We start from the raw sequence: 144,179 nt of genomic DNA, 5'->3' as shown, positions 1-144,179 counted from the left end.
TATACATGAGGACCTCTTCCTGAAATACTTCCTTGTTCAATTCATGAATTGAAACTAAAATTTTGAGATTTCAATAAAAATACTTGTAAAAGAGACATAGATCTATATTTTAGGATTTTATGAGATGGTAATATGGTAATATGCCATGAGTGAAGATAATGATTGGTGGAATTATATCCCAAATCTCGAAAGACAAAGTTTATGTTAAATGGTGGGATAATCTTATCACTACACAACTGGTTCTGGGTAAAATCACCCTTAAAAGAATTGTTCCAGTTAATCTAGCTGTCACAGGAGAGGATGATGAGTTGCTTGACTATTTAAATCAGATAGAAACAAAACATATATCTAAAACTGAGCTTAAAACGAGGCTCTTAATAGCTCTACGGGAAGAAGATGACAAAATGTATACCTCTAAACCAGATGAAGAGAACCAAAATGAAGGAGGCTTCGATCCAAAGTACTTCGAGCCTTTTACATCACAACACAGCTAAAATGCTGTTCAAAATAAGGGACGATTCGTCTCCAACCAATCCAGGATACGTGTCTCGACAACTCATGAAAAAATCATATGAAAAAAGAGGACGGAATTGATACTTTAACGGAAAATCACTGTAGCAACGGTAACTGTAGCAGTCATTGTAGCACTTTTTAGTGTAACAACGGTCACTGTAGCAAATAACTGTAACACTGTGCGAATTTCAAAGCAATTCAAGTCCACTGACAATTACTGTGCGAATTTCAAACTAATTCAAATCCACTGACAACTTTATGGATTTGAAACAATTTCAAATCCGAATGAGAGGTCTATAAAAGGAGGTGGGCTCATCTCCGCCATGCATCTTAAGTTTTACTCTGGAATTTATCCTTTGAGTTGTAAATTCTTTGAGTGTTCTTCTTTCTTTCCTTCTCTTAGAGTTGTGTACTCTTCTATCCCTATCCTTCTTTAAAAAGTCTTGTATATCTGGTGGTGTGTCGGCTTTCTTCTCCTCCAATATTGTAAGTTTAAGTTCCAGTTTATGTTGTATAAGTTTCGGTTTTATTATATTTCTTTGTAGTTTTATTATATTTGTTTGTTTATGTTTGTGCTACCTTATTTCATGTTTACGCTTCCGTATTGCCTAATCAAAAAGCAACATATATTGGAGATCAATCAATAGAAGCTCGCATTCTTCAAGGACTTCTTTCTTTCGATTCGATAATTCATCAAAAGGCCCCATACTTTTCGACTAATAGTAGGTCACACTTGGTTTTTGGAAATATCATGACTTAAATGGTGGGTTGCACTTGGTTTTTTGGAAATATCATGACAGAAAAATTGGAACTTTAGAGAAAAGAGAGAGAGATGTTGAGGATGAAGAATTCTACTGTTTGAGGATTTAATGCTGTTTGGAGAAGCAGAATGAGAGGAAGGTGGGAGGGAGGGTTAATAAAGGCAGGCCATGAGAGAGAGGTCTTGAAGAAGGTTTTTAACATAGAGAGATAGAGAGAGAGAGACTTCTCGGTTGAAAACCACCCAAATAGTATTATATATATAGAGCGAGGGAAAGACGGACATGAGGGATGGGAGAATTTTGAGGAGGTGCACCTTTTCAAAATTCAAGAGAGAAATTTGGAACGAAAAAGAGGAAAAAGGGTAGTGAGAAGTTTTAGGAGTAAGATAAAGAAAAATTTTAGGAGAGAGGTAGGAGGGGTGCGTAAGATAGAGATGAGAGGGTTTTAACGAGTTGCATCTTTTCAAATACTGAGAGGGAGACACGTGTCATAAAAATAGGGTAGGTTTTCCTCTGGCTTAAAATATAGAATATAAATGGTGGGATCACGTGCCTTGCATATAGCGATGAAATAAGCGATCACATAAATAATTATGTAAATATTTAATCAAGAGTATGTAAATATATTTCAAGCATTTATGTAAATAATTTTGTAAATATGTGATGGAATAGTATAATGATATGCGTTAAGTGATCACCTAAATAACTACATGATTTTCTAATGGAAAAGTGTATTACATGTAAAACATATTCATAATATTTATCTATTATTCTAATTATATTTACATAATTGTTTTAACATTAATGTTGATTCTAATATTACTATAAAAACAGTTAATGATAATAATTTAAATTATTATCTTAAGTTTAAATTAATTATTACATATTATTATTATTATTTAATTATAATTTTAATAATTATATTTAAATTATTATCTTAACTTTAAATTAATTATTACATAATTTTATTTTTATTATTATTTAATTCTAATTTTAATAATTCTATATAATCTTCATAATTATAATTAATAAGATTCTACTTATTATTGTCATAATACATGAATTACTACATTAATATGGGTGTGGTTTCTATAAGGTTGCAACCTTAAACAATCCAATTAAGGTGCACCTCCAAATTTTATCATAACATATAATTTTGGTGTAAAATATTATTAGGATTATCTGAAAATCTATTTTCATATCTAATTATAAAATTTTAAGCTTAAAAAATGGTTAAAATCAAGTAGATTTATAAACATATGAAAATATTGAAAATGGACGGTCTAGATAATGTGTTGTAAGATGCATTATTTCCAGAACTCAAAATCTTTTTTTTGTAATATTCATACATATCTATGTCGAGATGATCAACTAGAGGGTTTTTCAATATTTATACAACCTTCTCCGAGGGAATTTTGAGGTGCATCCGTATTTCTACATTTAGGTTGCAACCTTATATAAACTTTTTCCCATTAATATTAGTAAAATTGTAATAAAAATAAATACATATTGGAATATTTATAATTAAAAACACATAATTATGATATTCATGAAAAAATTCATAATTACTTTGTTATTACTTTATTAGCAATATGTTATAACTACTAAAGACATCCTTAGGTTAAATTGGTTTATTAATTTTTTATGTGATGGTAAATTTTAATATATAACTATATTTAATATCACCTGTAGTTTTAAAAGAATATGAGTTTCAAAAGTATGGTCATAAAATTTGTATATTTTGAAATAAATATTAAAAGATAACTTGCATTTGTCATTTTATTTTGTAGACGATGTCATTTCTATTACATACTTTCTTTATATGTGATTAGGCCCCATGCTTTGAATGTGAATAGGCTTTCATAAATCCCCTGTATAAATGCTTTATTCCAAATACCATTCTTAATATCATCCTAAAAAAGTTGTAGAGTTCAAGATTCATTTGAACGTGGGTAAGAGTTAGCTGTAATATTTTCCCTTTCAAATTAGAAAATGGGAAGAGAGTTCAAGGATTCAGAATTTGTTATTAATTTTAACTTTAATCGGAACATTAGAGGAGACTAATGGTAAGTATACTTTATTCATCTGGTAAAAAAACTGACATCCCCTATAATATTATTTCTTATATACGTTAAATCCATCTTTGTTTTTTTGGAATGGTAAAAAAACTAACATCCCTTATAATATTCTTTCCCATATGCGTTAAATCCATCTTTGTTTTTTTGGAATGGTGAACCTTTTCAACTTTGCTCTCTTTACTTTACAAATATATTTACTTCACCACTAGAAAATTAGCTTTCATAATATGAAAATTCATAAAATGATAATACATGAATTACTACATTAATATTATTAAAACTGTAATAAAAATAAAAATATATTGAAATATTTACAATTAGAAACATATAATTATGATATTCATGAAAAAACATAATTATTTTGTTCTTAGTTTATTAGTAATATGTTATAACTACTAAAAACATTCTCAAGTTAAATGGTTTGTCATTATTTTTTATTTTTAACTATAAATTTTAATATATAACTATATTTAATATCACTTATAGTTTTAAAGAAATAAAGTTTTTTAAAATATGGCCATAAAATTTGTATATTTTGAATAACTATTAAAAAAAATGCATTTGGCATTTTACTTTGTAAAAGAAGCCCTATTTATGTGTGATTGGGCCCCATGCTTTGCATGTGAACAGACTTCATAGATGCCCTGTATAAATGCTTAATTCCAAATATCATTTCAACTGCAATTCTCAAACTTTAGTGTTCAATATCACCCTAAAAAAACCTCTATAGTTCAAGATCCATTTGAACTTGGATGAGAGTTGATTGTAATATTTTCTCTTTGAAAATTGGAAGAGAGTTAAAGGATTCAGAGCTTGCAACTAATTTTAATTTAGCTTAATGGTAAGTATAATTGAATTACATCTTTCCTCTCATTGATGCTTCACAAATATCTTTACTTCATCAATTAAAATAAAATTAGTTTTCATAATATAAAAATTCACGTAGGCTTCACAAATATATTTGCTTCATCAATTGAAAATTAGTTTTCACAATCGTCCGAAAATCGTACTTGAGTCTAAACCTGCTCTCTCGGTGGCGTGGCTCTAAAGAAAGGGCCAAAGGTTCCTTCCAACGGTTCTTGGAGTAACCACTGTCTCTCATTCAGTATCTAGATACCATTTGCATAGATATGCAACGGTTCGTGGAGTAACCATTGTAGCTTATTCAGTATCTAGATACCATTTGTCTCTCATTCAGTATCTAGATACCAATTACATAGATGTGCTGCATGTGCATAGTGCACAGCATGTAAACCCACGGTAAAAAAGCACATACTTATCAACTCTTATCAATAAAATAAGAAGATGTCAAAGATGAGAAAGGACCAACTTACGTTTATTGTGTTTTTGATGGAACTAGAATAAATCCTCTTCCTTCCAACGGTTCCATGGACAACACAAAAAATGAAATGACGTTCTTGGAGTATAGTAAACCCTTATAGTCTACAGATATGTAGCAGATGCCATTTGTTTTTATTGAACCATGATGGTAAAGAAAAGTGTGGTTATGAATACTGTGGTTTTGAATTGTCGAAGTGTGTACGAAATGTCATAATTATGAATGTTGTAGATTTCATAGTCACCTAATGTAGACCATCTGTTCCGTTCGTGTAAACGTCATTTCATTTTGATTCTATGGCAGCTTGCTCTTGGAACCTCTTTGGGATCCGGATTCCTCTCCTATTTCATATATATTAGACCAGATTTACGGGATCAAAAGTATCATTTAATGATCTAATGGAAGCTTTAGTACGAGCATGACCTTAAGAATTAGAATTTATTAACGGTTATGTTTTGAAATTATTGCTATTGAGTTCATATTTTTTTTCAAGTAAGTGTAGATTGTTGGCTTTCAGTGCATTTATTAGTGATAAAATTTGTTTTCAAGTCAGGGATCTTCATACTTTGCAATGTCTTCGGACAGTGCAGGATCATTTTGCTGTTGTAATGTTGCTTCTTTGCTGGGATCAGTTCCTGTTATTATGTTCTTTGGATTGAACAATAAAGGTGCTATCCTTCAATGCTATGCCTACGGTATGCATAATTACTCACTACAATCCAACCATTTATGTGAGCTTGTGTTTCTGCAGGTTTGGGCTGCTACTGAGGAAGGGAGCTTGGAGGTAACTTATTTATACTCACAATGAAGAACATGTATGTCATATTTCCCTTTGCTAATATTTGGTTTATGCTTTTTGAGGCATAGATATCGTTATCTTCACCCAAGGGGAAAAAATGTTCCTATGGTTTCTTTCCAACTTGCGATAGGTTTCACTTAAAGGCTACATGTAATGGAGTTAGATATAATTGAATTATACCTAGTAATTCTGTTGATAACTTAGGCACTCTATGCTGCAGCATATGCTCTTGTTACTGATGCTTTGTTAACCGTTCACTTCATTCACAATAATAGACTTCACAATGAAGTTTTTGTTGACTGGATGTAGGTCCAACTGATCGGTGTTTGGTCCACTGAGGGCTTGCGAGTCTGAGGTTTTATTTTTATTTCAATTTATGGCTCTAGTTGTGTTGTTTCAGTCTTTTCAAGCTATGTATTTGTTTCCTTTTGGCCTTATTATACAGATGGCTACAAAATGATTATTATTAGATTGACCAGCTAGAAGGATATGGTTCTACATAATGATTCTATACATGTAATTATAGAAAGACTAAGTGCATTAGATGATGAGAATGCAATTGGAATATCTTATTTTCCCCATGAGAAAACTGCATAGCCTTGCCATGATGTTTTACAGACCATTGGATGTTGAATTCGTGTGTGTAGTTTCCTCATGCCGGATGCTGCTCTTTTCTTTGATTATCATGCAGTCTGTTTTGTGCTTATGACATTGTTTGTTTTCTTAGGTGCTTTATCAAGGAAGTCCGCTATGTTACTAAATCTTTTGTTAGTGTGTCCTTGTGCACGTGAATGCATGTGTGTGTTACATTTCCAAACGGTGGTTACAGCTCTCTTGTTGTCATTATCTTGCTGTCCATTTTGCATTAGTTTTATTATTCTTTCTCTTAGTTAATTTAGTTGGGTAGTTTCTCTGTGGCTCATTGGTTAGTAATAGGGCGAATTTTTGTTTCAAGTGTGCTGGTTCTATTTGGCATGTATGATGGGAAAGACAAACCACTTCTTTTTGCTCCTTCAATGAAAATACTACTCGATTTTATGACCTCCCATCGTATGTTCTCTCCCTCTCTTTCTTGCCACTTGACTTTGGTTGTGTAGGTGTTAAATATTGAAACTGCTATTGGGGGAATCATGTTTTCATGAAATATGAGATGGGTAAGATAGAAAATGACTGTTGACTTTGGTTGTATAGGTGTTAAATATTGAAACTGCGTGTTTTCATGAAAAATTGGTTGTGTAGGGTGTTATATATTGAAACTGCTATTCGGGGAATGGTGTTTTCATGAAATATGAGAAGGATAAGAAAGAAAATGCCAGTTGACTTTGGTTGTGTAGGCGTTAAATATTGAAACTGCTATTCAAGGAATGGTGTTTTCATGAAATATGAGATGGGTAAGAAAGAAAATGGAATGCATACTCCCGAATGTTTTGACATCTTGGTTTCTTTGTTCCAACTGCCAACAAGTTTAGAGAGAGAAAAGGGTAGCGCGGGGTTGACTTTTGGATAAAAAAAAATACATATATATATATATGTTTCAGATTCAATGATAGGAGAAGATTATTTACAACGGTGGTGTCAGTTCCATCCAATTTTGAATGGTTGAACTTTATTCACTGCCGACGTAACTGTTATTCACTAAGACTTCCAAATATCGAGAGAATAAAGGGGGCAAGGAACTTTTGGATAAAATGTTTTAAGCTTCTTTTCAGGTTCAATGATAGGGGAAGATTATTTACAAACGTGGAGTCAGTTCCATCAAATTTTGACCTGGTGGACTTTATTCACTGGCGACGTAATTGTTATTCACTGGAGGCCGGAATGGAGACCTGAAAATCTGGAAATGGATCAAGTGATAATTTTGTAGGTACCCTTATATTTTATATACAAGCAAGAAGAAGACCCCTTTTAAATAAGTGTCTTTTCGCTTCTGATTTTACTACCCTTTTGATATTTTTGCTTCTGATTTTACCTTTTTGATTCTTATCATATACGAAATTTGTCACATATATATTATTTGTAAATTTTAATAAAACTTTCACTTGATATCTATATTTTTATTCTTATATTCTTGTCTTCTTTGCATTTTTTTTTTTGATGGGTAAGTGAGACCTGAACCCAAAACCATTGTGCTTTGGTACTTACATTTCACCCCTACGTCATTTGGTACTTACATTTTCACCCCTATTTCATGTGGCGATACCCCAAGATATCTTAAATCATTTGATTTGTGTTCGACATTGTTGGGCTCACCTAATTAGAGCCCTCTTGGACGAATACGAATGCGTGTAGTGGAATATGTATATGTGAGACACAAAAATTATACCAAAGTCGATGTGTGTGTATGTGGGAAAATATGTAAATAAAGAAAATAACTTATTGGCACCAAGATTTTATGTGGTTCACTTTTACAGGCTACATCCATGGGAGAAAGAGATCAAATCTACTATTAATTCAATGGTTACAATTGTCTTTTAAGAAACAAACTTTTCTTGAGCTCAAAGATTCTTCTAGAGACTTTTGTCTAGGTTTTCTTGACATTCTTTTCTCTTAGAGACTTCATTTTTTTTTCTAGATGTTTTCTCTCTCTAAAAGAAAATGTTCTCTCTCTCTTTGTTCTTTTATTTTCTCTCTCAACAAAAAAAATGTTTAAGAAGATCACTACCTTTCGTTTTTCTTTTTCTCTCTAAGAAGAAATGTAACTTTCTCTCTCTTCTTTTTCTCTCTCAGAGAAGGATAATTCTTTCTCTCTTCATCTGCGCTCTAAGAAAAAGATAATTTCTCTCATTTTCTTCTTCTCTGTAAAATAAAGCTTTCTGTATTTTTCAATACACCAAGAACAGTCCACTCAAAGAAATGGAAAAATACATCAAGAATAATCTGCTTAAAGAAATGGTCCAAGAGAGATAGTCCGCCCAATATGTCAAGGCCAAAAGGAGTTAATGTGGTAAATTGCTATATTATCTGTAAATGTGATATAGGAACATATTGTACATTTGTTTTTCTGTTGTGAATATGTACAAGTAGTATGGAGATGGGCGATGGGGGAAATTGGATTTTGTAATTCTTTACCTACGAAGATAGATGATTTGTTTGGTGATTGGTTAGTTGGTGTGGGTTAAGTAAAAGGTAGAACGATATGGAATATTATGAAAGCAACTATTATTTGGGAAGTTTGGAAGGAAAGGAATGGATGGTGTTTTGAGGGTAATAGAAAAACAGAGATTGAATTGATTGATATCATTAGGAATGTGGTGGCAGATTGGTTATCCATTAGAAATGAATGGAGGGGTGTTTCTAGGGTGGATCTGTTGTATAATCTGGATGAGCTAATTAAAGAAAAGTCACAAAGGAAGATTACAATGGGTTTGTGGTCTAAACCTGATGAGGGGTAGGTCAAATTAAATTTTGATAGGAGCTCACTTGGTAATCCTGGTTCAATAGGTATTGGAGGTATTGTGTGAGATGAAAATGGTGTGGTTTTATTTAAATTTTTTGGTCCTGTTGCATTTGCATCATCTAATGAAGCTGAGCTACGGGCTGTTCTGGCTGGTGTTAAATTGATTAGAAGGTTTGAAAAACATGTTATTATTGAGGGGGATTCATTGAATATTATTAATTGGATTATGGGGAAAGCTAAGTACCCATGGAGACTTCACAGTTTTATATCTGAATTGATGGATTGTTGTGAGAATTTGAAGTGTAGATTTGTTCATGTGTTTAGGGAAAGTACACAACAATATGAGGTGTAGAATTGTTCATGTGTTTAGGGAAAGTAATATGGAACAGATGGTTTAGGTAAGAGAGGGATGAATGCCGCATAGTGGACTTTTTTGTTGTAATTACTTGGTAGTTTGTTTGGAGATGTCTTTTATTGTTTTCTGCTTTTGTTTTCTTTGGTTTTGGTTTTCATGTTGTAATCTGGTTTTGAAGTTGTGGAATGAAAGTTGGTGATTGTTTCTCAAAAAAAAGAAGAGAGATAGTCCACTAAAAAAAATGGCTCAAAAGAAGTGGTTTTGATTAAAACCCCAAAAGCGTAGAGGCATTGGTTAAACCAACAAGAGCAATAAAAAAATTCCTCACATGATTGCTTTTTTAATGGGTTATCTCTCTCTAGGATAGATAGAGATAGATATTTGATCACTTTATTTATCATTATCTCATCTCATGTGGAGACACATGAGGATATCACTTTAACGGAGAACCTTCAACCTTCAACCTCCAACCTTTTTGCCTTTGTATGGGTTAATGGGATACCATTATGGAAAAAATATCCCATAACCTCCTAAAAATAGCTCATCTCTATCCCCTTTCAAATAGGAGATAAGAAGAATGTCCACCCATGTCAATCATATGAAACTTCTCATATTTCATGGGATCATGACTTGGTTAACAAATCATAATTCCATCTTTTCAAAACTAACATTTTTTTAAAAAAGAAAAAGTTTATATAAGGATGCAACCTTATAATGTAGAAATATGGATGCACCTCAAAAATCCATCGAAACAGGTAGTTTTAATGTTGAAAAACCTGTTGATCGATTATCTCGACATCGAGATGTATGACCATGAAAAATAAAAGATTTTAAGTCTCAGAAATAGTGCATTTTACAACATATTATCTACACCGTCCATTTTCAAGATTTTCACAAGTTTATAGATCGACTTGATTTTTACCATTTTTGAAATTTTAAATTTTATAATTAGATATAAAAATAGATTTTGAGATAATCCTAAGAACATGTTACATCAAAATTATATACCATGATAAAATTTGAAGGTGCACCTTACCTCTACAGCTACGGATGCATCCTTATGCCAACTGCACCATTTAAAAAAACCACATTTTTTCAAAACTACCCTTTTAAAATACCATTTCCATTAGACTCAATGTTTTAGTAGCAGGAACCTTTACCTTTGTAGCATTCCCGCACCCAAAGCTAACACTCTCAGAGAATTCCCTAGCTTTTCTGTCAAATAAAATCATTTACTTACCTTCTTGTCTTGCTCACAGAGACATTTCCTGGGTTCAAATCCTTCAATTTAAAAAGTTATTTTTTCATCGATGCTTGCTAGAAGTACAATCCTAACTTAAGCAATATCACAAAGTTTCCTGTAAGCCATTGTCATTTCCTCTTTCACATGCAATTTGAAAGTTACTTCAAATATTTTGGCCACCTATTATATATTTTGTGAGTCATCTGCCGCACCTGAGAATCATATCGATCAACCCGGAGCAGGCACTTCTTTGGAAGAGCTCAATGGAGTCGCCTAGTTGATATTTCATTGTCGTATATTGTTTTCAAAAGGTAGTGCTCTCTCTAAGTCACAAAATTCTGAGATGTTTGAGGTCCTGCAGGTAGAGTCCTTGTGTTATGAGTCTTGAAACTGCTGAACTAAACCATGATCTTGTTTTACTCTTGTTATCTTGCATAAGTGGTGTGTTGCATTTTAAATTGTTTTTATGTTTGGGTGCTTGAACAGCCATTCTGTCTCTTTGCATATCGGTCTTATACACAGTTTTTAGTTTATTGTGTTTTCTGGCATGCATATGCATTCAATGCCATATTGAACTGCAATCCGTATTCTTCTCACTAGTTAGTGTCCTGCATATTGGACATATCGTTTTGAATGTTAATATCACCATTATTGGCTTGGAAATTTTCTTTCAAATATCGAACTATTCATATCTTCTGTCAGCTCATGACCAAAGGAAATGGTGTCCTGCACATAGTTACTGGGAGCGCTCCAACAGGTGGCGCTCCTGCTTCGGAATCCAGTTCTGACGTTTCATGACCGAAATCTTGACCGGAACTCGATTTATTTTTTTCGGGATCTCGCTCCCAATTATAGGGTACTCAGTTCTATGAACAAAGGATCTTGATCCCATCATTGCACGGTGCACGTTCCCAAAGATTGTAGATCTCGTTCCCCAACAAATAAGATCCTTGATCCCCTAATTTTAGGAGCGTGATCTCTGTGTTCACAGAACTCAATCATTATAGGAAGTGACACCGAATTTTTTGTAATTTTGAATGCAATTATTTTGCCAATTTACAAGGAAGTGCCAAAATTTCATGCAGTATTTTCAACCCAAATTAACGGCAATACATTTTTCAAATTTCTTCCAGACGTAACCAAACAGTAGCAATGCATGCCCAGATTGCATCCAGATGATACCCAAACAACAACATTCCATTTCCTGGATCTATTGCACCGGTAATTATTGACGCTAGTAATTTGTTTCACAAGCAATATATTTTCAGGTACAAAAATGGCCAACAGGCCACATGCGTATCATGTATGAGATTTTGAACAATACTAGCATTAATGGAATTTAATTGTATAAAGCATTGAAATAATTTATTTCATACAAGATTAATGGAATTTAATTGTACCTATTTCATACAAGATAAATGGAATTTAATTAATACATGCACATCTAGGATTGGTTGTGCCTGGATCTAGCCCAATGGGCCATTGCTACAGAGGACAATGGTTTCTAGAATAAACCTAAATGAAATCACGTCTATATGGGAATGGGCTGCAGTGCTTAGTGGGAGCATGAATCTATGCATAATGGAATTGGGCTCTTTATACAAGTGGAGTTTTGAGATGGGAGCGCGGACAATCATGCACAGAACGCGGTCCGTCCTTGGATGGTTGATCCTTTCTAACTAGGAAAACAGTCATTCTTATATGGGTGCACGACTCAACTTCAAATGGGTCTCATTCCTGTGGATGAGAACGTAATCCTATTGAGTATGGGAATGTGATCCCATTGTACATAGACCGGGTACCCGTTAAGTAAGGATCTAGATTCCATTGTTATTGGAATGCGCTCCCTCTTCATATGGGATCCCGATCCGCAACTTTTACCTTGACCAGAACTCACTCTCCGAGCTCCAGAGCTTTGGGCAGCCATTGATCAGACGCTTCAGCTCCCGCTCCAAAAACCGGAGCTATTCCCGTTCCCGCTCCCCCTCTAAGTAACTATGGTCCTGTACATATTTGTTTGTTACTCCACATAAGATATCAAATCAATGCAAGAAATTCGTCACTTTTGAGTGTACAGTGAATTGTCCATGATTAGATTAAGAGAGGGCATGAAATTTATTGGTAATAACATGAACTATTCATATCTTCTATCAGCTCCTGACCAAAGGAAATGGTGTCCTGTACATATTTGTTTGTTACACCACCTAAGATATCAAATAAATACAAGAAATTCGTCACTTTTGATTGTACAGTGAATTGTCCATGATTAGATTAAGATCAAACATGAAATTGAATGTGTAGCCGTGACACGAAATGAAATCAAGGAGAAATGTGGAAACTCAAACTATGACGCATGGGATGTCTAGAGATCTCCTTTTGTGGTTTATGAACTGGTTTATCTGTTGCGCTCTGCGACATTATCATGTTTCCTTTCCATTACCATTGTTGAAATTCATTTCTGGAACCTAATGTTTGGGAAGAGTCACGAGGCATTGAATATAAAATTTCAAATGCCCATTTTAATGTGAATGCACACAAATACACACACAGGGCAACCAAAGATTTTGATATTTATGAACTCTAATGGATCTAGTGTCTAGACATCTCAAATTCTCTTTTGCTTTCTCCAGGTTGGAAATATGTCTTTTGGTTCTTCTTCATCATCCTTGGACAACTCATGTGCGTCCTTCTATACTACCAGACATAATGAACATGAAGGAGAGGATGAAATAACCCATGTTCACAAAATTTGTTCACTGTTTCATGGTGGAATCGGCTTTTAAAATCGATGTACTTCATCTCGAATGCCATGTGATTCCTCAATTTATATTTTCTAAGGGCTATTTTTAAATTTTTTTAAAAAAGATGGAAAAATATAAAAGTGAGTATTAATGACCAAAACAAGTTTTAATCTTTACTATAATGTAAATAATATTTAAAAATACATTACAAATCAAATTCCTTATTTTTGATAATTTATATACATTTTTTCCAATTTTTTTTAAAATACCGGTTGATCACCCTAACCGCCAAAAACTGGAACCAGCCACTAGCCGGTTCTGATCTAACCTGGCGGTTAGTTGTTAGATCGGGCAATTTTGCGAACAATAATTTGGGGTGCCCCCTCCTCTTATTGGGTGCCCCTTGAAAGAAAAAATAATAATTTTGATGAAAATAAATGACCAAAAAGTCCCTCCTAGCTACATGAGTATTTTGGTAAGTTTCCATCACCATAAATTTTTATCATGTGCCCCCTTGCATACATGTCCCAAATTTCGCTGTAAAATGACTTGTGGAATAATAAAAAAAAAAAAACACTTGCCATCGGATCAAGATATGATGCTCAAGGGCCAATTTCTAACATTGCGGCTCAAGCCATCCTAATCTACAACAGGTGGTTGAGAGTATGGGTCAGATATGGTTTATATATGGGCGGGTCACAGGTTTCCCTTTAAATACATGAAGTCATGCAAAAAGGATAACGGTAATAGAAGGAAGCTGGTTTGAATGCAATGTTCATTAATATTATATATATATAGATATATACACGCCAATTGACCATAGCCGGCTCCAAGTCAGATGAAAATTGACGAAAAGAATGGTGAAAAGGGAAGAGAAGAGAGAGGTGTTGAAAAGCACCGAGGCTTGAAGAGAATATTTCTCGAAAAACTTCAATATCTGTTTTTTATGTTACCAATCTAATCCTAATTTTCGAATATGGGCTATATGAATCTCAATTCTTCATTCTGCTCTATTAAAACTCATATCTTCAATGAGGCCCAAGGTTTCAAAAAACGCTGGGTGGCCTGCATGGCGCCCAGCATCAAGGCGGGCATCCAGAACCTCGAGTACCCTGTGGTACTAATTCTTAGTTATATATATATATATATATATATATATATATATATATATATATATTTGCTATCCAAATATACATATATGTATATATATGTGTCAAATTTTATAATTTATTCCATTTGAAAATATTACAAGTTCGCAACATATGTTTTTATACAAACATATCACATGTCTCAGCCTCTCAGGTAATCAGGTTGAGAATAAACTTATTCAAAATTTCAAACCATACAAAACATTTAAAAGTCTAATAGGCTATATTGTAAGGTCTCCAATTCTCATATTCTTCATATTCCATATGCATAAAATAAACAATACTAACATCCAAGTTTCCAACTCTCCAAGTCTTCAACAAATTGACTTCCAAAACTAAAAAAAACCAGTAAACCAAACAATGAAATAGTCCAAAATAACAAAAAAATTACAAACCACATAACTAAATAAAAATCGGTCAAATATCTAAAGTCCAAACCAAGATGGTGCAATAAAGTTACTACAAAAGAAGAGAGAAGACAATCAAAACATTAATAAGAATCAGAATCATCATCTTCATTGATTTCATCTGCATCAGAATTGAGGCCGTCATCATCACAATCATCACCCTTTTCAACATATTCCTCTTCTTCCAGAGATTCTTCTGAATCTACCTCCTCTTCCTCTATCTCCCTCCGTGAAGTACCAGCAAAAGAAGTTGTTCGAGTGGCCCTCTTAGGATCAGAAGCTTGCTCCAAAGCCTCATCGACTATTTCCATGTCAAACCCTCCTCAGGAAAGACTCATCAGTACTAGGGTCACTAACTAGCCAATCTGAAGCATTCTCCGTGTCTTTCGAATAAATAGGGTCCTTCTGTGGCTGTTTTTTCTTCTCCTTGAGCATTTGATTATCTCTAACAAAAACCAAGTCATTGAACTTCTTTTGCTTAAACATATTTCTTCTCTTTATATGCACCTATAAGGAAAAATAATGCATAAGTAACTACTATGAGTCTATGATCTTCTTACCTTTTATGAATCTATATTACAAGATGAACTTATAAACAAAAAAAACATATAAAATTGTAAAATAGTAAAATATCATCTCAAACGAAGTTCAATTGTGCTCACAACCAGAAGAGGTAGTTGTCAAATTCAATATCTGTACAGCCATCGTTTAGAGGTTTGGAGCACTACTCCCATGTTATCTCCACCATTGAGCTGCAATATGTGGGCAACCTTTATAATTAATTTAGGTATTTAACATTATCAGAACTTGAAAGAAAATTATAAATTTATATTTTATAAAACAAAACTCAAAAGAATACTACTTGATTCGTCTTTGTTTCTCTGTCTTAATGCCATATCTTTCCCAAATGACATCAAAGAACACTTGTAAGAAATGAGCTCTTCAGTTGATATTTTATCTTGATATATGGATCATGAACTAATTTCTCAAGGCACTCATTACAACCATCCATAATTGCCCCTTTTGACTCAATATCAGCATCTGCATAAAAGAATTTGGGGTTCAAGTAGTACCCCGCTGCATACAATGGTCTATGGAGCTGCCTATCCCATTTATCATCCATAATCTCCGAATTGGGGCATACTTCGCTGCATCTTTGCCCAAATTCTCTGCAATATTATTCTTAGCCATTTCCATTGCATCAAATATAAAGCCCATGGAGGACTTATCAGCATCAACCAAGCACAAGACCTTCACCAAGGAAAAAAATACTAATATCGCATGCTTCACCCCACGCCAAAAATATTTGAAAGAACAATATCTCGTGCCTTCCTTCCTTTGGCATCTCTAAACCATTTACACCTACTCCACTCCTCTGAAGCAAAAATAGACCTTAATGCGATCCTTCTCTTATATATGTTTTGTAGACTAAGTTTAACAGTGACAAATCTAGTGACCTCAGGCCTCTCTCTTTTTTGTAAACTTGCGCATCATGCTAAGGGTAACTATGTAACAGTATATGAAGATTATAACCTCCTTAGAATAATTCATTTAATAGTAGGCAATTCACCAATTGCCTCAAGCAAAAGATCTACACAACGTGCAACGTAAGGAGTCCAAAATATGCGATGTCTCTTCTGTCGAAGCAAATGACCTGCAGCTAGATTGGGAGCAGCATTATCTATGACCAGTTGAATTACAAGTTCCTCCCTAACCTTTTCAATGCACTTATTAATAAAAGAAAATATGTAATGTGCATCATGAATATCATTGGAAGCAGCGATTAAGCGCAAAAAAATTATACCTGTATGACAATTACTAGCAAATTCATGTTACTCCTCCTCCTCCTCCTATCACTCCATTTATCTGTCATTAATAAAACCCCAAATTTAGCCCGGCCCTCCTTATGAGTCTTGAGATATTGGTTAGTATACTCGACTACTTTCTTTAGTAGTGGCTCTTCAATCTCATAAGGAGTTGGAGCTTTCAAACGTGGCCCAAATTGCCCAATTGCTTCCAATATTGTATGGAAGCTATTCCAGCGAGCAGTGTTAAAAGAAATGTCCGCATAGTAAAACCATTGAGTAATATATTGAATCACCCTGTCTCTATCTTCCTTCTTAAACATATTTTCAATTGTCACTTATTTTTTTCCATTTCCTCCTTTGCCTTTCTCAATAACTGTCGCAGGGCTAGGTGTAAAAAAATTATCTATAGGCCCTCTCGTACAAGCCTTCTTAGACCCAAAAGCCCTCTTGGTCTTAGCGCTAGGAGTACCAACCATGACTACCTCTTCTTCCCTATATTCACCATCTTCTTCAGTGTCAATATTATCGTAAAAAATATAGACCCATGACTTTAATTCTGCTATATCCTTTTTTTTTTACAATTTTTTTACTATTTTCAACTTCAATGTATTCCAAGATTTCTTTCTTTACAAGATCTGAGACTTTCTTGTAAAGAAAGAAAGTCTTAAATGGGGCAACATCACCTCTAATACCGACAAGATGTTTCTTAAATCTATTTATGCAGGCATTAGAAACACATCCACAGAAATTACACATAATTTTATTGCTGTCATTCTTATCAGGGTTAACACAATATTTCCATCCCGGATCTCCACCCCTAGTAGACCCTGTAGAAGACATCTCAAATTGGAAAACTAAAAGTCAAATAAAGATTACAGACTGACATTTTCGACCCAATCTCTAATCTTGGCTACCTCAATCGAGCTACGAATCAATTCAAAAGCCTTTTAATACCACCAATAACATCGTAAAAATAATTTCAATGAGCAAAGAAAACTTTTTCAATCCACAAAAAAGACTTTTGATTATCAGAAATTACTTTAGATTATCAGAAATAAGTTTAAGATTGATGGTTTCTTGTTTTTGTTCAATTTGCGGTTAAAAAATAAACCCCAAACTTCTTTTATACAAACTTGGGGGTTAAAATGACCCCCTTTGCCCTTTTGGGCAAAGTTAAATACAAAACAATGCCAACTACCCTGGGCACCCGCCCAGGTACAGCCGCCCGTGTAGGGGCGCCCAAGTCGAGGCGTGCAGAAATTTTTTCTGAGCGCCTAGACACCGGGCAGACTGTTTTTTGAAACATTTGTGAGGCCATAAGTTCCCATATCTTTTTGGACTACTACCAACTATGTCCTTTTGCCCCTACCCCTTGCCATTTTCAATCCTCAGTCCCACTTGAACTAACTCACACCTTCTAACAGGTATTGTCCTTGGTCGATACCACATATGGCCAGCCCACCTAATTTTACTATTTCTCATTTTATCGCTTATTGGTGCTACGCTTAAATTCTCTCGAATAGATTCATTTAGAATTCTATCCCATCTTGTCTTGCCGTTCATCCATCTCAACATGCTCATCTCCACTACACTTATTTTATGGGTATATATTGTTTTTTGTCCGCTCAACATTCTACCCTACAGAGCAAAGCTAATCTCACTGTTGTTTTATAGAACTTGCCATTCAGCCTCATTGGTATGCAACGATCACATAAAATTCTAATTGCACATCTCTATTTCGCCCACCCAGCTCTAATTCTGTGTCCGACATCTTCCTTGATCTCTCCATTTTTTGGGATTGTCGACCCAAGATATCGAATGTGCAGTCTTTTTTGTACTTCATGACCATCAATCTAAATTACTTCCTTGTCTCTACTCCTATTATTACTAAATTTGCACTCCATATACTCTGTTTTAGTCCAACTAATTTTAAAACCTTTAGATTCTAGAGCATCCCTCCAAAGTTCTAACTTTGTATTGATGTCGTTTCGGGTCTTATCAATCAAAACCATGTCATTTGCGAACAACATGCACCACGATACCTCATTTTGTAGGTGTCTATTTAAGTCCATAACTAAGACAAAGAGATACGGGTATTCTAACCCTTGATGTAAACATATTGTTACTGAAAACCCACTCGTCTCTCCACTAGTTGTTTGTACCATAACGCTCCATCGTACATCAATGAAATTAACAAATTTTTAAGATGAAATTTTAGGTATCCGGGTTTCTAAATATTTGCTTGGCTACTTGTCACACCCCAAGAATTTACAATACTATTATTCCTGAGATGTGACGGACAAAACATATATACATCTATTGATAGGACAAATTTACAGTGGCGAGGTCTTACATAGTAAATAAAGAAAGCTAGCACAACAACAGTATCTTCCAAGGTTGATTCTGACTAGCACTCAAATGAATCCGTAGTTATCTTGAAAAAATGTTTACCATAGTTTGATGAGTTTGGCTACTCAGTAAGTGATCATCATAATCCTAAAAATAATCATGATTGAAAGATATCAATATTTTCCAAAATGAGATCTATTAACAGAAATGCATCAACAGCTTCACTTTCAATAAATGCATAATTAAGTATAAACCGAGTAATTGAAATGCTTATAACACTTTTAACGGCAGTACATAATTCAAAGGATTTCACAAAATACCCTACTGGCGTCCCAAGTAGGTCACCTATATACCCCATCAGCGTCCTGATGGGTCCACTTAATCCCTATCGGCGTCCCAGATAGGTCCACTTAATCCCTGCAGGTCCACTTATACCTCATCGGCGTACCAGATGAATCCACTTAATCTCTACCGGCGTCCCAGATAGGTCCACTTATACCTCACCGGCGAACCGGATGAGTCCACTTGCATACTTAAATTATTTCTAAATCTCTTTAAACATCCGAAAGCAGCAATATCATGTACACAACATATCACTGAAATCATTAATATGAATTTCACTGAAACCATTAATAATAGTCACTTTCAATAACATTTCTAAAATAACCAATCAAATATTTTGGGCTCAAATTTAGAAAGGTAGCAGTTCGTAAAGACATTCTAGCATAATTGCCAATTTAATATGTATAGAAAAACTCTTATAGAAATTCAAGAATACGGAATTATCACAATTTATGGGATATCAATTCACAAATAAGCATTTCACAACAATGCTATAATCAATTGCAAAAATACCAATTTTTAATTAATAAGGCAATCATTTGCACATGAAATTTACAATGTCTAAATATTCAAAAACAGTAGAAAGAAATCTTACAATTTTATTAACAGCAAAAATATCACATTTATTTCTAATAATTTTATTAAAAAGATTATTTTTCAAAATAATGAGATCACTTACGCATAAAATTTATCGTGCCTAAAATTCATGATAGTAAGTAGAAATAATTATTTCATTTCATTTTTAAAAAGAACGGATTATTTTTCAAGACAATGAAGTCACTTACACACAAAACTTATAAAATAAAAATCCTGGACGAAAATATCACTATTTATTAAAAACAGACTATTTTTCAGGAAGACGATGTCAGTTACCCACAAATATTTGAGAGGAAGCTTCCGATAAAAAATTCGGTTAAAGAGAGGAGTTCACTGTGTTTCGACCAGAGAGAGAGAGATCTCAAAATTTTGTTTTAGGGTGGAGTGCTCACATCCCCTATTTAAATTCTTATAACGTATTATTATATTATGTTATTACGCTCCACCTCATACCTGAGGTGTCGCGTTAGAAGTCTGCTTTTATCGTACGAAAACCACGTCCGCTAAAGGACGTTGCCAGCTGCAAGCAGTAGGAGGCAAAAGAAAAAGTAAAGGCAAAGGCAAAGTCTTTTGAAAATAGTGATGGTCCTCAAGGACCACCATACTCAAACAGAACATCACCTATTTAAAAGCATATTTTCTCCCTTTTTTTTTTTTTTTTTTGTTTGAAATTTTAGGATTTTTACATTCTTCCCCCCTTAAAGAAATTTAGTCCTTTAAATTTGTGTACCTGATTACTGAAAAAGATAGGGGTATTTTTCTCTGATTTCGTCTTCTCGTTCCCAAGTCGACTCTTCTCTTGAATGGTACTGCCATAATACACGGACTAAAGGAATCTCCTTGTTACGCAACACTTGCACCCTTCTATCCAGTATCAAAATTGGCTGCTCAATGAAGGATAGGTCCTTCCTGATCGGTAAAGGTTCATATTTTAAGATATGGGAAGGGTCGGGCTGATATTTTCGTAGTGAAGATACATGAAAGACATTATGGACATTTGCCAATTCGGGTGGTAAGGCAAGTCTATAAGCGACACCTCCGATTCTTTCCAGGATTTCAAATGGTTCGATGTAACGTGGGCTCAACTTTCCTTTCTTGCCGAATCTCATAATGCCCTTTATTGGTGAGATTTTTAGGAAAACTCGATCACCTTCCTCAAATTCAAGATCTCTCCTTCAGTTATCGGCATAACTCTTTTGCCGACACTGAGCTGTCCTGAGCCTTTCACGAATTAATGCTATTTTATCTGTGGTTATCTGGACAATTTCTGGCCCCAAAAGCTTTCTTTCACCAACCTCGTCCCAACATATGGGTGACCTGCATTTTCTTCCATACAGGGCTTCATATGGTGCCATCTGAATACTGGCTTGGAAGCTATTATTATAAGCAAACTCAATCAGGGATAAATGGTCATCCCAGCTTCCATTAAGGTCAATAACACAGGCCCTCAGCATATCTTCCAAGGTTTGGATGGTCTTCTCTGATTGTCCATCAGTTTGGGGGTGAAAGGCAGTACTAAAGGCGAGTCTCGTCCCCATGGCTGACTATAGTCTAGCCCAAAATTTAAAAGTAAACCGAGTATCCCTGTCCTATACAATACTGACAGGAACTCCATGCAACCGCACTATTTCCTTAATGTACAGCTGAGCCAGTCGATCCAAAGTGTACGTCGTGCGAATCGGTAGAAAGTGGCCAGCTTTGGTTAACCGGTCCACAATGACCCAAATGCTATCATGTCTTGAATTTGTTCTAAGCAAGCTAGAGACAAAATCCATAGAGATGTGCTCCCATTTCCATTCTGGCACCGGTAAAGGCTGCAACAACCCAGCGGGCCTTTGATGTTCAGCTTTTACTTGCTGTCATGTTAGGCATTTAGACACAAATAGTGCTACCTCTTTTTTCATATTATTCCACCAAAAGGTTTTCTTCAGGTCCTGATACATTTTAATACTTCTGGGATGTATTGTATAACGAGAATGATGTGCTTCTTCTAAGATAGCTTTCTTTACACTCTCATCATTCGGGATACAAACCCGACCTTTGAATCTTAGCAAATCCTCACTACATATAGAGAATTCATCTCTCTTCCCTTGCTTCACCTCTTCTATAATTGTTATAAGCTGATGGTCTTTCTTTTGTGCCAATCGAATTTGTTGGATTAATTGGGGTTCCGCCTTAATATTGGCAATCATACTTACCACACCATTAATGGACGGAGTTGGATGCCAATCCACTATTTCCTCTAAAAATCACATTTCTTGGATCATTAGAAGAGCTAAGACTTCCGCAGATTTTCTACTTAGAGCGTCGGCCACAACGTTAGCTTTTCCTGAATGATAATGGATTGTACAATCATAATCTTTTAAGAAATCCATCCATCTTATCTGTCGTATATTTAAATCTTTCTGAGAGAAAAGGTATTTCAAACTCTTATGATCCGTGTATATTACGAATTGCTCACCATATAGATAATGCCTCCATATTTTTAAAGCGAATACTATTGCGGCTAGCTCCAAATCATGAATTGGGTATTTTTTCTCATATTCTTTCAACTGTCTGGATGCATATGCCACTACTTTCCCATATTGCATTAATACACAGCCCAAACCTTTATGTGAAGCATCACTATAAATCACAAATCCCCCACTCCCCTCAGGAATAGTTAAAATAGGTGCTGAAGTTAATCGAACTTTTAGTTCTTGAAAACTCTCCTCACATTCACTTGTCCACTCAAATTTGACATTTTTCTGTGTCAATCAAGTCAATGGGATTGCGATTCGAGAAAATCCTTCTACAAATTTTCTGTAATATCCTACCAATCCCAAAAAGCTTCGAACTTCAATCACATTACTTGGTTGTTTCCAATTAACAACGGCTTCAACCTTTGAAGGATCAAGTGATAGACTTTCTTTTGATATGACATGTCCTAAAAATGTCACTTGTTCAAGCCAAAATTCACATTTACTAAGTTTGGCATACAATTTCTTTTCTCTTAATATTTGCAATACCATTCTTACATGCTGCTCATGTTCCTTCTGATTCTTGGAATAAATTAAAATATCATCGATGAATACCACAATAAATTTATCCAAAAAGGGCTTAAAGATCCGATTCATCAAATCCATAAACGCAGCTGGTGCATTGGTTAATCCAAAAGGCATGACTAAAAATTCATAATGGCCATACCTTGTTTTGAAAGCTGTCTTGAGTACATGTTCACTTTTAATCTTAAGCTGATGGTATCCAGATCTAAGATCAATTTTTTAAAACACTTGTGATCCTTGTAATTGATCAAATAAATCATCAATTCTAGGTAATGAATACTTATTTTTCACTGTCACTTGGTTCAACTGTCTATAATCAATACACAATCTCATAGTCCCATCTCTCTTTTTGACAAACAGTACTGGAGCAACCCAAGGTGACACACTGGGCCTGATAAAACCTTTATCTAATAATTCTTCCAATTGTTGTTTCAGTTCTTTAAGTTCTGCAGGAGCCATTCTGTAAGGTGCCTTAGAAATTGGTGCTACCCCTGGCAATAATTCAATGGAGAATTCAATTTCCCTGTCAGGCGGTAATCCTGTCAATTCTTCAGGAAAAACGTTGAGAAATTCTCGGATAACCGGAGTGGTATCCAAATTTATTTCTTCCTTCCTATCTTCTTTGATATAAGCAACAAAGCCTCGACACCCTTTTCGAAGGAGGTGATTAGCTCGAATACAAGAGATTAAATATGATGGGGAGTCTTCTCTGACACCATTGAAGTAAAATACTGGTTGATTCAGAATGCTAAAGGTAACAATTTTCTTATAACAATCAATACTTGCATGGTATGCAGAGAGCCAATCCATGCCTAAGATTACATCAAAATCTTGAATTTTCAGGAGTATTAAATCAACCAACAGTTCCTTTTCTTCTATCTTTATTACACATGATTTGTACATTATATTGGTGTTAATTGAATCTCCCATCGGTGTGGCTACCTCTAGAATGTATTCTAATTGTTCTGGTTCTACCTTTAAGTGTCATGCAAAGTGTTGTGACACAAATGAATGAGTAGATCCAAGATCAATCAAAACATGAGCTACTTTTTGGAAGATAGTAAGAGTACCTTGGATCACTGATTTTGAGGCCTGAGCGTCTTGCTCGGTAGTCGTAAATACTCTTCCCTTTATCTGAGGCTTTGGAGCTATCTCTCCCTGCTTTGGAAGCTGTTGTGTCTGTAAACTAGAACATTGTTTAATCTGGTGTCCCAATTTTCCACATTTAAAACAGGCTCCGGTATTCCAATAACAAAGGCTTGATCCATGATTTTTCCCACATTTTCTACATGGTTCTATTGGGTTTTGAAATGGCAAGGGCCTTGGCTTCTTGTTTGGCCTTTCAAACTGTTGTCAATTAGATGATGTAGGTCTAACATGACTATTCTGATTTTTCGTCTTTTGGTAATCTTCAAAATCTTTTTCGACAATTTGGGCACGATGCACTATTTCAGCATAAGTTCTTAATTTCAAGACTGATATTCTGCTTCTAATAGCTGGCCTGAGACCCCTTTCAAATTTCTTCACCTTTCTTGCCTCATTATTAATCATATGTGGTGCAAACCTGGCCAATTCAGTAAACTTGGCCTCGTACTGTGCTATTGTCTTATTTCTTTGGATTAATTCTAGAAACTCCATTTCTTTTTGGTCTCGAATAAAATCTGGGAAATATTTTTCATTAAATGCCTCTAGAAATACTTCCCAAGTCAAGGTTTTATTTTCTTTAACCAATACTCCTTTTGCCATTCGCCACCAGTGTTGTGCCTCACCTTCTAACATAAAAACTGCCAAGGCCACCTTCCTATCATCAGGACATTCCATAACCTCGAATATTTTTTCCAGTTGCATAATCCATCCCTCGGCTTCCAGTGGGTTTACAGCACCCTTAAAAGAAGGTGGGTTTAATTTCTTAAATTGTTCGATATTGCTCCCACCATTTCCTGTAACTGACTGCCTGGGTGGATTGTTGTCTTCCATCTGATGTTGCATTAGAGTAACCATATTTTCCAAGGCTTTGTGAATTCCTTCCATATTGGCTTCAGCTATTCTGGATCCTGACTTTATCCCGGTCTATACACACAATAAATGTGATTTTAAGTACATTCTTTTTAAATTTCCTAAGGATCTTAAACCTATTGCTCTGATACCATAATTGTCACACCTCAAGAATTTACAATACTAGTATTCCTGAGATGTGACGGACAAAACATATATACATCTATTGATAGGACAAATTTACAGTGGCGAGGTCTTACATAGTAAATAAAGAAAGCTAGCACAACAACAGTATCTTCCAAGGTTGATCTTGACTAACACTCAAAATGAATCCGTAGTTATCCTGAAAAAATGTTTATCATAGTTTGATGAGTTTGGCTACTCAGTAAGTGATCATCATAATCCTAAAAATAATCATGATTGAAAGATATCAATATTTTCCAAAATGAGATCTATTAACAGAAATGCATCAACAGTTTCACTTTCAATAAATGCATAATTAAGTATAATCCGAGTAATTGAAATGCTTATAACACTTTTAACGGCAGTACATAATTCAAAGGATTTCACAAAATATCCTATTGGCATCCCAAGTAGGTCACCTATATAGCCCATCAGCGTCCTGATGGATCCACTTAATCCCTATTGGCGTCCCAGATAGGTCCACTTAATCCCTGCAGGTCCACTTATACCTCACCGGCGTACCGGATGAGTCCACTTAATCCCTACCGGCATCCCAGATAGGTCCACTTATACCTCACCGGCGAACCGGATGACTCCACTTGCATACTTAAATTATTTCTAAATCTCTTTAAACATCCGAAAGCAGCAATATCATGTACTCAACATATCACTGAAATCATTAATATGAATTTCACTGAAACCATTAATAACAGTCACTTTCAATAACATTTCTAAAATAACCAATCAAATATTTTGGGCTCAAATTTAGAAAGGTAGCAGTTCGTAAAGACATTCTAGCATAATTGCCAATTTAATATGTATAGAAAAACTCTTATAGAAATTCAAGAATACGGAATTATCACAACTTATGGGATATCAATTCACAAATAAGCATTTCACAACAATGCTATAATCAATTGCAAAAATACCAATTTTTAATTAATAAGGCAATCATTTGCACATGAAATTTACAATGTCTAAATATTCAAAAACAGTAGAAAGAAATCTTACAATTTTATTAACAGCAAAAATATCACATTTATTTCTAATAATTTTATTAAAAAGATTATTTTTCAAAATAATGAGATCACTTGCGCATAAAATTTATCGTGCCTAAAATTCATGATAGTAAGTAGAAATAATTATTTCATTTCATTTTTAAAAAGAACGGATTATTTTTCAAGACAATGAAGTCACTTACACACAAAACTTATAAAATAAAAATCCTGGACGAAAATATCACTATTTATTAAAAACAGACTATTTTTCAGGAAGACGATGTCAGTTACCCACAAATATTTGAGAGGAAGCTTCCGATAAAAAATTCGGTTCGAGAGAGGAGTTCACTGTGTTTCGACCAGAGAGAGAGAGATCTCAAAATTTTGTTTTAGGGTGGGAGTGCTCACATCCCCTATTTAAATTCTTATAACATATTATTATATTATTTTATTACGCTCTACCTCATACCTGAGGTGTCGCGTTAAAAGTCTGCTTTTATCGTACGAAAACCACGTCCGCTAAAGGACGTTGCCAGCTGCAAGCAGCAGGAGGCAAAAGCAGGCAAAAGAAAAAGTAAAGGCAAAGGCAAAGGCAAAGGCAAAGTCTTTTGAAAATAGTGATGGTCCTCAAGGACCATCATACTCAAACAGAACATCACCTATTTAAAAGCATATTTTCTCCCTTTTTTTTTTTTTTTTTTTTTGAAATTTTAGGATTGTTACACTACTCTTTGAAGGAAGAAAATTTGGGCCCATTGTCTTGGTGAGATATATTTGATCCTAAATATCTAAATTCATATGAACACCTATACTATGCTCCTCCAGAGTATAGTTTCCTACAAGTCCCTCGGTCAAATTACCTACTTAAGAGGAATTTTTCAATCTAATTTTTTTGTAAACTACCTTAAAATTATTAGATGATTATTATCAAAATAAAAAGAAAAATTCGAAATTTGAGTTTTCTAACACTTAGATCTAACGATCTAAAAATTGAATGTTTTCTATTTAATCTTGAGACATTAGTTTTTTCAAATGCTTAGTGGTTGCAATAAGAATTTTTTTTTATTGTGGTTAATCTATGCTTTACACGGGGTTATATCTCCAAAATTTAGGGGGTCCTAAGACTAATCCTACGTGCAGTTTTTGCCTAAGGGAGAAGATGGGCAGTATTCCTAAGGGGGTAGAAATATCTTTCGAAAATTTCTCCAAGATCAATTAAAAAACCCGAATCTAATTTGGAGTTTATGAAAAAACAAGAAAAAAAAAAAAAAAGAAAGAAAGGTCAGAGTTAATTCTCTCTCCAAAATGAATGTTGTTTTAAGAGTTGAAAATCAATTTCGATATTTTTTTAAAGGTTCAACTAACCAAGTTTACATTTTGTCCATCTCCCATATTTACAAGAAAATATATAATAAAATCATTTACTTTTTGGTACAAGAAAGTTGAAAACTTAGACATCAAACTTCAATTCGAATTGCTTAACTTGTACCATAGTTATAAAGAGGAATAATATATCGGCAAACTAAAACTTTGGCAATAAATCAGTTTTACTTCAAAAGTCATAGGCAAAAAATCGAGTCAATGGATCGCCCAAAAATTTAGTTAAACAATTGTGAATATTTTAGATTTGACTAAAACAAACAGAGTAAAAAAATCAGATGTATGAAGATGACACAATAGAGGATTGTGATTTGCAGTTCTAATATGGATGAACAATACTTTTATGTCCGTACCTAGTATTATAAGAATAGTAATTGAGAAAATTTTGTCTAAACTTCCAACAAATCCAACTACAATGCTTAATCTATTGTCACGATACAAAATATATCATGGATGTATTAGGAGCATATAATAAAACAACAACAACAATACTAAACACAAGAACTATATTAACAAATAAAAAGAACTGTTAGTCAAGGTATAGGATTATTGTTTGAAAAAAAAACAAAACAGAGCTTCAAACCTCAATATAGAATTGCAGTTGAGTAAAACACAAAAATCCCAATATGTAAAATAGTGGTCCATCCAAATTACTATGTTGTACACACCAATGAAATAAAAAATAAAAATAAAAAGTGAAATTAATCGAACTCCTTTACATAGAAAGAAAGCAACAAAATGCTTAAAAAAAAATCCAAAATTCGAATCCCACATTGAATTCCTAACGGCCTAAATCTTTATTTGTTACTGAATCTGTCTCTCGCTCTTTAGAACCGCTCACTCTACTTCTAACTCATACCTATTATTTTGCGATATATGATTGTTTTGATATAGTATGCTTTGGGGAGTATATTGCTTGTATTTTTTTGTACAGTTAAACGAATAGGTCAAAAACTTTTATGGAATTTTTTGTTAAATTCAAGTTCTTAAATTTACTCTCACTTTTAATGTACTCAACTCTCGACCAAATTCTATTATATTAAATAAATGAAGACATAAAATTATAGGGAAGGAGTTTTTCTCAAAAGGATAAAATACAGATTTATATCGATTTTATTAGCAAACTTTTAAAGATATTTTGAAAGACTTGAAGTTCTTAACGGATTTAAAAAAATCGAAGATATCTTGAAAAAATCGAAGATATCTTGAAAAAATCGACTTTTAAATGGAATCTTGCTATAGAGTGTACAATTGACTATATGAAAAACTCCAATAAAGATCTTTTTTTTTTTTTTTTTTTTTTTTTTTTTTTTGTTGTTTTTAACGAATCCAATAAAGATGTTTTCTAAATTGGGAGGTGATATCAGATTTCATAAAAAAAAATACTAGAAATAATTATAGGAAAAATATCTTCATACCTCATATTTTAAGTTTCATATCTTCACCTAAGATTTTAAAGACTTTAAAAATCTAAAGTTTTATATCTTCTAACCCCTAAACTAAATTTTTTCACTTCAATCTTATTTTTCTAACCCAAACAAATTATAAATTAATAAACCTTTTCAAACTTAAATTATTTTCTCTCATCTTCAAAACGTCTCCTTATTTCTCTCTCCCCAAGCCCCTTCTCTCTGTCTCCTCCGTGTATTACCCATCTCTCTCTCCCTGTGTATTACCCCTCTCTCTCTCTCCCGTCACTCTCTTTCTCCCCTGACCCCTCTCTCTCCATGTTTGAAGCATGGTTTCAAGAACCTCCTCAAATGCAAGGAACTCCCATTCTATATTGGGTTTCCTCAATCTTAACCAGATTAGAAAGAGAGAGTCATAAAAAAAATGAAGGAATTTCACATGAATTGAGAGTGAGTGCATGAGAGAGAGATAGACAGAGGGGAGAGGGGGCAGGATACAGAGGATGCCATTGAAATGCAAAAATCAGGAAAAAGAAGAACGAATACATGGAAAAGAGTGACAGAGAAGGAAAAGATTCAGAGATAAAATCAAGAAAAAAATACCTAGAACTAGAAAAATGAACCTCACGAGTACTCCGAGAGAAGCTCGACTCTCCATTTGTGCTTGCGCATAATGGGCTGCACCTGTTTGGCGACCTTCACAATAAACTTTTTGGCCTCCTCTTCTCCAGGCTTTTTCAGAACCTTGATCTCCCATACCTTGTACAAATCCCCCAACTCCATGGATTCAGGTTCGTCGGGTTAGAGAGGAAGAGGGAGAAGTTTGGGGGATGAGAGAGAGGATAACTTTAAAAAAGTTTGTTATTTTATAATTTGTTTTGGTTAAAAAATATAATTAAAGCTGTAAAAGTTAGTTTATGGGCATAAAAATTATAAAACCTAACATTTATGTGATCCGAAATATGTTTTGAAATATTTGGTCAATCGATATATAAAATTTAAAAATATAAGATATGAAAATATTTTCCCATAATTATAACCTTCTTGTATGACGTATAAACGACTTTATGATATGTAATCCTCAAATTCAAGTTGTCAAAATTATGAACCTCAAGTTCAACAATCTAACGGGGATGATTTTGGCCACTTTGTCACAGTTGCAGCTAAGTTAGTGGATTCATGTTCCGAGTCCTCGAAACTCAGGCTCGCCAACTCGGACTGGATCAGCGAGCGTGAGTTTCCCCAAATTGGGTGTCCCTCTCGGTGATATTCAAAATAATTCAAAGAGAACTATAAAAAATCTCAAAAAATAAAGAATTTATTTTGTGATATGTTTTTTTTTATATATTTTCTATTAACTTGACAAAGATTGAAAAGGGGTTTTTGTCAGTATTTAAAAAAACGTCGAGTCGAAACGGACGAATCGCCATGGACGGATCGAATCGGCGAAAAAAACGGGAATCATCCGGTTCTAGAGAGAACCGGACGACTCTGCACAGGGACTCGCCGATTCACTGTACGGAATCGGCGAGTCACGTACAGATTTTTTTTTTTTTTATAATCCATGATAGATTTTTTTGTAATACTTGATCGATTTTTTTGTAATCCATGAACGAATTGTTTTTTTTTTTTTTTTGTAATCCATGATCGAATTTTTTGTTTTTTTTTTTTTTTTATAACCCATGATAGAATTTTTTGTAATCCATGATCGAATTTTTTGTAATCCATGATCGAAATGTTTGTTTTTTTTTCTTGTAATCCATGATCGAATTTTTTGTTTTTTGTTTTTTTTTTGTAACCCATGATAGAATTTTTTGTAATCCATGATCGAATGTTTTGTAATCCATGATCGAAATGTTTGTTTTTTTTTTGTAATCCATGATCGAAATGTTTGTTTTTTTTTTTGTAATCCATGATCGAATTTTTTGTTTTTAGTTTTTTTTGTAACCCATGATAGAGTTTTTTGTAATCCATGATTGAATTTTTTGTAATCCATGATCGAATTGTTGTTTTCTTTTTTTGTAATCCACAATTGAATTTTTTGTTTTTTGTTTGTTTGTTTTTTTTTGTAATCCATGATCGAATTTTATGTAATCCATGATCGAATTTTATGTAATCCATGATCGAATTTTTTGTAATCCATGATTGAATTTTTTGAAAATTTGTGATTTTTTTTTTTTAATCCATGATCGAATTTTTTTTTGTAATCCATGATAGAATTTTTTGAAAATTTGTGATTTTTTTTTTTTTAATCTATGATCGATTTTTTTGGAAATTTGTTAATTTTTTTTTTAATCCATATTATTCAAAGAGAAAATGAGAGAGATGATGATTCTGATGCCACCCTATCCCAACCATATCATTCACATATCGAGTCCCAACAGCAACAGTGTAGGGATGAGCACGACAGTGCAGGTGAGTATGAAGGATGGACAATCTTTGGGGATTTTAGATTGGGAACACAACAAAACACTAACACTCAGGGATTTGGGAATAGTCAGACGCCTGCTAATATCGATGATTCGTTTTTAGATCGAATCAATGAATTGTTAAACGAATTCAACCAATGGCACCAGCGTGACCAAGAAGAACAATAACGACGTCTATCATTTTATTTTTAGATCATATGTTACTAATTTTATGCTTTATTGTAGTCCATGTATGTTGATATACTTATTCCATGATAATTTTATGTTTATCCTTTTGTGTGATGTAAATTAAATGCTGAATAGCGGTTCATGCAGGGAAAAAACATATCAATATTCGCATATTCATTCAAAAACATGAAAATTCTTAATGGAGTACCCTCATTTCTTACTGAATTCCTAAAAAACAATATTTATAATGAATTTTAATAATTTTTTCGAATTTTTTTTTAAGTTTTATTTTGACCGATTCACCCGATTCCCGATCCGGATAGTCGATTCACTGATCTGAATCGGTTTTTTGGAAACCCGATCCGGGTCACCGATTCGTTTTTTAAACCATTGGTTTTTGTCCATGAATACTTATTTTTACATTTTTTTAACCTTAATGTATTTTGCTTAATCTTACTTTAACCATACATTTCCTATTGTTTGTTATTTTTATATTTTCCAACACCGAGTAGACTACCCATTCGATATATATATATATATATATTATTTTCTTTTATTTTTATTTTTTTTAACCTTTGTGGTGATGTGGAGACAAAGAAGCCGAGATGGCAAAAGAAGAGGGTCATCAATGTGACCCAAATCTGGTTCCTCTTACCCTTCTTCACCATTGCCATTGATCTGTCAAGGAAGATGGCACCGACCGCGTTTATCTCTTTCTTTACTTCTTAAATAGGATGCATTTTAGTCGTGGTAGGTGGGCCTCGTGGAAGTAGGTCTAGGGATAGGGGCACTATGTTGAGTTTCTTAGATTAAGGACAGGCTGGTTTTAAGATTGTACTTTAATTTTAGAATTGTGTATGTAAATTGGACCCTGCTAAAGTTTGGTAAGGAGAGAATGTTAACAACTATTTTGGACTATTGTGGTCCTACAAAAAGCAGCTAGGGCTGTAGGTTTCCCAACCACCCATATATAATTAACTAAGCAGTGCTTTATGTGTGATAATGCTTGGTTATGAGTGGGAGTCTCATTGAGCTAGATTAGACTTTAATATGTAAGGAAAATCTTTGGGTGAGGTTTGTATAGGGTTGCTTCCCTATATTGTAGAAGTAAGGCGCATCTTTGAACTCTGATGTCGGAAACTTTATGATGGTTTGGAAAACCTATCCTAAATTATAAAATTAAAAATTTTGAAAACAAAAGTGGCACAGATCAAGCAAATTAGCAAACAATAAAAATCTTAAAAGTAGAAAGTCTAGATGACTTGATACAAGATGCATTACTTTTTGGACTGGGAATTCGTTTTCAATTGAAAGGTTTCCACTACGGAACACTCTTTTCTGTAAGATTTTTTGGATGCACCTTACTTTAATAATATAAGGTTGCAACTTTATATGAACTTTTTTCAAAATCTTTTGCTAGAATCTAGTGCACATTTAGGCATGCTAGAATCCAATGGGAACCATATTGTAATCACCGGAACACATCATTAGCCACCCATAGGGAAAGAGCCCGGGTTTAACTGGTTAGCACTTATCGATTTACAACGCTACATTCTAAGCTCAATTCCTACGAAAGGTAGGAGTCCTCTCCTCTCCACTGATTCACCAAAAAAAAAAAAAAATTATTAGCCACTAACGATATCTTAGTGCACATTTAGGCATGCTAGAATCCAATGGGAACCATATTGTACTCAATTGAACACATCATTAGCCACTAGTGATTGTTTGGCAGTAGGGTGCTGTTGTGATTGCTTCTAGAACTCTTCATAGATGGTTTGACTTCCTGCTGAAGTAAATATCTCAACTCCACAATAAGTTAAGCAATTTTTTCTTTGAGTGTTTCTTATCATTGCAGCTGCACATTTTTACTTTCCTCATTCGTAATAGCATCCAAATTTCCATTATTAAAACAACAAATTGTTATTTCATTTTGTTTGTCTTGATGTCCTTCATCTCCACGGTCCTTGTCCTTCATCTCCACTGTCTTAGTTATCAAGACTGGACTGCCTTGTCTAACTGGTCGAGCAATTTGTACTTTACTTTTATCAAGATGTTCCAAAGTAAAAATCAAATTTAGTTGAAAACTTATCAAAAACTAAGTTTTTGTTTGTTTTGGCTCAATAGGATTGTTTTGATTGGTTAGATATGTTGGAAACCTTTTTTGCGTAATATATATATATATATATATATATATATATATATATAGGAAAAAATGAGATTAGCCCACTAGCTCATACGAATATATAAGCTTAGTGGCTCAGATTGAATTTGGACCGATTTGACAATCTCGGATGTCTGGTAGTATTTGAATTTTAATTTATTTTCTATAGATCCAAATCACTTGAAATTTTAAGTGTGTGTTGTTCTCAACAAGATGTACCTAATAAAAATATAAAACAAATTATTCGCAAAAATAATTTGACCAAAATACCCCCCAAAGCTTTTCAGGGTATTTTGGTCAATTTATTTCATGTAAAATATTTTTTTTGATATTTTTTAAAGATTCACCTATTTTTTATGAACACACGCCTAAAATTTCAAATGATTTAGATTTGTAGAAAAAAAACTAAAATTCAAACACTATCGGACATCCTGATCGTCAGATCGGCTCAGATTCAATCTGAATCGTTGAGCTCATATGTTCATATGAATTAGTGGGCTAATCTCATTATATATATATATATATATATATATATAACCATTTCTTTTCTTTTTTTAAAAAATCCAATCTTGCCTACTCGACGGACTGATTTTGATTGGACTAAACCCCTTTTCAATTTGATGATCAACATGTCCGATAACATTGTTCTTGATTAATGGTTAAAACTTAATGTAGCTCATGGATTTACTTACAGCTAGAACTATTGAAATAGAAGTACAAGTCCCTCCCAAAACTAGTTCTATGTACATTCCCCTTTAATGTTCTTAATAACTTTAATTCACAAAAATGATACAGAAGCATTTTATGTGTATCTACAAACATATTTTATAAATGTTTAATCAATGATATTCTTACAACCACCCGATTTGAAATATGACGGACAAGAGTGGTTGTGACCTCCTTGTACCAAAAGTATATGATATCTTTGTATATTTTTCCTTATCTGATTCATTTGTTATATATTTTAAAAATAAATTCAAATTATCTTAGAATGGTGAATATTGTGCTTCGAGGATTAAAGCCCTATTCCTCGTGGAGTTGTTTTTTTCCCTCTGATCAATCAAAGAAAAGAGACTGAAAGTAAAGAAAAAGCACATATATCATTTACTTGCCTTGTTTACTACAAACTAGAAATTAAATCCCAAGTGACCCTTGTAATGATAAATTTTATTATTGGATAAAATTTCTACAAACTAGAAATTAAATCCCTATTCAAAAATGTGGATGTAGTTTGTTGGCAATAATAAATCAATTTTGCCAACAAACTACATCCACATTTTTGAAAAATGTAAAAAATGAAGTGTTATGACCCAAACCATAAACATATTTAGCTAAATCATATGGTAAAATAGCCCAAAATTGATTGACTTAAAAAGAAAAGAAAAAAGTATAGTTGATATATTGATTTAAGAGTCTAGATACAAGATAGTGCAGTAACTGTATTACAAGAAAATGAAATTGTCTTATCCAAAAAAAGAAGACGAAATGGTAGCAGTAGGAACATAAGTAAATGTAAGGGCCATAAATTAAGGATAGGAGTATAAATGTTGCAAATTAGACCACTTAATGAAAGAAAATTGAAGGGCAAAGAGTAGAAATTATCCATCCCAGAAAGAGGAAATTGAAAAAACCACAATCAAATTTCAGTTGAAATATCAATCTCTAAAAAAAGTGTAAATAAAAAGGAGCAAATTCAAGAAAATCGAAAGTCCAAAGAATAGAAATAATCCATCCCAAAAATAGGAAAATGAAAAAACCACAATGAAAATTCAGTTGAAATATCAATCTCTAAAAAATATATAAATAGAGATGAGCAAAACCAGGAGGCCCAAATCTTGCACAAGCTCCCCACACATAAGTAGAAAACAATATAATAGAGAGAGAAAAGCAAGATAAGCATGAACAGAAAGACAGAGAACACAACCTTACACGAAAACTAATTAAGAGGGAGAGCATAAGCTTACAGGAGAGAGAAACCTCACAACAAGAGGAATTACGAGAGAGAGAGAGAGAGATCATTAGATTGCAGGAATAATTAAGAGAGAGACACTTACAACCAGAGTAATTAAGAGAGAGAGCATAAGTTTACAGGAGTAATTAACCGTGAGAAAGAGAAAGAGAGAGAAAGTATAACCTTGAACCAAAGTGCAATTTACAAACCCCAAGTTATTACAGAGACTAGAGACAGAAAGAAGCCTGGCATGAAACCCAGAGTCAATCAGTAAATTCATTCCAAACTGCCAATAACAAACCCAACCACTCAAAACAAAGAAACAACAAGAAAAACAAAAATCACTACCATCCATGAACTATATTGGTACACCTGTCTTTAAGCCATCTGAAGCTCCTCTTTATTGACCCTTTCATCCTGCCCTCAACTCCATACATCTTATAGCTTGCAATCCTCTTCCTCCTCTGCAACTCTGGATCATTCAAGCAACTGCTCAAACCCCACTTGTTAGAAGTTGGGTTTGAACTAGAAGTCTTGTTGCCCCCTTTCTTGAAATTGTAATTGTACAGGTCATGGGGTTGTTGCTGTTGGGCATAGGAAAGACTGTAACATCTGAGGTCTGTGAAACCAGGGGGCCGTGTGCTTCTATAGGCATCAAAGCTCTCCACTCTCCTCTCTCCCCATGATTTAGATCTGAAATCAGCCATCCAGACAGCCCAATTCACGGATTTTTTGGACCTTAGAGAGAGAGAGGGGCCAATTCAGGGATATTTTGGACCTGAGAGAGAGAGAGAGAGAGAGAGAGAGAGAGGTGAATAGAGAAAAACCTAGTGGAAACTGTGGGATGACTTTTGTGAGAATGGATTTGTTTCCTTTTTGAGAGAGAGAGGAGGAAAGGTGGGTATTTGGGGGAGTCCAAATAGAGAGAAATCAGGTATAAAGAGAGAGAAATGGTTGGTATTTAAGTCCACTCGATAGAGAATAAAAGAAGAAAGGTCTGGTGGGATTGTTGGAGAGAGAATAACAGAAGAGAGAGAGAGGATAAAGTTAGAGAAAAAGTCCGGTGGCTATTTGTGATTAGGACTTTCGTCTCTCTTACATTTGTTTGAATCAATGGTTTAAAAAACGGATCGGTGATTCGGATCGGGTTTCTAAAAAATTGATTCGGATCGATGAATCGGCGATTCGGATCGTGAATTGGGTGAATCGGTCATAATAAAGCTTAAAAAAAAATCCGAAAAAATTATTAAAATTTATTATAAATATTATTTTTTAGGAATTCAATAAGAAATGATGGTACTCCATTAAGAATTTTCATGTTTTTGAATGAATATGCGAATATTGATATGTTCTTTCCCTGCATGAACCGTCATTCAGCATTTAATTTGCATCACACAAAAGGATAAACATATAATTATCATGGAATAAGTATATCAACATACATGGACTACAATAAAGCATAAAATTAGTAACATATGGTCTAAAAATAAAATGATAGACGACGTTATTGTTCTTCTTGGTCACGCTGGTGCCATTGATTGAATTCGTTTAACAATTCATTGATTCGATCTAAAAACGAATCATCGATATTAGCAGGCGTCTGACTATTCCCAAATCCCTGAGTGTTAGTGTTTTGTTGTGTTCCCAATCTAAAATCCCCGAAGATTGTCCATCCTTCATGCTCACCTGCACTGTCGTGCTCATCCCGACACTGTTGCTGTTGGGACTTGATATGTGAATAATATGGCTGGGATAGGGTGGCCTCTGAATCATCATCTCTCTCATTTTCTCTTTGAATAATATGGATTAAAAAAAAAAAAAACAAATTTTCAAAAATATCGATCATGGATTAAAAAAAAAAAATCACAAATTTTCAAAAAATTCTATCATGGATTACAAAAAAATATTTGATCATGGATTAAAAAAAAAAAATCACAAATTTTCAAAAAATTCTATCATGGATTACAAAAAAACATTCGATCATGGATTAAAAAAAAAAATCACAAATTTTTAAAAAATTCAATCATGGATTACGAAAAATTCGATCATGGATTACATAAAATTCGATCATGGATTACATAAAATTCGATCATGGATTACAAAAAAAAGCAAACAAAAAAAAACAAAAAATTCAATCGTGGATTACAAAAAAAGAAAAAAACAATTCGATCATGGATTACAAAAAATTCAATCATGGATTACAAAAAACTCTATCATGGGTTACAAAAAAAGAAAAAAACTAAAAATTCTATCATGGATTACAAAAAAAAAAACAAACATTTCGATCATGGATTACAAAAAAAAAACAAACATTTCGATCATGTATTACAAAACATTCGATCATGGATTACAAAAAATTCTATCATGGGTTACAAAAAAAAAAAAAATTCGATCATGGATTACAAGAAAAAAAAACAAACATTTCGATCATGGATTACAAAAAATTCGATCATGGATTACAAAAAATTCTATCATGGGTTACAAAAAAAAAAAAAAAAAAAAAAATTCGATCATGGATTACAGAAAAAAAAAAACAATTCGATCATGGATTACAAAAAAATTGATCAAGTATTACAAAAAAATATATTATGGATTACACAAAAAAAAAAAAAAAAAAAAAAAAAAAAAAAAAAAATCCGTACGGGACTCGCCGATTCACTGTACTGACTCGCCGATTCCGTACAGTGAATCGGCGAGTCACTGTATAGAATCATCCGGTTCTCTCTAGAACCGGACGATTTCCATTTTTTTCACTGATTCGATCCGTCCATGGCGATTCCCGAGGCATTTTTTTAAACACTGGTTTGAATTATTCTCTCTCATTATTGTCTCTCGCAATTCGTCTGTAATATTCTCTCTCGTTTCTTTAACTTAAATCTCTTTACTAAACTATTGATATTTGGGTGGGACCCGGTTTTTATGCGGCCAATCTGCCTAATGTACAAATGTATGCCTTTTGATAAATATATTTTTGAGATGGATTTAAGATTTAATTTTTAAAAACATGCAATCTCTTTACAAAAACATTTTAGAAAAATACAATAAAACCAAAGTGATTGTTTTGAAATACTCGAAAGTGCTTTTCAAAACAGAAAATACTAACCGATCATATCTCAAAAAACAGTAAAAGTAGCCTCCTAATCCCACTCTACCAACAAAGCAACCACAAATCTCTCAAGATGGAGCTGCCATAGCAAGTATCAACACCAATGAGTTGGAACCGCACCCTTATTTATTAGGTTTGATAGGGAATATATATATATATATATATATATATATATATTAAAAAATTTAAACCATTATTTCACTAGAAACTCAGGGAATATATATATATATATTAAAAAATTTAAACCATTATTTCACTAGAAACTCAATCTCTCTTTCTCTCTCGAAACTCAATCTTTCTCTCTATAAACCCAATTTCTCTCTAAAACCTACTCTTTCTCTCATTAGAAACCAAATCTCTCTCTCTAAAAACCCAATTTCTCTCTAAAACCTACTCTTTCTCTCTCTAGAAACCTAATGCATTCATTCAATTGATTAGAAGAAGTCGACCAGATTGAATGGAATCCTCTGTAATTTATGAATTGAACTAAGAAGACCTTAATTCCAGAATAAATAAATTTTTTTTTTAAACTATCAAGCCAGGCCAGAGACTCTATACACTTTTTCAGGCTACCGGGCCGAGCTATTGGTGGGTTTATTCCGGGCCAGGCCTTAACGGGCCAACCTAGAACAGTTTCAGTGCCGAGCTGGCCCCGTCCCTGTCCATTGGCGGCCCTATATATATATATATATATATATATATATATATATATATATATATATATATATATGGTTATGTTAAAGTGCTTACACTATGGAGTAATTTATCATTGTGTTCAACAAATTTTGAACATTTTTATACTTTTGTTTTGTACATTGAGTAATTTTTTAATAATGGTAGTTTTGGTCATTACGAGGGGTATGATGTCATCCACATGGGATGTGACATCACCCACATGGAGTGCACTAGTGACATTTAAAACTTCATCTGAGTGATATTACACCCCATATAAATGATGTCACACCCTTCCTGATGACTAAAAATACTTTTAGTAGAAAAAAACTCAATGTACAAAATAAATGTATAAAAATGTCCAAATTTGTTAAGTACAATGATAAATTACTTCATTGTATGAACACCCTAACAAATCTTAACTTTTTACCTAGGGCTCTAGGAAAACTATCATTATAATGGTAAAACTAGCTTGAAAATTCACTCATATGTTCAAATCAATAAAAAATCACTCCAATGGTCAAATAAGTCAATTTATTAACAAAATGGTCATTCTAAAACATAATTTCACTCTACATTTAATGAATGAAGGCGTATATACTAGGGAGCATACCATACATTTATCGCTTTGGGACAAAATACTTATTTGGAACATTTTTTTAATCCATCAAATTATATGTGGATAATTAATTTTAAAGAAAAAGTAAACATGTTTAGAGTTCTTGAACATCGAGATCATTGCCTTAAAAAATTGGATGGTTCCAGTGTAATCTTGGAATGCCAATATTTTTTAGGCAAATAGAAGGTGAGTGTAAATTCTTTTTAGTTTGGTTGTAGGGTTCTCGGGATCACATCCCAAAAATTTGGGATCTAAAAGATATTCTTACTATAATTTGTTAGAGGGAGTAGATGGATAGTGTACTCCAACAAGAGTAAAAAATCTTTTGGCTTAAAACCATTCTATCAATCTTGAACCAAGCATGGGTAATTTAGTATTTTATATCACGTAATTGGCCAAGAGATAATACTAAAAAAAAAAAATTGTTCGAAGCTAAGCCAAAGGAAATGTAATTGGTGTCATGGGATGCTAGCTTTAGAATTCACGGCCTATTTAAAGTTGGAAGTAGAATTCGCACCTGAATCTCTCTTTTTCCATTTGATCTCATTCGTCCAATGCAAATGGATTGAAGATGTATCAGTCCTGTTGTCCATTGCAAATGGATTGAAGATGTTTTAGTCTTATTGTCCAACAACAATATCCCTTGTGGCCTAATCAAATCTTAAAACTGATGTAAATGTCTTGTCTTTTATTCCTGGAATATGGTTTCCATCCCCATTCCCACTAACCCAAAAAGAAAAGAATATGGTTTCTATTGAAGTCGCATTTTCTGGGTTTGGTACCTAGTGTTCCTGTCCGCAGAAAACGGAATGGTGGACCTAGACCTGCTCGAGTTACTTGAACCCAATTAAGCCCTTTTGGTGATCAAGTCTGGGATCTTAAAATCTAAAAAAGTAAAAAATTTATTTGTATTGTGTGTGTGTATTTTTTTTTTATTTTTTTGTTGTTTTGGTAAAGATCGGAAACTGTTTTCGCTATGAATACTCATTTTCTATTTTCCCATTTTTTTATTATCTCTAAAATACCCTTGGCCACAAATTGATTTTTCAAAATCTATTTTTTTTACTATTTTTTTAACCTTATTCAGATGTTTTTGTTTACTTTTACTCAAAAATTCTTTTCATTTTTTTGGGACTTTTTTTGTATTTTTTATTTTTAATACTTTTTAGCCTGTCCAGTACTTGTACAACCCTATTGGGGTTACTCGACTGGCCCAAGGCCAAGTAATGTGCCTGAGTGGTGGTTTCCTACATTGTCTAGAATAAACTAGTGTAGTTGCATCATATGACTTGTGATGTTGGAAAATTTGAGGCAACAGTAAAATCAATAAAAAATAAATCTAACTACAAACATAATTCAAAGAAATCTAAGGTTTCTTCTCCATACTCTAAACTAGGGATACAAAAGCCCTAAAATAGTACCTGCAAATAGTACCTGTGAACAATACTTGTGAATAATACCTATGAAGTGAATAAAAAATAAATAGAATCCCTAAAAAAAAAAACTCTAGAAGTAAATCCTAAAATTAAAACTAAAATATATATCTTTTAAAATTGAATAAAAATAAAAAATAAAATAATTTTCCCTCTAACCTGATTCATGTGGCTTGAGCCAAATGATGAAATTGCATGTTTTTTGTTTGGGATTCTAAACCTGAAAAATATATTTTTTATGTAAAATTATCTTATTTCGAGTTTGAAACCTTGAATAAACAGTGCATTTGATTAATTTAACCATGAGTCAAATTACTTAAATGTCAAGATTCGAACATGAGTCATCTACTTAAGAAGATACTTGACCAAAATTGACCTTAAGAAAATAATTACTTTGTTGATACAATGATTACTTTGATTCGACTATATAAATTTCTTAAATAGTTTGTCTAATTTATTTCTCAATACTTTTCGAGAAATTTATACTAATGTCCTTTAAATTAGCGTTACAAAGGCATTTCCCCAAAAACCTCTCAATTTTACTCAAATTCCCATTTTTTTTCACTTTTTTATTCCAAAATTGATCAACAATGATGATGTGGCTTTTAATATACCAGATTTGACTATAAGAGTATTCAAAGCTAAATTTCAGGATGAGAGGCAAACAATTATAGACAAAAAATTCTTTGGTATAGTAATTGTATATACGTATTTATTGAATTTCATAAAAGAGGTATGCCATATGGGCATATGCTATTAATTATGAAAAATGATAAAAGAGTAAAATCATAGTGAGATATCGATAAAATTGTCTTAGCAGAGTTTGGGAATAAAGAAATCATGTTCTTTATGAGTGAGTGAAAAAACATATGATTCACGGACCAACAAAAAGAGTGAAACAATGTATTACAGGGTCCTAAAACCCAACGAAGAATACAGAAATTCATGTCCAAACTGACACGCAAATCCCAACTGAAAAAGAATAAAGAAAGTTTACATAATCCTAAATTTTTCAGGGATGAGTAATAAAATCACATAAACAAAACTCATAATATAAATTTATATTCACTTGTGATACCATCATATTATACACCATTAAGTTTCTAATTTACAGTATGTCAAGACACCTAATATTTCCAAGGAATTTCCTGAAACGCTTTTGTTGCAAAATTAAAATCATTGGAAGTAGTGTCCAATGATTTTTTAACAGAAAATCATTGGACACTACTTCATTAAAATAGTGTCCAGCAACACATATTTTTTAAAATAAATTTGTTTCATGTGGGCTGGATCAGGTTTCTATAATATGCGGTCTAGAGCTATGTTGCATCCATCTCAAATAGGAGGTCCATTAAAATAGTGTCTAGCAACACTACTCCATTAAAATAGTGTCCAGCAACACACATTTTTTAAAAGAAAATTGTTTCATGCGGGCTAGATCGGGTTTCTACAATATGTGGTCTAGAGCTATTTTGCATCCATCTTAAAGATGGATGCAAATAGGAGGTCCATCTAAAAATAATTGTAACTAACGGTCCAAATGTTTTTTTAATATAATTATTATTTCTAGTTTTCAAAACTTATTTTGTTTTTCCATATATCTCCATATTAAAGATTATATATTTCCTAAAAATTAGTATCAAATTATATTAAAAAAATATATTTATTGCAAGCCCGCATTTCTACTAACCGCAACCAAAAGATAAGCCCCTTAAATTAGTATCAAACAACAAATATCCTCAACTACCATAGCTCGAAAGATTGTAATCCCACTTCATTCTGAGTAATGAAAGTTGACGAAAGCATTAATATAAGAAAAAAGTTGTTATGCATCACTTTATATTATTTTATAAATATAAAATAATAAATAATAAATAATATAATAAGGTATCTTAATAATTTAAATAGGAGAGGCGTGGACTCCCACCCTAGAAAATTTTTGAGATCTTTCTCTCTCTAATCGAAACATAGTGAGTTCTTTCGCTCTCTAGCCGAATTTTTATCGAAAGGTCCCTCTCAAATATTTTAGGTAAGTGACTTCATTATCTTAAAAAATAATCCGTTCTTTTTCAAAATAAAATGAAATAATTACTTCTGCTTATTATCATGAATTTTAGGCGTGATAAATTTTATGCGCAAGCGACCTCATTATTTTGAAAAACAATAAAATTGTGATATTTTATCTACTGTTAGGAATTTTAAATGCTGTAAATTCTTAGAAATAAATTTATTTATTTTTTTGTCTATTGTTAGAAAATTTTAGATACTGTAAAATTATTAGAAATAAATGTGATATTTCTGCTTTTAGTAAAATTGTGAGATTTCTTTCTACTGTTTTTGAATATTTAGACATTGTAAATTTCATGTGCAAATGACTGCCTTATTAGTTGAAAATTGATAGTTTTGCAATTGATTATAGCATTGTCTGTGAAATGTTTATTTACGAATTAACATCCCATAAATTATGATAATTTCGTATTCTTGAATATCTATAAGAGTTTTTTTATACATATTAGATTGACAATTATGCTAGAATATCTTTACGAACTGCTACCTTTCTAAATTTGAGCCCAAAATATTTGACTGGTTATTTTTGAAATGTTATTGAAAGTGACTGTTATTAATGGTTTCAGTGAAATTCATATTAATAATTTCAGTGATATGTTGAGTACGTGATATTGTTGTTTTCGAATGTTTAAAGAGATTTAGAAATACTTTGAGTATGCAAGTGGACCTATCCGGTACGCCGATAGGGATTAAGTAGACCTATCAGGACGCTGATGGGGTATATAGGTGACCTACTTGCGACGCCAGTAGAGTAATTTGTGAAATCCTTTGAATTATGCAGTGCCGTTAAAATGTTATATGCATTTTAATTATTCGGATTATACTTAATTATGCATTTTTTAAAGTGAAACTGTTGATGCATTTTTGTTAATAGATCTCTTTTTTAAAAATATTGATATCTTTCAACCATGATTATTTTTTTAGGATTATGATGACTACTTACTGAGTAGCCAAACTCATCAAATTATGGTAAACATTTTTTTTAGGATAACTGCGGTTTCATTTTGAGTGCTCGTTAGGATCAACTTTAGAAGATATTGTAGTAGTGCTTAAACTTTTTTTTGTTACTTTGTAAGAATTTGCCACTATAAATTTGTCTTATCAAGAGATGTATATATGTTTGACTATCACATCTCAGGAATATCAGTATTGTAAATTCTTGGGGTGTGACAATTTATGGTATCAGAGCAATATGTTTAAGATTCTTAGGAAATTTAAAAAGAATGCACTTAAAATCACATTCATTGCGTGTACAGACTGGGACGAAGTCAAGATCCAGAATAGCTGAAGCTAAATGGAAGGAATTCACATAGCCTTGGAAGAAATGCTGAGGCCCTGTGTCATTGACTTTACAGGAAGCTGGGATGACCATTTACCCCTGATTGAGTTTGCTTATAATAATAGCTTCCAAATCAGTATTCAGATGGCACCATATGAAGCCCTGTATGGAAGGAAATGTAGGTCACCCATTTGTTGGGACGAAGTTGGTGAAAGAAAACTTTTGGGGCCAGAAATTGTCCAGGTAACCACAGATAAGATAGCATTAATTCGAGAAAGGCTTATGTCAGCTCAGAGTCGGCAAAAGAGTTACGCCGATAATCAAAGGAGAGATCTTGAATTTGAGGAAGGTGATCGAGTTTTCCTAAAAATCTCACCAATAAAAGGCATTATGAGATTCGGTAAGAAAGGAAAGCTGAGCCCACGTTACATCGGACCATTTGAAATAATGGAAAGAATCGGAGGTGTCGCTAATAGACTTGCCTTACCACCTGAATTGGCAAACGTCCATAATGTCTTCCATGTATCATTACTACGAAAATATCAGCCTAACCCATCCCATATCTTGAAATATGAACCTTTACCGATCAAGAAGGACCTATCCTTCATTGAGCAACCAATTTTGATACTGGATAGAATGGTATAAGTGTTGCGCAACAAGGAGATTCCCTTAGTCTGTATATTATGACAGTACCATTCAAAGATGAGTCGACTTGGGAACGAGAAGACGATATTAGAGAAAAATATCCCTATCTTTTTTAGTAATCAGGTATACAAATTTAGAGGACTAAATTTCTTCAAGGGGGGAAGAATGTAATAATCCTAAAATTTCTATAAAAAAAAAAAGCAAAAAAGAAAAAAAAAAAGAAGAAACTTTTAATAAGTGATGGTCCAAATGAGCATGATGGTTCTTAAGGACCTTCACTACTTTCAAAAGCTTTTGGTTTAAGTTTTTGCTGCCTTGCCACATCCTTAGTGGACATGGCCTTTTAACGGTCAGGTGTAATATAATTGTTACACCTCAGTATGAGGTATAACTTAATAAGTAATATAATAAGGTATCTTAAGAATTTAAATAGGAGAGACGAGGACTCCCACCCTAAATTTTTTTTGAGATCTTTCTTTCTCCAATCGAAACGCAGGGAGCTCTTTCTCTCTCTAACCGAATTTTTATCGGAAGCTCCCTCTCAAATATTTTAGGTAAGTGACTTTATTATCTTGAAAAATAATCCGTTCTTTTTAAAAATAAAATGAAATAATTACTTCTGCTTATTATCATGAATTTTAGGCACGATAAATTTTATGCGCAAGCGACCTCATTATTTTGAAAAATAATAAAATTGTGATATTTTATCTACTATTAGGAATTTTCAATACTGTAAATTCTTAAAAATAAATTTATTTATTTTCTTGTCTATTGTTAGAAAGTTTTAGATACTGTAAAATTATTAGAAATAAATGTGATATTTTTGCTTTTAGTAAAATTGTGAAATTTTTTTCTACTGTTTTTGAATATTTAGACATTGTAAATTTCATGTGCAAATGACTGCCTTATTAGTTGAAAATTGATATTTTTGCAATTGATTATAGCATTGTCTGTGAAATGTTTATTTACGAATTAACAACCCATAAATTGTGATAATTCTGTATTCTTGAATTTCTATAAGAGTTTTTTTATACATATTAGATTGGCAATTATGCTAGAATATCTTTACGAACTGCTACCTTTCTAAATTTGAGCCCGAAATATTTGACTAGTTATTTTTGAAATATTATTAAAAGTGACTGTTATTAATGGTTTCAGTGAAATTCATATTAATAATTTCAGTTATATGTTGAGTACATGATATTGCTGCTTTCGAATGTTTAACGAGATTTAGAAATACTTTGAGTATGCAAGTGGACTCAACCGGTTCGCCGGTTAGGTATAAGTGGACCCAGCAGGACACTGATGGGGTATATAGGTGACCTACTTGGGATGCCAGTAGGGTAATTAGTGAAATCCTTTGAATTATGCACTGTCGTTAAAATGTTATGTGCATTTTAATTATTCAGATTATACTTAATTATGCATTTTTTAAAGTGAAACTGTTAATGCATTTCTGTTAATAGATCTCCTTCTTGAAAATATTGATATCTTTCATCCATGATTATTTTTTTAGGATTTATGATGATCACTTACAGAGTAGCCAAACTTATCAAATTATCGTAAACATTTTTTTTCAGGATAACTGCGGTTTCATTTTGAGTGCTCGTCAGAATCAACTCTGGAAGATATTGTAGTTGTGCTTAAACTTTTTTTTGTTACTTTGTAAGAATTTGCCACTGTAAATTTGTCCTATCAAGAGATGTATATATCTTTTGACTGTCACATCTCAAGAATATCAATATTGTAAATTCTTGGGGCGTGACACCAATCCTACAGACCGAGCCGTTTTTTAAATAACTGATCCGAACAATGGCCATAGCGACGAACCTACTTGTGGTAAGCACAAGAACATCAATGAGGCACTGAGCCATGCAGAGAAGAGGGTGCAGTGAGGATAGATTTGTAATTTATGTGAAAGAGGGGGTTTAAGGAAGGATAATGTGGAGATTGGGAGGGAGAGGTTCCGGTTAGCCACAATAGGTGGTTCCCGCTTTTTTGTTTATTTTTATTTTTAAATTTTTTTAATTATAATTATTGGCCGAGGCTCTAATTTGATTGTTTAGAGCCTAACGTACCTGATTATAGAACCGAGTGAAAGTTTAATTGCAATATTAGAGCTCCAAAAAGTTAAAATAGAAATATATAAAACATGGATTTAGAAAAAAATGATTTATAGCAGGAGACATTTAAAAAATTCTATATATATATATATATAAATAAAGAGAGTAGTAAAAAGTACCCAAATTATATCTATCTTTTATATATTAATTCCACCTTTATTTCAAATTTTTAAGTGGCCCGAGTTGTACCAAGCACTTCGACAAGGAGCCGAGTCCAAGTAGCACGGCTTAAGTGGAATCCGCAGGCATTGGTTCTGCCTCTTTCTATTATTTTTCTAATTGTATGTTAGAGACCTATGTTTTCTTTTTTTTTTTTTTCTAGAGAAGCCTAAACCCCGACCCCGACCCCGACCCCGACCCCGACTTGGACATGAAAATATAATGTGGGACCCAAATTTGGGCTCGAATCAGAGCCAACCTAAATATAATATCTATATATTTAAATATATTTTAAATATATATATGTATTATTTAAATATTATAACTAAATATATATATTCTATATTTATTTAAATATTATTTATATATTATATATTAAACATTATTTAAATATTAGCTTTATACGGTCTGATCCAGGCCGAGTCTACCCGAACCCAAACTCGACCCAACGGGTCCAATTTTTTAACCCGGGTCCGTGTCCATTGCTAGCCCTACTAACTAAGGACTATGATGCCCAATATGCCCCATACCCCCTTCCCCAACTAATATGTGAAATGATCTATACTAGCCACCAGTGTCTAGCCCCACCCTCTTTACCCTGTTTAGGTTTATATAGAGCCGAGGCTGTAAACAATCAAATTAAAACTCACCTTAAACTAGTATCGAGAAATATGGTTTTAGTATTGAGATTTTTTTACTAGCCTTAAAATATATTTTTATCTTTAATTATAAAATTTAAGTCTTAAAAAATTGTGTAGATCGAGCAAATCTATGATAACTGAAATAATTTAAAACTGACGGTCTAAAAATACATTACAAGATGTACTATTTTCAGAACTTGAAATACTGTTTTTTCTCAAATCCATGCATCTTGATGTCGAGATGATCAATTTGTGGATATTTGAGCATCAAAACAACCTCTTCTAATGAATTTTTTGAGGTACGCTTTAATTAGATTGTTTAAAGCTAAGCTCTAAACTTTTCCCATTTACTGATCCCTCTCTCTCCTCTCTCTTGCTATCTTACCACCATCGCAGGACGGCTGCACACTTGGGCTTTGAGAACACATCGCAGCCGCTCCTTGCAAGGAGCGAGCAGTCCCTCGCGTGGGCTCTGACCACTTCCCTCTCCATTCATGTTCAATGGCCTCTAAGACTTCGCGTCTATTCTTACGTCCCAACGTCCATTCTACGACGACGGTCACATCAATGCACCCTTGACTATGTCACCCGCACGTCTATGACGTATTGACTTCATCCTTACATGAACTGCTGTCACATCTATGGCACCCTTGACTATATCTTCTGTACATCTGTGACATTACTTCATCCTCAGCAGGCGGTTCGTAAGTGAAAAATCGACCCAAGACTGCTAGAACCAGAAGTGCTTACTCGGTACGAACCGGTAAACCAGTTTCACCAGAACTTATTGGAAAGTGTTGGATGGTAAAAAAAATATTAAAAAATAATTAAATATAAAAATATAATAAAGTATAAAAAATATATTTAAAACATGATTAAACAAAGAGCATCCATAAAACTGAAAAATTAAAAGAAAAAGTAAATTTTAAAGAATTGATTTGTACGTAGGGGTCTTTTGAAATTTTTTTAAAAAAAGATCGTAAAAATGAAAAAATAAGTATTATTGGCCAATTTTTTTCAATATTTTTCAAAATGAGAAAAATATTAAAAAAATACATTACAAACAAATCCTTTATTTTTTGAGATTTTATATTTTTTTTTTAATTTTGTTTTTAAAATATCCAACCGGTTCACCAAAACGTTAAGGCCCACATAAACCCAACACTCCCATTTCAAATCTCACTTCGTTAGTATCAGTTCCCGCTCCCAACGCACCCGCACCCATTCCATATAAATTTGTCGTGTCTAAAAGATTAATTTTAAAGTTAGCATTTTAATACTTGTATCTGTGTTAAAATAACATTTCTTGATACACTCCAATGTCTCTGTGTCTTATGTAAACAGATGAATAAAGTGCATGCACCCGAGGGTTGAAGGTTGAATAAGAAACATCGCTAAAAAGGATAAATAAATGTTTGAAAAATATTGTCTTATGTAAACAGATGAATAAAGTGCTTGCTCCCGAGGGTTGAAGGTTGAATAAGTAAAATCGCTAAAAAGGAAAAATAAATGTTTGAAAAATATCATGTTTAAAGCATTTTTATTGCAATAATATAAAAAAAATAACATTGCAGTGTGTGCGTAAATGTGTGTATATATATATATATATATATATATATATGAAAATGTTAAGACTAGCACACTAGCTCATATGAACATATGAACCCAACGGCCCAAATTGAATTTGGGCTGATTTGACGATCATGACTTTATTTTGTATTTTAAATTTTTTCTACAAATCCAAATAACTTGAAATTTTAGACGTGTGTTCTTCTCACCAAGGCGTACCTAATAAAACTATGTAAAAAATAATTCACAAAAAATAAATTGACCAAAATATCTACAAAAATTTTCAGGGGTACTTTGATCAATTTATTTCTTGCAAATTGTTTTTTGATATTTTTATTAGATTATCCTATTTTTAAGAAATGCACGCCTAAAATTTCAAGTGATTTGAATTTGTAGAAAATGAATTAAAATTCAAATACGAAATGACATTATGACCGTCAGATCGACCCAGATTCAATCTGGGGTGTTGGGCTCATATGTTGATATGAGCTAGTGGGCTAATCTCAACATTTTCCATATATATATATATATATATGGGAAATGATCTAATGCAACAGTTGTATAGTAGTATAATGCAACCACATCTCTAGAAAACTATATTTTTGGCATTTGTATTATCCCAAATTTTGCACACATATTCTCTTCATCCTCATAATCAATCCTACGAAAAAAAAAATTCAATTTTCACCCTAGATATGGTCAAAATTAGTACCCATCTAACAATGAATCTCGACCATCCATTTGGTGAATTTCAAGATCTAAGCCTTAACAAATTCAAAATCACTTTTTTCTTTTTTAGCATTATTAATCTAATGATGATAACGCTATATAAAAATTTTGGGAATAAAAAAATCCTTATGGGGTTTATATCTAACCATATCAATCAAATAGACGGCTTATATTAATTGGGCTAGAATGAAATCTTTTTAGAACGTTTTTTACAATTTTCTTTCTTGTGATTGTTCTTCAGAATGAAAAGAGTGTATATTTAAAAATTCGTGTCAAACAAATGTCTCTAATATGGTGTTTGACGGTAGTTGCATCAACCGTTGCATGAAATTGTTCCCCTATATATATATATATGAAAAATCTTTCCAACGCCTATAGATGAAAATGAAAAGTGACTTCGTCTATCTTTATCACCATTCAAACTTCATTGCACGATCACAGTTGTCTGATAGTGTTTCAATTTTCATTTTTTTTTCTAAAATCCAAATTATTTGAAAATTAGAGTGTGTGTAAATATTAGTGAGGCACACCTAATCAAATATGAAAAAAATAATTCGTAAAATATAAATTGACCAAAATACCTCCAAAAATTTACGGGGGTATTTTGATCAATTTATATTTTATGAATTATTTTTTTTCATATTTTTATTAGGTGCATCTCACTAAGATGTACACGCGCTCCAAATTTAAGATAATTCTTATTAGTAAAAAAAATAAAATAAAATTGAAGCACTATCGGACAACTGTGACCGTACGATGAAGTTTGGGTCGTGATGAGAATAGGTGAAATCACTGTTCATTTTCGCCTATGGGGTTTTGTAGTATCTTATATATATATATATATATATATATATATATATATATATATATATATATATATATATATATATATATATATATATATATATATGAAAAAGTTTAGATAAGGTTGTAACCTTATAATGTAGAGCTACAAATGCACCCAAAAAATCCATCAGAAAATGTAGTTTTAATATTGAAAAACCCTTTGATTGTTCATCTCGACATCGAGATGTATGACCATGAAAGATAAAAAAATTTTAAGTCTCATAAATAGTGCATTTTACAACATATTATCTACACCATCCATTTTAAAGATTTTCATATGTTCATAAATCTACTTGATTTTAACCATTTTTGAAATTTAAAATTTTATAATTAGATATAAAAGTAGATTTTGAGATAATCTTAAGAACATTTTACATCAAAATTATATACCATGATAAAATTTGAAAGCGCATCTTACCTCTACAGCTACGGATGCATACTGCACCCATATATATATATATATATATATATATATATATATATATATATATATATAGTGCCATGACACCCCTTGTATCGCGAAAAGGCACCCCTTGTACTGCAAAAAGCTCAAGAAAATAAATTTTGGAATGTATTAGAATGTGAATATATGGATATTTTGTGTCATAACACCCCCTTTAAAACTAATCTCTAAATGTTAGGCTACACAACTAGTTCATAAACTCTATTCTTAGAAAATACACAAACCATCAGTAATTCAAATATTGATGGAACCATGAAAGCACTATGAAGTCTTGAGTGAACCAAAATTTGCAACTCCTGGACTCTGCAAAATCACAAGCAAAAACACCACCCTCAAATGAAGAGACACCAAAAGCTCTATATATTGAATTCCTTAAGCCACTGTTTCCTCTTGTTCATGTAGTCCTATCATGCTATAATCCCTGCACTCATTGGATCGTACATGCCACAGTATACATTTGTTGATAGAGAAGAGATTGAAACAATACAAAAAGATTGTTTACCTATGAGGCAACAAATAGGTTATAATCACCCATAACCATCGGATGTGAAATTGGATGGTTGTGTAATTTTTCCATTGACTGAGCTCAAAGTTTGACAAAAAATTTCATAGACTATGTGGAGATGGGATATACCCACAGCTGCCTAAATTCACATCCTCTAGCTGGGTTGATAGTGACCTTTTTGCTCTAAAAACAATATGATAGCCCACACTGATACACTCCTAAAATCCTAGTACTTTCCTCTCCATGCATACCACTTTAGCTTCAGTTGAAACCAAAGGGGCGAAACACCAAGAATCCCACGATTCAATCTGGGATCAAATACATTAAATCTCACCCGTTCGAGAGAATCTAAGAGTACTTGTACAGCCACGCCATGCAAGAGCACCGGCGCCGCTTCCTTTGGCACACCACTTATAAGTTCCTGAGCCTTGTTAAGGTGCGCACTTGCAACTGAAGCTATCTCTAAGACTGCATTTGAGAGCTCCTCACTAGGCTCTGGCTTTAACCTCCCTCTCTCTAATAGTAAGCCATGCTTAGAGGCTACCTCGAATGGTACATGTACAACCCCACCTCGAGATGCATGGTAAGGGATAGACTTTAACAAGAGAAGAAGCCCATTCGCTTTCCCTATATGAGATGCTACATGATCGGCTACCGAAGATTTGATCCCACCAGCTTGAAGGGTCAGATACAGAAGAGTAAAAACAGTATCCTCAGAATATCTCTCTAGCTCCTCTATTTTTGAAATTCCTTCTTGATTGGCATCAGAGATTCGGGCTTCAACTGATCTTTTGAGCCATGCTTTACTAAGTATATTGTGGGAAACAATTGAGGAGAGGGCTATGGCCATTGTATGGTCAATAGTTTTGTGAGCGTAGATTTTGTCTATGGCTTCTTGCCACCATAGTATAGCTTGGGGTCTGAGACCACATCCATGGTCCTCGAAGTCTCAATATCGAAGGCTCAAAGAGCAAATGCAGGCTTGCGAAGAGGGGGAGGGAGGTTGAGGAGGCATAGGTAGTGGTGGTAGTCATAACTTCGCACCTGTTGGACACAATAGGAGAAGGCTGCATGAATGTTTCTTGATGCAGGAGGCCCATTCATCAAAACCTCACTACCTGTGAAATCCAAGATTAAATAGAAATTCCGCTATTACACCTCAGATGTACTGAGAGAGAGAGAGAGAGATAGAGAGAGAGAGAGAGAAAGCAAAAAAAGAGATTGGAGAAGGGGACAGAATAACATGCTATGAGTTGCCTATGAACATTGAGCAAACTACAATGATGGTCAAGCTTATTAAGTCGTAAATAGATGGAATAAAATAGGAGAAACAAGAAGTACAGAGCAATCCATCACATTCACTATAAGTTTTCCTGTGGTGACAAGTCGTCAACAATCAGTACCTAATAGGCCAACTCCCTTAAAATTATAAGTACAAGTTAACATTTATGTTTCAATCAGTTGAAGAAATGTTACTTCAAAGCAAAGATTGCCAAAAGCTAAAGGCATTTGCAGCTGCCAATTCCTCCAAATATTGTTATATTCGTCGATTGGACCAGCCGGTTCGACCATCTAAATGAAATTAGATAAAGTTCTTAATATTTTTTATATTTTAAAATGTTGCCTCTATTTCTTTCTCTTTTCTAAAATCAGATACAACCGGTTTGATAAGTAGTTAGACCGGTTTTGATTGGATCAAATCCCTCACCCTTTTGGTGGTCGGTCCAATCCTAGTAACACTGGTATAGACTAAAACATCGATAATTGGATCCATTGTGCACCATAAACCCATATAGCCACACCTCAAACTCCATTTTTATAAGGATTGTGAACCTAGAACCACGCCCAAACACGTGTAATCCATTCAAAGGATTTAGAACTTCTAAACAAATCCAAATCTAATCAACCTCCTATCCATTAAAATAGTCAGTTCAGATCAGATTGTGAGGTGATTGAGATGAAGTGCTTTTAGGACTTCGAATCTTTTTTAAGAAGAGTCACCGTGGAGAGTAAAGGAATAATTTGGAGCTTTAAGGACCGTCCAAAGTGGCAAAAGAAGGAAAATGGAATTGAGCACAAAATAATTTTATGTGGAAATGAGATGGTTGACCATATTAAGAAAGTGGCAAAAGAAGTTTTACAAGAAACAAGAGAAAAGAAATTTCGACCAAAAAAAATCTAGTGGTTTAGTAGTGAGATTCAAAAGGCTATTAGCGAAAGACGATCATGTTATAAAGCTTAGCAATATAATAGAAAATGTCAAAATTTAGAAGAACATAAAAATACTAATAAAAATGCTAAAAAATATTAATGCTAAATGTAAAGCATATGATAATCAATACAATAAGCTGGGGATAAGAGAAGGTGAAAAAGATATTATCAAACTAGCAAAAACGAAAGAGTGGAAACATAGGGATGTAGATCATATTAGATGCATTAAGAGTGAGGATCAAAAGATCCTATAGAAAGATGACGAGGTCAATGAAAGGTGGAGAATTTATTTTTAAAAATTGTTAAATAACAAACACTATGGGAACACAATGTTAGGACGACAATTTGACTCAAATGAGGGCAGAAGACATAGTTACATTCACATAATTAAGATATCTGAAGTGAAACAAGTTTGAGAAAGATGAAGATAGGAAAAGCTTTAGGACCAGATGGTATCCCAATAGAGGTTTGGAAGTGCATGGGAGAGATTGACATATGCTGGCTTACAAAGTTGTTCAACAAGGTATTGCGAACAAAGAAAATATTAGATAAATAGAAAAAAAGTATTGTGGTGCTTGTTTACAAGAATAAAGGAAACATACAATTGTAGCGGGATAATGACACGGATTATTAGTAATCCTGTGTGCTAAATTGGTTGAGAATGAAAAAAAAAAAACGGACTCTTTTTTATTCTTGTCTTAGAATAAGTCATGAATCCTGGTTGTTAAAAATATAAGAAGATGTGGGAACAAATAGATCATGCATTTTTTGAAGAGGGATTGGTTCTATCATCTTGACGGGTCGGTAATTCTTGGGCCGAGCTGGATTTGGACCAGCATAGACATATCGCCAGGGAATTTACAGTCTGGCCCTTTTGACCGCTCGAGCATCGACCCAGGAAGAATCAGTTCTAGACTTTTGATATTGATAAGCCATGATTAACTTCTTTACGTAGTACCTTACCTTACCCCCAGGGAAAGTCGAATCCCTGCTGCCTCCTTGAATGAGAGATGTCCTGAACCACTAGACGATGGGGGCATACCACCCATCGCCATGATACTATGATCATAATATGAATAATTTTTTGGAATTGTCATTAGAATGTTATAACTAGATCCCAACAATCTCTCCCGTGTTCGTCTCTATTGTTCATTCACAAAACCATCATTCTAATACGAACTATCGTTAGATTAAACTTATGAGCCACACTTTGAAATTGTGAGAGAGAGATCGTTGAGCAATGACTAACGGGTGAAACGAGTGTATATCAATTCAATTTTATGCCATGGAGGTTAACTATCAAAGTCATTTTCCCACTTAGGCAACTGATCGAGAAGTTCAGGGTAAAAGACCTACACATGGTCTTTATTGATTTAGAAAAAAGTATACGATAGGGTATCTAGAAATTTACTTTAGTGGGTGTTAGAAAAGAAAGGAGGTCACCAGAGGCAACATTGACATAGTGAGAGATATGTACGAGAGAGCGCTAACTAGTGTGCAAACAACTAATGGAGAGACAAGTGAATTCTCAGTGACAATGGGCCTACATCAAGGGTCAGCACTGAGCCCACATCTCTTTATTTTGGTAATAGACGAGTTAATCAAGCACCTGTAATATGAGATATGTGGTGGATGTTGTTCACAAATGACAGTAATTTTGATCAATGAGACTAGAGGCAGAGTCAACACAAAGTTAGAACGTTGGAGGGATGCTCTAGAACCTAAAGGTTTTAAAATTAACACGACTAAAACGTAACAGATGGAATAAAAGTTTTAAATAATAATAGCAATAGAAACAAAAAATTAGTTACAATTGATAGTCAAGAAATATCTAAAAGATATTGTTTCCAATATCTAAGATCGATAATCCAGCAGAATAGAGAGATTGAGAAAGATATTGCATATAAAATTAGAGTTGGGTGAGCGACGTGGAGATGTGCATCCTGAGTTTTATGTGATCGTCGCATGCCATTGAGACAGAAGGGGAAGTTCTATAGGACGACTGTAAGACCAGCCATGTTTTATGGGATGGAATGTTGGCCGGTTAAGAAATAAAATATCCATAGGATGAGTGCAGTTGAGATGAGGATGTTGACATTGATGAGTGGCAAGACAAGAAAGGAAAGAATTTGAAATGAATTCATACGAGAGAACTTAGGTATGATTTTAATAAGCGATAAAATGAGGGAAAGTAGACTTAGGCAGGCTGGCCATGTGCAACGTGCCAACATATACCAAATATAATACTAGTTAAGAGATACAATTTGGTTCAAGTGGAAGGCTCCAAAAGGGCAAGGCGGAAGCCGAAAAGGGCATGACTAGAAGTAGTGAAAATATATGGTGATTGTTTGTCTTATTGAGAGTATGACCCTTGATAGATAACAATTGATGAACGTGATTCATGTTGCTAACATTAAATAATGAGGATAAGGCTTGGGTGATGAAGATGATGATGATGATGATGACCCATCTAGTCACCTTTTCTCTAAAGAGGTGGCTTGGAATTCAAATTTAGAAGTGGTTCAAACCTTACAACACAAGATTGAACTAGATATATTATGCTTGAACCCAATTAGGAGCAATGCCACCTGAAGAGTATTGTGGAATCATTACATGATAATATTTGAGACAACTGGACACAAAACAACATTAGATGCTTACATCATAGAATATCGTGTCAACAATTTCTAGCCTTCTTGAGGCCTCTTCTTCAACTTATAGTTCCCCAGCAGCGTTTCAAAAAGGGCTAGGCAGGTCTTAAGCAGCCTGAGGGGTCCAGGCTGCCTAGCGCCTAGGCGGGCGCCCAGAACCTGAGCGGCTCAGTTGAGTCCAAAAAGGATTATGCAGTTATGCCAGTTATATATATTGTATAAAAAATAAAAATTCGGTATTTAGGGCGCATCATAATTCAAATTATACTACATATTGTATAAAAAAATTAGTTACTTTGAGTTTGATTGCTCAATCTTCAAACTTCCACCTCAAAGATGCTTTAGAATACTCAAAATCTTCTAAAAACCCCCCAATAGATTTGCAAAATATAAAAAATTAAATCTAATATCAATGAGTGCTGTTTTGATCAATTTTTGTTAACTTTGAAAAACCCTTCGATCCTAAAGAATTCACCAAAAACTAGCTTTTTCTGGGCTTTCTCTCTCTAAAATAAGCTCCAATAAGTTTTAGGTTTCAAATGAACCTAAAACCCCAAATTTTGGCTCTTTAGTATAAAAAGAAATGGACAAAAAAATGCCCCCACCGAAACCCATTTCCGCCTCTGGACGGGGTGCAGACCCTAGGTGGCCTCCCAGAGCTGGGTGTTGGGCGCCCGGCTAGGCGGGTTCCGTACCGCCTAGGCGGCAGGCCGCCTAGGCTTGGGCGATGCGCCCAGGCCTTTCGGACCTCTTAGGCCAGGCGGTCCGCTTTTTGAATCACTGTTCCCCAATATTTGGAAGTTTGGATTCAACAATTCTTATTATCATAAGCATCCCGTTTCGAGGATGGGTCTTGACCCATGGAAGTATACTTGGAACAACTACAGTTTTACTACTCTCTAAATAATTCCTCTTAAAGGTCATGTTGGGCTTCTCAAATGATCAAAATACCTTGCTTCTCCAAGTAAGGTAACAGCTGGTTCCAAATGCACTACTACTCAAGAGAGGTTTGAATCGAACATTTGATTTAGGGAAATCCAAATCTGCAACCTCCATCAATAAAAGAAACAGCACAAAAAAAAAATGGAGAAGTTGTGAGAGCTTGAAGAGGGCTTCCTCTTAGGCGTCTCCCCTTGCTAGTTTCACTTGCTTCAGCGACCGGGGCCCCGCCCTCTTTAGGCTCTAAATCACAATCACAAAAGGAGAACTTTTTGGTCCTCCTATAGGAGGACTCTAATAGCACCCTCCTATCCCATTTACTGGCCAATTTGGCTGTAACTTGTAGAGATATCCATGAGCCAGCCATGTGATTGATGAAAATACCCTTCTCACAACCTACATGGTCATTTGACGGCAAAAACCTTCATAGAAATCACCAATGGCCCACCTCGCCTGGTCGTTTTAATATTTGTTTTATCATCAATCTCAATTAACTAATAGACAATAAGAATAAAATGGGAGGATACTATTACTCACTGGCACTTATCTCCATCACCTTATTTTGTATAAACCAAGCCTTGATCTCATTTGAATTCTAGCATGAACCACAAACTCAAAACTAGGTCCACGAAAGCCAATGGAAAGGCTCCCCATCATCCACAAACATGAGAAGTAGATGCTCTAATCTTCTGCATGGCATAAAACCTTTGATGAGATCCATTCCTTTGGCCTAGTGCCTGTAAACCATGGAAGACAACGATTCTCTCACCCATTGGATTAAATTACTAGGTTCACCTCCCACCAAAATTGTGATTAAGACCATGAATTAACATGCTTAAAATCTTTAGAAGAAGGAGTATTCTCTTGGCAAAAGCATTATGAACGTTGAAAAAGTCCCTCTATAGGTGACTACCATAGAGTGGCTTTAAACCAAACCAAAAAAGGAGAAACAACAAAATGGAGTGAACCATCAAAATGTAAACTTCAAAATATGCTGCAATAGAAAGCAAAAAACTCAACAGAAAAGAGAAATAATACACATAAATGGAGTGAAGCATCTTAATGCAACCAAATATTTTTCAATGATTCCATTAAAGGATTGGTTAACAAATAGGGGTACATATGCAGCCAAACCAAATAGATGTAAAGTTAGATAAGAGATTAAAAATTAGAATTGTAGTTCTTGCGATGGTCTTCTAATAAGAAATTCATTGCCAAGAGCTAAAGAGCAATAAAAAAGGTTACTCTATAAGTCAAAAAACAATAATAACAGTTTCTACCAATTTTTTCATACTACAGAACACGGTATCAATATAGGTGCAACGGTACTTACCAATTTAACAACAAGAAGATAAAACATCCACATGGCTCACTACAAGAGTGCAATTCAAGTGTTCCTAATGCATAAAAACATGAAGACTCACTCTAGGTTGCCCATTAACAAATATAGCTCTCATTAATGGTTTCTTGAACAAAATCCAACGAAATTTAGTCCATTAACGCTTCAAAAAGCATCTCAATTAACGGAAAAACTTTACCACCATTCACAGCATCTCAATTCACAACAAAAAAAAGGCAGAAAACAGAAAAAAAACACATCAATTTACAATAATAGTTTACATAAAAAAAGCATCTCAATTTACTCTTAGTGGTTTCATTAATGGACTTTATGGGATCATTTTTCTTCAAAATTTCCCACCCACATTCTAGAGAGAGATGGAGAGTCCACTAATTTAAATGGTAAAGAAGATTGGCTGAAGGCGTTTTTCACAGTCAGGGTGACATTGTTCTGTGATAAATGATTAATGACGTAAACGAAATCCGGTTTGCAAAACCATGATGAACGGGGCGAAAACCCAATAAGAAAATATATGAAAGATCCCTTCTGTTTCCCAAATTCAATCAAAAACTCTATACAAACAGAAAAAACATTGCATCAGTAATTCTCATGACCTAAGTCACTCCTCGAGGGAGACTCTTTTATGCATCAACAAAGACCCAGAGATAGAAAGAATGAAAGAAAGCCCATTTTTTTATGTAACAAAAATAACTTCAAAAATTGCCCAAATCGCTCAATTTTGTATTTCATCAATCGAGAAAGAGAGAGAGATAGTAGAACCAAGAAACATAATACAATGATATCTTAGAGAGAGAAAGCAGAGGCAACCCACTGATATTCTTTTACATTTTCCAGAGAATAGCAATCCACTGGTATCCTAGAGAGAGATGGAGAGTCCGAAATTTTAAGAGACAAGCAGAGAGACAGCCACCCTACGAAGAGCTTCAAAAAGCTAAACTCCTAATTGGAAAATGGGTAGGGGCTGTCTTCCCTTAAAAAAAAGACCTATGTTATTTTTTTTTTCTTCCTCTCAATCTTTTGGCAAAAAATCACTTATATATCGTCTTTATTATGATAACATAAATTTCAAAATAAAGTCAACATAATAATAACACAAAGATCTTAACAATTTTATGTTATTGAAATAACTATGCACTATATTTGAGAATAAAAGATAAGATGGCAAGAAATAAAAGAAAGAGTGTCGGATATTGCCTCAACCGGGTTTATTACACCCCATGCGGAGTCACCACCATCCGATGGTGCGGGATCAACGGTTTAGCTTCAATATCGAACTGAGAAAGCAAATTTCGGCCAAGCCACACCAGTGGAACATGAACCCCTTTGATCACAAACTCAAACCTTAGGTGAATTCTCTTAACAACTTAGTTTGAGAGAGATGGATTTTCTTTTTGCTAAACCCTAAAACCCTTATCTATAAATCTATATTTGAGAGATAGAAGAGAAGAACTCCATAACATAAACCCTTAGGTTATTTCACAATGTAGGAGAGAGAGATCAAACATGAGAGAGATAAACTTTCTTAAGAGAAAGAGATAGAAAGATGAGGTGTAGATATTTTTTAATAGAGACAATCCATTTTTATAGGCTTTGAATAAGATTAGGGTTTCTTAGGATTTTCTTTTATTTGCCTCTTTTTGTGAGATTGAACATAGACTGTCGATCAAGGGTGACATGTGGGGTGAGAGATCTGAGCTATTCATTCCATAGATGTGCCATCAACATTATGGAAGGCGCATGAACCATTACCTCCCTTTCCTAAACCATTTTTTCAAAATTAAATAAATTAAATCTAATCAAAATATTGTGCATATTATAAAATAGCGCAAGTCTACTCAATCTTTCCATAAAATCTTTTAAAGATATATCAAGTCAATATTTTATCAATATCTTCCAACCACATGGCCACATGCTATATCACCAAAAAATAGGAAAGAGAATAAGGGTGGGGTATGCCACCCAAGGGAGGCACTCATGGGCCCCACCTTCTAAAAATATGGCCCCCATGATATTTTTATATATTTAAAATTAATAAAAATATTTTAGAATATTATTTGAATATTTAAACGATTGTAAAATCAATATCTTTAATTTTATAAATCAAAAAATGATAAATAAAATATCCAGGGGTTCATAAAAATTCAAATAATAATCTTAAAATAATTTTCATCATAAAACAAACACAATTAAATTAATTTGATGGGAAAAAGATCTATATGGTTTAGGAATTAACAATCATGGGATACTCCACCTTCAACTGTAGACTACTGACCACACTTACTTTATCAGATGATCCAGTGTTTCCCATGACCTACAGTCCAAGTAGGGGCTCATTAGCGAGTCACCAAAGTCCAGCCGATAAGCCAAGGGATCGCAATCCCAATCTGTGGATTTTACGTCCTCCCCTAGAGACGAGTCAAGGTTACCTAGACCTGATGGGACCATAGCTCCTATGGTGCATAAGGGTATCTCTCGCACATGCATACGCTTCACCCTAAAAAGTGGATTTCTGACTTTTTCAAACGATCTATCGATATGCATGCCATGTGATGACACATGGATGAGACTTTGGCCCCCGTTTCTATAAGCCACCATCATATACAAGAGTCACACAGTCCCTCAGCTCACTAATTCGGGCATATTTTCCGACCTCATCAAAGGCTAACCCATTAGAATCATTCTCGATTTGTTCTTTATGCTCAGGTTACATGGGTTTTTTCCAACAGACTGGCTTAGATCGTCAAGCACAGTATGCTATCTGCAAACATCGTTTGCTTAGTATGGCCCACGAGGGACCACATTCTCACTGAGTTCATGTTCCACTCTATCATGTCATTTTTACAAGCACTCATAAGGCCTTTAAAGGCCACATGAACCCAACATCCCCACTTGGCCTTTGAAGGCCTTACAAACTCTCTTTTTCACTTTCTCTCATTCCCATATCTCTCTCCCAATTACAATCTCTCTCAAGCATTTTTACTTATTCTCTCAATACATTAATCATGGATTTCGTCATCAATCCTTTCACAAAAAGATCTATAGAGGCAAAACATTTTTCTCTTTGCTGCTCGGATCTCATCCCAAAAATGGCCATAGCTCATCTTTTATATCACATCGTGAATCATGGACCTGTTGTCGCAAAAGACCATCATTACCCTCATCGCATGGGGTCGTACGTTCATGGTCTCAAAAGAGTTCTTCAAATAAGCTGCTCCCTTTTGTAGTCATACAATCAGCACCAAACATTTGGGTTTCATGGGTGAACAACATAATATTTTGTTGTTTTATTTGGCATGCCAAATACTAGTAGGTGCTCCCACTGAAATACTTAGTTTATCTGGATCTCGATCTTTCTCAATCTCACCTCATTCCTCAGGTAATAAAAACATGATTTTATATGCTTGGAGTTCTTATGGAATTGTGGCTCCTTCGATATGCACATCGTCACTGTGCTGTCGCAGAAAATTTTTACTGCCTCACAATCCACGAGGTGAAAGTAGAAATGATTAAGAAATTTCTTAATCCATACAACCTCCTCAATCACCAAACAGCACGCCACGTACTCTACCTTCATGGTGGACAATTTCGTCACATCTTATTTCTTTGATTTTCAAGAAACTGCACCCCCTCCAAGCATGAATACATATCCAGATGTAGACTTTGAATCATCTGAATCTGTGAGATAGCTTGCACCTGTATATCTGAATATCCAAGCAGTTAAAAAAACGTGGGACTGTAGCAGCTCCCACTCAATTATTGCACAAACAAAATATACATTCTCAACATTCTTATGCATATATCATGAGGTAGCATATCAAGTCTCATGCAATATGTAATTCAATACCCATTGGTTTCACAATATGCAAAAACCTTCATGAACAGCAAAGGTTTAACCACACTAGACATCTTGGTAGTAAATTCATAAAAACTAAGTTATCTAATTAACACAATATGTGTCAGAGACGCCCAGCATGATGTCATTCCTACAACATTCCCTATGATTCAAAGTCTTAGGTAATCGAGGATTTTAAATAACTAGAAACATGGGTCAAGGCATATAGGTATTTAAAAAAAAAACAATGCATGATAGTTTTTCTCTCACTTTTATAAATACCTTCAAGACAAAATGTTTTTCTTTCTAATAAAAAAAAATTGATTTGGTATATATATATAAACATATGCATTCACAAGTAATAGTTATATAATAGCAAGACAGATTAAAATGATTTTCATAAAACCTTTATGGACCTTGCAAGACTATGTGGTTTTCTCAAAACCGTATTCATAGACTTAGGCTTTTCTTAAATAATCTAATTTAATTATAAAATACATGTTTAGCCTTCATAAATCATTTTGCTGCATTTACTTTTAATTTCTTACCAAGTCAAGTTCATGACCATAAAAACAAATCATATATATCATCTTATAATTTTATCCAAAATAAAGAACGACTAAATAATATTTATTAAGACCTTGACAAAATACTTCCTTTTTGGCAATTATGGAGAATTTATCAAGAGATCATCATCACATGCAACACATCATATTATAGACATTATTGAGAGGATGGTCACCAGAACACTCCCTTTGCACTTACATATTTGAATGAGCCACACCCATCTCTAGTGTCTCATCCTTATGGCTCAAAGCCCTTGATTAAATCACATCTCTATGTGTACCACTACCTTAAGTAGTTCAGACTCAAGCACAAGGAGACACAAAAACACAAGGTAATAAAAAATCGGCACTTTCAAATTTGTTAGTACTTATCATTTAATGTTCATACACTCCATACATATTCATAAAACAATCATATTAAACAAATTTATTGAATCATCTTTCCCTATATAACCTTACCATATAATGTGGGATAGATTTCATACCTCAAAACTATGTAGTGTAGTACATGAGCTTTCTTGATTCATCGCTTTTATTTATTTGACAAGCATTTGTGATATTGAAAGTGCACGCAACTGATGGAGAATATATTGGTCATTGGTTTCACATGTCACGAAGTGTCCATCTCTTCGGCACTTGGATTCTCTTGTCTTACACCGTGAAGAAAATATCTTCTTCATCACATTATTTCAAATATCACAATTTCGATTCTCCCACAGATCTTTAGCGTTTCTATGCTACCACCAAGTTTTTTTATATATCCCTTCATTTTGAAGAAACCAATATGCTTTTATAGGTATTGTATTTCTTCTTCTTTCTGCTATTACCAGATCGAATACTCTTCACATAGAGTCTCTTATCTTGCGAACTTTGCATTACATCTCTTTGAAGTTGTATTATAATAAACCATACTCATGACACACTATAAAGTTTTTTAAAATGAGTCTTAAAGACCTCCATAATTGAGAATTCAAAGATGTGCCTTAACATGCCACATCTTTTAATTTACTGCAGCATATAACATGAGCATCCCATGATAAAAATATGGTATATGTCAACTCATAAGAAGTTTATCTCCGAATCCTTTGTGTATTGAAATAGACTAAAAAATATGAAATAATGCTCAGTTCCATTCCTAAATCATACCATATAGTGAGTCTTCGTTTCAGTGACATTTAGGTCACAATATAATTTTCTCAGCAGAAAATCTGTTTGAGCACCTCTCAATAAAAAAATTGTTTCTCTCAATTCTCAAAGAATTTCTTCCAAAAATCTTTAGTGTTGAAAACTAGACTCAAAATAAAATCACAACATTATAGTTTGAATCCCAAATAATATTTTTCTTCAAAGAAAATAAATTTTGTGACATTCATGTCACAAAATAAATCATACTGCAGAATTCCAAGATGAATACTATCTAGTAAAATTATATTTTCTCTCTACTCTCATGGAGTTTCCATTTCAAACCAACTTTGTTTGAAATTAGGAACATAATGATAACACATATATTTTCACAATCCGCATATGATTTTGTTAAGTAGGCTTGATAAATATAGTTATTCATCTCTCAATAGATAACATACCAAATTGCAGAAAATTTTGAATAACCTATTTTCAATCCAAAATTTTTATTTCTCTCTTCCCATAGATATTTCTCTTTCAAATAAATTTTTTTAGAAAATTGACTCAGAATGGAAGTCTAAAAATTTAGTGTGGACCATAAAACATTTTGTTAAGTACATAAATAAAATTATGACTTCTAAGTCATGGAAATAGTTTTTGTTGCAGAAAACTGCACTTGCGCACCCTGCAATAAATTGATCATATCTTTCAGACCACAAGGAATTTCTTGATGAAACGTGTTTTTTCTTGAAAGTAGACTCAATTTTGTAGGTTATAATAAAATTTCAATAAGAAATAAAATCATATAATTGGTGAGAAAAATCACGGAACTCAATGGACAGTTCCTAGATTTTGCACGGTTAGAAGTGACACCCTTCATTGATGATTCTATAACTCTCAATTCCCTTAGGATCTCCTACTGAATTTTTTCAAGTAGATATTACACTTAAAGACAAAAAATATCACTGAAGTATCTAATGGAAAAATACCTTATTATATTATTCATATCACTACTCCAAAATAACCCAGAATACTCATTATGCAGAGTGCCTTTTCAGTGTTGAAATATTTCAATAATTCTAAACCGTGGGTATATTTCTTGACCACAAAGGTCATTAGCTTTATTATATCTCATTCTCAAGCTTAATTTAAACTCAATAAAGAGAAAAGATAACTAATGGCATCAAGTATCAATAGCTCTGATACCAATGAAAGAAAGACTTATGTGATCTTTTACCGGGGAATACATTTTTTTTTTCTTCTTCACCCCTTTCTTTTGGCAAAAGATCACTAACATGTGGTTTTTATTATAATAAGATAAATTTCAAAATAAAATCAGCATAACAATAAAACCAAGATCTTAACAACTTGATGCTATTGAAACAATTATGCACTATGCGTGAGAATAAAAGATAAGATTGCATGAAACAAAAAAAAGAGTGTCGGGCATTACCTCAACGGGGCTTATTATACCCCACACCGAGTCACCACCATCCGATGGTGTGGGATGAACGGTTTAGCTTCAATCACGAACTGAGAAAGCAAATTTCGGCCAAGCCACACCAATGGAACATGAACTTCTTTGATCACAAACTCAAACCTTAGGTGAATTCTCTTAGCAACCTAGTTTGAGAGAGATGGATTCACTTTTTACTAAACCCTTAAACCCTTAGCCATAAATCTATATTTGAGAGATAGGAAAGAAGAACTCCATAACCTAAACCCTTAGGTTTTTTCACAATGTGGGAGAGAGATATCAAACATGAGAGAGATAAACTTTCTTCAGAGAAAGAGATAGAAAGATAAGGTGTGGAGATTTTTTGGCAGAGACAATCTTTTTCTATAGGCTTTGAATAATATTAGGGTTTCTTAAGGTGTTTTTTAGCTTGCCTCTTCTTGTGAGATTGAACATAGACCGTCAATCAAAGATGACTTGTAGGGTGAGAGATCTGAGCCATCCATTCCATAGATGGGTAATCAACATTATGGAAGGTGTATGAACCATTATCCCCTTTTCCTAAATCATTTTCTCATCAATAGAAATTAAATATAATCAAAATATTGTGCATATCATAAAATAACATAAGCCAACTCAATCTTTCCAAAAAATCTTTCAAAGATATATCAAATCAATATTTAGTCAATATCTTCCAACCATATGGCCACATGTCATATCACCAAAAAATAGGAAAGAGAATAAGGGTGGGGCGTGCCACCCAAGGGAGGCACTCATGTGCCCCACCTTCTAAAAATATTTTAAACGATTGTAAAATCAATATCTTTAATTTTATAAAACCAAAAATTATAAATAAAATATCCAGGGGTTCATGAAAATTCAAATAGTAATCTTAAAATAATTTTCATAATAAAACAACCACAGTTAAATTAATTTGATGGGAAAATAATCCATATGATTTAGGAATCAACAATCATGGGGCACTCTACCTTCAACTGTAGACTACAGACTACACTTGCTTTATTAGACCTACCTAGTGTTTCCCATGACCCACGGTCCAAGTAAGGGCTCTTTAGCAGGTCACCAAAGTTCAGCTGATGAGCCAAGGGATCACAATCCCAGTCTGTGGATTTCACATCTTCCCCTGGAGACGAGTCAAGGTCGCCTAAACTTGATGCGACCATAGCACTTAGGGTGCATAGGGGTAACTCTTGCACACGCATACGCTTCACTCTAAAAGGTGGATTTTTGGCTTTCTTGAATGATCTATCGATATGCATGTCGTGTGATGGTACATGGATGAGGCTTTGGTCCCCCATCTCTGTAGGCTACCATCACATACAAGGGTCACACAGTCCCTTGGCTCACTCATCCGGGCATATTCTCTGACCTCATCAAGGGCTAACCCATTAGAACCCTTCTCAATTTGTTCTTTATGCCCAAGTAACATGGGGTTTTTCCAACCGACTGGCTTAGATCGCCAAGCACAGTGCGGTATCTGCAAACATCGTTTGCTTAGTATGGCCCACGAGGGACCACACTCCCACTGAGTTCATGTTCCACTCGATCATGTCATTTTACAAGCACTCGTCTTTAAAGGCCACATGATCCCAACATTCCCCACAAAATTAAAAAAAAAAAAAAAAACAAAACAAAACGTGACTTAATGTTCTTATATAATAGAGGCTTTTCCTAATTTAATTTCTTTGTTAAATTGCTTTCCAATTTTTTATTGTTCAAGAGAATCTTTTCTCTCTTTAGACTGAAGTTATAAGATTCAATTCACTTCAGCCGAGTTCTTTTGCTTTTACACCCAAATAGATAAGGGCATTTCAAAACAAAGGATTCAAGGTTATTTAGGTTGTTCTAGGTTTTTCAAAAAAAATAAAAAAACAAAAACATCTACGGGAAATTCCAACTAATGTAAAAATTGATTATTTTGAGGTAAAAGTTTATGTAAGGTGTTAACTTCATACCATTGAAGTAAAGTGCATCTCAAAATCCTCTAGAAAGTTTCCTTATTGCTAATCGTGCTACTCCGGATTGTCAATTTAGATCCACCCCACCAATCCATGTTTTTAGATACTGATTTCAACTATTGGAGTAGAATTTCATTTTTTAACACATTGATTTCAACTATTGTAGTAAATTTGATAGGATTGATTATAACAATTCATGGAATCATAACTATAATATTTGGCCTTAAGTCTCCATATAGAAAAAATTGACCCTATTGGTGTCTCGCTCCCTTTGATCTTACTCATGCAAACCTTTTCTAAGCAAAAGAGATCCCCGGCAAGATATCAAGAGAATTTTTGTCCCTTTTTTTTAAGTGTTAAAAAGTAGAATCGGAGTCTTAGACGTCATGTCGACATACTTGCCCCTGAACCACCAATGCACCAATCCCATTCCCTCAAGAGAAAATTTGCCTTGCTTTTTTGCAGAACTTCTCAAAACAGAGAGATCTCTAGTAAGAAAGAGGAATTGAGTAGAAAAAATTCATAATTGCTTTCAGCTAGGCTTTGAAAAAACACTCACAATCAAAACCACATTTCTCTCTCTTGAAACCCCATTTTAATGGTTTAACATCTTTGAAAGACCAAGAACTCCTTTAAGCTCACAACCAAGGTTTTAAAGTTCGGTGGTTTGACAAAAAAAAAAGGGACCGAGTTGAACGGGCAAATGCCGGGTCCGATTTTCTACGGATATTGGGACTCGGTCTTATACACCCATAAATTATATTAATGTAGAATTCTAAATTTTGACCATAATAAATCTATCTTTTTTCAATATAACAAATTTAGAACTTACATACACTTTAAATTCCGTTTTCATTTGTTTTTTTTTGTTTACTCTGACTTAGGTAGTTCGAATAAGAAATGGTGGGTGACCGTTAGACCCATTTGTCAGAATTTTTAGATATTGGTAGCAAGTAACTCCTATGAACGAGCTAAAGATTTGCGAAATTTAGGGCGTGTTTGATAAGTGGAAGTTTCCAGAAGTAGGAGTTAAATGTCTCATTTTCATGTTTGATATTATTGTGTGGAAGCTATAAAATGAAATGGCCAGCTTTTTTTTAGTGTTAAAATGGGTTCATTTTTGGAAGACCTCTCTTCCATAAGAAATGATGTCTTTTATAATTTGTGCAGAAGTCCCTTCCACTCCCCAAAACTCCATGTGTCAAATACACCCTTAGGTAATTGAATGGGAGGACAACTATGATTTTGCATCTTTTCTTCAAAAAATTATTTTTATTTGGCCCGGCACCGCCCAGGCTGCTTAGGCCATGACCCTAGGCTAGGGCCGGCCATCCTATGGGCCAAGGTCAACTGGGCCACAACCTGCCTATTGCTAGGCTTACCTGATACCCTATTGTAGATAAAAAAACTAACGTTTGAGAAAAATAAGATGAAAGACAAATAGCAACGAAAATGAAATAGTGAAACACAAAGATTTACATGGTTAAGTGATTGGCTATATCCATGAGACAATAAGATTCTTTTTTAAGAATTAAAAAAATACCATGCAAACATGGAGAATACAAGAGCTTACAAACTCTCCTACAAGCCTATTTGGGATTCATTAATCTTGGAGCGAAAATCAATTTGGAGCTTTTTTTTGTTTGAGCTCCAAATTAGATTCTTGGTCTTAGATTGACCTTGTGGAAAATAAATATGAATTTAGATATTTGGGATCAAATACCATTCCCCCAACACGGCGGAACCGACAAATTTTCTTCCTTCAAAGAATAGCAGAGAAAAATTTTAGATTCCCGGATACCCAGTCTCAAAAAGTTTGCTAAAATGAAACACATTCCGAAATTAGGAAGAACTTTCAAGTACTTTTACAAGGTAATATTAAAAGGGTGCAGTTTCTATTAGGTTGGAACCTTAAACAATCCAATTAAGGCGCACCCTAAAATTTTATCATAACATGTAATTTGTTGTAATAAATTCTTAGTATTATCTTAAAATCTATTTTCTTACCTAATTAGAAATTTTAAGATTCAAAAAATGGTTAAAATTAAATTGGTCTATAAATATATGAAAATCTTAAAAATGGACGGTCTAGATAATATATTGCAAGATGCACTATTTCCGAAATTCAAAAACTTTTTTTTTTTTCATATTCATAGAACTCGATATTTGATTAGAGGGATTTTTCAACATGAAAACAATATTTCCAATAGATTTTTGCGGTACATCTGTGATTCTACATTTTAAGATTGCAACCTCATAAACTTTTCCCATATTAAAAAGAGAATAGAAGTTGTCCCAAAAAACGCCGGGGTCGTTTCACCGAATTGTCATTGACTATCTGAAAATAATCATTTGAACTAATCATCCCTTGTTTCCCCCCAAATTTTACAATAGAATTATATACTATGTATCGTACAAAAGGAAAATTGTTTCATGCAAGCTGGACTGCATCTCTACATGTGCGGTCAAAGCATCCATCTCTTTAAGATGCAAATTGGTGGTCCTCCTAAAAACAATAGAAACTGACGGTTCAAATGTTTTTCACGAGAATTATTATTTCTAATTTTAAAATTTATTTATTTTTTCATATTCATGATCTCCATGATTACACGTCCTTCAAAATAAAATTTTAAAATCTATCTCAAAAATAAATTTATTAAGAAGTCCACATTTCTACATATGCGGGCATGGCCGCATAGAAACAGAGTCCCATACTAAATATGTTCTAAAATACTTGTACTATGGCCTCAGTGGTTTTCAGCATCTCTCTCTCTCTCTCTCTCTCCAACAATTTCATCATTTTTTCATCACACTTTTCATGTGACTTGGGGCACGCTATTGTCTATTGGCATATAGCTTTATCTTTTTCTCCAAGAAATGGAAGAACGCACTCAGACCAGCTTCCTTCTGTTACCTTCATCCCGCTATTGTCAATTCGCATGTATCTCTCTCAAGAAATGGAAGGATGCACTCAGACCAGCTTCCTTCTGTTCCATTAATCCTTTTTGCATGACTTAACATATATTTCAATGCCTAACTTAAAAAGTTAAAGTTTTACTAAACCACCTACCACAAGCATCAAACTCTCAAGTCTCTTTTATGAAACAGAGCAACAAACCATCTACATTTGTATTTAAGGTCTAATACACTGCCCATATGGTCCAAGCTTCAGTTTGAGCAACCAAAAAAACCCAGATCCTATCTACTGTCTCTGTGGTCTTCCACACAAGAGGAGCATTTCTTCTCAGAATTTTTTTGAAGTGAAAAACCATACTGCTCCAATGGCTATTGAGGATTCTCATAATTACAGTGTCAAAGGAAACAAGGGTGCCTTTAGTATGACAAGTGACAGTAACTTCAATTGGGTATACGGGAACTGATGCTTGCTCTATATGGCTGTGACCGTTGAAGTTTGGTATATATGCGACCAAATTCATCTGCATGGAGCATGGAATGGTAAAAATGCCAGGAGCATCCAGCCATAGTTCCATATGGGGAGCAATAGCAAATCAGGTAACAGTAAGGAGCCTTCAGAGTGAGGACATCACATGGAATTGGAGATGAAGTTCACCACCAAATTTAAAGCCAATACCACCATCAAATGGTTAATGCATTTCATGAACATGGGTTATTTCATCCTCCCCTTCTGGTTCATTATGTCATGGTAATAAAGAAGGACGCACATTGGTTGTCCAAGGATGCAGAAGAAGAACCAAAAGATCATATTTCCGACCTGGAGAAAGCAAAAGAGAATTTAAGTAAAGTGTCTAGAATCCATCCATGTAGGGTTCATAAATATCAAAATTTTCAGTTGCACCGTGTGTGTTTGTGTGCATCCACAGTAAAATGGGTATTGAAGTTTCATATTCAATTTCCCTCACGTGACTCTTCTCAAGCATTAGGTTCTGGAAATGGATTTTACAATGGCAATGGAGAGGAAACCATCAGATTGTCACAGCGCAACTGACAAATAGGTTCATAAACCACAAAAGGCAGTCTCTAGAAATGCCATGCATCATATTTTCAGTTTCCATATTTCTCCTTGATTCTTCCATTCATTTCATGTCATCGCTGCACTTATTCAATTTCATGCTTGATCTTAATCTAGTTGTGGACAATCCACCAAACATTCAAATGACAAATTTCTTACATTGATTTGATATCTCAGAGAGCGCAACAGACAAATGCGTAGGGGACACCAGTTCTTCCCTGTCCATAAATTTTATGGGCAAGAAATGAGACAATCTTGTGAAACGTGGCTAGCCATCTTAGCTAGTGGAAAGGCATGCATTTAAAATTAAATTAATAAAGTGGCTATCACATGGGAGGATGTGAGAGGCCTAACAAAACTTGAAGCCATATGGGGGAGATAATCTCTTGAATAGTGAGAGTTTGTTCAAACTTTTAACCATATACTTAATCTTCATACGTCATTTTGTCATAAAAAACAACGTAAATTACAGGCATATGTGAAGTGCAAGAGTGTCTCTCTTAAATCCAACTTCCAACAATTCAATTGCTCATTTCATAATGAGGTACAGCTGATTCGGCTAATTGCAAATCTGCTGAGCTGCAAAATAGAAGTGTTAATGGTGGGAACATGGGAGATGTGAGCAATTGAGCATCTGCATCATTAAAACCCATTGCATCCCCAAAATTGACAGGCTTTTGTGTAAATGCATAGATGACTTTATGCGTGCTATGTTTTTGACAAGTAAGAGTGGGATATAAAATCTAAAAACTTGGAAGTGTGCACACTTCGAACCATGTTTGCTTATTGTACCCATAAACAATCAAAGACAAACAGATACTAAGAACCATGTTTGCTTATTTTACACAAACAATCAAAGACAAACCGATGCTAAGCTTAACACTTGAATATTAAGTTCCATGCTATTTAATCTTCTAGTTTAATCTTCTAGTGGCTTATTTTACCCATAAACAATCGAAGACAAACAGATACTAAGAACCGTGTTTGCTTCTTTTACCCATAAACAATCACAGACAAACAGATACTAAGCTTAGCACTTGAACATTAAGTTCAATGCTATTTATCTTCGAGTTGCTAACAGTTCAGAGTTGCTGACATTCTGAATTTGCAAGCTTTTTCCTATAGAATTTCTAGATATCCTAGTCCTATCTGATGATATCATCATAGGATATTATTTTCTGATAGTTGATACCATACTAAGTTATCTCCATTGGGAAGTTCTTGAATCCAGCACAATAAGCCAACCACAAAGGGAATATCTTGTACTGAACGAAGTGCATACCATAGCATTTCGGAATTTATTTTGCAGATAGTTCGTAAGGATCACCAAAGGAACCTGTTTATAAAACTTTTAAAACAACAAATACAGCCATAATTGCACAATAAAACATCATATTAAAATTTTCTTGTCAAGTAAACTAAATTAATAGAATTTTTGCCTTGATTGAAAAATGTTTTTTCCTATTCATGATAGACCTATTATCATGTACAAACTCATGCCAGAATCCAAGAATAGAAAAGGATCCCCAAAAGAAAAATCATATAGGAAGAAAAGTTTCTTGTCAAGTAAACCAAATTAATAGAATTTTTGCCTTGATTGAAAAATGTTTTTTCCTATTCATGAGAGACCTATTATCATGTACGAACTCATGCCAGAATCCAAGAACAGAAAAGAATCCCCAAAAGAAAAATCATATAGGAAGTAAACAAGGGAAAGAAAACAAAAGATGCAAGCTCTCTACTTTTTAACATTTCAAAAGAGATCGAGATAATGGAAAGAAAATCAACTATCAGAAAATGAGATCTGGCCATGATCAGGCGACTATGAGTGTCCCTTTCATTCATGTTAGTTTTTGAGTGAGTCATTTTGCATGTATATTTGTAATTTGAAATTTGAATGCTCTTATGAAAGTCATTAGTGCTATTTCTCCAATTTGGACTATTGAATGAACGCTTGTCACTCTGGGTGTTAAAACTAGTAGTATCTATAAGTTTTCTATTTTTTTCTCAATATACATAAATTTTTTTGTATTTTTTCATGTAGTCATATTTCACACTTTTTTCAATTGTTTAAGCTTTTTTTTTTTTCATGCCGTTGGCTCAGGTGGACTCAAGATTCATTGAGCCAACTCTGCTTTGGCCATAACCGAGTAGGGCCCCCCTAGTTATGGATTTTAAAACATTGAACTAGATAACTAGACTATGTCGAGAAGATGTCACTGATGGTTTTTTTTTCCCCTCTTCGCAGAGTGGTGCCATTATGATTGCTTTCCTCGTTTCTTCCCTATTTCATGAGGTATGATCTTTTGCTTTCATCTATGATGCATGTTTGTGATTTTCATTCATGCTTGTAAACATTCAAAAATGGTGGTGAAAGAGCAGATTATGACATAAGTAATGATTCCTGTGTCTGTTATGCTGGACTTTGTTGTGGTTAGTATGTGCATAAGATTGGAACAGTACTTGCTCATAGTGCTTGTTGCAATATTTAATTTCTATGACACAGTGGTGTTCATTTTGGGGCTAACTTGCAAATCCGAACAACCAACGTGGCTTAAAGGTCATCTTTGTTCTTTGTTAAGGTGTAAAAAAAGAATTGATATTCTTTACCTTCAATTTCTTGGTTATGTAACCAACAAGGCTCCTTTAATGAATGGGAGAATTTGTGGTTGATCCATATCCCTAGCTCAAGGTTCAAGAGCATAAAGATGGGATGGTGGATAACCGATCACTTTTAAGAGGCATGGGCAAAATTAATCAGTTGTTGCTACTAGTGGTGGTTTGTTATGTGGAGAATTATATATTTTATGCAAAAGAGCAGTCACTAGAATGTAGACCTAGTTGTTTTTCTCAGGGGTATCACAGCTGCTCACTATCATGGATGTGCAGTTGCAGTTTTCGATTCTAGTCAAAGAGATCTTACATGGACATGCCAGTTGATAGATAAATCAATATGTTAGTAGATAGTCTTTAAATGTCACAGAAACATACTTACTATAAAGATTCATAGTCGTAACAACGGTGGGAGAGAGGGAATGTCAAACTTTACAATATTAGGTTAGGTAATAGCTAGGGCATGCAGTTAGCAGTGCGAGTGAGGCTCCCAGCCGGACAGCCAATGTCAACCCCACCTTGACTACAAAATATCTACTAAATTGCTTTTCAGCCTCTTTTTAAACTAAGAGATTTATCAGAAATTTTATATTTAGAGGCATAAAATATATCCAACTAAGTCAATTACAATCATCTGAAAAATCAGACATTGACAAGGTGGTCATTGGCAAAAATCTAATATCAAAAAGAAAGAAAATATATTATTGGTAAAAATATATTCTAAAGGAAAGGAATAGTAGCTCTCACGAAATTAGGTGGGATCTGTTTGGTATCGATCTTAGTTTAGGAAAAACAAAGTGAATGTCCAAGTCAATGTGTTCTTAACAAACTCAGAAACTCGGTGGGGACATCATGGTCATCACCAGTGTGGAATGAACCTCGTCATCAATGTTCTGAAGTGAACACTCTCAGAGCATTCCCTAGATGTTCTGTCACTGAAATTCAGTTAGTCAGCTTCTTGCTCAAAGAGACATTCCCTCATAGCAAATTCTTCAATTTAGAAAGTAATCACGATTTCATTGATGCTTGCTAGAAGCATAACCCTAACTTAAGCACTATCATAATTTCCCCTAATCCATAAGCATTTCCTCTTCCACATGTTGGTCTGCATTGCCATCACAGTATCAAGAGAGTTACTTCAAATATTTTTGTCACCTATTACATATTTCGAGAGGCATGTTCCGAATATGAGAATTATATTGATAAAACCAGTGCAGCCACTTATGTGGAAGAGTTCAATGGAGAAGCCTAGTCATGGTCCTAGATTGTATTGAAGAGGTAGTGCTTTCTCTAAGTCTCAATATCTCTTGTGACATATTAGAGGTCCAGTAGGTGGAATCATTGTGTTTTGACTCTTGAGTCTTGAAACTGCTGAACTGAACCTTGATCTTGTTTTTCTCTTATTACCTTGCATAAATGGTGTGCTGCATTTTGAATTGTTTTTATGTTTGCGTGCTTGAATAGCCATTCCATCTCTTTACATATTTCTCTTATCCACAGTTTCTACTTTATTGTATTTTCTGCCATGCATTTGCATTTATTGAACTGCAATTCATATTCTTCTTTTACTAGGTAGCATCCGGCATTTTGAGACTCTTGTGATCACACAATGTTTTGAATTTTTTGTGTTTGCAGCTATGCATTGGCATCCCCTGCCACATTTTTAAGTTTTGGGCTTTCATTGGAATAATGTTTCAGGTAAATGTTGTGCGTATTCACTATTTATTCATCTGAAAGTAATATTGCCATTAGTGGTTTATAGGTAATGACCACAACTTTTCATATCTTTATGTTATCATGTCATGACTATATATATATATATATATATATATATATATATATATATATATGGAAGCATATACGCAATGTTTATAAGCGAAATAGTGATTTTGCCCATGGGCCAATCGCCGTTTGAAAAAAATCAAATAGCATTCATTTTTCGATCGCCACAAACGTAACATGTCCATAACGGGTATCGTCACGGACATACTAGGCCTGTGGCGATCCAAAAATTCACGCGGAACCGCAATGGACAGCATTGTCCGTTGCGGGTCTGTTCAATAAACCGCAATATAACAAGTCCGTGATGGAGGTGAAACATTATACCTATAGGCGCTTTTAAGGTTTTTCATATACATATATAAATAGTGCCATGACACCCCTTGTATAGCGAAAGGGCATCCCTTGTACTGCAAAAAGCTCAAGAAAATAAATTTTGAAATGTATTAGAATGTGAATATATGGATATTTTGTGTCATAACACCCCCTTTAAAAGTAATCTCTAAATGTTAGGCTCCAGAACTAACTCATAAAATAAATTCTTAGAAAATACACAAACCATCAATAATTCAAATATTGATGGAACCATGAAAGCACTATGAAGTCTCGAGTGAACCAAAATTTGCGACTCCCGGACTCCGCAAAATCACAAGTGAAAACACCACCCTCAAAAGAAGAGATACCAAAAGCTCTATATAATAAATTCCTTAAGCCACTTCCTCTTGTTCATGGAGTCCTATCATGCTATAATTCCTTCACTCATTGGATCGTACATGCCGCAATATACATTTGTTGATAGAGAAGAGATTGAAACAAAACAATGAGATTGTTTACCTTTGATGCAACAAATAGGATATAATCACCCATAACCATCGGATGTGAAATTGATCGGATGTGAAATTGGATGGTTGTGCAGATTTTCCATTAACCTAGCTCAAAGTTTGACAAAAAATTTCATAGACTATGTGGAGATGGGATATACCCACAGCTGCCTGAATTCACATCCGACAGCTGGGTTGATAGTAACCTTTTTGCTCCAACTACATCTGATAGCCCACACTGATACACTATTAAAATCCTAGTACTTCCCTCTCCATGCATACCACTTTAGCTTCAGTTGAAACCAAAAGGGCGAAACACCAAGAATCCCATGATTCAATCTGGGATCAAATACATTAAATCTCACCCGTTCGAGTGAGTCTAAGAGTACTTGTGCAGCCACGCCAGGTAAGAGCACCGGCACTGCTTCCTTTGGCACACCACATATAAGTTCCTGAGCCTTGTTAAGGTGAGCACTTGCAACTGAAGCCACCTCTAAGACTGCATTTGAGAGCTCCTCCCTAGGCTCTGGCTTTAACCTCCCTCTCTGTAATAGTAAGCCATGCTTAGAGGCTACCTCTAATGGTACATGCACAACCCCACCTCGAGATGCATGGTAAGGGATAGACTTTAACAAGAGGAGAAGCCCATTCGCCTTCCCTATATGAGATGCTGCATGATCGGCTACCGAAGATTTGATCCCACCAGCTTGAAGGGTCAGATAGAGAAGAGTAGAAACAGTATCCTCAGAATATCTCTCTAGCTCCTCTATTTTTGAAATTCCTTCTTGATTGGCATCGGAGATTCGGGCTTCAACTGATCTTTTGAGCCATGCTTTACTAAGTTTATTGTGGGAAACAATTGAGGAGAGGGCTATGGCCATTGGATGGTCAATAGTTTTGTGAGCGTAGATTTTGTCTATGGCTTCTTGCCACCATAGGAGGCGCATAAGGCCTAGCTTGGGGTCTGAGACCACATCCATGGTCCTCGAAGTCTCAATATTGAAGGCTCGAAGAGCAAATGCAGGCTTGCGAAGAGGGGGAGGGAGGTTGAGGAGGCATAGGTAGTGGTGGTAGTCATAACTTCGCACCTGTTGGACACAATAGGAGAAGGCTGCACGAATGTTGCTTGATGCAGGAGCCCCATTCATCAAAACCTCACTACCTGCGAAATCCAAGATTAAATAGAAATTCCGCGATTACACCTTAGATGTACTGAGAAAGAGAGAGAGAGAGAGAGAGAGAGAGAGAAAAAAAGAGATAGGAGAAGGGGGACAGAATAACATGCTATGAGTTGCCTATGAACATTGAGCAAACTACAATGATGGTCAAGCTTATTAGGTCGTAAATAGATGGAATAAAACAGGAGAAACAAGAAGCACAGAGTAATCCATCACATTCACTAAAAGTTTTCCTGTGGTGACCAGTCGTCAACAATCAATACATAATAGGCCAACTCTCTTCCAATTATAAGTACAAGTTAACATTTATGTCTCAATAAGTTGAAGAAAGGTTACTTCAGAGCAAAGATTGCTAGAAGCTAAAGGCATTTGCAGCTGCCAATTCCTCCAAATATTGTTATATTCGCCGATTGGACCAGCCGGTTCAACCATCTAAATGGAATTAGATAAAGTTCTTAATATTTTTTATATTTTAAAATATTGCCTCTATTTCTTTCTTTGTTCTAAAATCAGGTACAACCGATTTGACAAGTAGTTAGACCGGTTTTGATTGGATCAAATCCCTCACCCTTTTGGTGGTCGGTCCAATCCTATTAACACTGTTATAGACTAAAGCATCGATAATTGGATCCATTGTGCACCATAAACCTATATAGCCGCACCTCAAACTCCATTTTTATACGGATTGTGAACCTAGAACCACGCCCAAACACGTGTGTAATCCATTCACTGGATTTCGAACTTCTAAACAACTCCAAATCTAATCAACCTCCTATCCATTAAAATGGTCAGCTCAGATCAGATTGTGAGGTGATTGAGATGAAGTGCTTTCAGGACTCCGAATCTTTTTTAAGAAGAGTCACCTTGGAGAGTAAAGGAATAATTTGGAGCTTTAAGGGTCCTCACCGTCCAAAGAGGCAAAAGAAGGTAAATGGAATTTTGAGCATGAAAAATAATGTTATGTGGAAATGAGATGGTTGACCATATTAAGAAAGTGGCAAAAGAAGTTTTACGAGAAACAAGAGAGAAAAGAAATTTCGACAAAAAAAAATCTAGTGGTTTAGTGATGAGATTCAAAAGGCTATTAGCGAAAAACGATCATGTTATAAAGCTTAGCAATATAATAGAAACGATCAAAATTTAGAAGAACATAAAAATACTAATTTAAATGCTAAAAAATAGTAATGCTAAATGTAAAGCATATGATAATCAATACAATAAGCAAGAGAAGGTGAAAAATATGACTTAAAACTAGCAAAAACAAAAGAGAGGAAGTGTACGGATCTAGATCATATTAGATGCATTAAGAGTGAGGATCAAAAGATCCTATAGAAAGATGACGAGGTCAATGAAAGGTGGAGAATTTATTTTTAAAAATTGTTAAACAACAAACACTATGGGAACACAATGTTAGGACGAAAATTTGACGTAAATGAGGGCAGAAGACATAGTTACATTCACATAATTAAGATATCTGAAGTGAAAGAAATTTGAGAAAGATGAAGATAGGAAAGGCTTTAGGACCAGATGGTATCCCAATAGATGTTTGGAAGTGTATGGGAGAGATTGACATATCCTGGCTTACCAAGTTGTTCAACAAGGTATTGCGAACAAAGAAAATATTAGATAAATAGAAAAAAAGTATTGTGGTGCTTGTTTACAAGAATAAAGGAAACATACAATTGTAGAGTGATAATGACACGGATTATTAGTAATCCTGTGTGCTAAATTGGTTGAGAATGAAAAAAAAAAGAGATTCTTTTTTTATTCTCGTCTTAGAATAACTCATGAATCCTAGTTGTTAAAAATATAAGAAGATGTGGGAACAAATAGAGTAAAAAAATATTGATTCTTTCTTCCTCCAGATCATGCATTTTTTGAAGAGGGATTGGTTCTATCATCCTGACGGGTCGGTAGATCTTGGGCCGAGCTAGATTTGGACCAGCATAGACATATCGCTAACGAATTTATAGTCCGTCCCCTTTGACCGCTCGTGCATCGACCCAGGAAGAATCAATTCTAGACTTTTGATATTGATAAACCATGATTAACTTTCTTACGTAGTACCTTACCTTACCCCCAGGGGAAGTCGAATCCTCGCTGCCTCAATGAGAGATGTCCTGAACCACTAGACGATGGGGGCAAACCGCCCATCGCCATGATACTATGATCAAAATATGAATAATTTTTTGGAATTGTCATTAGAATGTTATAACTAGATCCCAAAAATCTTTCCCGTGTTCGTCTCTATTATTCATTCACAAAACCATCATTCTAATACGAACTATCGCTAGATTAAACTTATGAGCCACACTATGAAATTGTGAGAGAGAGATCGTTGAGCAACGACTGAGGAGTGAAACGAGTGTATATCAATTCAATTTTATGCCATGGACGCTAACTATCAAAGTCATTTTCCCACTTAGGCAACTGATCGAGAAGTTCAGGGTAATCGTAAAAGACCTCCACATGGTCTTTATTGATTTAGAAAAAACTACACGATAAGGTATCTAGAAATTTACTTTAGTGGGTGTTAGAAAAGAAAGGAGGTCACCAGAGGCTAGATTGACATAGTGAGAGATATGTACGGGAGAGCACTAACTAGTGTGCAAACAACTAGTGGAGAGACAAGTGAATTCTCAGTGACAATGGGCTTACATCAAGGGTCAGCACTGAGCCTACATCTCTTTATTTTAGTTATAGACAAGTTAATCAGGCACCTGTAAGATGAGATATTGTGGTGGATGTTGTTCGCAGATGACATTAGTTTTGCCCAATGAGAATAGAGACGGCGTCAACACAAAGTTAGAACGTTGGAGGGATGCTCTACAACCTAAAGGTTTTAAAATTAGCACGACTAAAACATAACAGATGGAATAAAAGTTTTAAATAATAATAGGAGTAGAAACAAAAAATTAGTTACGATTGATAGTCAAGAAATATATAAAAGAGATTGCTTCCAATATCTAGGATCGATAATCCAGCAGAATGGAGAGATTGAGAAATATTGCATATAAAATTAGAGTTGGGTGAGCGACTTGGAGATGTGCATCTTGAGTTTTATGTGATCGTCCCATGCCATTGAGAGTGAAGGGGAAGTGCTATAAGACGACTGTAAGACCAGCCATGTTTTATGGGATGGAATATTGGCCGGTTAAAAAACAACATATCCATAGGATGAGTGCAGCTGAGATGAGGATGTTGAAATTGATGAGTGGCAAGACAAGAAAGGAAAGAATTCGAAATGAATACATACAAGAAAACTTAGGTATGATTTTAATAAACGATAAAATGAGGGAAAGTAGACTTAGGCAGGCTGGCCATGTGCAACGTACCAACATATACCTAATACAACACTAGTTAGAAGATACGATTTGGTTCAAGTGGAAGGCTCTAAAAGGGCAAGGCGAAGACCTAAAAGGACATGGATAGAAGTAGTGAGAAAATATATGGTGATTTCTTGTCTTATTGAGAGTATGACCCTTGATAGATAACAATGGAGGAACGTGATTCATGTTGCTGACATCAAATAATGAGGATAAGGCTTGGATGATGATGATGATGATCCATCTAGTCACCTTTTCTCTAAAGAGGTGGCTTGGAATTCAAATTTAGGAAATGGTTCAAACCTTACAACGCAAGATTGAACTAGATATATTATGCTTGAACCCAATTAGGAGCAATGCCACCTGAAGAGTATTGTGGAATCGTTACTTGATAATATTTGAGACAACTGGACACAAAACAGAATTAGATGCTTACATCATAGAATATCGTGTCAACAATTTCTAGCCTTCTTGAGGCCTCTCCTCCAACTCATAGTTCCCCAACAGTGTTTCAAAAAGCGCTAGGCAGGCCCTAAGCAGCCTGAGGGGTCCAGGCCACCTAGCTCCTAGGCGGGCGCCCAGAACCTAGACGGCTCAGCTGAGTCCAAAAAGAATTATGCAGTTATGTCAATTATATATATTGTATAAAAAATAAAAATTAGGTATTTAGGGCACATCATAATTCAAATTATACTACGTATTGTATAAAAAAATTAGTTACTTTGAGTTTGATTTCTCAATCTTCAAACTTCCACCTCAAAGATGCTTTAGAAGACTCAAAATCTTCCAAAAAACCCCCAATAGGTTTGCAAAATATAAAAAATTAAATCTAATATCAATGAGTGATGTTTTGATCAATTTTTGTTAACTTTGAAAAACCCTTCGATCCTAAAGAATTCACCAAAAACTAGTTTTTTGTGGGCTTTCTCTCTCTAAAATGGGCTTCAATAAGTTTTAGGTTTCAAATGAACTTAAAACCCCAAATTTTGGCTCTTTAGTATAAAACGAAATGGACAAAAAAATGCCCCCACCGAAACCCATTTCCGCCTCTGAACGGGGTGCAGGCCTTGGGTGTTGGGCACCCGCCTAGGCGGGTTCCGTACCGCCTAGGCGGATTCCATACCGCCAAGGCGGCCGCCCAGTTTGGCCGCCTAGGCTTGGGCGATGCGCCCAAGCCTTTCGGTCCGCCTAGGCCCTGAGCGGTCCGCTTTTTGAATCACTGTTCCCCAATATTTGGAACTTTGGATTCAACAATTCTTATTATCATAAGCACCCCGTTTCGAGGATGGGTCTTGACCCATGGAGGTATACTTGGAACAACTACAGTTTTACTACTCTCTAAATAATTCCTCTTAAAGGTCATGTTGGGCTTCTCAAATGATCAAAATACCTTGGAAACACCACTTCTCCAAGTAAGGTAACAGCTGGTTCCAAATGCACTACTACTCAAGAGACGTTTGAATCGAACATTTGATTTAGGGAAATCCAAATTTGCAACCTCCATCAATAAAAGAAACAGAACAAAAAAAAAAATGGAGAAGCACTTGTGAGAGCTTGAAGAGGGCTTCCTCTTAGGCGTCTCCCCTTGCTAGTTTCACTTGCTTCAGCGACAAGGGCCCCGCCCTCTTTAGGCTCTAAATCACGATCACAAAAGAAGAACTTTTGGTCCTCCTATAGGAGGACTCTAATAGCATCCTCCTATCCCATTTACTGGCCAATTTGGCTGTAACTTGTAGAGATATCCATGAACCAGCCATGTGATTGATGAAAATACCCTTTTCACACCATACATGGTCATTTGACGGCAAAAACCTTCATGGAAATCACCAATGGCCCACCTCACCTCGTCATTTTAATATTTGTTTTATCATCAATCTCAATTAACTAATAGACAATAAGAATAAAATGGGAGGATACTATTACTCACTGGCACTTATCTCCATCTCCTTATTTTGTATAAACCAAGCTTTGAATTCATTTGAATTCTAGCATGAACCACAAACGCAAAACTAGGTCCACTCAAGCCAATGGAAAGGCTCCCCACCATCTACAAACACAAGAAGTAGATGCGCTAATCTTCTGCATGGCATCAAACCTTTGATGAGATCCATTCCTTTGGCCTAGTGCCTGTAAACCATGGAAGACAACGATTCTCTCACCCATTGGATTAAATTACTAGGTTCACCTCCCACCAAAATTGTGATTCAGACCATGAATTAGCATGCTTAAAATCCTTAGAAGAGGGAGGAATATTCTCTTGGCATAAGCATTATGTACGTTGAAAAAGTCACTCTATAGGTGACTACCATAGAGTGGCTTTAAACCAAACCAAAAAAAGAGAAACAACAAAATGGAGTGAACCATCAAAATGTAAACTTCAAAATATGCTGCAATAGAAAACAAAAAACTCAACAGAAAAGAGAAATAATACACATAAATGGAGTGAAGCATCTTAATGCAACCAAATATTTTTCAATGATGCCATTACTTACAAGGATTGGTTAACAAATAGGGGTAAATATGCTGCCAAACCAAATAGATGTAAAGTTACATAAGAGATTAAAAATTAGAATTGTAGTTGTTGCGATGGTCTTCTAATAAGAAATTCATTGCCAAGAGCTAAAGAGCAATAAAAAAGGTTACTCTATAAGTCAAAAAACAATAAAAACAGTTACTACCAATTTTTTCATACTACAGAACACCGTATCAATATAGGTGCAACGGTATCACTATGTAACAAAAACAACTTCAGAAATTGCCCAAATCACACGGTATCACTATTTTTACAATAATAGTTTACATAAAGAAAGCATCTCAATTTACTCTTAGTGGTTTCATTAACGGACTTTATGGGATCATTTTTCTTCAAAATCTCCGACCCACATTCTAGAGAGAGATGGAGAGTCCACTAATTTTAATGGTAAAGAAGATTGGCTGAAGGCGTTTTTCACAGTCAGGGTGACATTGTTCTGTGATAAATGATTAATGACGTAAAGGAAATCTGGTTTGCAAAACCATGATAAACGGGGCGAAAACCCAATAAGAAAATATATGAAAGATCCCTTCTGTTTCCCAAATTCAATCAAAAACTCTATACAAACAGAAAAAACATTGCATCAGTAATTATCATAATCTAAATCACTCCTCGAGGGAGACTCTTTTATGCATCAACAAAGACCCAGAGATAGAAAGAAAGAAAGAAAGCCCATTCTTTTATGTAACAAAAACAACTTCAAAAATTGCCCAAATCGCTCAATTTTGTATTGCATCAAGAAAGAGAGAGAGAGAGAGTAGAACCAAGAAACATAATACAATGATATCTTAGAGAGAGAAAGCAGAGGCAACCCACTGATATTCTGTTACATTTTCCAGAGAATAGCAATCCACTGGTATCCTAGAGAGAGATGGAGAGAGTCCGAAATTTTAAGAGACAAGCAGAGAGACAGCCACACCTGAGATTTCCGTCGTTTAGCAGTTGGATCTGACGTTTTCCGGCGGATATGGACAACAGATTTTCCGGCGACTTTTTGCGACCTGCAGGGCTCGAGTTCCAGAGTGAGAGAAGCGGGGGCCCAGAGGGGATGGCTATGGATTCAGCTACGGTGTTTTGAACCAGAAAAGTTTGAGCACGTGTCCGCTGCTCCCTTGGGAGCATATTGTGTGTTTACTCCCTCAGTCAAAAGATCTACCTAGGAAGATTCTTGAAATTTGAAATTTTGGAAAGTACATATGAGTCCATGTACACCGCTTAAGCATGAAAAAATAAAATACATTTTAAAAATTAAAAATAATAATTTTATTAAGAAAGCATTTGGATCCGTTGCTTCAATTTTTTTTAGATAGACCATCTATTTACATCCATCTTTGTAATGGATACTTTATACCTTGAGACCGTATATTATAGAAATACGGTCCCGCCCACATGAAACAATTTTCTTTTTGAAAATCATATGAGAATCACTAAAAGGTAAACTTTAAAGTATGGAATTTTAACCTCCCCATCACTTAGATCTCACTTTTAAAAAATTGACGGTCTCTATTTAATCTTGAGACAGACATAGAGAGAAATTAGAATATATTTTTTTTTTTTTAGGAAAAGGTTACGTCCCCAAAATTTGAGTTCTTAATCTTAGCATGAGTTTTATTGGAGAAATTTGGGTTCTTAATCTTAGCATGAGTTTTATTGGAGGGAGTAAATGGATTGTAAGGATTACAAAATCTTAGCCTTAAGTATTAGTTATTTTGCAGTTCCAGTCGAATAAATTTTGGATTAAAATGGTGGAAATGGGCAATCCCAACAAAACTATATTTTTGGAAATTTTTTTCCTCTGATCCAAAGTAGAGTGTTACGCGAGTTGAATGTCATATATCCATACTTAACAGTAGTGGTAGTACACCCAAACCTTAGTCACTATATTGTGGTTTTTATATGTGGTTTTCATTCCCATCACAAACACCACCCTACTAATAGCTTCAAAAAGCTAAACTCCTAATCTACTTGAAAAATGGGTAGGCGTTGTCTTCTTTTAAAGAAAGACCTATGTGATCTGTTAACGGGGATTTTTTTTTTTTTTTTTCCTTCTCCCTTTTCTTTTGGCAAAAGATTTACATGTGGTCTTGATTATAATAAGATAAATTTTAAAATAGAATCAGCATAACAATAACACCAAGATCTTAACAACTTTATATCATTAAAACAACTATGCATTATGTTTGAGAATAAAATATAAGATTACAAGAAATAAAAGGAAGAGTGCCGGATATTACCTCAACTGGGCTTATTATACCCCACGTCGAGTCACCACCATCCGATGGCGTGGGATCAACGGTCTAGTTTCAATCTCGAACTGAGAAAGAAAATTTTGGCAAAGCCACACCAATGGAACATGAACCCCTTTGATCACAAACTCAAACCCTATGTGAGTTCTCTTTGCAACCTAGTTTGAGAAAGATGGATTCTGTTTTTGCTAAACCCTAAAACCCTTAGCCATAAATCTATATTTGAGAGATAGGAAAAAACCTAAACCCTTAGGTTCTTTCACAATGTGGGAGAGAGAGATCAAACATGAGAGAGATAAACTTTCTTAAGAGAAAGAGATAGAAAGATAAGGTGTGGAGATTTTTTGGTACAGACAATCCATTTTTATAGGCTTTGAATAAGATTAGGGTTTCTTAGGGTTTTCTTTAGCTTGCCTCTTCTTGTGAGATTGAACATAGATCGTCGATCAAGGGTGACTTGTGAGGTGAGAGATCTGAGCTATCCATTTCATAGATATGCCATCAACATTATAGAATATGCATAAACAAATACCTCCTTTTCCTAAACCAATTTCTCATCAATAGAAATTAAACAAATTAAATCTAATCAAAATATTGTGTATACTATAAAATAGCACAAGTTTATTCAATCTTTTCACAAAATCTTTCAAAGATATATCAAGTCAATATTTAGTCAATATCTTCCAACCATATGGCCACGCGCCATATCACCAAAAAATAGGAACGAGAATAAGGGTCGGGCATGCCACCCAAGGAAAGCACTCATGGGCCCCACCTTCTAAAAATATGGCGGGCCCATGTGCACAATGGGCCCCCATGATATTTTTATATATGTAAAATTAATAAAAAGACTTTAAAATATTATTTGAATATTTAAACAATTGTAAAATCAATATCTTTAATTTTATAAATCGAAAAATTATAAATAAAACATCCAGGGGTTCATAAAAATTCAAATAATAATCTTAAAATAATTTTCATCAAAAAAAAAATACAATTAAATTAATTTGATGGAAAAAGTATCCATATGGTTTGGGAATCAACAATCATGAGGCACTCCACCTTCAACTGTGGACTACAGACCACACTTGCTTTATCAGACTGACCCAGTATTTCCCATAACCCACAGTCCAAGCAGGGGCTCATTAGCAGGTCACCAAAGTCCAACCGATGAGCCAAGGGATCACAATCCCAGTCTGTGGATTTCACATCCTCCCCTAGAGACGAGTCAATGTCACCTAGACCTGATGCGACCATAGCACTTATGGTGCATAGGCGTAACTCTTGCACACACATATGCTTCACCCTAAAAGGTGAATTTCTGGCTTTATTGAATGATCTATCGATATGCATGCCGTGTGATGGCACATGGATGAGGCTTTGGTCCTCCGTCTCTGTAGGCTACCATCACATACAAGGGTCACACAGTCCCTTGGCTCACTCATCCGGACATATTCTCTGACCTCATCAAGGGCTAACCCATTAGAACCCTTCTCGGTTTGTTCTTTATGCCCATATAACATGGGGTTTTCCCAACCGTTTGGCCTAGATCGTCAAGCACAGTCCGATATCGATAAACATCGTTTGTTTAGTATGGCCCACGAGGGACCACACTCCCACTAAATTCATGTTCCACTCTATCATGTCATTTTACAAGCACTCACCTTTAAAGGTCACATGACCCAACATTCCCCACAACATTAAAAAAAAAAAAAAAAAAACAAAACAAAACAAAACATGACTTAATGTTCATATATTAAAGAGGCTTTTCCTAAATTAATTTCTTTGTTAAATTGCTTTCCAATTTTTTATTGTTCAAGAGAATCTTTTCTCTCTTTAGACTGAAGTTATAAGATTCAATTCACTTCAGCCGAGTTCTTTTGCTTTTACACCCAAATAGATAAGGGCATTTCAAAACAAAGGATTCAAGGTTATTTAGGTTGTTTTAGGTTTTTCAAAAAAAAAAAAAAAACGAAAACATCTACGGGAAATTCCAACTAATGTAAAAATTGATTATTTTGAGGTAAAAGTTTATGAGGTGTTAACTTCATACCATTGAAGTAAAGTGCATCTCAAAATCCTCTAGAAAGTTTCCTTATTGCTAATCCAGCTACTCTGGATTGTCAATTTAGATCCACCCCACCAATCCATGTTTTTAGATACTGATTTCAACTATTGGAGTAGAATTTTCATTTTTTAACACATTGATTTCAACTATTGTAGTAAATTTGATAGGATTGATTATAACAATTCATGGAATCATAACTGTAATATTTGGCCTTAAGTCTCCATATAGAAAAAATTGACCCTATTGGTGTCTCTCTCCCTTTAATCTTACTCATGCAAAACTTTTCAAAGCAAAAGAGATCCCCGGCAAGATATCAAGAGAATTTTTGTCCCTTTTTTTTCAATGTTAAAAAGTAGAATTGGAGTCTTAGACGTCATGTCGACATACTTGCCCCTGAACCACCAATGCACCAATCCCATTCCCTCAAGAGAAAATTTGCCTTGCTTTTTTGCAGAACTTCTCAAAACAGAGAGATCTCTAGTAAGAAAGAGGAATTGAGTAGAAAAAATTCATAATTGCTTTCAGCTAGGCTTTGAAAAAACACTCACAATCAAAACCACATTTCTCTCTCTTGAAACCCCATTTTAATGGTCTAACATCCTTGAAAGACCAAGAACTCCTTTAAGCTCACAACCAAGGTTTTGAAGTTCGGTGGTTTAACAAAAAAAAAAGGGACCGAGTTGAACGGGCAAATGCCGGGTCCGATTTTATACGGATATTGGTACTCGGTCTTATACACCCATAAATTATATTAATGTAGAATTCTAAATTTTGACCATAATAAATCTATCTTTTTTCAATATAACAAATTTAGAACTTGCATACACTTTAAATTCCGTTTTCATTTTTTTTTTTTTTGTTTACTCAGACTTAGGTAGTTCGAATAAGAAATGGTGGGTGACCGTTCGACCCATTTGTCAGAATTTTTAGATATTGGTAGCAAGTAACTCCTATGAACGAGCTAAAGATTTGCGAAATTTAGTGCGTGTTTGATAAGTGGAAGTTTTTAGAAGTAGGAGTTAAATGTCTCACTTTCATATTTGATATTACTGTGTGGAAGCTATAAAACGCAAGGGCCAGCTTTGTTTTATTGTTAAAATGGGTTCAATTTTGGAAGACCTCTCTTCCATAAGAAATGATGTCTTTCATAATTTGTGCAGAAGTCCCTTCCACTCTCCAAAACTCCATGTTTCAAACACACCCTTAGGGAATTTAATGGGAGGACAACTGTGATTTTGCAGCTTTTCTTCAAAAAATTATTTTTATTAGGTCTGACACCGCCCAGGCTGCTTAGGCCATGACCCTGGGCTAGGGCTGGCCACCCTTTGGGCCAAGGTCAACTGAGCCACAACTTGCCTATTGCTAGGCTTACTTGATTCCCTATTGTAGATGAAAAAACTAACGTTTGAGAAAAATAAGATGAAAGACAAATAGCGACGAAAATGAAATAGTGAAACACAAAGATTTACATGGTTAAGTGATTGGCTATATCCATGAGACAATAAGATTTTTTTTTATTACAAATATACCATGCAAACATGGAGAATACAAGAGCTTACAAACTCTCCTACAAGCCTATTTGGGATTCATTAATCTTGGAGCGAAGATCAATTTGGAGCTTTTTTTTGTTTGAGCTCCAAATTAGATTCTTGGTCTTAGATTGACCTTGTGGAAAATAAATATGAATTTAGATATTTGGTATCAAATACCATTCCCCCAACACGGCGGAACCGACAAATTTTCTTCCTTCAAAGAATAGCCGAGAAAAATTTTAGAATCCCGGATACCCAGTCTCAAAAGTTTGCTAATTTCAAGAAATGAAACACATTCCGAAATTAGGAAGAACTCTAAAAGGGTGCAGTTTCTATTAGGTTGCAAGCTTAAACAATCCAATTACGGCACCTTAAAATTTTATCATAACATGTACTTTTGTTGTAAATTTTAAGATTCAAAAAATGGTTAAAATTAAGTAGGTCTATAAATATATGAAAATCTTAAAAAAGGACGGTCTAGATAATATATTGCAAGATGCACTATTTCTGAAATTCAAAAACTTTTTTTTTTTTTTTCATATTCTTAGAACTCGATATTTGATTAGAGGGCTTTTTCAACATGAAAAAAAATATTTCCAATAGATTTTTGCGGTACATCTGTGATTCTACATTTTAGGATTGCAACCTCATATAAACTTTTCCCATATTAAAAAGAGAATAGAAGTTGTGCCAAAAAATGCCCGGGTCATTTCACCGAACTGTCATTGACTATCTGAAAATAATCATTTGAACGTATCATCTTTTGTTCCCCCCCAAATTTTACTATAGAATTATATACTATGTATCGTCAAAAGGAAAATTGTTTCATGCAAGCTGGATTGCATCTCTACATGTGCGGTCAAAGCATCCGTGCGACTCGTTCAGATCATGAGCTAGAACGAACTAAATGATTTTTCCAGTAGCAATGAATAGAATGGAAGAATTCCATTCACTATCTAAAAAGATCTATCATAAACCCTTATTGCTTATGGAATTTATGGTTTCCATTGGTGCAAATCCAAATCTCTTAACGTGCAAATTGGTGGTCCTTCTAAAAACAATAGAAACTGACGGTCCAAATGTTTTTCACGAGAATTATTATTTCTAGTTTTAAAATTTATTTATTTATTCATATTCATGATCTCCACGATTACATGTCCTTCAAAATAAAATTTTAAAATCTATCTCAAAAATAAATTTATTAAGAGGTCCACGTTTCTACATATGCGGGCATGGCCGCATAGAAACAGAGTCCCATACTAAATATGTTCTAAATACTTGTACTATGGCCTCAGTGGTTTTCAGCAGCTCTCTCTCTCTCTCTCTCTCTCTCTCTCTCTCTCTCTCTCCAACAATTTCATCATTTTTTCATCACACATTTCATGTGACTTGGGGCACGCTATTGTCTATTGGCATATAGCTTTCTCTTTTTCTCCAAGAAATGGAAGAATGCAGTCAGACCAGCTTCCTTCTGTTACCTTCATCCCGCTATTGTCAATTCGCATATATCTCTCTCAAGAAATGGAAGGATGCACTCAGACCAGCTTCCTTCTGTTCCATTAATCCTTTTTGCATGACTTAACATATATTTCAATGCCTAACTTAAAAAGTTAAGTTCTACTAAACCACCTACCACAAGCATCAAACTCTCAAGTCTCTTTTATGAAACAGAGCAACAAACCATCTACATTTGTATTTAAGGTCTAATACACTGCCCATATGGTCCAAGCTTCAGTTTGAGCAACCAAAAAAACCCAGATCCTATCTACCGTCTCTGTGGTCTTCCACACAAGAGGAGCATTTCTTCTCAGAATTTTTTTGAAGTGAAAAACCATACTGCTCCAATGGCTATTGAGGATTCTCATAATTACAGTGTCAAAGGAAACAAGGGTGCCTTTAGTATGACAAGTGACAGTAACTTCAATTGGGTATACGGGAACTGATGCTTGCTCTATATGGCTGTGACCATTGAAGTTTGGTATATATGCGACCAAATTCATCTGCATGGAGCATGGAATGGTAAAAATGCCAGGAGCATCCAGCCATAGTTCCATATGGGGAGCAATAGCAAATCAGGTAACAGTAGGAGCCTTCAGAGTGAGGAAATCACATGGAATTGGAGATGAAGTTCACCACCAATTTTAAAGCCAATACCACCATCAAATGGTTAATGCATTTCATGAACATGGGTTATTTCATCCTCCCCTTCTGGTTCATTATGTCATGGTAATAAAGAAGGACGCACATTGGTTGTCCAAGGATGCAGAAGAAGAACCAAAAGATCATATTTCCGACCTGGAGAAGCAAAAGAGAATTTAAGTAAAGTGTCTAGAATCCATCCATGTAGGGTTCATAAATATCAAAATTTTCAGTTGCACCGTGTGTGTTTGTGTGCATCCACAGTAAAATGGGTATTGAAGTTTCATATTCAATTTCCCTCTCGTGACTCTTCTCAAGCATTAGGTTCTGGAAATGGATTTTACAATGGCAATGGAGAGGAAACCATCAGATTGTCACAGTGCAACTGACAAATAGGTTCATAAACCACAAAAGGCAGTCTCTAGAAATGCCATGCATCATATTTTCAGTTTCCATATTTCTCCTTGATTCTTCCATTCATTTCATGTCATCGCTGCACTTATTCAATTTCATGCTTGATCTTAATCTAGTTGTGGACAATCCACCAAACATTCAAATGACAAATTTCTTACATTGATTTGATATCTCAGAGAGCGCAACAGACAAATGCGTAGGGGACACCAGTTCTTCCCTGTCCATAAATTTTATGGGCAAGAAATGAGACTATCTTGTGAAACGGGGCTAGCCATCTTAGCTAGTGGAAAGGCATGCATTTAAAATTAAATTAATAAAGTGGCTATCACATGGGAGGATGTGAGAGGCCTAACAAAACTTGAAGCCATATGGGGGAGATAATCTCTTAAATTGTGAGGGTTTGTTAAAACTTTTAACCATATACTTAATCTTCATACGTCATTTTGTCATAAAAAACAACGTACATTACAGGCATATGTGAAGTGCAAGAGTGTCTCTCTTAAATCCAACTTCCAACAATTCAATTGCTCATTTCATAAAGAGATACAGCTGATTCGGCTAATTGCAAATCTGCTGAGCTGCAAAATAGAAGTGTTAATGGTGGGAACATGGGAGATGTGAGCAATTGAGCATCTGCATCATTAAAACCCATTGCATCCCCAAAATTGACAGGCTTTTGTATACATGCATAGATGACTTTATGCGTGCTATGTTTTTGACAAGTAAGAGTGGGATATAAAATCTAAAAACTTGGGAGTGTGCACACTTCGAACCATGTTTGCTTATTGTACCCATAAACAATCAAAGACAAACAGATACTAAGAACCATGTTTGCTTATTTTACACAAACAATCAAAGACAAACCGATGCTAAGCTTAACACTTGAATATTAAGTTCCATGCTATTTAATCTTCTAGTTTAATCTTCTAGTGGCTTATTTTACCCATAAACAATCGAAGACAAACAGATACTAAGAACCGTGTTTGCTTATTTTACCCATAAACAATCACAGACAAACAGATACTAAGCTTAGCACACGAATATTAAGTTCAATGCTATTTATCTTTGAGTTGCTAACAGTTCAGATTTGTTGACATTCTGAATTTGCAAGCTTTTTCCTAAAGAAGTTCTAGATATCCTAGTCCTATCTGATGATATCATCATAGGATATTATTTTCTGATAGTTGATACCATACTAAGTTATCTCCATTGGGAAGTTCTTAAATCCAGCACAATAAGCCAACCACAAAGGGAATATCTTGTACTGAACGAAGTGCATACCATAGCATTTTGGAATTTATTTTGCAGATAGTTCGTAAGGATCACCAAAGGAACCTGTTTATAAAACAACAAACGTGTTTTAAAACAACAAATACAGCCATAATTGCACAATAAAACATCATATTAAAATTTTCTTGTCAAGTAAACTAAATTAATAGAATTTTTTCCTTGATTGAAACTAAATTAATAGAATTTTTTGCCTTGATTGAAACTAAATTAATAGAATTTTTGCCTTGATTGAAACTTAATTAATAGAATTTTCTTGTCAAGTAAACTAAATTAATAGAATTTTTGCCTTGATTGAAACTAAATTAATAGAATTTTGTACCTTGATTGAATTTTTGCCTTGATTGAAAAATATTTATCATGTACGAACTCATGCCAGAATCCAAGAATAGAAAAGAATCCCCAAAAGAAAAATCATATACATGAATCCAAATGGGTCACAATATATTACCAAATGGTTTTAAATAAATCATATAAATTAGTAATGCAAAGGGCGATGAAAGAGCCATTTGAATGAAAACCCAACTGTACTGGGAAATGCATGACATCATAATCATGCTAAAACTGAAATGCTCGCTTTTTTCAACATTGGCTATAGTATCCTAATCACCCTATCAATAGCAGACACAATGTACATTTTCTTGGAGGACACATGATCATGCATGTGGGTCTTTATTTGTGCACACATGTGCATGCTCATGTTATCGGCACTCTCAATTTCGACAAAACCTAATATACAAACTTCAGAGTTCAGCCCAATTAGGTTTTTCTTTTCTTGAATGAAAAAACAACTGATAAAGAGAGAGGTTTTCTAGGACGGAAGGCCAATATGCAGCTAGAGGTGTTTATTCACATGACCAAGCAAAGTGTAGGGATACGCTGTTGATGTGATTAGTGCTAGTCAAAGTGATGCAGTAGACAGAAGATAAGACTCAAAATAACTAGGAATCTACTATATCTCAAATCAACTCATCAAGTTTGAGCAGGGCAAGATTGATTTATTTGTAATCTGAAGTTCAATATTGCATGGGCACATATAGTATTTCTTAAAAAATATGCAGATGAAGAGAGTCTGATGTCGCAAGGACATATATATAGTGAGACATGCAAGGTCATATATGCACCATACACGTATGGTGTAGCAAACAATGTTTTGTATGAAAAAGAGTACTACTACACCATAACATGTATGGTGTAGCAAAAAATTACAGGGTAAAAGAGCATCTTTATCTAAGGAGGTATACATTTCTTGTATGGAAAAGGCTTGCATAATTATGGTTTGTATCAGGAGGATGCTTCCTATATTGCAAGCTCTCTACTTTTTAACATTACAATTCATTTGTTTCAAGAAAGAGGGAATTTTACAAAAAATAAAGGCAGCCACCCTGCAGTAGCATGTATCTGGATACAAGTACATGGTTTCGAATTTGAAGTTTTAACTAGGTCTCTAATCCAAGAACAGGAGGCCTCCCTGGAGCAGCCGTTCACTGAAATTGACATCCATAAGGCTATTATTGATCTCACCAAGACAAGAAACCATGACCTGATGGGTTCCCATTGGCCTTATTCAACCTATTCTGAGATAACTTGGCACCTGATGTATTGGCCTTTTTTTTATGGAATTTTCCATCATGAGGTTATCAACATGGATGAACTCTAGTGCGACAAATCGTGTCGGCTCGACCAAAATTTTAGAACAAATTTTATCTAAAATGTGTGAGCTCAAATTTTAATGTTGGAACAAATTTGATCTAAACTGTGTGAGCTAATGGCTGTGGAAAGTTCTTATATGTTGGAACAAATTTTATCTAATCTGTCATTTTTCAGTTATACAATTGCTCCCCATTATTTTAGCAACAATTGCAATTATTATACATCCCTAAAGGAATGATTTAGTTGTTTGGACCTGATTTACCTGTATGTGTGGCTTCAAACATTGTGCACCAATGCACACATATGGAAGCTTCTTTATTCTTCAAAATCTAAAACCTTGTTTTGGGCTCTATATGGAAACATTGCAACTAGAGCTGCCAACAGGGTAGGACAGCCCACGGGCCACTGGGCCGTGGCACACACTAAGGCCCATGGCCCTGGCCCAGACCAAGCATACTAGAGCCAATTACTATCCAGATAAGCTCGGGAAAGCCCTGGCCAGGCCAAAATTGCTACAGAATTGTCATCTAAAATTTATAAGTCCATAGTATGGTCTGTAGTCCACATACTATAGCCTATAGATTGCAGGCACCATATAATCCTTATAGGACCCATAGACTATAAGTTGATAACTGATTAACCATTTTATCAACTTTTAAAGGTCTAGACATATTGACTTTCCATTGTCCATCTAAGGTGAAATAAACTAGGAGGCCCAAATTTGAAACTCTAAGAGGCCCAAATTTGAAACTATGACCTCTCTCTCTCTATCTCCCACCCCCCCCCCAAAAGGTGAAATTCTCTTTTGTTATGTTTTTGAGGGGTCCTAGGCAGTGTTACACGGACATGGGTATCGTGTCTAGTATGTATCTCAGGTCTCCAGTACTTCGGCTTGAAAACTTAGCAAGGCCCTGACAAGTCTGTACAACCATACCTATATAGGGAATGATTTCATCTAGGGGTTTAGTAATAATATAATGAAACGCATCTTCAAAAGCCTTGTTAAGGGCATTCGTTTCACCCTAAGTTTTAAAGATACACCCTTGTCATTCTGATGAACAATCTCAAAATATCATCATCATCTAAACCTTATCCCAACTATTTGGGATGGTTAGTTACACGAATCCTGTTCTGCCATTCTGCTCTATCAAGGGTCATACTCTCAGCGAGACCATAAGTCATCATATCTCTTCTCACTACTTCTATCCATGTCCTTTTGAGCCTTCCCCTTGTCCTTTAAGAACCTTCCACTTGAACCAAATCTCCCCTCCTAACTAGTACTATATTATGTTTAAACTGCACATGGCTACCCCACTTAAGTCTACTTTCCCTTATTCCTTCGGATGTATTCATCAGGCTCTATCATTTCTTGCCACTCATCCATCTCAACATTCTCATGTTAGGTACATTCATCCTATGGATATGTTGTTTCTCAACCGTGAAACATTCTGCCTCATAAAGTATGGCTGGTCTTACAATAGTCCTATAGAACTTCCCTTTTAATCTAATTGGTATGCGGCAATCACATAAAACTCTGAATGCACATCTCCACTTTGCCCACCTGGCTCTAATTCTATGAGTGGAATCTTCCTCAATCCATCCATTTTCCTGGATTATCAACAACAATCTCAAATAATACAAACTTTAAAATGCATCCTAAAAATTGGACATAGACCATCTAATGAGCATAGACTGTCCATTTTGGATGAGTAGATCAAGGCCTTAGAGTGATAGTTTTTTAATACCAAACTTTCTAGATGGCGCTATCAACATTAGATTAAAAATTTTTGAAATAGAAAAAAATGTTTTTGAGTTCTCAAGACCCAGATCTCAATGTCCATCAAATGGACACTTTGAATTCACTGTTGGAGAGGGATTCATTATGACATTTTCTAGGGTGCAAATTCAACTTTTTCTTTTTTGGATTCATTGTTGGGATAAAGAGAATGTATGTTAAAAAATAGGGGTCATACAAATGCCATCTCAAGGAATTAAGAATATAACATCTAACATATGTCTTGTGAGTGATTATTGTAATAAAATGTGCAACACTTTCCTGGTATGTATTGCCCAACAACAAAACCACCTGACACATATGGTCAACATGTAGGGCCTGCGTCTATAGATATAGGCATGTGTCTAAGTTTCGCATGTGCCAACAGGTGACACAATGGGCAAATTGTAGTACTCTGGTAACACTAGTCCAAGGTAGGAGAGTGAAACAATGCCGATATACGTTATTTAGATATGACATGAAATGTTATGGTGTTCTTGAGGATGTGGAGAGAGAGAGAGAGAGAGAGAGAGAGAGAGAGAGAGAGAGTCTCGTAAGAACATTAACGGTAATTCAGTTATTTTAGACCCTACTATAAAAATTAGGAGTATTTCTGTCATTTCAAACTAAGAAAAATTAGGAATAGTGTGCTGATTAAATTTCTTTTGGCTAGGCCTAAGCCAAAGCTCGGCCCAATTCATTTTTGGCCAGGTGGATCTAGGCTCAGCCCTCAAATGTATAATTCTGACTGGGCCCGGTGCCTGGCCCAAATACAGATTTTAGGGCCCAGGTCATATTAGGCTTAGAGCAAGTCTAGCCCAGCTCAAGCTCAACCGGTTGTGAGCCCTATATGAAAATAGGTGCTAGTGCATTAGGTGTGGCACCCCCTGTGCAACACAATTTAGGTGAAAGAAAGAAGGATCCCTTTCCAAAAAAAAGTGTCATGCAGCTTTTAAGTAGCGTTTTGCATGTTCACTCTAATGCAAACAGAGGAGCAGAACCGCGTTGACTTCCAACACAATTCACCTAAAGTAGGCATGAATGCAATACGGTGCTTTCCCAAATGAAGTATTAACAATGTAGTCATGACATGATCACAGGAAGATATGAAAAGTTGTGGTCATTGCCTATAAACCACTAATGGCAGTATTACTTTCAGATGAATAAATCGTGAATGCACACAACATTTACCTGAAACATTATTCCAATGAAAGCCCAAAACTTAAAAATGTGGCAGGGGATGCCAATGCATAGCTGCAAACACAAAAAATTCAAAACATTGTGTGATCACAAGAGTGTCAAAATGCAGGATGCTACCTTGTAAAAGAAGAATATGGATTGCAGTTCAATAAATGCAAATGCATGGCAGAAAATACAATAAAGTAGAAATTGTGGATAAGAGCAAAATGCAAAGAGATGGAATAGCTATTCAAGCACGCAAACATAAAAACAATTTAAAATGCAACACACCATTTATGCAAGGTAATAAGAGAAAAACAAGATAACGGTTCAGTTCAGCAGTTTCAAGACCCACGAGTCAAAACACAATGATTCCACCTACTGGACCTCTAATATGTCACAAGAGATATTGAGACTGAGAGAAAGCACTACCTCTTCAATACAATCTAGGACCATGACTAGGCGTCTCCATTGAACTCTTCCACGTAAGTGGCTGCACTGGTTTTATCAATATGATTCTCATGTTCGGAACATGCCTCTCGAAATATGTAATAGGTGACCAAAATATTTGAAGTAACTCTCTTGATACTGTGATGGCAATGCAGACCAACACGTGGAAGAGGAAATGCTTATGGATTAGGGGAAATTATGATAGTGCTTAAGTTAGGGTTATGCTTCTAGCAAGCATCATGAAATCGTGATTACTTTCTAAATTGAAGAATTTGCACTAAGGGAATGTCTCTATGAGCAAGAAGCTGAGTAACTGAATTTCAGTGACAGAACACCTAGGGAATGCTCTGAGAGAGTTCACTTCAGAACATTGACAACGATGTTCATTCCACACTGGTGATGTCCATGATGTCCCCACCGAGTTTTTGAGTTTGTTAAGAACACATTGACTTGGACATTCACATTGTTTTGCCTAAACTAAGATCGATACCAAACAGATCTCACCTAATTTCGTGAGAGCTACTATTCCTTTCCTTTAGAATATATTTTTACCAATAATATATTTTCTTTCTTTTTGATATTAGATATTTGCCAATGACCACCTTTTCAATGTCCGATTTTTCAGATGATTGTAATTGACTTAGTTAGATATATTTTATGCCTCTAAATATAAAATTTCTGATAAATCTCTTAGTTTAAGAAGAGGCTGAAAAGCAATTTAGTAGATATTTTGTAGTCAAGGTGGGGTTGACATTGGCTGTCCCTCTGGGAACCTCACTCGCACTACTAACTGCATTCCCTAGCCATTACCTAACCTAATATTTTAGAGTTTGACATTCCCTCTCTCCCACCGTTGTTACTGCTATGAATCTTTATAGTAATTATGTTTCTGTGACATTTAAAGACTATCTACTAACATATTGATTTATCTATCAACTGGCATGTCCATGTAAGATCTGTTTGAATAGAATCGAAAACTGCAACTGCACATCCATGATAGTGAGTAGCCGTGATGCCCCTGAGAAAAACAACTAGGTCTACATTCTAGTGACTGCTCTTTTGCATAAAATATATTATTCTCCACATAACAAACCACCACTAGTAGCAACAACTGATTAATTTTGCCGATGCCTCTTGCAAGTGATCGGTTATCCACCATCCCATCTTTATGCTCTTGAACCTTGAGCTAGGGATATGGATCAACCACAAATTCTCCCATTCATTAAAGGAGCCTTGTTGGTTACATGACCAAGAAATTGAAGGAAAAGAATATCAATTCTTCTCTTACACCTTAACAAAGAACAAGGATGACCTTTAAGCCACGTTGGTTGTTCGGATTTGCAAGTTAGCCCCAAAATGAACACCACTGTGTTGTAGAAATTAAATATTGCCATTTACAAGCACTATAAGCAAGTACTGTTCCAATCTTATGCACATGTTAACCACAACAAAGTCCAGCATAACAGACACAGGAATCATTAATTATGTCATAATCTGCTCTTTCACCACCATCTTTGCATGTTTTCAAGCATGAATGAAAATCACAAACATGCATCATAGATGAAAGCAAAAGATCATACCTCATGAAATAGGGAAGAAACGAGGAAAGAAATCATAATGGCACCACTCTGCAAAAACGGAAAAAAAAAAAGCCATCAGTGACATCTTCTCGACATAGTCTAGTTATCTAGTTCAATGTTTTAAAATCCATAACTAGGGGGGCCCTACTCGGTTATGGCCAAAGCAGAGTTAGCTCAGTGAATCTTGAGTCCACCTGAGCCAACGGCATGAAAAAAAAAATGCTTAAACAATTGAAAAAAGTGTGAAATATGACTAAATGAAAACATACAAAAAAATTCATGTATATTGAGAAAAAAATAGAAAACTTATAGATACTACAAGTTTTAACACTCAGAGTGACAAGCATTCATTCTATAGTCCAAATTGGAGACATAGCAATAATGACTTTCATAAGGGCATTCAAATTTCAAATTACAAATATACATGCAAAATGACTCACTCAAAAACTAACATGAATGAAAGGGACACTCATAGTCGCCTGATCATGGCCATCCCAGTCCATGTTGTCAAAATCGGACCAGATCAGCTAGTTTGAGCCAGAAATCAGTGAACCGGCAGCCATTCCTGATTGGATCGAACCCACCCCCCCTCCCCCTCCCCAAAAAAAAGGAAAAAAAACAAAAAAACAAAAAAAAAAAGAAAAGGGCCATCAAACCAGCCGTGAATGGTTGACTAACCGATTTGATGGTTCGAGACTGAACTGGGCACTCCTAATGTAGTAAAAAAAGGTAAATATGGTCATATATGTTTAAAAAATTTAATAAGAATTTTTTTTTTATGATTTTCTTTCAAACCAGCCTTAAAAGGGCCTTTTCGTAAAATAAAACATTATGTTGGTTTTTGGGTATAAAAAGCACTTAGTTTTTTAGAGAGAAATGGTTTGGCGATTTGCGTTCTCGCTCTGTCTCAACTAAAAAACCCTAAGGTCATGTTTACTATAGCTTTCCCCAGTTTGGGAACAGTAAAAGAGGGTAAAGTCGGAACTTAAACATGCCCCATTACACTATTACCTTGAGTAAAGTGGCCTGCGTTGCCACTTTCACGGAAATTTGAAGGGGGTATAACCCCTCAAGACCTAAAGCTCGCCCTTCTATGGATGCCATTACAAGCTTTAACTCCTCCATCTCTCTAACCCTTTCTCACTCAAAACCATAGGTGTCTTCGTCAACACAATTGCTTGAGCTTTAATGGTAAATCAAAGCTATGTTTAGCGATATGGTAGAATACTTGTCTGGTTTTCTTTTATTGGGTATTTTAGGGGTTCTTTTGTGGACAATAAAACCAGAATGTTGAAAATCATTAGAATCATTGGTTTTGGATTGTGCTTTATCTTGCAGGGTTTCAAAGATTAAATTATTAATGGAGAAAAGATGCATCTTCTGATTTTCTTTCCATTATCTCGATCTCTTTTGTTTTCTTCTTTTTTTCCCTTTTTTCTTTGAGTTTGAAAATGGAGTACCAATTTGGGAGTTATTAGAGTTTTAATCCTATGGATGAGTCTTGAACTTCTAGGATTGTCAAGTACAGGGGATTGTTAGTGGAAAAATAATTCATTCTCTTCAAATATTTCGGTATTTCAGTTTCCTTTTCCTTGTGAGTAATAACAAATTAAATTCAAGAAACATTTGTGAATGAAATGTGGTTTTTCGTTTTTATTATTAGAAAAATCAGTTCTCCATTATTTTTGGGTTTTTAGGGATGTATTTAACTTTGAATTTTAGGGTTCCAAAGGAAATTTACTAGCCCTGCAGCCACTACTCTCCTCCTCGCCCCATCTGAATTGGGTTTTTTACTGCTGTCTTTCTTAATAAATAGATGCCTAAGAGGTGTTGCTTTTTTCAGACATTTTTCCAGATATTTTATGAATGGATGTCTAGGAGAATGTTTTCTTATCATTTTTTATGAAAATGTGAATTTTTGGATGAAGTTGTTGTCCTTTCCTTTTTATATTTGACTGGATGCCTAAGCAGTCTTGCTTTTCAATCTCTTGCTAGATGCACTAAGAATTTTAATTGTGTGAATGGATTCTTTCTAATTACCACATTGATGGACATTAAAGATTACCACAATCGGATTTGGATTTTTTTTCTATCGTGAAAGCCTTCTCAAGATAAAAATGTAGTCCTTTGAATGAAAATGTAGTCCTTTTTTCAGATAGTTGATGGGTGGATGTCCAAGAGGTCTGTCTTTTTTCTTTCTTGCTAGATTGGTCAAAGATGCAATTTGAATGTGGTAAATACTCATGATGTTGGTACTGATTGATAATAATTTTAACTTGTAAGATATAGAAACTCTCTTTGTTTGTAAATTTATAGACATACATATTTATTCTCAGACACCAAGCCTAGAGAGAGGAGAGAGAGAGCTACTTAGATACCGGTGTGGAGGAGAGGAGGAGAGAAGGAGAGGGAGAGGTATGAACTTTTATAGTGGGAATGAGGGGAGGACCTCGCTTTATATAGGCATTAATGGCCCTAGGTATTCCTACCTTAATTAGGATTTAGTTCGAGAAAAGATTTTCTGGTAATCTGTGCTGTGCGATAGAAACAAATCAGGGACATCCATTCCTAAAATAAGCCATCGTGAATTGGGGAGGAATTTAGGAACCTTATCCCCAGAAACTTTGGTCCATACCCTCTTTTAGTCAATCCGGGAGAGAACCAATCAAACTATATCATCTATTTTGACTAGAATTTCTTTTCTCTCACAAAATATTTGTAGAAATTTAAAGTAAAAAATTCAAAGGTCTATTTTTAAAAGTCATAGGTCAAGACAATATTCAAACTATAACCAAATATATCCTAAAATACATATATTTGATCATTAAATATTTTTCTGCCCCAAAAAATTCTCAAAGATTTTCCGAAGACATTCCCAGCATATGGGAATATTTTCTCAGCAAGTGTGGCATCCCACCTTTGTGTGTGATGTGGGGCCCAACGTCTACACCCATGTGGTATCCACATGTGCAACAAGTGTGTCGAGAAATGTGGTTTCAATACTGGAAATCTTTGTGATAGCCTTAAAATATATTTTCATCTTTAATTATAAAATTTAAAGCTTCAAAAATAGTGTAGATCGAGCAGATCTATGAAAATTTGAAAATCTTGAAAATTGACACTCCAAAAATGGGTTACAAGATGCACTGTTTCCAAAATTTGAAAGCCATTTTTACTTTTCATGTCCATGCACCTTGATGTCGAGATGATCAATTTGAGGATATTTGGGCATCAAAACAACCTCTTCCAGTAAAAATTTTGAGCTGGGCTCTAATTTGACTGTTTAGAGCCTCGGCTCTTTATAAACGTATATATATAAATAAATATATATATATATATATATATATATATATATATATAAATAAATAAATAAATAAATATATATATATATATATATATATATATATATATATATATATATATATATATATATATATATATATATATATGTATGGGTGCGGTTTGTATAGAGCCTAGGCTCTAAACAATCAAATTAGAGCCTACCTTCAGATAGTGTCGACAAATGTGGTTTCAATATTGAAAATTGTTTTGAGAGCCTTAAAATATATTTTTATCTTTATTTATAAAGTTTAAAGATTAAAAAATAGTGTAGATCGAGAGATCTATGAAAACTTAAAAATTGACAGTCTAAAAATGCGTTACAAAATACACTATTTTCAAAAGTTGAAATCTATTTTTTGAGATCGGGATGATCAATTTGAGGATATTTGAGCATCAAAACAACCTCTTCTAGTGAAATTTTTGAGGTAGGCTCGAATTTGATTGTTTAGAGCTTCGGCTCTATATAAACTTTTCCCTATATATATATATATATATATATATATATATATATAGGAAAATGCTGAGATTAGCCCACTAGAACCCAACAGCCCAGATTGAATATGGGCCGATCAGACGGTCACGACCTCATTTCGTGTTGGAATTTTAATTTTTTTTCTACAAATCCAAATAACTTGAAATTTTAGGCATCAATTCTTACATATATGGAAAATGCTGAGATTAGCCCACTAGCTAATATGAACATATGTGCTCTGATGAGCCCAACGGCCCAGATTGAATCTGGGCCGATCTGACGGTCACGATCTCATTTCGTATTTTAATTTTAATTTTTTTCTACAAATCCAAATAATTTGAAATTTTAGGCATGTGTTCTTTAGAAATAGAAGAATCGACTCAAAATATCAAAAAAATAATTTGCAAGCAATAAATTGACCAAAATACCCCCGAAATGTTTCGGGGGTATTTTGGTCAAATTTTTTTTTGCGAATTATTTTTAAAATATTTTTATTAATTGCGCCTTGATGAGAAGAATTGACGACTAAAATTTCAAGTTATTTTGAATTGTAGAAAACAAATTAAAATTCAAACATGAAATGAGGTCGTACCGTCAGATCGGCAAAAATTCAAATCTGGGCCGTTGGGCTAATATGTTCATATGAGCTAGTGGGCTAATCTCAGCATTTTTTAATATATATATATATACACACACACACACACATATATATAGTGTTATGTTAGGGTGCTCACACTATAGAGTAATTTATCATTCTACTGAACAAATTTTGGATACTTCTATACCCTTGTTTTGTATGTGGAGCATTTTTTAGCAAGGGTATTTTTTGTCATTAGGAGGGGTGTGACGTCATCCACATGGATTGTGACATCACCCATATGGAGCACACTAGTGGCATTTAATGCTCCATGTGGCTGAACAAGATTTATGTAGCCAACCCCAAATACTTGCGATAAGGCTTAAATGATGAATGTAGGGTGTACCACCTACTCGAACTCGCCCTATGGGTGAGTCCAAGTAACTCACTCGAGTCTAATTTGACTCAAGCGAGTCACTAAACACTGTTTAAAATTCATAGGAGCATAAATACAGCTAAAAACAATATTTCTTAAGTTCTTAAAAAAACACTCAGAAATCGCTTTAGAAGTTTATTGATATCAATGGATTAAGAAAAGTAACTGTTAGTGCACTCCCCCGTGCTAGAATCCATAAGTCACAACTATCTTCTCAAACCAAACCAACAGGACTCATGACCTATAGTCATGCAAGGGTTCATGATTGACCCGTCAAAGTAGGCCAATAAATAGTGGAACTACGACTCTAGTATATGGATTACAGGTTGCCCCCCCCAAGAGCAAGTCAGATGCACATATCACGATATTGCAAAGGTAACTCTCTCTATACACATTTACACATATCCCTCTATAGGATTGCTTCCCAGAATACGGTTGTCATATATACATATCATATGAAGGTTTATTGAAGATTTGATCCTTGCTCTCACAGGCCTACAACTACAAGCAGGAATCTCAATCGCTTCCAAGCCCACAAACATCATCCCTGGGCATCTGTCTCACCTCCAAAAATGATGGCCCTCCAAACCCTCAACTGTAGTGCCTACACTTAGGGGAAAGGGTGACCTAGGCCATAGACCATCCTACCTGAGGTCAGTCAACTAACATACACTCCCACTGAAGTGCACAATTCACTATATTTATTAATTTTACATGCTCTCAGGGGTTTACCCAACAGTACACACACATGATTACATGCATAAACCACATGTTGGTCACCGACTTTCTTGTACAGTCAAATTTCTAGATTTGTGTTATTAGTGTTTGGCAATAAAAGGAGTTTCAACTCTTAAGCCCTACTGGACATTCAAGATCTATTGTTAATAAGACATCTATCAAAATTATCCATACCAATAAATACTCATAACAGATAAGGTAAAAATAAGAACAACACTAAAATCTTTGCTAAAGGAACTTTGACACAAGACCAGCACTGAAGGTCGATGGTTAGGACAATCCTTCTTTCTTGTTACAACTTACATGTTATAATAACTTAATTGTTATTAATAAGACTCAATGAATCTCTTCAGAACTTAGCGAGTCACCCAGCCAGATCTCTCATTCTTTTTTTTTTCTTTTTTTCCTGTTCAAATTCTTTTGTAGTTGCAGCAAGGCGCTGTGTCAATTCAACTCAAACAAGTTGACACACCAAGTTTAAACAGTGCAAGGCACATGCCAAAAAACTCGTGTAATTAGAATTTAATAAAGACATCAATTTCAAATAATCATTCTCAAAGCGTACACGGACTCCTATACATAGATTTTCAAATCTAAAGGCAAAATTGAAGTCTTTATGCTGTTAAAATCTTCAAAAAAAAAATTTGAAGTCCTTATATTTGGTAAAGAGGAACAATAAGTAACTTCAATAACATAGAGACCCTGGTGCCCCAGCAACTTAAGAACGAGGGATTTCCACATGCCAGTAATTTCGTATGGCAGAGAATCCAGAGATGTCAATTGGAAATAAGAATCAATGGAACTAGCTTTGAAGTACAACATAGCGAAAAGCGCTAGGAAAACAAAATAGAAGATTCTGATCCTGGAGAAATTAGTCAATAATGGACATATAAGGATCAACAGAAAAAGAGAACAAAATGGAGGGCAAAATGTCACCTTTGGTATGCCATTACGCAAACATGGTAAATAGACGTGGCGAACCATCCATTTATGTACAGGCTGTGATTAAACAATTTGTTATTAAGCAACCTGATCAACAAATAACTATAACCTTGCAGAACACAAGATACAAACGAAACCCAAACTGAAAGCATTAAGCTAAACGACAAACCGCATAGTCCTCCTCAAGATCAAACAAAGTAAACATACCATGTTCCACATCCTCCAATACTGAAAAACAACCAACAAAGAATAATGCAGTAAACAAAATAGAGTCAGCAAATTCCAGATAGAATGAAATAATGGGGGGATACCAAACATAGGAACTACTCTAAATCACAGTAATGAAAAGTTGAAAACTTCACCTCTTCAATTGTTTTTGCATTCCACCAATCTTTATAAAATTCTCGATCACCAAATCTCAAGAGCTCTGCTAGTATGTTCAACCTAATACAGAAACAGAAGGACGTTTATTTACAGAGTCATGTACGAATCAAGCAGATGATAATAATACAGAAATTCTTCATTCTTAAAGAGTTCCAAATGTATATAGGTAAGAAGAGGGGGAGCGATAACTATTCATATGAAGTTCAAACAACAAAATCAATTCAGCAAGAAAAATAAGTTTAGAACGTGATCTCCAATGCTCAATGAAGAGTCCAAGTCACTCAAAAGGCAAAATAGCAATTTCTCCTTCCAAAACAACTGTTACTTTCGTGTATTGTTTTCAAAATTCAATATAATTGATTTCTCATCCATATCACCAAAATCTTTTTCTTTCTGTTTTTTTGTGTCTAGATTCCCTCCCTCCCTCCCTGGAACACAAACAGGAAGAGCACTTGCCCCACAAAAGCAGAAATGAAAAGATACAAAGGAAGATATTATCCAATCCTCATTTCAACTATTGCTGCTGAGAGACCATGTCTGCATCCCTTTTTCCCAACATAGTAAAGTTGAAATTCCTTCTGAGAAAAATGCTCGATTCCTATTACTAGCAGCCCAATGGATGTCATGACGAACCAATCACTTCTTAAATGATAAAAAACTTGTTCAAAAGGAGAATAGTTATTCCTGTTTCTCCCAATCCCAATATATGTCAAGAGGTTCGACCCTAACCAAAGACAAATTAGGTGGAGATAAAACCATAACACTAGTCTCCTATATGAAGAAACTCAACTCAAAAATTTATATTTGAATCAAGAAAGCCTTTCAAGATCTTTAACCTTGCAAAGCAAAAAAAAAAAACATTCACTCAAACAAATCCAGATTTAGCCCCATATCTATCTTACTCAAATTAAAATTTTCAAATGAAGTTGCTGCCATTCAACATCCACTTTGAGATGTTGATATACCATTTTATGTTCTTCGAGGTCCTAATCATCCCATAAATACCCTTTCTGGTTATTTATGATTATATATGTTTATTACCTCCATAACCACCCAACCTCTTTTTCCAAAAATTTCTGCGACTCTTACTTTCACTAAATGGAAGAAAGCAGGTCATCCTTAACCATTGTGCACTATCTCCACAAAATAATTTTGCTGTGTACTTTTCATATGTATCGCCACAGACACAGGAGAAATGTATGCTTTATGATGGAGGCTTCAGGCCCACCAAACTACCCTACTAGGTAAGATTTTGTGGCTAGTAAAACACTCATCCATGCAATGTCCACCCGAGTAGCAAAATATGGCTCCATCATCATGGTATCAGGGTAAATAGAGCAAATGCTCCCCCATGCACCAATCTGTATGTTTTCCTTTGGTAATGTTTCTACTTTTAAATAAATGTCTACTTTTATCCCCATATCCTGTTTATAATCTGAAGTAGGATTTCTTATTGACAGAAAAGCATGTGACAGTTTTTTCTTACCCATTTGTCATTCTGCTCATTCCAGTGGAGTGTAGAGATTTTTAGACTCTGAGAGAGAAACGTCAATCGTAAACAACGCTGGCCCAGTTTGCAGCAAAATTCAGGAAGATATACTTGAAAATTGCAAATTACATATACTTTAAGGGTTTTGTTTCATAGACATATGGAACCTTGTTTAGGAACAAAATCATACAAATCAGGTTCATACCAAGCAGATTGACACATACTGCATAGTGTGAAGCCATTTGAGTCGTGGCTTTTTTTTTTGTGGACAGAGTTAACATTTGTATTAAAAAAAGGGATAGTACAGGGGCGAGCTACCCATGAGAAGGGAGCTATATACATCGAAAAATGGCTTCCCACTTACTGCAAGCTTTGTAAAAAAATGGATATGCACAAACGAGGAAATTGAGTGGACTGAGGGCGCAAGAAAATCGTCAGTCGCTAGAGTTAGTTTCACCAGCTTTTGTGAGAGTGACAGCTTCTGTGTTTCCTTCCCTCCAAGTGTGGTTCGAGGAAATGTTCAAGTCCCTACACAAGTGGTAGATTTCGTCAAACAGATGGGAAAGGGGCAAGGGGCAAGTCGAATAGCCAAAGGCCCAAGATATGACGTTGCTAGTGTCACCTTCTAAAATATAGAAGGGGCCCCACAACCGATCGAACAATTTGAGGCCTTCAAGGAGGACAATGGATTCAGCCATTTGGGAGTTTGAGTCGCCTAAGTGCCAGGAATAGGAGACCAAAGTCGTGACTACATGGTCCCTGAAGAGACCACCAATGCCAGCAGGACCATGCTTGCCTAGAGAGCAACCATCAAAATTGAGTTTTACTTGGCCAACATCAGGTGGTTTTCACACGGAAGCACGAGGGATGCGAGGGCAGGTAGGGTTGAGCAGAGCCACCCAGTTCGATTGGAATGTCGACGGAGGAAATCCCTTGCATAGCTTGTGGATAGAGGCCCAGAAGATGACTGCAGTCTTAATCTTCACAAAACGGGCAGCTGGGGGGAGCTCTCTCCGTGAAAGATACTACTCTCTGTCTAGACAGACCAAAGGAGGGCTGCAATCGAGGCCGTCCATAATTGTATTCCTGATCTAGCCCAAAGAAGAGGTATTCCTATCCCTCACAGGGGGTAGCAAGAGTTTATTGTAGGAGGAGGAGACTGTGAAAAAACTTGAGAGCGCCGAGACCAGATGAACTTATCTTCGCCTCTGGGTGAGAGAAAGGTTAAATGGAGAAGGGAATATAAGTCGAGGAATTCTTGGAGCTCAGAGCCAGAGGGAGGTCTTTTGAAGTTGGGGCTCCCAACCTTGGCTGAATCCTGGAAAAGGAAGAGTTCAGCTACTGTGGCTTCTCGGTTGGACGCTAGAAGGAAGAAAGAAGAGCAGCGGTCTTTGAGGGGAGTAAGTCCTATCCAAAGGTCTTGCCAAAACCTTACCTGGCTTCCTCCCCGAGCATGTAAATGTATCCTTTGATGAGGTTAAGGATGTTAAGGAGGGACCGCCAGATTCTTGATGTTGTACTATTAGGACCATAGTTACATAACCAAGAGCATTGGTTGAGGTGGTACTTCTGGCATAGGACCCTGTTTCCAAAGGTGGCCTTGGGTCGCGTAGTGCCACCACCATTTCCCCAGGAGGGCTATATTATTTTTCCTAAGGATATGGATGCCTAGACCACCTTGGTTGCAAGGGAGGCAAAACCAGTCCCAGGAAATGAGATGAATTTTATGTCTATTTCCCTCACTGGCCCATATGAAGTTCCTCATGAGCTGCTCAAGGCGAGCGCAAACTATTGCTGGCATTTGGAAGAGGGATATTTGGTTGATGGGCACACTAGAGAGGGTAGCTTTAATCAGGGTAACTCTACCTGCCAAGGTGAGGTAGCAACCTTCCATGTGGCAAATTTCCGGTCAAAATTGTCAATGATATTGGCACAAATACTTCATTTCGGCTTTCCCAGGCACAAGGGGAGCACGAGGTAAGTATAAGGAAGATTTTCAGATTGACAACCCCATCTCTTGACCAATTCATGTGTCGTAAGGGGGTCAAGAGCCACCCCCATCATCTAAGATTTGCACATGTTAACTTTGAAGCCGCTGGCCCATTTGAAGCACTTGAGAAAAGGAGGAGGGTGTGGGTGTCGATGTCCGAGGAAGAGGACTCATAGAGGACTAGAGTGTCGTCTGCATATTGTAAGTGGGTAATGGACAGCCCGTGGTTCTCACAGTTAAAACTTGTAGTTTTCTGGCACTTGCACGGATCGCATTGTGGAAGGCATCCAAGAATTGGCCTTCAGGTCAGTAATACCTGTTTGAGTAGTTCCCTTAAAGGCAAGTAAGTACAACCTATTTTTAGGAGTTGAAGCTCAGCTTATGATCTACAATTTCTTGCATGCAACCATCCTGAAAAGAAGAGACCATTAAGTGAATGATTGAAGACTTCGGCCACAATTGCAAAGAGAGAGGGGGAGAGAGGTCACCCTATCTCAGGATCCTCGTTGACAGGAAATAGCCTTTGGGGGATACGTTGATTAGGACTGAGAAATTAGGTTAGAGGTGCAACCCGTATCCATTTCCTCCACTGAGGCCAAATCCCATGCGAGTCAGGGTTTCAGCTGAGTCAACATGATCGTAGGCCTTTTCCCATTCGAGTTTGATCACCAATATAGGGGTCTTAGAGAGGTGCCTAGAATGGATACATACATGGGCAATGAAAGCCCCATCTAAGATTTGTCGATCCTTGACAAAGGCACCTTGCTGGGGGGAAATGACAGATCCTTGGACTTCTCTGAGACAAGAGGCGAGGACCTTAGAAGCTTATAAGAGCTATTGATTAAGCTGATGGGACGAAAGTCCTTAAGCTCTTCGGCCCCTCGACCTTAAGAACGAGGGCAATGAAGATTGCGTTGAGAGATTTGTCGACAATTCCCCTTTCAAAGAATTCCTTGTTGAGAAAGGCAATAGGGAATCCATTGGGGCTAGGGGCTCGGTCGTGGCCACAGGCATGAATAACGCTGAGGATCTCGTCTTCTGAGAAGGGGCACTCTAGCCAGGAGGCTTCCTCAAGGGAAAGGGTAAGGAAAGTCAGGTCCCCCATGGAGGGTCAGGGGTCAATAGGAGTAGTAAAGAGGAGTTTGAAGAAATCCAGAATTACTTTGTTGATCTCTTCTGGATAATCAAAAATATTTTTTGAAACATTGATACAAGTAAAGGTATTATCACACCTCCTACAATTGGTGATTTTGTGGAAAAAGGTCGTGTTAAGGTCCCCGAATTAGAGCTATTTAACCTGAGAGCTTTGGTACCAGTAAATTTCATCCTGCTTGAGGAGGGATTGGTATTTAATCTTCAATTGGGCTCTCTGTTTTCCTTCATCTTCAAGAAGAGATCTATGTTCCTCAAAGGATACCCAAGTTTGGATAGACTGCAGGATCACACCTTTGCAAGAAGAGATTGCTCGGAAGCTGCTTGCTCCATTCCTTCAGTGACAGTTTAAGGAGATGGAGTTTTTGTTGAAGCCAAAAACCAGCTCGACTAGAGAGAGGGTGGAAAGGAATCCCGCCAAAGTGGGATCAGGTTAGAGATGATGGGTTCTTCTAGCCATGTAAGCTCAAATCTGAAGGGTATGGGCCCTCTGATTTCTGATTGGGTATTAAGGATGATGGGCAGTGGTCTGAGGTTGGTTTGGGTAGAGCTGAAGCGTGGGAACCCGTGAATAGTGTATCTCATTCGGGGCTAAACAGGAACCAGTCAAGTTTGGAGAGAGAATGGGAGGTGGAATGGTTGGACCAGGAGAAATAGGCCCCTTCCAGGGGGATGCAATCAGATGGTTCCTTGAGATAAAATTGGAAAATTGGTTCATGCTGGGGGTCAATCGTGTGCACACATTTCTTTTATTTTTTCTTTTATTTTCTTTTGATGGAAAAAAATGTTAGAATTGATCCTTAAAAATTGAATCAAGGGCATAATGAGGAAGGCATCCAGTAGCAGAAGGTTATAATCAAAAGATGCAAAAAGGTTAACAATAGCACATGAAGCATCAAAGCCTAATTGGTGTTGGTACATGGAACATTTGCTTATGTATCAGATAATGAATCTCAACAGGCACATAGACCATCCATCCACTGATTGTTATCAACAGATGGTGGAAATGAGTTCCTAAAGTGAAATTACCTTCACCCTTGTCTGTTAGAGGAAAAGCACTTCATCTCCACTGCCTGTTGCTATGGATGATGGGTGGATAGTCATCTACCTCCCACCATATTTTCTGTGAGTATAGCATACAGTCCCATCTCAAAATAGAGACATGGCAAAGGGATCACACAACCACTAAGTTTATTGAAGGCCCAATGGTAAGTAGAGAGAGGATCAGAAAATGTCAGTTAACGGCCAACTAAGAAGACCCATCCAAACCAACAAAAAGGGACCGATCCATAAAAGACAAAGTCCATGATTTCATATGGTAGGTCGCAAGAGGGATCATGAGTGAAAAAATAATTACAGAATGAAGTGCTGGCAGTTCCAACACATTAGATAGCATTTAACGCACGCACACATGCATACACACCCACATATGCATGGTTCTTGTTACAACACTCTTAGCAAGATAAGGTTTCGAGAGTGGAGAAGAAAGAGAAGTCATTAGGTGGCTTGTATGCTACACCTTTTTAATCATTTTGGGGTTCTGACAATACCGACGATCATGATAGTTACTTAATCAAACGAAATGAGATGATGATGATTCATATCTCAATATCTATAAAATGGCCAAAAGTGTTGGGGTTGTGTGGCCATTTAAAGGCCTTATGAGGCATAGACTGAAATTATTATAGTGAAATAATGGCTCCAATGGGAGTGTGGTTCACTTTGGAATGTGAGGCATTTCTAATGCCTGGACTCACCTAAGCTTTCACTGGCTATGGCTCAATGTGACGTCTAAAAACTCGTAGTCCTGGGCATTGTGTGAACACAACCAATAAGGGTTTTCATGGGGTTATCTCTTGATGAGGTCGAAGTTGTGCCCAAGACAGTTGGCCAAAGGACATGGATTTGACCCCGGTGTGATGGATGCCCTAAGAGGACAATAGCCTAAATCCACATCATTACTATCACACGGCATGTACACTAGATAGACATTCGGGAAGTGGCCCTTTGAATAAAGGTGTGTATCATGTGTACATGTGTGAAAGAGATAACTCCCTGCAATACTGGATTGTGTTGGAAGGACCCATGGCGCATAGTGATGAAATGGGGTCTGGATTTGTCCTTTTGGAGGGACCTGTAATCCATAGACTAGGATCATGTCTCCTTCATTTATTGGCTAACTTTGATAGTCCAATCATGAACCCCTGCGAAGGACTGTGGGTCATGAGTACTGTTGGGCCCGTTTAAGAAAGTCCAGTGAGATGGAGTCTCTAGAGAGGATGGTGTCCTCAGTATTTTCCTAAATCTATAGATGAAATTCCCATCAAATCTTTTTAAATATGTTTAAATTTTAATTATTTTTCAGATACTTAAAATGAATTTTTAGACTTCTCTGTGCATTTTATTTTTATTGAAAAACAATTTTAAATAAGGAAAAATCATTTTTTTGGATTTATTTTAATTAGAGAGAAAAATAAAATATTTAAAAGCTTTATAAAAATTATTTTATTATCTGAAAACTATGTTTAAAGTATTGGGGGCCCACTGAGGTTCTTTGGACCCACCATATTGTGGGGCGTGGGGCCTACATGGCCGTGCACCCCACCTCCTCTATACCTTCCTATTTTAAATTATGGCAATCAAGCCATGGGTTGATTTGAGAATTTTAGGAAAGTGTTTTGTGTAGAGATTTTGATTGTTTTCAAAAGGGAAAGTATAAGAAAATAATTGGAATAGATTTAATACTTTCTCTACACAATACTTGACGGCAATAAAGTTATCGAAACTGAGGGATAATGGTTCCATCTCATTCTTTCAATCATGATGGTTGATCTAAGGAATGAATGGATGAGATCTCTTCACCCTACAGGTTTCCAAGATCAAAGGTCAAGATTAAATCTCATAAAGATGGAAAAACCCTAGCCTATGTTGTATATAAACTAGCTTGGGGGGGGGGGGGGGGGAGGGTGTTCACTATCTATACTTCAACTTTCTCTCTCTCTCTCTCTCTCTCTCTCTCTCTCTCTGAGCCTCCCAGGGGTGACACGCTTATCTCTCTAATGTCTCTTCTTCTCGCCTAAGTTAGGGTTTAGGAAAGAAATAAACCCCAAGGGGTGGCACGCCCAAGCCACATAACCTATCCCTAGGTCTTGGCCTTATTCTCATATGTTGAGCCTTAGCCAAAGATATCACATGTTATGCTCTCTGCTGGTTTTGTCTAGGCTTCCCAAGTTGTGAGACAAGTTCTTGGACCTAGATCCCATGTGCCATTGGTGAATGAGACTTGGTGTGGGGTGTACAAAATCCTTGAGGGTAACCTATGGCAAGGTATGCGGTAATTTTGTTTGATTCATGCTTTCTTGATTTCATTGCATCTTGCACTTTTCATATCTATGTTATGAATGTAATTTTGTTTTCATGGCAAGCAAGTGTGAATCATTGGCAATTTTATTTGGTTTATATTGTATTTGGACACTTGTGAGTAACTCGGGTGGCAATATATAGAAAAGATAGAAATTTTTTAATCAACATTGACTTGCCCGGTCATATAGTCCTCCTTTCAAAAAGTACCCACATGCATGGATGAACATTAACACATGAACAAGCACGTATATCAGCACGCACATGTATGCAGACATGCAAGCAAGCCAACATATCAAAAGCTTATGTCTAGTGAGAAATCAAAAGCTCACACAAACAGCAGTGCATCAGTGGAATGCACATCAGAATTTACAAGTGCTTCAAGTAAAAATATTTTGATAAGCTAAAGAGATAGCTGACATACCACAAGTGAAATAAGCAATAGAACATGCAGAGCCAGACGTATAAGGTTGGAACTGATAGCTTCAAGACTCTTTCCATAGCATACAAGAAGTTTCCTTTCAGAGGGTGCTGTGAGTTCTTTACAATAGGATTTATGTACTGCAAAATTCTTCCATCAAAATAAGACAAAGAATAATGTGTTCAGAAATAAATTATTAAGTTTTAACCAAGCAACCAAAATTCAAGGCCCAGCTTTTGCTCATGGAGGAGGAACTCACTTGTTCTATGATAAAGCCCATAAGTCCGGTAAATATCACCAACTTAATCAGTTGACGAATAATCCAACCCTTCCGAATGAATGCAGTACGAGGATAGCTCGGCTACAAAGGCAAACCAGCAACAGAAAGTATAATCATGTATAAGTGCAGCATCTTTGAACATTAATAAAGAATATTGCAGAAAAAAAGAAGGACAAAAACTCGAATTGATGTTATATAGTCTTTGGTATCTCCTTTACAATTATACAAGTTTAGAGAGACACATAGTTATTCCCACCAACCAATAAAAGGTGATAGATAAAACTGGAGAAGAAGAACATTAGCAAGTAGTTCTTCAGATAGAATGTTACATCAAGACAGCCATAAACAACAATCCACGAGATCAAAATAAGCAATAGATAGAATGTGAAAAGCACCAAAAAGAAAATAACAGAAGCCTGAGGTAGAAATATGTAACAGAGCAGTCACGAGAACAAATAAAAGAGACGAGATTGGGTACCTGGTAGCATAATGTGGGGGCCACAATGAAATAAGCCATATTTTTTAAGGTGATATTCTGAGGGTTTTCAAGCTTTGTAGTAAGGGACCCATCACCCTGATAATACAAAAAATTGCACTACTCTTAAAAGAGCAAAGAGAAAATCCTTCCAATTGTACATACCAGAATGTCAGAAAAGAATTCTGAGAAACTATGCATATGCAATACTAACTTTTGATTGCACAAAAGAGACCAGAAAATAGTAACAGAGCAGGCATGATATTTGCTAAAAGTAATGGTAAAAATTGTATGACATTGGAGAAGTACATGATAGTTACATAACTATAATACAACCATGCTATGCTGAACCACATTCTCATTTCTGATATGAACAGACAACAATATATTTTTGTATTTTCTCGAATTCAAAAAAACCAGCAAAAAAACTCGTAAGGTGGGACATGTAACATCCATGGATCTCGTTATGTGTTAAGAAATTTTCCAAAAGCCAAAAAAACTAACATGCTTCATCAAGTTCAACAAAATGAACAACAAAAAGATCGACCATGCCCAAAGAATTGAATGTCTTCGGGCAGCTAACATTTTGGTAGGTTTAGGCAGTATCACTAATTCCTCATTGTTTTGTCAGACATTAGAACAGCCAACCTCCCACACAACTTGTTTACGTTGAATTTCATTCTGACTGATCTGTAAAGCAAGCAACTCTCATTATTCACAAATTGGGGACTAAACTAACGAGAAAATCAAAGTGCACCGGGGGTTAATGTAAAAAATTCCCTTAATGTGTGCATATGTGATATACATGCCTAAAATGAAATGTTCCCGCGTGTAAGGTCTATTTATATTCAATAGGGATAATTAATTGATTTTTATACGATGAGCTCACAACAAAGACCAGAAATAGAAGTGATAAGCATAATATATTCAGGACACTAAACAATAGATAGCCTTCAGTGTGGCTCTACATGGTACACACGCAGCTGGGTCATAAAACCTAATTTAATGGAATGAGCCAAAGGAAGTCCAGTGACCGCAAGTTTTCAGCAGCACCATGTGGAACAAAAATGATGGTCTACTAAGGCTTAAAGGTGTGGCTGTGTGGACTTCAAGTTACTAAAATAAACAAATTTATTCTTCTCTTCATTAATGAACTAAATTCCACTAATAAGTGCCACAATACACTATTGTCAACAGAAAATAAGAATCTAAATACAACCTAAGATCTTTGCTTTTACTTCCAAAATAAATAAACACTAACCAGGAACAAAAACCAACCTTCCACTATCAATCCTGTAAAATCACAGTAAATATGCAAAGATGACTAAAAAATAAAAGTCAACGGCTGGGAAGACTTACTCAACAGTGACTAGGGTTACACCCACAGGATTTGGTACACTCCAATCCCAATTTCTTGACCGATGGTGTACTTCTGTTCCTATTGATCTTGTTGGAATTTCAGAGACGGGAAATCTTCATAGGCTATACCTCTTAAATTAGGGTTTAAAAGAGCATGAAAACACAATTAGGGTTTGTAGGAACCCCTTAGTATCAAATTAGGGCATAACATAAAGAGTGAAACTCTTCCTAGGCTGGGTATACCTCTCTCCAAATAATAAAACCCTAGATTAGGATTTGGTATGCCACCCCCTCTTATTTTATTCTAGGGTGGCATGCCACTACGACGGAGAGAAGAGAGATGAATTTCAGACGAAAGAGAGACTTATTTGGGGCATGGAAGAGATAAAGAGATTGATAGGTGAGAGAGGCTCAATTGTGTAGAGAATTTAGGAAATCTGTGTGGTGAGAGACTAAATATGAGTCATCCATCCCAAAAATCAACCATCATGATTTAAAGAGAAATATTAGGAACATTATACCTTTAATATTTGACTCATATGCACTTCTAGTCCAATTTGGAATAAACCAAACAAGAACCTTCTAGAACTTCCTATATCCATTTCAAAATTGTGGCAAGTCAAAGATAATATAATTTTTGGTCAAAACTAACTCCCACAAAAATGGGAACATAATCTTCCGTTTTAAAAGACTATCATTTTCAACTTAAAAGCATTATTTTTAATTTAAAACAAACTTATAAAAAACAAGGAGCAGGGGATGCCACCCCCTATGGGTGAAATGTGGCCCCATGAGCCCCACGCCCCACCCATGTGAGGGTGGCATAGATATGGGGATGGATCAAAGGGCCCCACATGTGCCCTACCTTATAAACAATATGTCAAAAATAGCCTTTCAAAGGATTTTACAACTTAATATAAATTTCAAAAATCTGAAATATTCTAAAATTCACATAAACATTTCTAATACTAAAAAAAATATATCTAGAAGTGTATTGGTACCAATAGGGTAAAAACAGGTGACTACAAGGCATTTCATCCAACTCGGTGACCATCTCAAACCGACCCAACAAGACCCATGACACATAGTCTCATAATTGGCTCATCAAAGCCAGCTAATAAAAAGTGGAACCACACTCTCGGAATGTGGATGACAGTTCCCCCCCTTAGGACAAAGTCAATCACATGTCACTACAGTGCAAGGGAGCCTCTCTCTTTGCTCAGGTACATGTGTCCCTCTATAGGGATGCTTCTCGAAAATGCAGCTATCATATGTACACATCGTGTGAAAGTTTGTTGAAGATTTACCCCTCGTTCTCATAGGCCTACATCTACATACAAAATACCACACAGTTCTCCTGGCTCACAAACCATCCCTGAACATCACTCCAACCTCAACAAAGAATGACCCTCTGTAAACCCTTTTCGGTAGTGCCTCATGCCTAGGGATAAAGGTTTTAGACATGACCTGGGCTATAGACCGCCTAACCCTTAGTCAGAAAAAAGGATAACACTGCCATAGAAGTCCATAATCCACTATAAATGTCTTTTTGCATGCTCTCATAGCCTTTAAAGGCCACAAACCCCAACAAAAGCATGAAGTAAAATTATTTGAGCATTGAGGGTCCCATATGGACTTAAGGCATTGATAAGAGTGTGGGTTTTGAATGAGTGTTTTGCAGGTTAGCGATTATTGTTGGATATCCCTTGGATTACAGTTTCACTGATCATGCAACTTCAAAGGGGCTCCCCAATCCCATGATGCTTGGTGCAATTAAGATAATAACGACGTATGGTGAAATTTCATGTTATGGATAACATTATGTACTAGGGAGGGAAATATGGTAGTGGATACTTCATCAAATAAGTGTGAAACTAGCGACATTTTGGTGTAGAGAGAGTATATGCCAAAAAAAATTCCTCCTACCCATCTGTGACTAATTTGTTTCCAGAATTTTTTCTCGATAAAAGAAAAAGAAAGAAAGAAAGCACTGTAGTGACAAAATAAGATTAACCTTGATTTATGTCCCCATTTCAAAATAAGATATAAGAGGTGAATGTATGAGGAATGAGGCATCAGGCCAAAGGGTCATCGTCACATCATCCATCATTATAATCATCCTAGCCTTATCCCAATTATTTGGGCTCGGCTATATGAATGTTGTTCCTCCATTCTTCTCTATCAAGGGCCATACCCCCAGTAAGACCAAAAGTCACCACATCTTTTCTCACTACTTATATCCACCGTTGTAGGGTGCGGGGTGCATTCCCAAAAGCAGGAGCTGGCTCGGGTCCATATAACTGTGGATTGTTGGAAACTCCTTGTGGTTGGGATCTTTGTCCGTATGATCCTATATCAAGGGAGAGCGATCCTTGTCACCGAGAAGCGCAATTCCATGAGGAAGGACTCACAATAATATGTTTTAAGGGATTGAGAATGATGTGTGGGCTCAAAGTAACATTGGGCACAAACTTGAATTAGTGTTCAATAGAGAAAACATCATATGCACTGTGTCATACATTTGAGAACCACAGTTCAAACCTGCTGGGAACGAGGATCACAATTTAGGGATCCGTGTTCCATCCAAGATCCCTAGCTGGAACCGCAGGATCGAGATTCCAAAGCAGGTCCGTGACCTTTCCTACAAGGTTCCAATGACTATGCTTCTATCCATATCATTTTGGGTCTTCCCCTTGCCCTTTTAGAGCCTTTTACTTGAACCAAATCGCACCTCCTAACCGGTGCTTTATTAGGCATTAAGTCAAAGGATGTGTCTTCAAAAATAGTCCCCTTACTCAAATGGGTTTAGATTAGAACCATAATGGCAACTCAAAAGATAAACATAGTCTTGAATGGTATTTCTAGGATCTCTAGTACAGCTAAGACCCACAGACGGTAGAGGGTATATGGGATAAGTTCACCATTGAAGGTATGTCACTGACTGGGTTGAATGGGTTCAAGGATCTTCATTTACTTCGAGCTGGGTAGACCATAGGATGGGGATATTTGACTTCACTCATGCCTTCATGAAAAGCATGTTCTGCAACATCAATACTAGGATTTGAATCTTCATAGGACGCCTTCGCATGATACTGACACCAAGCAACAATGATAAACACAAAGCTGCTTGGATAAACTTTAAAGCTCATGTTGTAGAATTGAAGAGTTGCACCATGAGGCCCCAAATCTTTAAGTCTATTGCCTCCTATATTAATCAACAAAACATGACACTTATAGCCATCAAGAACAAACCAACCAACCATTGAACAATGCAAAATGTTAGAAGTATCATAAAGATAGCATTTAAGGACTCATAAATATATTAACACATTTCTTGAAAAGAAATTGCAGTGATGAATACATATAAATTGTATTCAAAACATTGACACGATAATAAAGATCCCCTTGACAAAACATAGAATGTGAGTTCCATTTTGGACTAAATAGATTCTTCGCAATATTTTGCTACTAAGAAGCAATAAGCTCCATGCGATCCAACCCAGCATATTTAAGACCTCTTACAAAACAAAGCATCCACCATGTCCACATATTTTCTTTTTTTAATGCCTAATTATGCCAATAAAAAAAATAGAAGAAAAAGAAAAAGGGAAGCACTTCAAGAAATATAAAAAAATTCTTCAGTGAACAGCACTTGACAGTTAAAACCCAAGATGAATAATATAATGATGAACATACAAGCACTGGAAATGATAAAGGACCTTATTTTCTGATTCCGCAAGAGTTCTTAAATCATAATTAGTATGTGCGTAGGAGACCAGCTTCAACCAAATAATGCTAGTAAACAGCATTAAAGCAAGGCCTGATAAAACAGCAGAATCACACCTGCAAATTATTTTAGGGTAAACATAATTGTGTTAAAAGGAAAATATTTATCACATAAACTGAAACTTCTAGAGGTCAGTATGAGTAGAAAACTAGAAATCAACATAAAAGGGACCTTACCTCAGTATCACAAAAATGGGATATAAGACTTCAGAAGTGGTAATTATTACATGTAACAAAACCACAATCTGCAAAAGAATGAAAGTAGCGCTCAGCATTGAAAAAACATGAAACAAACAGCATTCATGCAATGTGAGATATGTTGAGCTTGCTCCTACTTTATGTCTATTAAACTCCAATCCCCATAGAGGCTTCTTGGATTCAATTAAATACATACATCATGAATTGCAAGAAAGACTACCAACCATTTTAAACTTCTGCGGAAAGATGCTATACGTTCGATATCAGGAAAGCAGAAAGTGGAAAAACTCAATCATGCGAATATTGAAATCCTCACACAACAAAATTTCTAACAAAAGGAAATCCGGTCAAGAGGTGTGCATGTGGGTATGTGTTGGAGTGAGCATCAGTATGTGAAAAACAGCATACTTGCATGTAGGCACAGGCACCAAAAATTCGTATCTCCAAGTATTAAGCTCCTATGTGCACGCAGGAGAGTATGTGAAATATACTAGAACCTATAGAAGAGAGCAGTTCATAATGCTCAATATGATCTCGTATGAATCTATATATCTATGCATGCACATGGGAGCACTACACAGACATGCACATGCACACACACACACACGTTACAAGGACACAGGCACCGGTATCAGTATTTGACACGGACGTGATTTGTCCAACACTGCCCCCCAAAATAAGGCCCGTGGAAATGACATGCTCATACAATGCTCAAGTGTCAATATACGCACCTGTAGAAACATATAAACATATACTACAAGAATATTAATTACATAAGAAAATAATTAATAAAAAAATGTATAGGTATGTCACTAATGCATGGTCATGCATGTCTAAGATTTTAGTACATCTCGATAGCCAACAGACAGAGCCTCATGTATCTGAGAAGTGATTTGAGACATTGCTGGAAGTGTTTGTTACCACATCTTAAGTCTGAACCATAGTTACCGGGAGCGCCCATGTAGGGGTTCACTTCCGCCCCGGAATCTCGATCCCACACTCCAAGTGACCAGATCTCGATTCCAGACCCTTCCTTGTGTATTTGGATCTCGTACCCGGAGTTATGGGAACTCGATTCCTATTATTAGGGAACGAGTTCCCTAGCAAGTGGGATCCAAATCCGCATGGCCAAGATCATGGCTCCAATATCATTCGGAACCACATTCCATCACACCAGGAACTGAGTATCCTATACCATGGGAGCGACCTACACCTACAAAGTTTATTTTATTCATATATAGTATTCGGTTTTCCTCAAATTTTCTACGATGCACATATTTTTCAATGACACTTGTGTCCAATTTTAAAGAAAGGCAACTTGAGTAGGGACAAGATTGGAAGGAGGTTCAAAAGTTGGCCGCGTTGCCCATCATCGAGTGCCAATTTAGAGAAGGGTATTGTACAATTAAGGTAAACTGGTGCACTGTATACCACGATAATGTTGTTTATTGAATTTGGCGTGAAATCATGCTCTAATGCAACAAAATAAGGTTTTTCACCGAATTCGATATCAAATCATGCTCCAATACACCCCAATTCTGTTGTTTGTTGAATTCGGTCTAAGATCATGCTCCAATGACTTCAAAAATTATAAGGCAATCTCAATGCCATGATTTTTTATTACATTGATACCTTGGAACCGTGAATTTGGGAACAATTTACAATATACGAAAATAGTGAACTCCGGAAACCCCTATCCTAAGAACAGAACAATGCAATCCCTTTTAGGCAACCCACTCCTGCCCAGATAGCAATGCACTCCCTAGAAGTCATGGAACTCGCTCCCATCCCCAGGCCATGTACGGAGCTCGCTCCGCCATCCAGGGAACTTGAAGCTAGGTTTGCTCCACACTCCCGTTCCCATTCCTGGTAACTATGGTCTGAACTGACGGATAACATTACTCAATCCATATAAATGGAAATATATATACAGAAAAATACATAATGCAGTTAATTATAAAAAAGGATACACATGCAGTTATTAATCAAAAAATATATACACATGTACATACAAATTCACACGTGTACAAATACATGTAGGGATGTTGTATGCATGTGTAGAGTATCTGCATGCATGATTGAGTTAAGGAGTTAGTGACTATATTCACGAGTGTGGATGCATGCATCCAGCAAAGTGTGTCTGTATCATGAGGACAAGGGCACCCATGTCTCCAAGACAGCTCCTCAAAAAATGTTACGTTGGTTACAGACACATCTATGCTTGGGGCACTTATACATCTACATATAAAAATCATATTTGAGGTAAAACTAAAAGGCTATATGATATACATGAAGAAAATTCAGACATATGTCTAAACTTAGATGTGCATGTCTAATATTCTGTGACAATGCCAGCTTTGGCAGCACATAACTGTAAGTTTGAACCCATGACTAACCTCCATATTAGGGTTGTGCTGTGTGCCTGTCTTGGAATAAGTGCCTTCTCAGAACTGAAGTTCACAGGCAGGGCGAGAGAAGAACAGTTTAGAGGGTAGAACTCTAGGATAAGACACAGTTTTGACTTTCTCACAACATATCAATGCTACGTATGGGATATGCAAATATCTTTATTTTTCCAAGGTGTACATGTCTAGTCCACAAGCATGCAGAAGACTCACCAAAGAATCTCATCAGTCTTACAAGCAAAAGACAAAGTAAACACCAGAGACAAAATCCTTGCCCACGCCTAGGGACACATTTGCTAAAGACTGCCATAATACTTCAGACTGGGCTTTCCAAATTCAATGAACAAAATTCAAGTATAAATTGCACGCATAGACATTAAGTATATTAAAACATGGGTAAATCAACTATAACATATTAATCAAGATGAACTGTCCCATGAAATAAGAAACAAAACATCAGGGTTCCAGGAATGGCAAATTTCACTAGATGAATAAGTTCTTACAGATTCTGAAATAAATTTGTGCTGTACAAGCCTTTCAACCACAAAAGCAGCAAGAGGAAATACTGGCAGAGTGAGACTGCAACCAAAGAAACATAAGAAGACTTCATAAATCACAAACGTAAGTCAATTATGATTACTGGATAGAGATTATTTAATAGGGAACATCAATAGCATATAGTGGAAAGTGAACAAGCCACAGAATCCATACCAACACATTAAAAGTGGCCAATCTCTAAGTGATCTGGAGCTAAACCAAAATCCAGCTCTAATTAAAAGGCCATACTGTAAATAGAAGTCAAGAAGAAGTTATTAGACACCGGAAATTCCAAAATAACCTCCCAATAAACTACATTAACAAACTAGGTGCGAAGTACCCCGAGGCATCCTTGCTGTTATTTGTGAGGAATAAATATATGCAAAGCAAGAACTGAAGGTAAGTAAGTTACAAGTACCTTCATCAAGTTCTCAATAATAAGCCTGCTGTTCACTGCAATAAGTACCACAATACAGAGGTTAAAGAGACCGGCATGGCTCTGTCATAAAAAGGATCAATGTTAATGCAAAATTATGAATCAAATTGGGCATAAATGAAGTATCAGGTTGAGAACTACTTTCTTAAGAGCAAAATTACCTAGGAATTTATCATGTGCAAGCATAAATATAATACTAATATTTATAATGAAATTATATAAAAATTTGCAACCACTGCAACAGGTGTTCAAGGACTAAAGCAAGATCAATTTACATTTTATGTGATTGTTCCCAGTTCCATAGTAACATAAGTTCTTCTCTTTTTTCCCCTTTTTATAATTAACATAATTTCTTCTAGTTGGCACCAAATCTTATTCAAGCACCCATGAAGTCCAACAAATGATTATTAACTGGACAAGGTCAGGATCTAGATATAAGAAAAACAAAAGAACAATTTTTTCTATTTTCTTTACAGTGTTTTGCATTTAAATTTTCTATTTGATTTTGAGTATATGATTTTATGAGTTTTTATGTTGCTTTTTGTTCATTTTTTCTCTTTTTTTGCTTCCTTTTGTTTCTTGTGCTTTTAAAATATATCGGCCGGTCGACTGAGCTGGATTGGTAATTCAACACCTCGACTCAGGACTGGTGGGTGACCTTTTGAACCCACCAGTTCGAGGTTTTAAACACTGCCTAGTATTTTAAAGACACTAGGCATATTAGGGTGTTACTATGATACAAAAGAATGATTTGGACTAAAACATGTCATAGACAAGCTCTAAAAAATCTCAAAAAAATTAACAAGGAATCGGCAAGGATAATAAGCTAAAATGCCTTGGTATATATACCAGTACCGATATAGGGAGAAGGGTTATGACCCAATGATTTCTAAACTCCAGGACAAAGGCATGGCTACAGGTATATTATCGATACAAATATACAAGGAATATGACCAGAAGCTCATATTTGGCTCCCTAGAGTGGAAATTGGGTCCTTGTAAATGTCCAAGAAAAAGGCGAATATATAATAGAGAGGAAAGGTTGGAATAAAGTATGGAGAACAGGGTCTTTCTCGTGTGCCTTCTCCAAAACTACATCAGACAATAGAGTCTTTCCATTGTGCCTTCCCCAAAACTACACAGACCATAGACCCATCCTCCTAGATACCCACCCACTCAGTACACCAAACAATCCTTTTAGATTTGAGCTAAACTAGGAGGAACCTAAGCTTGCTCAAAATATTCATTGTTGGAGGTCTTCTTTCAATATCTTTGGCTGGGCAGGTTTTCACCACTCTAAAAAGTTGCAGCTCCTCAAGAACACTATAAAACAATGGTGTTAGTTTCACCCTAAGCCTCTGAACAATTCCCTCACTTCTATTAGTCAAGAATTGGATTCTCAAGAAGAATCCAGACCTTTGTCCGATATGAAGCAATTTCAGAGAATGGAAGCCCAGACTAAGCTCTCGGTAGTTCTCAATCATGAGGAAATTTATTGGTTCTAGAGGTCCTGAATCAACTGTCTCAGACTCAGTGACAGAAATATGTCCTCCTTCCACAAGGTAGCTAGCTACAAACGGCAGAAAAATGTTGGAGTTATGTCCTTTCACGGCCTTACCAAGATTCTCTCACTCAGTGGGAATGAATGAGATAACATGATTCTAGGTTCTTGGTGCACTGGGGCTTAGAATCATATACCCAGTAAATGAGGCAATGACTCTATATGGGTGAGAGAGAGAGATGGCTTATGGAGGTGTGAGGGTCACCTCTAGTCAAGGATACAAAAAAAGAATATGCCTCATGGATAATGTGTTGGCCAAGGCTAAGAAAACCAAAAAAAGAGATTAGAACCTGAGTATCTAAGAGTAATGGCCTTGTATAAGATGGTCATGACTCATGGGACATGAGTCGGTACCCTAACACTAGACCACCCTATAGCATGTGCACTTACAGTCACACAGGACACCACTCTTCTAATGTATTATGATCCAACTAAGAAGAGTTAGTGCACATGTGCCTTGAGAGGACCCATGTATGTGAGCACTACTATATCCCCATGGGTGCACCTGTAATTCACTGACAGCCAAGAGTGTTGGGACACTGATTGGGGTGAATTTGATAAGCCATATTATGTATCTCTGCCAGATACTACAGAGCATAAGCTTGTTGGCTCATTCTGAGAGAATGTGTCATCATGTCAGACTAGCCCAGTGGAGTACTCCGATGACCAGATATTAGCCATGAGATCTCATTTACACATTGTCCAATTTTATTTTGATGCCAAAAGAAGTATTTTGAGTGGAAAATCATTTAGAGAATTTTTTAGAATTTTTCAAAGCAAGATAATGAGCATTATTGAATTGCTTTGAGAAATTCCAATCAAAGACAGACTAATGGGGGCCTACACGTACCATAAAAGTGGCCATAGGGTGGCCATGTGACACCCACATCATTCCTCTTGGTTTTTGACATCATCATGATGTCATCACTAGTGGGATGTCCTATTTGGTATTTATAATATTGCTTCAAAAGGCATTTTATAAAGTTCGAAATAGAAATTGCGTTATAAATAGTGTTTTTCAACTGTTAGATAATAATGCAGTGTTTCAGCTACCCTATGAATTTCTTTCTTAATAAATACAGATCATTTAATGTTACAAAGTAGTATATCCATTCAAATAATAGGCGTCATCAGTTGCATGAACTCAAGAAAAAGAATAACACAAGCATAGTAACCCTGCAAAATTTTTAGTTGGCATTCTTTCTTGACCAGCCTGGTAGCAATCAATGATATAAACCTTATACCTCATGGCTAGAAAGAAAGCACATTGCATAATTTACATGAAGATGATAGGATAAAAAAACTCAAAGAAATGCCAAGCAAAAAACTGCAATTCAATTATAGGATAAGCAAGAGATCACTTTTAAGATAAACTGTTCAACTATTTGCATATTCCTCAATTATAGGATAAGCAAGAGATTACTTTTAGATAAAATGTTCAACTATTTGCATATTCCTCACTAGAATAAGCTCAATATCAATCTTATTTCAGTGTTTTCCATGTACAAGAACACAACAGACATGGAATTCTATGACAATAGCCACAGGTTTTTCAAACTAAATAATAGGGAGGAAATGAGGTAGGAGTAAAACTTCAGCCATAATCGTTCCAGTGAGGCTTTAAGCTTCATAAGAATAACAAAATTGCCTGGACAAAATTCCCAATCTGAAATTTGCGAAGTTCATACACTTTTTGTTAAGGGTCCATGGGCACTACAAAAGGTGGCTCAGAGGAAACCATACACCATCGAAGAAACCAATGATACCTACTCCAACAATCCTTAAAAGCTTCAAATAAATTCTCTAAAAAAAAAGAAATAAATAAATTACCCTGCCACATCACAAACAAATATAGACTCATCTTCATTTCCAATAGTAATATATAGTCATCATTTCTGCTCATATTGACACATTATAAACCCATCCCAAATAATTACCAATTAAGACATCCAATTTATCAAGATAAGAAAACCAGCCACTGAAATAATCAAGTTAAAGAACATGAGAACAACCAACTGAAGCCATGCAATCTATCAATAAATGGAAAACCAATTTAAGCTATTCCATTGATCAAAACAGTAGCAAACTAATGATCTAACACACCCAAAAAAAAGAAAAAGAAATTCAGATAGACTATAAATGATTTCTCAAGAACCAAAGAAAGTGATTAAAGAAAACAAGAACCAACCTGCTTGAATATGGCATCAGAGCTGAGGGGGCTCTCCTTCACTCTCCTATGAGCAGGAGCAGCAGCTCGATAACCATGACTCACCGAAATGCTTGAAGGGCCAACGTGATCACCATTATGCATGGATTCATTGTCTGTCCTAACATGATTATCATTTTCGATGGCGGATTCTTTATTCAGTTCAGAATTTTCACCATTTCGATTCGAATCCTTCTGCACAACAAATCCCTCAACACTCTGAAGAGAATTTTCAGGTGAACACGAGGAAGAAGATGACGAAGATGATGAAAGGGATGTATCCACAACCGTGGCAGCGTTTTGGGGCAAAGATCTCTGACGAAGAGTGGACGATTTTTTAATTTCAGGCGACATTGCAGAATCTCTCTCTGTCTCTCTCTGTAACACTACAGCTCTCATGCACAAGTCATAACATCGTAGGAATTCAATTCGCTATTCTCTCTCTACCTCCTCTCTGTCTTGCATTCAAACAGAGTCCAATTCTGTTTCTCTCTCTAGCCTAACATATCATGCACATGCTGCAAAAACAAGAGTTGGGTTTCGATCTTCTCGCTCTAAGCTGCACAGAAGATTCCCGTTGGTCTCTCTCTTCTCTCTCCAATTTATGAAAGATCTTTCTCTCTCTACTGTTCTTCTCTGGTTTTTGCAGCAGATAAAGAAAAGAAAAAAAGGCCGTTTTTTTTTTTCTTTTCCTTTGCTTACTTTCTGGTAGTCCCTCTGGTCTAGCGCCCATTTGTTTGCTTTGCTCGAGGACAGCATTTTGAGAGAGAGCCCGTTGATGGCCCTGTCTTTTATAAAACTCCCAAAGAGTCCTGTTCTTTTCGAAAGCCGGGGCGTTTTCCTTGTGACGAGTTGATAAATTCATAATAAACATACTGCAACGGACATTAGATTTGATTCCATGAGTAGTTTATCGATTTCCACGTCCAAACGGTCCAGATTTTAGGAGCTATTTTTCTCTTTTCAGTGGGTATATTATGCACCCTTGGCAGCGCGGTTTATTTTTACTCCCCCATTAACAGGGGTGATAACAACAGGTCGTGTCCGGCCAGACCCTCACCAGGACCCAAATAAAATGATACGGGACGTAGACCTAGACCCGGATTTGGACCTGAAAATATAGTATGGGACCGAGATTGAGACCCGGCCTGAAAATTAAAATATTTATATAGTTGATTATATTTAAATACATTTTATATATTGGGACGCGAAAAATATTACTAGATCCAAACTTGAGCGTACCCAGATCCAGACCCAAATAACGTTCATGTTCAAGATTTAGACTCAAACCCCCATTGAGTCTAAATTCTAGACCCAGATCGGGTCTACCCCCTCAGATCCCAAAGTCAGGTCCGGGTTCATTATCACCCCTTGATAAGAAGACTTGTTTGGGAGGATTTTCTTGTTTTGATATTATTAATTTAATTAATATAAAATATGACATCTTTAATTCCCACTGACAAGGTCCCACAACAAGACTTTAGGAACCCATTCCAAATCTAGCTAAGTCGTCAGCCGCCTTCCGATAAATATGCTTCGATAAATATGCTTGAACGAGACTATAATGGACCTACAAACATCAATGATTTCCATCCATAATGATCCAAGTTTCCAAGGTAGACTAAACTGTTTATTACAACAATTAATGGTATTCAAAGAATCCCTCTCAACGTTACAAACTAAAATTTTTAGAACTTTTTAAGAATTATTAGATGATTATTATTTTCAAGAGAAAAAATTCAAAGTTGAATTTTGTTTTGGAGATTGGTTTGGATTTGAAACCTTAATTTCAAACTCCAATTGGACCGGGTATGGATCCAAGATACGGATCCAGGTAGGAACCAGATTCAGAATTTAGATCTGAATAGTATTCAGATTGAATCCAAGTATAGGTAGATCAGATATGGATCTTACCCGTTACTAAAATAATATCTATAGATATATAGGAAAAGTCTTTCCAACGCCTATAGGCTAAAATGAACAGTGATTTCACTTACCCTCATCACCGTCCAAAATTCATCGCACAGTCACGATTATCCAGTAGTATTTAATTTTTCATTTTTTTTCTACAAATTATAATGATCTAAAATTTGAAACATGTACATCTTAGTGAGGCGCATCTAATAAAAATATAAAAAAAATAATTCGTAAAAAATAATTGACCAAAATACCCTTGAAACTCTTGATGGGTATTTTGGTAAATTTTTTTATGTAAATTTTTTTTTGATATTTTTCATACATTCGCTTATATTTGGATGAACACACACTCTAAATTTTAGGTCATTCTGATTTGTATAAACTAAATTACAAATAAAACATTACTGAACAATTGTGACCGTACAATAAACTTTGGGCGCTGATGAGGATAGGTAAAATTACTATATATTTTCACCTATAGGCGTTATATATATAAGTAATGATCCTATAGGACCTTCCCCACCCATGTGTGTAGGACTCCAAAAGGTCACCATTAAAGTTAGCACAGATCTCTAGAAAAGTTATCACATGATTGTGGGACTTAACTTTTCTAGATATTCGTACCAACTTTAATGGTGTTCTTTTGGGGGTCCTACATACATGGGTGGGAGATGGTCCTATAGGATCATTTCTCATATATATATATATATATATATATATATATATATATATATATATATATATATATATATATATATTATAGTATTTTTTATTATATATTATTTTATAGATATAAAATAATTTTTTGGATCCGATCAGGTCTAGTTCGGGATCTGAATTCCTATATATACTTTTCAGTATATATTTCGGATCCAAATCCAAATCCAAATCCCGATCCGACCCATTTTTAGCCCTAATTTTTTGAATCTTGGATCTCACCATTTTAAAATTTGGACAGTCTATATTTAATCTTAAGGCAGTTTTTTAAGGGAAATGTTTATATAAAGCCTTGGCTCTAAACAATCAAATTAGAGCCTACCTCAAAAATTTCACTAGAAGAAGTTGTTTTGATGCTCAAATATCCTCAAATCGATCATCTCGAAATCAAGATATACATGGACATGAGAAAAATTGGAAGTTTCGGAAATAGTGCATCTTATAATGCGTTTTTTGATTGTCAAGTTTTAAGATTTTCAAGTTTTCCTATATCTACACTATTTTTGAAGCTTTAAGTTTTATAATTAGAGATAAAAATATATTTTAAGGCTATCACAAAGATTTTCAATGTTGAAACCACATTTCTTGATACTATTTAAATACGGAGTCCACTTTGATTGTTTAGAGCCTCGGCTCAATGCAAACCACACTTTTTTTTTAATTGATAGAGGGTACAATTAGATTTTATTTATTTTTAGGTTAATCGGTCCTCAAATTATTTCTAGGAGGGGTTTTATTCGAGGGAATATATTGACAATATACTCCCTCAGGAGTATAATATCTTTTGACTTCTCTCTTTCACCGATTTTTGTCAAAATACATATAATAAGATGTCGAGTTTTGGTATATAAAAATCACAAATCACAGTCATATAGAAATTGAGTGGTTGCTTCATTTACCGGCTAATTCCAAAATAAAATTTCTCAAACTAACATTATTCATTCTATCGAATTTTACATCCGATGACGACTAAAAACGATTGTCCCCAATTGTACCCAAAATTAATAAGATGATTGTACCCTATTGTACCCAAAATTAATGGCCATATGGGGTACAATACTTTTTTTCATAGCTTCATACCAGGGAAAACATTATCATTGAGTACACCATCATTGACATGGTAAAATCATACATTAAAAAAGAGTGTTGTTTTCTAAATTCCAATGCACTCTCGTGCTTCTTTAAAAAAAATGGAAAAGATTATATTAGGTTGCAATCTTCAAATGTCAAACTACGAATGCACCTCAAAAATCTATAAAAAATGTTATTTTAATGTTGAAAAACCCTGTGATTGATCATCTCGACATCGAGATGTATGATTATAAAAAATAAAAAAAATTTGAGTTTTAGAAATAATGCATCTTACAACATATTATCTACATTGTCAATTTTTAAGATTTTCATATGTTTATAGATCTACTTGATTTTAATCATTTTTGGAATCTAGTTGACCTGATCTTGTCAAGGGTTTTATTATTATTTGATCAAATCCGATATGGAGATAATTATATTTTTTTTCCCTAAAATCTTCTATCCTGGATTTAATCAATAGGCTAACAGTAGTTTCAGTATTAAGAATAGATACTAGTTTTTTTTTCAGTTTTTATAGCATAGTCACTCTTAAATTCAAAAGTTCATTTGCTATAAATTTCAGAAGTAGAGATCTTTGGTATATTCCAATTATTTAGATCTCTTTCGATATTGGCTATGACAATTTCTTCAGTGTTTTTAACAGTCCTCCTTGATGAACTAGATTCATTATCAGATCTTTGTGAACTAGTTCTGAAAAAGCTTGCTATCAAGTCAAGAGTATGGCTACCTTGTGAGTCAATAGAGTGATTACACACTCGAGTCAACCGAGTCAATGGATTTATGGCCTTCTTGGGCTCTGACCACGACTTATGGCGGCTTATCACTAATACAACTTTAAGGTTTGTCACTAATCCGACTTTGATAAACATTTTTTTGATAGAACTTGGACAGAGTTATGAGCAGGCTTCCTATTCTTGAAAGGGGCAATTTAAACAAAAATTTTCCACATTTTTTAAGGATGCACCTGAGTGAAATGAAATTAAAAAGCATAAGTTCTAATACTACATGGGATGATTTAACACCTTAATGATATTATAACTTGATTTTACCATGTATTTATTTCCATATATGTACAATGAAGGAGATGTTAGCTTAAGATGATATGTTATTCTTTTAAAGCAACAACTCATAGTTTGCAAAGATTGATACTTCTACATTACAAGAACAATCAAATTGACCATCTTAGTCTCAAAAGAAAATTGTGGGTTTGGAAATAATTCAGATTTCAAACCTTAAAAACAAGGAAAAAGTTGATATAAGGATGCAACCTTATAATGTAGAACTACGGATGCAACCTTATAAGGTAGTTTTAATGTTGAAAACCCTTTGATTGATCATCTCGACATTGAAATGTATGACCATGAAAAATAAAAAGATTTTAAGTCTAAAAAATAGTGCATTTTACATCATATTATCTACACCGTTCAATGTCAAGATTATCATATGTTTATAGATCTACTTGATTTTAATCATTTTTAAAATTTAAAATTTTATAATTAGATATAATATAGATTTTGAGATAATCCTAAGAACATTTTATATCAAAATTATATACTATGATATAATTTGAAGATGCGCCTTACCTCTGCAGCTACGAATGCATCTGTATGCCAACTGCACCCTAAAAACAAAGCATTATAGAATAAGTTATCTGAGCTATCTATTTTCAAGTGTTCACAAATATGCCAAATCTACAACATTTTGGAGATAAATAGAAAATAGATTTCCAAGCCATCACAGGGATTCTCTCGGGGTTTGGCTTTACTATGTGTAGCAAAGTCTTGCCGATACATCAATCATACCCCATAATAAAATGACAAGGTTTAGGTAAAGCTGCTGCTTTATGAAATTTAATACACAGCATTCCAAAAAAAAAAAACCAAATTCAGCACTCAAAAAACTTTTGATGGCCAAAAAATCCATTTGTGCCCTTACCTATTGAATTTGAAGCTCCAAAAGCTGGTACAAAACCGATGCATTTGATGGATATGTGAAGACTTAAAAATGGACAAATGGGCTACTTCTAGAATTTGAAAACCAATTTTTGGTTTGGACCGGAGACGACGGAGGTTTGGGGTGGCAACAGGTCGGATTAGACCTGGACCCGAATAGTATTTGTATCCAGGTTTTGGACCCAAACTCGAACTTTTGGTCCAAAATTTGGACCCATATGCGGACCCATCGGGTCCCAAGTCTGGTTAGGTCTATTGCCACCATGGGACTATAAGTTTATTTTACTTATTTTTTTGCCATTTTTTTACTATCATATACCCATATTATTGGCAACATTTACAATATAGCACAACACTTATGAATACCCACATTCCTTACTACTTTATGTAATAACCGAAAATTCGTAAAAAAACAAACTTATTGGCAATATTTATATAACATATATCCATATTATTCGGGTCGGAGCCAGCTTAACCTAGACCCGACCTTTATTTGGCCTAGACCCGAGTTCTGGTCTACCCATCAGATCCCAGGTCTGGTCCGATATGTTGCCACCCTTAACCGAGGTGGTGATGATTGATTTACAGATTTTTTCTGGCAAAATTTTGAGATGAGGATCTACAAAATATTTATCCTAAAATAATGGCATTTAACCGTTTGTTTCCCCAATTGAAAGAGAAATTTCATAAAACGCTTCCTTTATTGATGTCCTATCTTTTTCTAACAGCACAAATGTTGCTAATGCCCCATACCTTCATCCATGTCCCTTTCCCAACATTATCAAATGGCCATAAATGTTCCAAATTTCATGCACGTTTATGTATGCAGGTCCATCACTCTCTTCGTTTCAGCAGCCATAATAATTGCTAGAGGATTTCGAAGGAATCCTTATCACGTTATAGGAAAGATTAAAAAGACAAAAAAAAAAATATTACTTTTGGTAGGGAGGTCAAGGTCAGTTCAAAACTTCAAGTTCCTTATTGGCTGATATTATTTTTACTTTTTTTTATTACTTTTTCTTTTTCATTTATTTACTTATGAACGAGAGTTTGGTTCTCACCTTGCTCACTTGTTTGTTGTTTTATAAGAGTGGCAATGGACCATATCACATTTGGGACCCGACGGATAGACCCAATCTCAAGTCCACATATCGGTTCAAATTTAAGACCCAAAAGGTCGAGTCCCCAACAGAACCCGATTTGGACTTGACTCATGGCCAAACCCTATTGTTTTATAGGGAAGGGACAATTCAAAACCTTCTATTAACCAAAAAAAGGGAAAGATAAGAGTTGATTCAGAACTATAGGTTACTGATCTCAACCGAAAAAAAAAATCAATTATGAATTGGAGTTCTGAGATAGGGGTATTAAGGAAATATAAAAAATAGGGCTGCATGCACCAAATGGATTTGTAAGAAATGATAAAATCAACCCTAAAAAAATTCTAAAGCAATTAGAAAACCTAAAAATGGGCAAATGTTTGAAAAAAATAGAATCACCAGAACGTGGGGTTTTAACATTCAATACCATAAGAGAAAAAAACTGAAGACTTAGACGAAGAAACCCTAGTAAGAAGAATAAAGTACGAATTTGGTTATAAATACTAGAAAAGAGATAACATAAGTACAAAAATAACACACAAATAACCATACTAAAAAGAGACAATAAACAAAAGCAAAAATCCTAATTGCCTTATTGAGATCAACATAGATTGTTGATGGAGCTCCAATCTAAGAAGTTTTAAGAAGCAAAAAGGGTTCAATTTAGAGTGAGAGTGCTAGGGCAGATGCGAGGGCGTTAGGGAGAGATAACTGTTAGAAAATCGGTCTTTGTAGTTTGAATATCTATCTCTTTGCAAAATAAGATAAGGATATGGTTTTTTAGTTTGAATGAGTTTCTTGTATAGGATAAAGCAGATCTTATTTTGAAAGCTACAATACGTACATATTCGTTAAAATATTTATATAAGTATATAGGTTTTCTCCAAATAAGTATAACTTAAAATATTTGTATGAGTATATAGGTTTTCTCCAAGTAAGTATAAGAGGATTTAACATGGTATCAGAGCAAACAATGCATCTTATCTTCTATTTGTTAACATGGTATCAGAGCAAACCGTGCATCTTATCTTGAATTCGTAAGGGATTTCTCTCTGCCCAAGATAGCAAATTATTGTTTCAGTATGTTTCGTCTCTTCTCTCTCAATCTTATGTTGTTTCTCTACCTCTCTGATCATTTACTGAATTGGATTTCACTCTTTCTCTCTCCACCTCGTGGTTTTTTCTTCACTGTATTGGAACTGTTCTGAATTGATTTTCTTCGAGTCTTTCTATTTCGTATTGGTTCGTTGCCCATTTAATGGTGGGTTTTAGTGTTTCATTGGGTCTTTCTATTTCCTATTGGTTCGTTGGCCATTTACTGGTGGGTTTTAGTGTTTCATTGGGTCTTTCTTGTTTCGTTTGCCCTCTACTTTGAGGGTGGGTTTTATTGTTGCATTATTGATCCATCTTTGCTTAAGGTATAGAGCAATTAGTTTGCTGATTTTCTTGTGGATATACTCCTTAGTGACTCTCTCATTGATAGGTTCGTTATGGGTTTACTGTTGCACATAGATCTATCTTTGCTCAAGGTGTAGAGCCTCATTGATAGTTTCGTTGTCAGTTTACTGTTGCATTGTTGCACATAGATCTATCTTTGCTCAAGGTGTAGAGCCTCATTGATAGCTTCGTTGTCGGTTTACTGTTGCATTGTTGCACATAGATCTATCTTTGCTCAAGGTGTAGAGCCTCATTGATAGTTTCGTTGTGGGTTTACTGTTGCATTGATCCATCTTTGCTCAAGGTGTAGAGCAATTAGTTTGCTGATTTTGTTGTGGGTTTTACTCCTTAGTGATTCGCTCATTGATATTTCCATTGCTTGCCTTTCCATCATTGGTCATTTTCCCATCTTTTAATCCTCTTGGTTGGTTGTTTTGTTTTTGTGGGTGATTTTACTGTTCCCTGTTATCTCTCTAGGGAAAATTTGGTTTGTGGGTTTATCTTTTGTCGTATAAGATAGACCACAGTATTGTCTACGCACACATGGATTCCCATAATTTAGTTGTTAAACTAAAGTTTGTGGGTTTGTCTTTTGTCATATAAGATAGACAACAGTATCGTCTACGCACACATGGATTCCTAGAACTTAGTTGTAAATCTAAATGGGCAAAACTATTTCTTGTGGACCTCCCATCTACGCAATTCATCCTTTAGTTCTATTTTGTCTCTTTTTCCTGAAAATCTGCAGCAATATGGATAATAGGAAAGAGCTTCCTTGACTACACGTCTACCATCATCTCCAGAACCAGGTACTACAAATACTCTGCCACTTCCTCCCTCCCCATTGGAGTTGCAATGTTCCACTCAAGTTCTTAAACCACTTGTTCATCTTTTTTTAATTTCTACACTTGAACCATTGTGCATTCTTAGGTCTTACAAACAGGCAGCAAAAAGAGCAGAGTGGGGTCAAGCCATGCGAACAGAAATTGGGGCCTTGAAGGTTAACCATACTTGAGATTTAGTCTCACTTCCCAGAGGTTATACTGTGGTAGGAAGCAAATGAGTCTATACAGTAAAATTAAAATATGATAGAACATTGGATCGATATAAAGCTAGGCTTGTCGCAAATGGTTATAATAAGGAACATTGCTTCAGACTATGATGAAGCTTTTGTGCTCGTTGCTAAAATGATCAGTGTTCGATGCAGTACGCAATTGAGACATCTTCTAGATGGATATCAAGAGTACCTTCCTTCATGGGGACCTTTCTAAAATTGTTTATATGAGACCGCCACCTGGGTATCTCACTTTGTCTCCTCAAATGGTGTGTAAATTAGAAAAATCCATTTATGGGCTAAAACATGCACCTTGTGCTTGGTTTGCAAAGCTAAAGAGTATGCTTCAGGGTGCAAATTGCCATCAAAGCAACAATGACTACTTTTTATTCATTTCATCTACGTCCAAAGGGTGTATCTTTGTCTTGATTTATGTTGATGATATCTTAATTACAGGAGATGATCATCAATGTATACAACTCTTAAAAATGGTTCTTCAAAATTCTTTTCAAATGAAGGACTTGGGTCATATTACCTATTTCCTAGGATTTGAAATTTATTGCTCACCCAAAGGCTATTTAATTACAAGGACTTGATAGAAATGGTTGGACTCAAAGATGATAAGCAAGTAGATACATTACTAGAAATAAATGTCAAATATGATAAGAATGATGGCGACCCCATAGCCGATCCGATTATGTACTGGAGGATTGTTGGTAGCTTAGTGTATCTTATTGTGGCACAACCATATATATGTCTTGTTGTTCAGCTTGTTAGTGTTGTTTCGGATCCTGGGAGACTTCATTTTACTGCTTTTCATCGCATTATTCGTTATCTTTGATCCACAATTGACATAGCCCTTTCATATGATAGATCTTCGTCCTTAGTCTTGAGAGCGTATTCATATATCGATTATGCTAGTTACCCCGACGTGTGTCATTCTACTACAGGCTACTGTGTCTTTCTTGATACTTCCCTGATCTCTTGGAAATCTAAGAAACAACTTATAGTGTCGAAGTCTTCTACGAAATTAGAATATCATGCTATATCTTCTACATGTGGCAAAATTATATAGTTGAGGTGACTTTTGGCAGATCTTGGCATCACTACGGTTTCCCCCATTCCCCTATTTTGTAACAATGAAAGTGCAACGAAGATTGCTACTGAGGTAGATTGTCATTTTGTACGAGAAAAGTTTGAGCGAGGAGATACATCACTGCCCCTTATTCCTTCAAAAGATCATATTGTTGATATTTTTACTAAGACATTGTCCAAAAGGTGCCATGATTATTGGATGGGCAAACTGATGTTGTTACACCCACATTAGTTTGAGGGGGAGTGTTAGCAAATATGTAGTTTGAATGTCTATCACTTTGTAAAGTAGGATAAGGATAAGGCTCTTTGTAGTTTAAATGAGTTTGTTATATAGGATAACCAATTTCTATTTTGAAGGTTGTAACTCGTATATACGCGTTAAAATACTTGTATTAGTATATTGGTTTTCTCCCAAGTAAATACAAGAAGATACGCTTCTCTACTTGTTAACAAGAACAATGTTACAGATTTTTCTTTAAAGCCGTGAGTCTAGCCCCATAAGGAGTAGAGCCTTTTTTTTAGTAAATAAAAAAAGGATATTTTGAAAAAGAGAAAAAAAAATAAGACTTAAGGTTTCTTATCAAAATGAGTCTTTTTTATTTTTCAGAGAGAGAGAGGTGAGCAAAAAAAAAATTTATAGAGAGAGGTTGAAGCCCTTTGTGTCTCTCTCTGGGGTTTTTTGATGTATAGAAAAATTTTAAAGGGTTTTTTTCTAAAAATCTCAAAAGGTTTAGGACTTTCTACATGATTGAAGCTGATGTTATCCAATGAAGATTGGAAATAACGATTCTTTTGAGAATGGAAGAAGATAAAATAGATCCCCCAGAGATAACCTTGTGTTTATCTTATTTTTCTTGTTTGTAATCCTCAAGTTACGGTCAGTTAACTTGGGAAGAATTACAACAATTATTTTTTTGCATAGTGGATTTTATTTATGGTGCCCCATAGTTTTGCCTTTCCTTGAAGGATTCTTCACACAAATCTTGGTGTTTGGTTTGTTTCTGCTTTCTTGTAAATTCGCATATTTTTATTTCTTGGAGATTGCATATTTTTATTTCTTGGAGATTTGGTGTTTTTTTCAATTCACACATAGATGGGAACACACTGCTTCTCAACTTTTGGATCGAAACTCCGGTTATAGACTTTTTGTTTGACAAAAAAAAGGAGAAAAACATAAAAGAAGAAAACATTTGTGTATGAATCATGGAAGCAAACACAAGCATGATGATTGGCCTAAAAATGGAAACAATTGGTTGATTTGGAAGCCAAAGATGGAAGATGCTTTTTATTGGAAAGATTTATATGCTCCTATAGAAGGTGATGATGTGGAAAGAGCTAAATCGAATAGCCGTTGGGTACATCCGACAGTGGTTAGATGATAGTATGTTCCACCATGTGTCGAATAAAGCTTCGGCAAATCCTCCGGCAACAAAGCTTCTTGAACTTAAAGTATAGTGAATCAGCTCTCTTTCATGAAGATAATGTTGGATGACGAATTATAGTGCCTTATTGCTCCTCAGTTCGTTACCTGATAGATGGGAGACTTTAGTGGTGTCTCCTAGCAACTCTACACCAGATGGTAAAATAACAATGAGTCAAGTTACAAGTAGTTTATTGAATGAGGAAATAAGAAAAAAAATCCTTTGATTCCTCTCAATTACATGCTCTTGTCACAAAAAATAGGAGGAGAAGTACAAGTAGGAAATCTCACAATCATGGAAGATCAAGAGGTAGGTCTAAATCTAGGAAGTAAATAAATTGTTATCATCGTGGAAAATTAGGACATATAAAAAAGGAACGTTGAAAGCTTAAGAAAAAGAATCAGGAAGGAAAAGGTGAAGAAAAATAAAGACAAGAAAACAAAGAGGCCGTTGCAGTTACTACTGACGGTGATATTATTGTTTAGCTTATGAAAATGCTTGCCTAGATGTTGCAGATACAAACTGGTTAATTGATACTAGTTCTTCCTACCATGCTACCCCATGAAAAGATTAAGTTACATCTTACAAGTTACTTGACATCACAAGGATGGGAAACAATGACAACTCAAAAATTGTGAGCATAGGTAATATTTGTGTTGAGACCAACGTCGACTCAAAAATTGGTTATTGAGGATATAAGGCATGTTCCAGACTACGGCTTAATTTGATTTTTGTTGGCAAATTAGACGAAGAATATTATAATAATTATTTTGGTAGTGGGTATTGAAGCTTACCAAAATGGTGTCTTCTAGTAGTAAGAGGAGACAAATGTTGTACTCTTTACATGACACAGGTGCAAATATATATGGATAAAGTGAGCACCATCGAGAAAAATTCACTAACACACCTATGGCATAAGAAGCTTGGCTACATGAGTGAGAAGGGGCTCCAAATTCTCACAAAGAAACAATTTCTCCCCATCTTAAAAGGTACTCCTCTAAATCATTGTTCTCATTATTGGATAGGCAAACAATATATAATTTCAATTCTCAAAGAAACAAATATTCTGGAATTGGTTTATTTTGATGTATGTGGTTCTATGAAAATTAAAATTATTGGTAGTGCCTCATATTTTGTTACCTTCATTGATGATGCTTCTAGAAAAGTGTGAGAATATGATATGGAAACTAAAGATGAAGCCTTTGATATTTTTCAAAATTTTCATGCTAAAGTTGAAAGGGAATGAAAGCTTTTGAAGTGTATTTATACAGATAATGGTGGGGAGGATACTTCGAAGATGTTTATAAAATACTACAAAAAGTATGGCATTAATGGCTATTTCCAACACCCCTTAGCACAAAGATGTAGCAAAAAAGATGAATCACACTATTGTGGAAAAAAATCAAGTGTATGCTCTCACTTGTTAAATTGCCCACATCCTTTCGGGCTGAGGCAGTGCGTATTGCATAATATTTCATTACGTTATCTGCTTCAGCTCCTTTGGAGGGACATTACCTAGAAAGAGTGTGGATCAGGAAAGACGCCTAATAGTAACACTTGAAGGTGTTTGGATGCAAAGTATTCGTTCATGTATCAAAAGAATAGATGTTAAAACTTGATGACAAGTCATCACAATGTATGTTCATAGGTTATGCAGCTGAAGACTTTGGTTACAGGTTATGAGATCCAGAAGAAAAGAAAATGATCAAAAGTTGGTATGTGGTATTTTGTGAAGATCAAAACATTGAAGACTTAAAAAAAGGTGTGAAACTACAAGCTCTAGTGGATGAACTTATAAACCTTATTCCAGTCCCCCCTCCAATTGCATGTATGGATTGGGGAGATGTACAAGAAAACATGAAAGAAGTAACAAGTGATAATTGTATAGTGGTGATGTTGAGCAGGGGGAGCAACCCCCACAAAAACCACCAGTTGTAACTCAGTTAAGAAGGTCAACCAGGGTAAGATAACCATAAAATAATTACTTTCCCATAGAGTATGTCATGCTCATTGATGGGGAAGAGCCTGAAAGTTCCCAAGAAGCCAAGGTGCATGAAAAAAAGGAGCATGACATGGAACTATGCAAGATGAAATCAATTCCTTGAAAACGAATAACACATATGATTTGCTTGAATAAACAAAGGGCCGAAAGGCATTAAAAAATAAGTGTGTCCAGGTTAAAGAATGAAGCTGGGATGCAAGTGAAGTACAAAGCTCGTCTAGATATAAAAGGCTTTGGGCAGAAAAAGTGTATTGACTTTGATGAAATATTTTCACATGTTGTCAAGATGTCATCCATTCGTGTGATTCTAGGTATAGTTACAAGCTTCGATCTAGAGATTGAAAAATGAGATGTCAAAACTGCCTTTCTTCATGGCGACTTGAAAAAAGAGATTTATATATGGAACAACCAGAAGGTTTTGAACTGAAGGGTAAAGAACCCTTGGTTTGCAAGTTGAGGAAAAACTTGGATAGATTGAAACAAGCCCCCAGGAAATGGTACAAGAAGTTTGAATCATTTATGATGAGTCCAAGATGACTGCTGCATAACACTGTGTTTATTTTAAATTTTTTTTAATAATGACTTTATTATTCTTTTACTTTATGTTGATGAAATGCTAATTACTTGGCAAGATTTTCATAGGATTGACATGTTGAAGAAAGAATTAAGCAAACCCTTTGACGTGAAGGATTTGGAACTAGCACAACAAATTTTGGG

General features: G+C 35.3%; 3 protein-coding genes, 3 long non-coding RNA genes and 1 pseudogene across 12 annotated transcripts; 1 reads left to right on the top strand and 6 right to left on the bottom strand.

Moving 5' to 3' along the window:
* Window positions 1-11,831: 11,831 nt before the first annotated feature.
* LOC110008057 (uncharacterized) lies at window positions 11,832-29,727 on the bottom strand. 2 transcript variants are annotated; one of them, XR_016055985.1, is made up of 2 exons: window positions 29,490-29,727; window positions 11,832-12,488 (listed from the first exon to the last, which is right to left on the bottom strand). It is a non-coding gene; the product is annotated as an uncharacterized LOC110008057 (long non-coding RNA). The 2 variants fall into 2 exon arrangements; XR_002282521.2 differs by lacking the exon at window positions 11,832-12,488 and adding an exon at window positions 14,609-15,288 and having other exon boundaries at window positions 29,490-29,712.
* Window positions 29,728-35,871: 6,144 nt separating this feature from the next.
* Window positions 35,872-36,302, bottom strand: LOC18443645 (DUF3511 domain protein (DUF3511)). Its single transcript, XM_006853829.2, has 2 exons — window positions 35,968-36,302; window positions 35,872-35,881 (listed from the first exon to the last, which is right to left on the bottom strand). The coding sequence occupies exons 1-2, from the start codon at window positions 36,300-36,302 to the stop codon at window positions 35,872-35,874; spliced, it is 345 nt and encodes a 114-aa protein (XP_006853891.2).
* Window positions 36,303-52,463: 16,161 nt separating this feature from the next.
* Window positions 52,464-58,911, bottom strand: LOC18443646 (uncharacterized; annotated as a pseudogene). Its single transcript, XR_016055984.1, has 2 exons — window positions 58,790-58,911; window positions 52,464-53,569 (listed from the first exon to the last, which is right to left on the bottom strand). The product of XR_016055984.1 is annotated as an uncharacterized LOC18443646 (transcript).
* Window positions 58,912-71,662: 12,751 nt separating this feature from the next.
* On the bottom strand, window positions 71,663-73,897 carry LOC148781953 (uncharacterized). The gene is made up of 2 exons (XR_016055983.1): window positions 73,841-73,897; window positions 71,663-72,300 (listed from the first exon to the last, which is right to left on the bottom strand). It is a non-coding gene; the product is annotated as an uncharacterized LOC148781953 (long non-coding RNA).
* Window positions 72,300-85,730, top strand: LOC148781952 (uncharacterized). The gene is made up of 4 exons (XR_016055982.1): window positions 72,300-72,541; window positions 74,807-74,854; window positions 76,807-76,869; window positions 85,648-85,730. It is a non-coding gene; the product is annotated as an uncharacterized LOC148781952 (long non-coding RNA).
* LOC18443648 (uncharacterized) lies at window positions 77,631-85,949 on the bottom strand. 2 transcript variants are annotated; one of them, XM_020673236.2, is made up of 2 exons: window positions 85,728-85,949; window positions 77,631-78,933 (listed from the first exon to the last, which is right to left on the bottom strand). In XM_020673236.2, the coding sequence occupies exon 2, from the start codon at window positions 78,917-78,919 to the stop codon at window positions 78,029-78,031; it is 891 nt and encodes a 296-aa protein (XP_020528895.1). In that variant the 5' UTR covers window positions 78,920-78,933; window positions 85,728-85,949; the 3' UTR covers window positions 77,631-78,028. The 2 variants fall into 2 exon arrangements, with proteins under 2 accessions (XP_020528895.1, XP_020528896.1); XM_020673237.2 differs by having other exon boundaries at window positions 85,625-85,781.
* Window positions 85,950-92,312: 6,363 nt separating this feature from the next.
* On the bottom strand, window positions 92,313-130,240 carry TAG1 (membrane bound O-acyl transferase (MBOAT) family protein). Of its 4 annotated transcripts, none has more exons than XR_016055981.1 (16): window positions 129,658-130,240; window positions 125,892-125,972; window positions 125,648-125,721; window positions 125,440-125,515; window positions 122,511-122,578; window positions 122,267-122,390; window positions 117,192-117,287; window positions 116,693-116,794; window positions 116,437-116,583; window positions 108,000-108,081; window positions 107,807-107,865; window positions 107,632-107,694; window positions 101,131-101,178; window positions 99,113-99,175; window positions 94,489-94,542; window positions 92,313-92,949 (listed from the first exon to the last, which is right to left on the bottom strand). XR_016055981.1 is itself a non-coding variant. In XM_006853832.4 (16 exons), exons 1-16 carry the CDS (start codon window positions 130,072-130,074, stop codon window positions 92,845-92,847), a joined length of 1,611 nt encoding a protein of 536 aa, XP_006853894.2. In that variant the 5' UTR covers window positions 130,075-130,240; the 3' UTR covers window positions 92,313-92,844. The 4 variants fall into 4 exon arrangements, 1 of the variants encoding a protein (XP_006853894.2); XR_016055980.1 differs by having other exon boundaries at window positions 107,845-107,865; XR_016055979.1 differs by having other exon boundaries at window positions 116,437-116,573.
* Window positions 130,241-144,179: the final 13,939 nt, after the last annotated feature.

The sequence above is a fragment of the Amborella trichopoda genome, chromosome 5 (assembly GCF_054954075.1).
Source record: "Amborella trichopoda isolate Santa Cruz 75 chromosome 5, AtrichopodaSantaCruz75HAP2 v2.0, whole genome shotgun sequence".
Taxonomy (NCBI): domain Eukaryota; kingdom Viridiplantae; phylum Streptophyta; class Magnoliopsida; order Amborellales; family Amborellaceae; genus Amborella; species Amborella trichopoda.
The sequence above is the reverse complement of the archived record's forward strand: the minus strand, read 5'-3'. Positions and strand labels throughout refer to the sequence as shown.

Coding starts and splice junctions, on each gene's coding strand:
- LOC18443648 (XM_020673236.2), bottom strand. CDS start 78,919: ATGAATGGGGCTCCTGCATCAAGCAACATTCGTGCAGCCTTCTCCTAT.
- LOC18443645 (XM_006853829.2), bottom strand. CDS start 36,302: ATGGCTGATTTCAGATCTAAATCATGGGGAGAGAGGAGAGTGGAGAGC.
- TAG1 (XM_006853832.4), bottom strand. CDS start 130,074: ATGAGAGCTGTAGTGTTACAGAGAGAGACAGAGAGAGATTCTGCAATG. Junction 125,516..125,647: donor TGGCCACTTTTAATGTGTTG/GTATGGATTCTG, acceptor CTTTGGTTGCAG/TCTCACTCTGCCAGTATTTC. Junction 92,950..94,488: donor ATAAATTCCAAAATGCTATG/GTATGCACTTCG, acceptor TTGCTTCTCCAG/GTCGGAAATATGATCTTTTG.